Source organism: Mustela nigripes, chromosome 4 (genome assembly GCF_022355385.1).
Source record: "Mustela nigripes isolate SB6536 chromosome 4, MUSNIG.SB6536, whole genome shotgun sequence".
NCBI lineage: Eukaryota > Metazoa > Chordata > Mammalia > Carnivora > Mustelidae > Mustela > Mustela nigripes.
In genome coordinates this window covers 172,233,899-172,377,647 of record NC_081560.1, presented here as the reverse complement: position 1 = coordinate 172,377,647, position 143,749 = coordinate 172,233,899, and the positions used below count along the sequence as shown (strand labels likewise).

The 143,749-nt window shown below is 44.3% G+C and overlaps 1 protein-coding gene and 1 long non-coding RNA gene across 3 annotated transcripts in view; both read left to right on the top strand.

Moving 5' to 3' along the window:
* The first annotated feature begins 25,518 nt into the window (after positions 1 to 25,518).
* On the top strand, positions 25,519 to 79,572 carry XPNPEP1 (X-prolyl aminopeptidase 1). 2 transcript variants are annotated; one of them, XM_059398528.1, is made up of 21 exons: positions 25,519 to 25,659; positions 33,361 to 33,449; positions 40,888 to 41,012; positions 52,250 to 52,313; positions 53,709 to 53,813; positions 56,539 to 56,631; positions 56,944 to 57,087; positions 59,062 to 59,157; positions 61,291 to 61,372; positions 62,902 to 63,112; positions 64,920 to 65,009; positions 65,549 to 65,599; positions 66,939 to 66,997; positions 67,135 to 67,212; positions 69,088 to 69,159; positions 70,679 to 70,739; positions 72,225 to 72,294; positions 73,162 to 73,335; positions 74,296 to 74,372; positions 75,536 to 75,634; positions 79,005 to 79,572. In XM_059398528.1, the coding sequence occupies exons 1-21, from the start codon at positions 25,628 to 25,630 to the stop codon at positions 79,131 to 79,133; spliced, it is 2,001 nt and encodes a 666-aa protein (XP_059254511.1). In that variant the 5' UTR covers positions 25,519 to 25,627; the 3' UTR covers positions 79,134 to 79,572. The 2 variants fall into 2 exon arrangements, with proteins under 2 accessions (XP_059254511.1, XP_059254512.1); XM_059398529.1 differs by lacking the exon at positions 33,361 to 33,449 and having other exon boundaries at positions 25,551 to 25,659.
* A 50,670-nt stretch (positions 79,573 to 130,242) lies between these two features.
* LOC132015388 (uncharacterized) overlaps positions 130,243 to 143,749 on the top strand; it is a 21,312-nt gene continuing 7,805 nt past the window's right edge. The window contains exons 1-2 of the long non-coding RNA XR_009403644.1: positions 130,243 to 130,383; positions 135,572 to 135,709. This is a non-coding gene — a long non-coding RNA (uncharacterized LOC132015388). The remainder of the gene's footprint in view (positions 130,384 to 135,571; positions 135,710 to 143,749) is intronic.

The following is a 143,749-nucleotide window of genomic DNA, read 5'->3' as shown; positions in this document are numbered from 1 at the left end:
GTTAATGTGTGTTAGAGTTGAGCTCCTTGCTACTTATCACAAATGACACTGCTGGAAAAACATGGTCCCTGGCAATAATTGACCAGTTCATAAGCAGAAAGGAAAGGAATGAAGACAGCCCCCAAATCTGGAAAAGCCGATTGATTCTGGATCCCAAACAGAAAGAAATAAGGCTAGAAGAAAAAAAAAATTGGACCCAAGACTCAGAGATGACAAAAACCCACTAAGAATTCTTAGTTAATATAGCAGCTCAGCCCCTGAAGCAAAAACCACATTAAAGGTGTAGCCTTTCCATGCAAGTCTATCATGTAGATGCCCTCAAGGTAGCTGCCATTAAGTTGAGAGAAAGCTATGAAGAGGAGGAAAATAATGATTTAGGTTTCAGAACTATGTCCAGGAAAAAATTCTGGGTGTGGTTACTGGCTCTTGGAATTCAATGGAAGCAAATAAATGAGAAGCTTACTAAATTTTGGAGGGAATTGTATTACTAAAGGAGTCACAAGCTGGGATGAAATCATCTTTACTGGGTCAAGCTTACCCTTTGTTTCTACATTTGCATGAGAAGAAAGTGGGCTATTGAAGGCTGTATAGTCTTTAAGGCATATACTTTGGAAGTGGCCAAAAGATAGTAGACAGGGAAGGATATCCAGGAGGATAAAGTAAGGGGCCCTAGGGAAAAAGAGACAACGAATTCCTCCCAGAGAGCAAATGAAAGGAGTAAGCAAGACACCTATCCCCTCTTACCAGGCTGAGGGTCTTCATATTGCCCACCTAGCAGGATCCCAACGTGCTGTTAACCAAGGACTCTATCCATTCTTCATATTTCTGAATGAGAGTCTTACTGCACTTATCAAGTTCCCATTCCCCCATGGCATAGCAGATGTGAGTTTTTGGAGAGGATAACTGGCCTCTTAGTTAATAAATTGTGGGACCACGAGGAGCCACGTGTAGGCGTGATTGCGAAGACGTGTTCTAAAGAGTCCCAGATTTGGAAGTGGGTGTAGTGACTGAATGGAGCTCTGAGTTGTCTTCTTTGAGGAGGGCATGGGTGTAGGCTCTCTATGTGGGAAGAAGAGTGCAAATGGGCAGCCGTGTCTGGAAGGGCAGACTGTGATAGCTTGATAACTACTTACTACAAATCTATTTCTCTTCTTCCTGAATGTACAGCTAGACCACAATTCCCGGATTATACATGCAGTTAGATGTGAGTCTACAAGTGACTTCTAGCCAACGGAATGTGAGTGGAAGTGATACAACCCATTTCCAGGTCAAGAAGTTTATGTATCCCTCCTTGCTTCAGCCCCGTTCTGTCGGCTGGACATAGATTATGTTGAAGTCCTGGACCCTAAGGGACAGTACGGCCACAAATTGGAAGGAGCCTGAGTTTCTGAATCATCACATGGAAAAGAGCTGTCTTCAAGCTGTTGAGTAAGTGAAAAATAAACTATTGTCTTTGAGCAATTATAAGTGTGTATTTGTTACCACAGCTTAGACTGCTTAATTAATACAAGAAGCAACATGGTCTCTCTCTGTGTGTCTGCTTAAACCTTTGTCTCTCTCTGGAGGCTGGCTTTCATGGCTCTGCTGTAGGTAACCCAGATGTTAACTGGAATTTCCTTTTTTCTTGAGTTCTAGGTGAAACTTGAACAAACTCTCAATTCCTTATCCTATGGGTATCCCAAGCCTTTTCCACAATGTCTCTGAATTCCGAGTGGATCTTACGGATTTCTTTCCCTCTTGAGTTCTTCAGCTCATAGGGTCTCCGTTCTGTTCCACAGCGACCAGACATGAAACTCGGACCCTTTTCTGACTCACATACACTACACACCCCTTACACAAATTATTTACAAGACAGAAAGTTTGTATGGAGGAGCCTGAGAGGAAGAAATGGAGGAAGAGCTTACAACTCTGATGGTGTCAACCTTAAATGAAACTGTAGGTGTTGCCATTCTTAAGTCATTCACCACTTCACTTTACCTTGTCTGAACTCACCTCACCCCTTAGTTGTCACTCTTCTCTCTCCTTCCTCTTATACCTGGAACCAGGCAAAAGCTATTGGATACTATGGACAATCAACAATCTGTCACTAATAATGAGATGTCTTCTCAAACCCCAATATCCTGTGTGGAGTGTAGGGGGAAAAGCAAAGGATGAGACTCACACTCAGCCTCTGCTGTCCTCCTGAGCAATTCCACTCCAGCCCCAAACATGCACAGCTCCCTAAGTAAAAGAAGAGAATTGTGTTGAACTTGACCCACCATCCAAGGAAGTTGTTATATTTATTTTTTATTTTAAAAGGATTTTATTTATTTGTCAGAGAGACAGAGTGAGCACAAGCAGGGGGAGTGGCAAGCAGAGGGAGAAGCAGGCGAGCCAAAGAGTGAGGAGCCGATGCAGGACTTGCTCCCAGGACCCTGGGATCATGACCTGAACTGAAGTCAGATGCTTAACCCACTGAGCCACGCAGGTGTCCCTAGGAAGTTGTTTTAAAACCAGTTACCTGTTGTTGCACAACCATGCTTTGGTGACTCCTCCCAACCCATGCAGATAAATAAAATACCTGTTACAAACTTACCTTTCTCTTTCTGAAAGAAGTTTTGATAACCTCAAATTTTCCATTTTCTTCATGTTTCCAGTGACATTTTTATGTGAGTTTTCGCTGCTGCTTATTAGTGTTCCAGGCAGTGGCCTACCAACTTCCTCCTCATACAGGAGAGTGGAGCCAATGCAGGACTTGCTCTCAGGACCCTCAACTCTTTCTCCATTTTAGGAGAAACACAAGAAATATTCCTCTTTGTCTCCAGCAGGGTGGCTTCCTTCCTCTCTTAATGTCCCAGCACCAACTTATGTTTGTTATTGAAAGAGTCCGTAAGTAGCTTATAAAGGTACTTTCCCATACAGAGATAGTTCTTTCCTTAAAATGAATTCTGGTTCTAGCTGATAATATAAAGATTTTTTTCACTTTGTTTTACATGGAAATGATAGAATATGGCCATTTTATCCCTGGAACGAATTAGCTTTCAGCTCCAGCAAGGTTGTCATGTACAGTTGTGTACTGTGTATACTAAGCAACTCTAGGGGGCACCTTTCACATTATGTTCTATGTGATTGACAATCCCTAACATTGTATAGTCCATAACCTATACAACTCTAGGTTATAGCCCTGTCTCAAGGACTACCCATTATCTAACTAATGATCATCTCTGTGGCCTAGTTTCAGATTCGTGGGAGAAACTGTTGTCTATTTTGGATCAGTTGACCATTCGTGTCTGATGAGATATGCCCAGAATGGAAACATGTTATAGACACATGGATCTTAAGTTTCATTCCTTTCAGGACTCTTTCCTAGGGGCAGTTAGAAATAGTTCCTGGGGCGCCTGGGTGGCTCAGTGGGTTAAAGCCTCTGCCTTCGGCTCAGGTCATGGTCCCAGGGTCCTGGGATCGAGCCCCGCATCAGGCTCTCTGCTCAGCAGGGAGCCTGCTTCCTCCTCTCTCTCTGCCTGCCTCTCTGCCTGCTTGTGATCTCTGTCTGTCAAATAAATAAATAAAATCTTAAAAAAAAGAAAAGAAAAATAGTTCTCAAAGAAGGGGTTGTATGGGAAGGGTATATATCCTAGAACATGGCATTTACTGGGGCACTTGGGTGGTTCAGTTGGTTAAATGTCTGCCTTTGGCTCAGGTCATGATCCAGGGTCCTGGGATCGAGTCCCTTATTGGGCTCCTTGTTCAGCAAGGAGCCGGCTTCTCCCTCTCTCTCTCTGCTGCTTTCCCTGCTTATCGTCTTTCTCTCTCTCCCTTTGTGTAATAAATAAGAAAAAAGAAGAAGAAGAAGAAGAAGAAGAAGAACATGGCATTTACTGAAAGATTTTGGCATTGACAGTGCCAAAGGCCAATGATAGAAAAAAATAAGGAGCCAAAGGGTACATATAAATATAATCAAGCCAATGTTTTTAAATAGTGAGCTGTGACCCATTAAAGAGCAGCGAAGACAACTTAGTGAGTCACATTTTTTTAGAAACATAAAAATGAGATAAAAGAGGTAAGAAAACAACAGCAGGCAAGCCATTTAGTGAAGGTAAATATCATTTTGTGAAGTTATGTTTTGGTTGTTTATTGGTACATGGGATCAGTATATAAAGTCTGGATTGTGTTGCAAAAGGATCAAAGCCCAACCAAAGTCCAAACCAGACGGTGACCCTCCCTCCTACCTGCTGGCCCACAGGTTTGATGCTGGTCCTGAGGACATTTATCTTAGAGGTCTCACTGGGCCTTGCCTCCCCAGCTGTTCCTGCCTGGTCTTCTTAGCTGACCCTTGGTTTTCTATCTGATTCTTGCTCCCTATTCATTCAGGTCTCAGACTTCCTCTTGGCTCTGTGCTCAGGCCCAGCCCTGGAAAGTCCAGCCTGGTTAGACTCCCCAGCATTCCAGGAAGGGAAGGTTGGATGAATGACAGCTCCTTGGAAAAGAAATGGTCTTAAGTTCTTCCTTAAGCATAGATAGATGGTTCTGTATCATAAGACCCCACCCCCATCCCACCCCACCCCAAAGTCATAAGTGATTGGAACAGTGGTGAACAATTGTCCTAAAGGCAGCTAGTCCACTGGCTGGGCTGCCGGCTGTAAGAAAGCCTGGTATAAAAGTTTTGCACAGGGGCGCCTGGGTGGCTCGGTGGGTTAAGGCCTCTGCTTTTGGCTCAGGTCATGATCCCAGGGTCCTGGGTCGAGCCCCACATCGGGCTCTCTGCTCAGCACAGAGCCTGCTTCCCCCTCTCTCTCTCTGCCTGTCTCTCTGTCTACTTGTGATCTCTCTCTGTCAAATAAATAAATAAAATCTTTAAAAAAAAAAGTTTTGCACAAGGGGATTACTAGTGATTAAGTGAACTAAACAGATGTTTTCTCTCAGGGCTTTGAACTCAGAGAAAGTGAGTTAGTTGGTAGGAAGAACATCCCCAGCCCTACCTCCTATGTCTTACTACCATAGAAATCTCTAGATACTGACGTCTGCTGGAATCAGCCTGGGACTATGGACCCTGTATCCTGTGCCAGTCTGCCCATCTGAAATCTTTTTTTTTTTTTTTTTTTTTTTGCCCATCTTAAATCTTCGGTCCCTATTGTCTCAGTGCCCAGGTCAGTGCCTGTACCTGTCCGAAGGTCAATGGATGCATGCACGAATGTCCTTTATCTCTTTTGGGTTGAGATGCTTGCATCTGAGGGGTTAGAAGCCCTGTCTATGGGTTGTGGCTCTGCGCCTTCCTGCCCGTGTAACCTTGGGCAAGTTACTGGGTTCCTCCAAGCCTCTATTTCCTCCTTTGGAAAACGAGGGTGGTATTACTTATGTCTTAGGCTGTTGTGAATTTTAAAATAGTAGCGGTATGAAAGCCTACACATAACAAGCCCTCTAAAACATTTAGTGCATCTGAGTATAGGGAAGTTTTTTATATGAGAGTTGCACTTTGTAAGACCTCTTCTAAGTCAAAACCAAACAAACCTCATGATCCTAGCGAAGGATGGTGGCCTTTTATGTTGGCCAGCTGGCAAGAGAATAAGCAGAGTTTCCAATTCACTGGCTCTCGGGTTAAAAATTTTGTAATTTTGAACGAATTCTTACTTTTGGAGTATTCGTACTTTCCACATTTCAAAAAGGAGTGTTATCATTTATACATTACACGCTTTCAAATAGACCCCAATCAAATTTGCTTAAAGTGCTCTGAACTCCATGATTGGAGAGAGAGAAGGAAACTGAAAAATGCACTTTGTGATGTAAAACGGCTCATTCTTCATGGTCCCGCACAGCTGCGTGTTCCCGCATCACATCAGTTTCTAGATCTGCTCAGCATTCACTCTGGAATTTTTTAAAAGTCCTAACAGTGTGCTTTCAAAATAACATGCTCATGCACCCCGCATCCCCAAGCGTGTAATATTGTCAGGATGTTTTATCTGGTGCCATACATCTTGCACATGACGAATCCATTTCCCCAAACAAACCATCATACATGTCCACACTGTCCATAAATTTTGAATCCTGACATCAACGCTATTACCCTCTGACGTTTGGATTGGCCTGAGTTGGGCATGATGGGGGAGGGCGGTGTTTTTAAGGATGAAGGAGATGTCACTCTTTGCTTCCTGATGGGTCCCTCTGAAGAAAGTGATGTCAGGAACATACAAGACAGCCCCTCTGGAGAAGGCTGCAGATGCTCTCCCCAGGGGACTGGGAGATTAAGCAGACCCGGTCTGTAATCATCCCCACTCCGGGGGTGATAACAAGGTCATTCTGTACTTGGGTTTGGCTTTATAGTAATACATCTGGCATCGATAGAGTTTTCTTCTTTCCAAAGTGCTTTCCTATTTATGATCTCATTTTGCCCTTACAGGATAAGGAAAAGTTGCTGGTTAGAATAAGCAAACCTGGGGGTGGGCAGGTCCCTGAGTCTTTCTCAGGTTCAGTTTCTTCGACTGTCAAGTGGTATCATAATTTCCATTGACTGTGTAGGGTTGTGTAAAGTGCAAATGTGCTCGTGTGTGGAGCAGGAAAGTGCCTTGGGAAATCCAAAGAGCTATAGAAAGAAATGTGCTGTGATGATAAAAGTCATTTATACAGTCTGGAAGGAATCTTAAGCAATAACACGTAAGGAGGTTTTCAGCCGTAGTCTTGTGAAGACGCTCAGATGAATTGTGGTCAAGAACATGACACATTACTTTGGCAGGCTCAGATTTTTGGTCTCTCTCAAGGGGCACCTAAACTGCAGGTTGAATGCCATTGCTGCTGTTGGCTCTTTTCTTTCTCACTCAAGAAAGCACACTGAAAGGAAAGCAAGAGAGACGTTATTATGAGGGCAACCTTGACTTCGTTCAATTCATTTTCTTCCAATTTATTTTCCAAAAATACAAACTTAGGATCCTTTTATATAATAAAACCTTGACTCAAACCTACTTTAGCAACAGATACAATTGACGGACTTACGTAATAAAAGAATGTCCAGGAGCTGATGCTTCAGTCATGGCTGGATCCAGGGGCTCAAATGGTTTCATCAGGACTTTGACCATCCATCTTCAGGGTCTGCTTTTCTTTGTATTGACATTTTTCAGACAGAGTCTCTTCATGAGTGATAAATGGATGCTGGCAACCTTAGGCTTGTGTTTGCAAGGCTTAGCACCCTCTGTGAAAAGAGAGCTTTATGTTCCTAATAGTTCCAGCATAAATCCTAATATTAAGACTCATTGGAATGACTTGGAAGCAGTGCCTGCTCTTCCTGAATCAACCCTGGGTTTGGGTCAATCGGATGTGCTGATTGGCTGGGACTGTATTTTCTTTCTCTCCACCGTGGGGGCTGGGGGATGGAGTTAGGGTCAGCTTTATTTGAACCACATAGTCTAACAGTGGGTGTGTGGTATTCCCCAAAGGAAAATTGAGGGGGTTGTTACCAGAAACCAGGAGAATGGAGGCTGGGTGGGCGAAACTAACAGATGTTCATTACAGTAAACATAGTACTTAGACAATTGTTAGTAAGAAATTACTTACAACTAGTATTACAATTGGGTTGTGACTTACCAGTGTGTTAGAAAAGTGTGATTGAAAACCTCTATCTAGTTCATCCATCTCATTTTCCAAATTTTCTTACAGCTTGATACATATAATTTGGGCATAATGAGTTGTTTGTAATTTTGGTACCTCACTAGAGGTTTTCTTTAATGCAAGAATCCAACCTAAGGGGTCTTCTGACAAATTTCCCAGAAACAAATGACCCCTCCAAAGGTGAAGAGGAGATTACTAAGCCCTGCTTTCTATAGATAGTATCTGTACTTCTTGCTATGGGAAAAAAACAAAATACAAAACCTCCAAAACCTTACAAAATGTAATACCTCTGATTTCCCAACTTTTGCATGACCTGGGGGCAGTAGAAAGAAGTGCCAGCTTTACTATCTGGATTTGGAGACAAGGAAATTGAAATAGAGAGAGAAAACCAGGCTCATGTGTTAGCAGCATGGCAAGCTATTTCCCTGGTATGACTAGAGGCACTTCGTAAGACCTGCTATTTCTGGAAACCTCTAAAATGAGCAGTTTCTGCCACTGACTAGCTTTCTTAATGAGATGTGTGTAGACTAACTGGATCGAGGCATTATATTGCTGGGAGGTCAACATATAATACGTTTTTAGGAGTCAGTTCAATTCAACAGTTATTGAGGGCTTAATACTAGTTGTATCACTTAGGGTGCTTTTCGTTGCAAGTACCAGAAAATCAAGACGCAGTAGTCTTAAAATTAAAAGAAACGTTTTTAAAAAAGATTTTATTTATTTATTCGTCAGAGAGAGAGATCACAAGTAGGCAGAGCAGCAGGCAGTGAGAGAGAGTGGGGGAAGCAGGCTTTCTGCCAAGCAGAGAGCCCAATGCGGGGCTCTATCCCAGGACCCTGAGATCATGACCTGAGCTGAAGGCAAAGGCCTAACCCACTGAGCCACCCAGGCGCCCCTTAAAGGAATTTTTTGACAAGCCCAGCAGTAAGGTGGCCTTCAGGTAGTTTACCAAAGACCTGAGGTTTACCAAAGACCCAGCTTCTTCTCTTTCTTTTTGGACTTCTATGCTTTCTACTTCACTATAAGACTTCTATCTTCTGATCATAGGATGGCTTCCAGAATGTTCTGAGAGGTTCATCCTTCCTTATTTACATCTATTAGGATAAAAACAATTGTTCAAGCTTGTAGAGTGAGGCAGTCTTTTTTTTTTTTTTTTAAGAATTTATTTATTTATTTGACAGAGATCACAAGTAGGCCAAGAAGCAGGCAGAGAGAGGAGGAAGTAGGCTTCCCGCTGAGCAGAGAGCCCAATGCAGGGCTCCATCCCAGGACCCTGGGATCATGACCTGAGCCGAAGGCAGAAGCTTAACCCATTGAGCCCCTCAGGTGCCCCTGTTTTTTTTTTTTTTTTTTTAAACCAGAGAATATCTCCTCAGATCTCATTAGCTCAAGCTGGGCCATGTAGTACCTATTCTCAAACCAAAGTTTGGGGCCAAGAGGATGGGGTACACTGGAAAACAAGGACCATTCCTGGCACCATCTTTCCCAGACACACATGGGCTGGAGGTAGGATGGATGGGTAGGGGTCTTGCCTGAATGGAAATCTATGTATTATCAATGGAAAGAAGGGCAATAAATGCAAAAATGTATCTCATTAGACTCTGGCTTTTTTTTTTTTTTTTTTTTTTTTTTTTGTGGACAGAATGTTATTGCATATTTGTAAATACCCGAGAATCAAACTTCAAGGACAGAACAAAAAATTTTAGTTTTGGACTAAAGAGAGAAGGGAAGTGAGGCAGTGGAGGCTGTGACAGGAGACCCCACACTGCAGAGCCTGTCTGTGAAGGTCAAGGGAAAGAGGGCATAATTCAGAGAAGAGGGAGAAGGTGATCTTCTTCCTAAGAGGAGCTTCCGGAGATGAAGAACTTTTTGTATCAGTCCTTTCATCTGTTGATGCGCTTCTCTCAGGACAAGAAGGGCAAGTGTGGGAGTAGCAGGTGGGGGCAGAGTCCACCACAGCCTGCAGACCCCCAATACTTCCTCCTCCTGGACTAGGTAGGGACACTTGGAATGCCAGGGTGCCCATCTCTAACACACCCAGGTACCCAGGTACCTTCCTGCTCTTCCCTTCGCTCGGCCAGCCCAGAGACATCTTCCAGTGACAATCCAGGCATCCTGGGGGATAGTGGGTACCTCCACTCTTCTCCACCTCCCCCTTCCCCAAAGGAAGGTGCTGGGGATCCTTCAAACTCCACTCAAGGACCTCCCAGATTGCCTAATGTGTACACTACTTGCCACAACATCCACACTCCCCAAATCCTCATTTTCCCTCCTATCTTCGTCTTGCAACTCAACTTTTGTCTGCTTCAAAATCCCCGACTGACCTGTGGGGACTGCCTTGGGTGGATCTGACGAACATTCTTCAACAGGCTTTAGCCCCTGTATGTCTCCCATCTTCCTGGCTCCGTGGACTCAGAGCCCCATCTCCTTTTCTGAGAGTGCCGTTCCTCATGCCTGTCCCCGTGGCAAACACCCTGGACTGGTGGACAGAGCCTAAGGACACGCTGCAGCGACTGGACCCATATTGAGGTCTCCCCGGCCCACCTCCTCTTCCAAGCCCTGCTGTTCAGTCAACACTTCAGAGAGCAAGTCTTCTGCGGCTTGGAGAGTGTTTCTGCGGCTTGGAGAAGGGAAGATGGTGTTCACAGCTTTTCAGGAGCGCCTCACGGGTCACGCCTCTACCTAGCACCTGTGGCTGGGGCTCCCTCCCCCCTGCCACAATGGAACCATCTCTGCCCTCTGCCTGGGACCCAGGTGTTTACTGAAAGTGTGAGTCACTTCTGAGGTGCAACACGAGGGTTCCAGGAAATGCAGGAGGTCTCAGAAGAGGTTAAGCACTTGGCTAGAGCAAAAGCTGCCTTCTTCCGGGCTCTAGGTGCTGCCTTCTCTACAGGGGAGCTAGTAGCTTCTTCCCTGGAATCTCACCCCGCCCAACACCACCCCTCCTAGTGGAGCATCAGCTACTTGGGGTTCCAAGTGCTCTTGGCTTTGCATTTTCCTCCTCTCTGTTCTGAGTGACAACTGATTTTAGCAGGAGACCAACCTGCTCTGTGCTCAGCACTGTGAGCCAATAGTAAGGCCACTAAAGTAGCTTTTTCCTACCTTAACTCCCTCCTATGCTAATGGTCCAGCCCCAAAGGTAAGACTTACACAAATAAAATATTTTGAGAACTTACCAACTCTGTATTTAGCTCTGGGAGAAGGCAAAAAATCAAGGCAATACAGCGAATCAGCACAGTCCAGAGCTATTATCTAATAAGGTAGCCACTAGCCACATGTGGCTATTTAAGTGTAAATTAATTAAAATGGAATGCGATGAAAACTTAGTTTCTGGGTCCTCCTCAACATAGTAGGTACTCTGCGGCCACATGCGGCTAGTGGCCACCATATTGCACAGTGCAAAATTAATATTTTTACTTTGCAGAAAGTTCTACTGGGCAGGGTTGACCTAGAGTGACAGAGGTTGACTTCAGAACAGGCATGGCTCTGGGTGAGCCTGGAGGGATTGCAGGAGTAGATTGAAGAGGAGGGGAAGGGACTTCCAGACAGGAGAAACTACAAAACTGTGTTCAGAGGTTGGAATGAAGCAGGCATTTGGGGGCAACTCCGGGGATGAGAGGACTAAGGGATGATCCGAGAACTGACCCAAAAGGGTCATTATAACAGTTCAATGGCTGATGTTTGAGAAGGGCATGGCATAGTTCATGGCAAAATAAGCGTTACCTATTCATGATGTTATTCCTTATCATAACGTAGCTGTTTGTAGGTTCACTGCCATTATTATTTCTGCTTCTCTCTAAATTAAAAACATTTCTATAGGGACGCCTGGGTGGTTCAGTTGCTTAAGCGGCTGCCTTTGGCTCAGGTCATGATCGCAGCGTCCTGGGATCGAGTCCCACATCGGGCTCCTTGCTTGGCAGGGAGCCTGCTTCTCCCTCTGCCTCTGCCTGCCATTCTGTCTGCCTGTGCTCGCTCTCTCTCCCTCTCTCTCTTTCTGACAAATAAATAAAATCTTAAAAAAAACCCAAAAAAACACATTTTTATATGATTGATTAATCAATTTTTCCTTAACGATTTAAGGACAATTTTCTTAAATTTTCCTTACCCCAAGATCTTTCCCCACTCCAAGGTAGTCTCCTGTATTCTCTTCTAAAAGTACTTTTAAGTAAAATGTTAATTGAAGTATAATATGCTTCCAGGAACGTGCATACATTAGAAGAGTACAGCTCCTTGAATTGTGGCCCAGTGGGGCCTTGGTTCCTGAGGTCACACATTTCAGCATTGGCAGAGCCAGGTTTTCTAAGAGCCAGGCTTCCTTCTCCTTCTAGTTTGTCCTGCTGTTGCTTTGAGCAATCAGCTGGATCCCCTTTACTTTTACTGGGACTGTGACAGTCCCAGCTGTTGTTTCAGGGACTATGAAGCGCCTTGGGGCATTTCCACTGTGCAAAGGTCCTGGGGCACAAAGGGAGTTTCCTTGGAGGAGCTGGAAGGTGGGGCTGGAGTCCAGAGACAGGGCCATTGATGAGGTGGAGGGTGGGAGAGGGTCTTACCCAGCATAGCAGCTTCAGGTTTTTCAATTTTTTTTTTTTAAAGATTTTATTTATTTATTTGACAGAGAGAGATCACAAGCAGGCAGAGAGGCAGGCAGAGAGAGATGAAGGGAAGCAGGTCTCATGCTGAGCAGAGAGCCCCATGCGGGACTTGATCCCAGGACCTCGAGATCATGACCTGAGCCGAAGGCAGTGGCTTAACCCACTGAGCCACCCAGGCGCCCCAGGTTTTTCAATTTTTAAAGTCTGTCTGTGGTTGTTAGGCCCTGAGAACTGGTGATCATGACAGACAACAAAATCTTCTTTTTTTTTTTTAAAGGATTTTATTTATTTATTTGACAGACAGAGATCACAAGTAGTCAGCGAGGCAAGCAGAGAGAGAGGGGGAAGCAGGCTCCCTGCTGAGCAGAGAGCTCGATGTGGGGCCCGATCCCAGGACCCCAGGATCATGACCTGAGCCGAAGGCAGAGGTCCTAACCCACTGAGCCATTCAGGCACCCCCAAAATCTTCTTTAGAGCTTTTTAATCTACAACATTTTTTTTACAACTTTTTTTTTTTTTTTAAATTACTTAATACCCACATGATTCCAGTTCTTCCTAATTCCAAAGAAAGGAAGAAAGACCCGATTGGTGATGAGGTCATACAATAGAAACTTTCTGTTTTACTCTCTCTCCACTTAAGAGCCGTTCCTGCTTGGCTCTTACTTCCTTAAGCCACTCTGCTGCTCCTTTGTGCCAGAGCGTGGGGGGAGGGGGGTTGTGTGTGTCATGGGGATGGGCTGTTTTTACAGCTGTGTTGAACTCCAACCTGAGAGCGTCCAGTCCATCCCACTCCTCACACACTCCAGCGACTCCGTTGAGGAGGGAGAGGATGTAAATCATGGCTTCCCCCATGTGTTCCGAGCTCATTTGTCTCTGAGCCTCACCCAGGGGCCTCTTAACTTCTGACTTAAATAGTGAGCCAAAACTGCCCAGAAAGGTGACTCTTCAGCCTAAGAGTAAGGCCTACCCCTTGGCCCAAGCTCCCCTCCTATGTACAGGTGTGCCTGGTTTTTCAGGATCAGAGCATTGACAAAACCCCAGATTGATAGGGCCACACACTGGGGAGGGCCCCCACCTCTTTCTCTGGGGGATGAAACCGCTTTTCTCATAAGTTCAGTGAACTAGAAGGTCTCCAAGGACTCTAGTTTTGACAGTCGTGATTTTATGAAGATATATAGATATCAGATTTTTAAAATGTACCGTGGGAGTTCAACAATAATAACAGAGCTAAGGTTTACTGTGTTCTCTCTGGGCTCCAGATACAGTGCAAAGTGCTTCTCGTGTGTTCTTTTGTCTCGTTTCAGATAGCCTTTTGGGTCACCTGTTCTTTCTCCCAATCAGCAATGAGCGATTGTTGACGAGAATTGACGTGCTGAGCAGCAAACGAGATGGCACTTTCTGGAAACAAGGGAAGCCCAGCTCCTTGCACCTGAAGGGCCCCAGCTCACAAGACCGCACGCTGTTCCCAGCCTTCCTCCCGTGGGGACCTGTGCTCTGAGGCCACACTGTCCTTATTTCTCTTTGAAATGTGTGGGTTCCTACAGCATCTGCTGCTTATTTTGTGAACTTTGGCCAAAAGGAGGTCCTGAAGAGGCCCCACAGCCTCCTCCTCGCCCTACCTTCTCGGCACTCTGGGGCTCCTCTTTTGATCATCTGCCCCCCTGATAAGCCCTCGAACCCTGCAAAGATTTCAGTCGCCCACCAGTATCTGTCTGTCTGGTGTTTGTCTTTCTCTCTATGAACCAGAGCCGTGCAGATTGGAAGCAGTCCTGCAGCATGTCTGGTATTGTCACTGTAACCATCACTGGCGTATGCACCTTTGCCACAAATGCTTTCACTGCGTAAGTAACTGACCATAAGGCATTTGTGTCATAAAAGAAAAAAAAGAATTGGTTGACACAGTTTAGTTTCATTTCTCTAGATGCAGTACTCCCATTTTTTTTTTTTTATTATATAAATCTTAACCTTCATAATAGTCTATACAGTGGTGCACTTTTGAACCCACATCTCCCATAGAACTTTAGAACATCTATCAACACACATGTGGGAATATGCCAAGAGGAAATGCCAGTATGGAAGTTTTTCAAAAGGGGTCCTGTGTAGCTCAGCTGGTTAAGCATCTGCTTTTGGCTCAGGTCATGATCCAGGGTCCTGGATCTCCAGGGTCTCCCTCTCCTTCTGCACTCCCCCTGCACCAGCTTGTATGCTCACACACTCACTCTCTCTCAAAAACATAAATAATTTTTTGTTTAAAAGAAGGCTTTCACAATGCAATACAAAGCTCAGTAACAAATATCCATGCTAGTATTTTTTTTAAATGGTTATTTATTTATTTAGTTATTTGATAGACAGAGATCACAAGTAGGCAGAGAGGCAGGCAGGGAGAGAGGAGGAAGCAGGCTCCCTGCCCAGCAGAGAGTCCGATGTGGGGCTCGATTCCAGGACCCTGGGATCATGACCCGAGCTGAAGGCAGAGGCTTTAACCCACTGAGTCACCCAGGCACCCCTCTAGTATTTCTTTTAATAAAGGAAGAAATTTTAGTGGGAAAAAAAAATGTGATGCTGAATGAAAATATGCATTAACAAGGAGAAAGATAGTATCATAAACAAAAGACTTTGAAGAAAAGTGCATAGGTACAGTCCACAAAATAAAATCAGTTATTTGTGCAGTATTGCGGTGAATCTATACTATATGTTTTGAATATATTCAAGAATTTACATTTTGTAATAGTTTTTAAAATTTTGTTGTTCATTTTTCATGTTTCATTATTTTCTTTTTAAATGAATGTCCCTCTTTTATTTTTCATGGTTTTATCTTGTATAGCAAAATTGCCTTATGGTCAGTTAGTAAATATGGCAAAAATCCCTGCAGCAAAGATGTTATGGTGAAAGCACCTAGAACCTTCCTGCAGACAGCAAATGTACTAACACCTTACAGATGTCTCAATTACTTGGATTAAGAGTCCCCAGCTCAATACTTCCAGGAACAAGGCAGATAGCATGACACATGAAGCCCACTGGCAGGGTGCTGGACACCCCTGCTCGACTCCACCGTGTCTGGTTGCAAAGTTTTAGCAAGAACCACAGGCCCAATCTTAACAGATTTTATTTATTTATTTATTTATTTATTTATTTATTTATTTGGCGGTGGGGTGAAATCTCTTCATTTTTCTGTGTTGGCAACTATTTTTTAAAAATCATCATGAGGTGGGGGGCATCTGGGTGGCTCAGTGGGTTAAAGCCTCTGCCTTCAGCTCAGGTCATAGTCCCGGGATCCTGGGATCGAGTCCTGCATCTGGCTCTCTACTCAGGAGAGAGCCTGCTTCCCCTCTTCTCTCTCTGCCTGTGTCTCTGCCTACTTGTGACCTCTGTCAGGTAAATAAATAAAATCTTAAAAAAAAAAAAAAGTCAGCAAAAACATCCCTCCAATATGTTTGACCTGATCAATGAGAACTGGTGTTAAAAAAAAATATATATATATTTCATGTGGGATGAGTTAAAGTACCTAAGGGCCAGACTTAGTCCTTCAGTACCAAACTTACAACCTTTGATGGTGGTTTTCACTTGCATCAGTTTTGTGGGGGAAATTATCCAAGGAATCCCCTAATTCTTCATTTTGCTTCACGTGTGTATGGATGTAGCCCTTGCTCTTGAAATTATAACCATCTAGGGTTTGCTACGCTGGGTTTGCACAGCTGACTTGAGAGACCGTGGCCTGAAGAACAAGAAGAATAGAGGGGAAGCAGTAGGCCAGTCTTCTGCAGTAACCCAACTGTGTAGCCTTGCTCACGTGAATTTCTTGGTTTGAACATCCTCATTTATAAAATGAAGGTTTAGATGAAGGGATCCTACCAGTTCCCAAATTCCGTAAATCTATGGCCTTAATATAAGTGATTGAATTAGTACTTCTTTTTTTTGTTTGTACCTAAAATAATCTAGACTAGTTACTTAGAGACTCAGGCTTATGGTGCCCTAGGGAAATAAATCTAATTTACTAGAGTATAGGGGAAGTCTGTGGTGTAATTTTTCCTGCCTGTTTCCCTAAAATGAGAGGCTAAGTAAGGCTCTACTATGATGTGCTACCTCAGTTTTCCAGTGACAAAAGTCATTAGAAATTTGATTTAGGAAAAAAAAAAAGAAATTTCATTTGTAATATGGAGCGAGTAGATGGAGGAAGGACAAATATATTGATAAAGTATAATAAGAACTGACCTGGATGTGGAAATATTGGAACTCTTATTCATTGCTGGTGTACATATAAAATGGTGCAACCACTTTAGAATACAGTTAAACAGTTCTTCAAAATATTAAACAGAATTACCTTACCATATGACCTAGCAATTCCACTCCAAGGTACAACCCAAGAGCAATGAAAATATATATCTACAAAAAACCTTATACATAAATATTTGCATCATTCTTTACAACAGCCAAAAAGTGGAAATAGCTCGAATGTCCATTGAACATTTTATCTATTTATTTACTTATGACAAAATTATATATGTTCAAGGTATGCAGTGTGATGTTTTGATATATATATATGTTCTGAAATGATTACCACAACTGAACTAATTAACATATCCATTACCTCTCATACTTTTTTTTTGTGGTGAGAACACTTAAAATCTACTCTCTCAGTAAATTTCAAATATATAATACATTATCATTAGCTATATTCACCAAGTTGTACATAAGGTCTCCAGAACTTACTCATCTTACAACTAACAGTTTGTATCCTTGATAAATATTACCTCTTCCCCCTTTACTTTCCACCTCCCGCTAGCCTCTGCTAACTACCATTCTGCTCTGTTACTATGAGTTCAACTTTTTGTTGTTGTTGTTAGAATTCACATATAAGTGAGATCATGAAATGATTGTCTTTCTGTGTCTGGCTTGTTTCACTTAGCACATTGTTCTCCAGGTTCATTCATGTTGTCTCAAATGGATGGTTTCCTTTTCTTTAATGCAGAATATATTTCACTGTGTATATATTATCACACTTTCTTTATGCATTATCTGTTGATGGACCCTTAGGTTGTTTCCATGTCTTGACTATCATGAATAACGCTGCAGTGAATATGGGAGTGCAGATATCTTATTAAGATGGTGATTTTTGGATATATCCCCAGAAGTGGGATTGTTGGATCATATGGTAGTTCTATTTTGATGTTTTGAAGAACCTCCATACTATTTTCCATAATAGCTGTGTCATTTTACATTCCCACCAACAATACACAAGGGTTTCCTTCTCTCTACATTCTCCCCAACACTTTTTATTCTTGTCTTTTTGATAATAGCCATTCTAACAGGTGTGGGGTGATATCTCATCATGGTTCTGATTTGCATTTCCCTGATGGTTAGGGACGTTGAGCACCTTTTCATAAACCTGTTGGCTATGTGTATGGCTTCTTTGGGAAAATCCCTATTCAGGTCCTTTGCCCATTTATAAACTGGATTATTTCTTTTCGCTACTGAATTGCATGAGTTCCTTGCATATCCCAAATATTCATTTGAATGGATAAATTCAGTGTGCATATCCATACAATGGAATACTATTCTGCCATAAAAAGGACTGAGACACTGATACAGGCCACAGCATGGATGAACCTTGATAGTATTATGCTATTATGCTATTAACTGGACACAAAAGGTGATGTATTGCATAATTTCATTTATATGGAATGCTCAGAAGAGGAAACCCTACCGAGATAGAAAATAGATTAGTGGTTTTATAAGACCAGGAGGGGGGATGGTGAAGTGAGGAGTGAAGGGTTTTTTTGGGGGGATTAAAAGGTTATGGTGGTGATGGTGGCACAACTCTGTGAATACATTAAGGCCCACTTACTTGTGTATTTTAAGTGAGTGAATTATATGGTACGTGAATTATATACCAATGCAGCTGTTTAAAAAAAGAATAGTAAGGATAAAAAGGTTTAAATGAATAAAATGTAAACAAAGTTTAATGAGAAACAGAAGAAAAGAATGTTATAGACTAGATTAAGTTACTAATACATATTTTTAGAGCTCTTCATTTTATGCTGAGAAGGGGCTGCTTTTAGCAGGCAAATTATGGTTAGAGGAAGGGACGTTTAACAATCAGAAATTGTGATTTTTTTTCTTGGCTATGGTCCTCAGCGTGAAATTGTTTTCCTGATATTTTTATGTAGTGTTTTGAAGTTCAGGCAGACTGCTCCTCTGTTTTTCGATTCCATTTGTTTGAGTTTGGCTTGTTTGAGTTAATAATGAGGATGCGTTATGGCAAGGGTCACTCATGACATAAGTACCGAGAGGGCTGCCAAAATTCTGCAGACCTTGCCAAGCCCCAGGGAGTTGCCCCCACGCCTTTCAAAATCCAAGTCACTAAACAGGGAGAGTGAAGGACTTGCTAGTTGGTGCTAAGTTTGGGGCATTCTGTGTTTGTGTGCCAGGGGTAAAACATTTCGGCAAGATGTGGTTGATTTAGTTTGGTTGCACAAGGGCAATTTCAGTGGAGTTGGAATCAAGGCCATGCTTTGTCAAATTCTTTAGAAGTCACATACTGGGCTGTCTACAGGGGCCTGGCAGGTAACAGAAGAACCTACATGGTTAAATGGAGGGCTCCCTATCCCACCTTAAGGGAGAAGCCCCTGCTCTGTTCATGCTGCTTGTTGCTGCCTAACAAGTGAGGGCCTGATTTTTCAAAAGAAGCTGAACATAGGGGTTTTTAAATAGCAAACCTTTCCTTTTTTAAATGTTGCTATCTAACTAGAATTTAAAAATGCAAGAACCCACGGAATGGGAGAAAATATTTGCAAATCATATGTCTGATGAGGGACTTGCATCTAGAGTATATAATGAATGCTTACAACTCGATACTGAAAAAAATAACCCGTTTTTAAAATGGGCAAAGGTTCCAAATAGCTATTTCTCCAGTGGAGATATGAAAATGGCCAATAAGCACATGGAAAAAAAAGCTCAACATCATTAGCTCTCAAGAAATGCAAATCAAAACCACAAGATACCATTTTATACCTACTATAATGGATGACTAAAATAAAAAAGAGAGATGTCAGCAAGTGTTGATTAGTATGTGAAGAAATTGGAACCCTCAGACATTGCTGGTGGGCATGTACAATGGTGGAGCCACTTTGAAGAACAACTTAGCACTTCCTCAAAAGGTGAAACATAGAGTGACCATATGACTCAACATGTCTATGCCTACATATATACTCAAGAGAAATGGAAGTGTGTCCATACAAAAACTTGTACATGAATGTTCATAGCTGCATCACTCCCAATATCCCCAAAGTGGAAACAACCCAAATGTCCATCAACTGATGAATGGATGAACAGTACTGGGATATTATTTGACAATAAAAAGGAATCAAGTACGTACTACAACATGGATAAACCTTGAAAACATTATGCGAAATGAAAGAGGTCAGCTGCAAAAGACCATATACTATAAGACTACATTTATCTGACACAGCCAGAAGAGGCGGATCTATAGGAAGTAGGTTAGTGATTGCCTAGAGTAGAAAGGATGGAGGCAAATGGGAAGTACATGCCAAGGGTGATAAAAATGTTCAAAAAATGGAATATACTAAAAGCCACGGAGTTGCGTACTTTAAATGGGTAAATTGTATAGGAAGTGAATTATATCCCCATTAAACTGTTATGGAAAATGACTATAGCCAGAGCCACACAAAGCATGTCTGCCAGGCTGCCAGCTTCAAGTCTTTTGATTAGAACTTGATCAAAGGCATAGCAGGTCTGGAAGAGGCTGGTCAAACCCCAATTCCTAGGAAACCGGAGAAGAGGAGTTCTAAAGTCTGCCAGTTCTAAAGTCACACGCCTATTTAGTGGCAGAGTCAGGGCCAGAACTTGTCCTTGACTTTTACCTCTAGGCCATGCTGTTTCTATCCAAAGCCCAGATTTCAAGGCAGAGCCAGGAAGGGATTGTGAAAAGTCAACATCAGGAACAGCTGGATATACTCTCATCCTTTCCCCACATTTTCCAAAGGTCTCTTGAAGACTTCTTGAGAAAAGGATAAAATACGGTAAAAAGGAATCCTCCTTAAAGGAAGAGACAGACACAACGCTTCCCTGAGCCTCTTTTCCTGAATCATGAGGAGAGGTCTGCGTGTTTCAGTCACTTACTCTGTATATTCCTGATTCATTTACACTTAGCTCATCATTATATTGTTTGTGCAAGAACCATTTGATGTCTAAGAAATCCTTTGGGTCTCTTTAAATTAATTTTTTTTTCATTTGAACCAAAGAACTGAACTTTGCCAAGAGTAAATAGAACTCAGATATCAAAAGGTCTGAGTTCAGTTTTCATTGAATACAAAGGGGGAGTAGATTCTGAGCTGAGCCAAATGCATTCTCCCACCCTTAATTTACAGTCCATTGTTCTGGCAGGCTCTACAGTCCCAAAAGTTGGCTTTTCTTCTCCCATTCCTTTCTAGGGTGTAGCCACAAGCCTATCTTTTGGTTAGCTTTACAAAAATAAGGCCATATTGTACCAATTTATGAGAGCCTCACTCATCATTGGTTCTATAGCGATCAATTTTATTAGAACAAACTGAAATGTTTGAAAAGGTTAAAAGCCTCCTCTAAAGTTGTAATTTTGTTTGATATCCTACAAGGATTTTTATTTTTTCAGTCCTTTCATCTGGGGTTTTATCAAAAGGGATGTTGCTCACTTTCCCCCATCAATGGTTGAGTGTTGGAGGGCTACTTTGCTTGTGGTGCTCATATTTGGAGAATGAAACAAGTCCTTCATTCGGTCTTTAAAGGAGAAAGGGTCAGAAAAAGGAGTAGTGTTTGGAGCTTTTTAAAAATAACAAAACCAATCTTAAAATAAAGAAGCAGAGCAAAATTAAGATCACCCCAAATTCTGTCACTTCAAGATGAACGTTTAACACTTTGTGGATCATTCTCCTTTTATTTTAAAAAGGTATCTATGTTAGTAGAGATATATGTGCATATATAATCATAAAAATGGGATATTACATTGTTTTGTAATCGGCCTTTTTCATTTCTTAGTTCATAACTAATTATCAATATTAATAAAATTATATCTACTTCATGCATAACATTCAGTTGCACAAATGGAATGCAACTTACTTAAATGATTCAGGGAGGAGTCTTTCAAGTGCAAGTGACAGAAAATCCATGTCAAACTGAGTAAACACAAAGGGAAATTTTTTGGCTGATATTTGAAAAGTCCAGTGGGAGATTTGGTTTCAGGCATGGCAGGATTCAGGGCTCAAATAACATGATGATGTTATGCCCCAATAATGGGTACATGATTAAAGGAGAGAGACTGATATACAGCTAAGGTCAAGCAAAGCTTTATTTCACGCCAAGCATCAAGAATCTAACCAAACGTTCAGGGACACACCTCTTACAAGAGAGGGTGACCCTTCTCTGTTTCACAGACTAGGTTTTAAGGGCAAAGGCCATGCGGTCGGGTCTGGCCACGCATAGGTGACCAATGAGATTGTAACATACACAGGAAACTCCACAGTGATGCTAGGTGAACAATTGAATTATAATTTACCCTAGTAGACATTTGAACCAGCCTATTACACCTTGATTAGGATTGGCGCCAAAAAGGCTCCCAAAGGGCAGGGCTCATACTCCTTGGTAACCAGGGAGATAGTATGCGTCCCCCCACTGATCGGATGTCTTCACCTGGCCTGACCCACCCTTGTATCTGGGCTTTGTTACCTGGAGCAGGTTTCCAGGACTTGTTTTTAAGTGAATCCCTTGGGGCAAGGGGAGCAGGGACAGTTTAACCTTAATGAAAGCCTCTTGTTAAATAGGTCCTTACAATGATGTTTCAGCTTCTCTTCCTTTCCTTTTGCTCTGCCTTCTGCGACTTTGGTGCTGCTCACATGTTGCTAGCAGAGGCAGCAGTTCCAGAAAACATGCATCCAGGTTTTTGCCTGGCAGAGGAGAACAAAGCTCTGTGCCAGCTCTCACCATGTAGAGCACGTTGCCCTGGTCCCATAGCAATCTCAGTCTTCACCGCAGCTTGTGCCCAAGTCGTCAAAGACTCCTGGAATCCAAGTATTTCACCAGAATAACACAGATTGAGAATGAGCTGGGGAGGGAGGGAGGAAAGGAAGGAGAATGGGTGAATATTGTGTGGCCAAAATAAGTCCCACAATTCACACGCTTCAACATGTAGAACTAATTTTGTATTGTTTCCCAGGGTTTTTGTCACAAAGTACCACAAACTAGGTGGTTTGAACAGAAATGTATTTTCTCACAGTTCTGGAAGCTGGAACTCCAAGATCAAGGTGGGTTTGGTCCCTTCTGAGGGTCATGAAAGAGAATCTGTTCCATGCCCGTCTCCTAGCTTCTGTTCGTATGGTGGCAATGTTTGGCATGTAGATGCATCATTGTGATGTCTGCCTTCATTGTCACATGGTGTTCTGTCTGTGTCCAAGTTTCCCCTTCTTATAAAGATACCAGTCCTATTGGATTAGAGGTCTAGTGCTTCAGTATGACCTCATTTGAATGATTACATCTCCAGTGGTTCTATTTCCAAATATGATCAATTACATTTTGAGATACTGGGGGTTGGGGCTTCAAAATATGAATTGTGGGTGTGAGGGGTACAATTCATTCTTTTTACACACTTAATGTTCTGGCTATATCTAAGGCCCATGCAGTCTGGGTTTGAATGTTGAATCCGGCTGCTTCTCTCCAGCCAGGGTCTGGACTACCAGGTTGGATGAGGTGACTTCTAGGGTTCCTTTGTGTTTAAGGGTTTGGGGGCTAGGAATCCATCCCACTGCCTGAATGTACCCCACAGAGCCCCACCCCTGCTAGCTTGTGGACTTTGGGCAAGTGACTTAACCTCTGAAAACCTCAGTCTCCTCATCCGTAAAATGAGCATAACAGTCCTCCACTCCTTGGTAGTTGTGGGCCAGGCACATAGCGCTCCGTAAACATTAGTGACTGTTCCACCTCTCCAGACATGTGAGGACTGAAGAGTCAGAAGAGCCTGACATAACCCCAGTGTTCTCACCTTTTGTGATAATTTGGCCCAACAATTTCTCTCTGAGTTTGTCCCAGAAGAAGCTTCAGATGGGAAGGGCTGTCTTGTAAGATGGCAAACCGGAATTCAAATCCGGTCCAGGGAACACAAAGTATTCTCTCTGCTAAAGCCAGATGCTGTAAATTCTGAGCAGACTCCTCCTAGGCAGTGTGATTACGAAATACCTGTTTCTTTTGCGTCCCACTTATCCGCCTCTCTGACATTTCCTTTTTTCTCTTACAACTTGATCTTTCCCACCATCTATCAGATGTGGGCTGGAACCAGTCATTTTATTTACAATCTCTTTCTTTTTTGGCTCTATAAATCTGGGGACATGAAACAGCCGTCTGCTGCTTTCCAAGGCGCCACATCTTTTCGTTCTTTCAGACTTTTTCTATGGGGCCTAATTTAGCTTATCTAAATGCTTATTGAATAACAACCAGAACTTCACGTTCTGGCAGATGACAGGACCTATTTGATAAGGTGTCTTAAGGCCTTCACCAAGGTCAAAGCAAGAAATGTAGATCACCTTTAAAAACGTGGTTACTTTCACTTAGCAAATATTTCCTAAGTGCTGACTCTGTGCCAGGTGCTGTTCTAAGCACCAGAATCCCTTAGCCTTGAGAACTGCACATTCTAGGGGCATTCATTCATGCAGAAAATATGCAGTGAGAACCTACCACATGGCAGGAATTGTTCATCATTAAACAGCAGATACATAATCCTTGCACTGATGGCTATTGTGTGTGTTTGTGCGTGCGTGGTGTGTGTGTGTGTGTATGAGGGGATAGAATATAATACAATACAAGTAAATTTTTATCATAGTAAAAGGTGATAAGCACTATGGAAAAAAATACAGCAGGGTAAGGGGGATTAGGATTGGTGGCAAGATTGTATTTTAAACAAGGTGGTCAGAGAAGGTCTGCAAAAGGTCCCCGCATCAGGTTCCCTGGTCAGCTGGGAGTCTGTTTCTCCCTCTGCCCCTCTCCTTGCTCGTTCTCACTCTCAAATCAATATTTTTTTTTTTAAGATTTTATTTATTTATTTGACAGAGAGAAATCACAGGTAAGCAGAGAGGCAGGCAGAGAGAGGAGGAAGCAGGCTCCTCGCGGAGCGGAGAGCCCAAGGGGGGACTCGATCCCAGGACCCTGGGATCACGACCTGAGCCGAAGGCAGAGGCTTTAACCCACTGAACCACCCAGCCGCGCCCCCCCCCCCCTTTTTTTTTAAGAGAGAAGATGATATGTGAGCAAAGTCTCACAGGCAAGTTGAGAGAAAGGTGAGGAAGAGAGCCCTAATATTTGGAGAAAGAGCAAGTCCAAAGGCCCTGGGGCATGAGTGTGCCTAGTTTTTTCAAGACAAGAAAGGAGGCTAGTTTTCGCTGGAGCAGAGTGAGCAAGGTGAGAATAGAAGGAAGTGAAGTTTGGGGCAGATCAAATAGAGCTTTTGGCTTGCGTGACCTGAGGAACCATCAGAAAGTGCTAAGCTGGGTAGCAACATGATCTCAGACTTCGAAGGATAGACCTGGCTGCAGTGTTCAGGCTAGACCGTGCAGGTGTGGGTGGCAGGAGGGAGGCCAGTAAAATCAATCACACAAGTGTGCCAGACCAGAGCAGGGACAGGAGGGGTGGTGAGACGCCTCGGATTAGGGATTTATTTTCAAAACAGGTCAACAGGATCTGACCGGCGGGGTGGAGGGGTTGGGGAGTGTTTGAGCGAAGAGGGCAGGGGTGGCTTCAAGATTTTGGCCGGAGCATCCTGAAAGAATGGAGTAGCCACTGGCTGAGATGGCCAAGACTGGTGGAGCAGTTTTGTTTTGTTTTCATGCTTGGTTCAGACATTTGAAGTCTGAAGAGCCTGTTAGCTCTCCGTGTGGAGTGGCCAGCTGGATTTGGACGTTGCCTGGGGAAGTGATTTTGGGGGACATCTCTAAAGCCTCAGAAAGTGAGACCCTGCTGGAGTACTGTCAGAGCTGGCTTTGTCTCTCTCCTCTCTGCCCTCTTCAAGGTCGGAGCCTCCCTGGAGGGCAGCTCTTCGCGCCACAGCCCGTTCAGCCGGCCAAGTTCCTCTTTTTTCTCTTTGGGGAACAGGAGAAAAATCAGCAGATATGACGGGGCCGTGGTATGGCCTCCACTCCTTAACTCGCTGCGGGGGGGTGGGGGGGGACAGGCAAAGCCTCATGGGGTGGAAACGCAGACCCGCCTCCTGTTTCCCGCCTCCCTGACGGCACGCCCGGAGCTCCGGGCTGGCGGGCGGGGCCTGCGGGTGGGCGGGGCCGCGGCGCGAGCGCACGCCACAGAAGGGGGCGTGGCCGCTCGGCTCGCGCGCTTGCAGTGTGCACGCGGTCCTCGCTCCTTCCTGCTCTTCCTAGGGTGATCAGCTGGTCTGCGCTCCCCTGACGTGGGCCGGGGCACGTCACCGCCGAATGGCAGCCTCCAGAAAGGCACCGCGAGTCAGGTGAGGGACTCTGCCGGGGAGCCGGCTTCTGGGCTGTGCGCGATCCCCGGGGCCCGGACGCGCATTTTGCACCCCGGAGGGCAGGAACCAGAAGGGGAGAAGCCGCAGGCGGCCCACCATAGTCCGGAGAGGGCCCCGGCTTGCGGGAGCCCCCTGAGCGGGAGCAGGGGGAGGGGACCATTGCAGCCGGGCAAGTTCAGGTTCGTTTCAGGAGGGCCGCGGGCACCCTCGGGCAGCCGGATCCCGGTCCCCGAAGGTGTGTGCCCGCGGAGCTGCGGCGCTCAGCCCGAGGGGCGGTGTCCGTGTCCCACCTCTCCCCCTGCCCTGGCCTGGCAGGAAGGCCCCCGCTGTTGCAGGAAGTTGGCCCCTCTGGGCGCCTCCGGGTGTCTCCGGGTGTCCGGGGAAGTGGGCGAGCCCCTGCCCTTGCCCCTCTTCCCGCGGAATATAATCTTCAGATTTACAGCCCTGACAATACACCAGCGGTTCGCCTTATTGATCTACCATCGCCAGGAAGATTGGCACCCGCGGGCCCATCCCCACCCACATGGTTTCAGAGGCTGTGTGAGGGAATACTTTGGCATAATCTCTCCAAGATCCCACCAGTAACCTGTCCTGGGCTCTCCCTGGGGACAGGGGGCTGGGAACGGTAATCCCCTCGTCTCAGACACATTTCGGTTTATACTCCCGCCACAGCTGGGCTGTACTTCTGACAAAGTGGGAGACTGAGAAATGTTTGGAGATCACAAAGACGGGAAGCCAGAATCCTTGGCGATCCACACGGGATTGGGGTCAGTCATCCTCAGGCCAGTTGAGACTTGAGTGAATACACGTGGAAGCATGGCCAGGCTCACTTTCTGAACACAGACCGTGGCTGGTAGTTGTGGTTTTGAGTGGACAGATCGCAAGCTGACCTCGACCGGGCCTTGGCCTTGCCATGTCATGTTGGGGATGAGTAGAGAAGGAGGGATGAGTAGAGAACCAGGCCTGTCTTGTGGAAGGATGTGGGGAGGTGTTCCAAACCTGGTGTGGAAGGAGTTGCCCTATATTAACTGCTGACAATGGGGTTAGGCAGGTGGCTAATGATGAATTAGGTCCTAGGCACATAAGTGGCTTCGAGGACCAAGATTAGATTTATAGAATCACAACATTTCGAGGGCAGAAGGGTCTTTCAGCATCAGCTGGTAGAGCCTCCTTACCATACACGGAAGGCAATTGAGAGGCTGAGAAGGGCTGTTTGCCCTAGGCCCTTTCCCTAGTGGCAAAATTTAAGAGCTACTCAGTGTAAACATGAGAATTTCTTGCGGTTCGGGTAAAACTGACTTAGGTAAAAAAGGGTTGAGCTGGCTTCTAGTGCAACTGAGTACAGGAGACCAACACTGGCATCAGACTTGGCCTCTTTTTTGCATCTCTTGGCTCTGATTTCTTAAGTATTGGCTTCATTCTCAGGCAGACTTTCCTTCTGGAAGTATGACCATTCTATGCTGGCAGCCCCAGCAGAAATAGAGCCCTCTTTCCTAAGGGTTGGAGCACAGATCTGTGGCCAGATCTGATTTCCAGTGGGCTGACTTGACCTTATGTTTATTCCTGAACCAGTCATGGCCACAAGAATAGATTGCCCAGGCCTGGGTCCCAGAACTTGGTGGGTGAGGGGATGAGATTCATCCCTACTCTGAATGAATGACTGAAAATGGAGACAAGACAGTCTCAGATGGAAACCATTGTGCTTTGACCAAAAGAGGGAGGGGTAGACTTTGGGTGAGAAAAGACTGCATTTCTCACTACCGCACCCTAAAACTTGTTTCAGTATACCCCTATCTGAACTGAGGTGTGATTGAGCAACTGGGTCCTTGTTTTGTCCCATCCGGGTGATAGACCTGTAGGATTCTCATGGACCAGGGTAAGGGGATGATAGGCACAACCCTGCTGGGATTTCTATAAAAAGAGAGAGAAAGAGGTATTCTACCCATCTTGTGCAAAGATTGAACTAGAAGTTCTTCACATGCTTCTTTCCCTAGACCCACTTCCTGACATCATGACGTTGAGAAGGTGTAGGCTGAGGAAGTCCTGGGAATGGGAAGAGAACTGCTGGCAGTTGGGAGGCCTGGACTGTGGTTCTAGACCATCTCTGTCACCAGCTAGCTCTGAGGTTTCCAACAAGTTGTTTGATCTCTGTTTCTGTTTCTTTGTCTAGAGGAGGGAGCTGAGTTGGATGGTCCCTGAGGTACATTGTAGCTCTGACATTTAAATGATAACTCTTAAAAAAAAAAAAAAGAAAAAGAAAAAATGGTAACCCTTCTTCAACTGAGCCTGAGAAGGTATCTGTTCAAGGATCCTGGATTCTGCAGAGACCAGGGTAGGACAGGAGCAGAACAACTAATGTTTACCTGCTTCATGGCCCCTTTGAGCCTGATGGGAAGGTAGAGGTAGTTATGCTTAGGGAGAGAGTTTGAATTCAAATTCTCCCGTGAGCATCCTGTGTCAGACCTGATTTCTTGTCTTTGTGCTTGTGTATGGCCTGTGGTACATTATCTTTGTTCTCTTATAAAGTGAATGAGTAGACCTACTTGTGAATAATGTCCCTCCAGCTCTCTTGCCTGTGTCCCAGTTAGTCACTGGGACCAGTTAACTCCGAATGTGTAGAGAAACTGACTTCCTTGGCTCACCGTCTTGTCAATGGGTATATGAAGTCAAGGGAAATCAGGTGATCTCTGTCCAAAAAAAAAAAAAAAAAGTTTCTTACTTTGTAAAATAAAACAGCTTTATTGAGATGTAATTCATGTACCACACAGTTCACCTTTTAAAAACAAACATTTCAGTGGCTTTTAGAATATTCACTAGAGTCGTACAACCATCAGGACTGTCAGTTTAAAACATCTTTATCCCCCTGCCAAAAGAAAGCCTGTACATGTTAGCGGGCAGTGCTCATTTCCCCCAGCTTCACTCTAGCTCTAGGCAGTGGCCGGTTAGTTTCTGTCTCTATGGATTTGCCTCTTCTGGACATTGTGTACAGATTCATACAAAATATGGTTTTCTGTGACTGCCTTTTTTCACTTAGCGTAAAATGTTTTCAAACTTCACTGTGTTGTAGCATGTTATCATTACTTGATTCCTTTTTAATTGCCAAGTAATATTCCATTGCATGGATAGACCACTTATTTATCCATTCATCAGTTGATGGACATTTGGGTTGTTTCTACTTTATGGATATTTCGAATATGCTATGAACATGTGTATACAAGTTTTTATGTGGACTTAGATTTTTCAGTTTCCCATACCTAGTGGAATTACTGAGTATGGGATAATTCTTTATTTAATGTTTTGAGGAATACTGGACTGTTTTCCAAAGTCTCTACACCATTTTATATTCCCACCAGCATTGTTTGAGGGTTCCAGTTTTTCCACATCCTTACCCATACTTGTTACTGTCTTTTTTTAATTATAACTTTCCTATTGCATGTAAAATTATATCTCATTATGGTTTTGATTTGCATTTCCCTAATGGATAAAGATGTTTAAAGTTTTTTCATGTGCTTATTTGTATATCTTCTTTGGAGAAATGTCTATTCAGTGGATTAAAGCCTCTGCCTTTGGCTCTGGTCATGATGCCAGGGGCCTGGGATCAAACCCCATGTCGGGCTCTTTGCTTAGTGGGGAGCCTGCTTCCTCCTCTCTCTCTCTGCCTGCTTCTCTGCCTACTTGTGATGTCCATTTGTCAAATAAATAAACAAAATCTTAAAAAAAAAAGTCTATTCAGATACCCTTGACCATTTTAAAATTGGGTGGTCTTTTTATTGTTGAGTTGTAGTAGTTCTTTATATACTCTGGATGTTAGACACTTATCAGATATGAGTTGCAAGTGTTTTGACTCATTTTTTGGTTGTCTTTTCACTTTTTTGACGGTATCCTTTGAAGTACAGAAGTCTTTAATGAAATCCATTGTATCTCTTTTCTTTGGTTGCTTACGCTTTTGGCATCATATCTAAGAAATCATTGCCCACTCCAAGATCAGGCAGATTTACGTCTGTTCTTCTAAAAAAAATTTATGTTTATGATCCATTTTGAGTTAATTTTTGTTTATGGCGTGTGGATATCTGGTTGTCCCAGCATTATTTGTTGGAAACTATTTATTTTTTTTCTCCATTGGATAGTTTTGGCACTGTTGTCAAAAATTGGCAGTACTCATGAAACAAACTGAGGGTTCCTGGGGGTTGGGTGGGTAGGGATAGGTTGGCTGGGTTATGGACATTGGGGAGGGTATGTGCTGTGGTGAGTGCTGTGAATTGTGTAAGCCTGATGATTCACAGACCTGTACTCCTGGGGCAAATAATACATTATATGTTAATTAAAAATATTTGATAATAAATAAAGATAAAAATAAAACATACACAAAATTCACAGTAAATGTGAGGTTTATTTCTGAACTTGTTCTATTTCATTGATCTGTAAGTCTGTCTTTATGCCAATATCACACTGTCTTGATTACTGTAGTTTTATTAGTTTTGACATCAGGGAGGATGAATCCTCCAGCTTTGTTCTTTTTCAAGATTGATTTGGCTGTTCTGGATTCTATTTTCATAAGAATTTTAGCACATACAAGCTAGCTGAAATTTGATAGGGGTTGCCTCTAGGTTATTTTGGGGGAGTATTGCCATTTTAACAATATTGAGTCTTCTTCTTTTTTTTTTTTTTTTAAAGATTTATTTATTTGACAGAGAGAGAGTTCACAAGTAGGCAGAGAGGCAGGCAGAGAGAGAAAGGGGGAAGCAGTCTCCATGCTGAGCAGAGAGCCCGATGCAGGGCTGGATTCCAGGCCTCTGAGATCATGACCTGAGCTGAAGGCAGAGGCTTAACCCACTGAGCCATCCAGGTGCCCCAATATTGAGTCTTCTAATCCATGAACATGGAATGTCTTTCCATTTATGTAGGTCTTCTTAAACTTCTTTCAACAGTGGTGTGTTGTTTTCAGAGTAGAAGTTTTGCATCTATTTTAAATTTATTCCTAGGTATTTACTCTTTTAGTGCTGTTGTAAGTGAACTTTTCTTAATTTCATTTGTGGATTCTTCATTTTAAGTATATAGAAAAACAATTTATTATTGTATATTAATTTTGTATCTGGCAGCCTTGATGAGCTTGTTTGTTCTAATTCTTTTGTGTAGATTCTTTAGGATTTTCTTTATTTAAGATAATGTCCTTTGCAAGTAGAGATAATTTTCCTTCTTTTCTAATCTGGGTGCCTCCTCCAGTACAATGTTGACTGAAGTAGCAAGATTGGACATCTCTGTCTTGTTCTTGGTCTTAGGGGGAGAACATTTGGCCTTTTAACATTAAAGATGATGCTAGCTTGGGGATTTTTGTAGTATTCCTGATCAGTTTGAGGAATTTCTCTTCTTCCGATTTATGGAGTGCTTTTATCATGGAGAAGTGTTGGATTTTGTCAAAATGCTTTTTCTCTGTCTGTTGAGGTGGTCATGTAGTTTTTATTTTTTATTCTATTGATAATTTTTATTACATTAATTTTTGTATGTTGAACCAATCTTGCTTCCCTGGGATAAATCCTATGTGGTGATGGAGTATGATTTTTTTTTTTTTTTTTTAAGATTTTACCCATTTATTTGTCAGAGAGCGAGAGAGAGAAAGAGAGAGAAAGAGCAGCAGGCAGGGGGAGAAGCAGACTCTGCACTGAGCAGGGAGCCTGATGCAGGACTCGAACCGAGGATATCTGGGATCATGACCTAATCCAAAAGCAGACGCTTAACCGACTGAGCCACCCAGGTGTCCTGGTGTATGATCCTTTTTTATATGTTACTGGATTCAGTTTTGCTAGTATTTTTTTGAGGACATTTGTACTTACATTTATAAGAAATACTGATATGTTCTATTTTTTAATGAAAGAATATATGATTCCCTCAATAAAGAACATCCCATTCGGTCCAACAAAATTAAATTCTCTGTCTGGCAACCGACCTGGAGTGATTAGTGAAAATCTCTGGTCTTTCTGGTTCTCTGTGTGGTAGACTGACCTAATGTGGGCTCTTCTCCCTCTACTAACACATAAAAATGTGGTAAATATAATAAAATTACTTTTAAGTTCGTAGCTGAGTAAAATCCAAACCCTTTGTATCACCTATTAAAGGCTTCTTGTTGCCTCTCTGATCTTGTTTCCTAATCACGTATATGTCTCTTCCTGCCAGCATGTGCAACCACACTGGCCTCTTTGCTTTCTCTGATGTGTACCAGGCATACTTCTGCCTTAGGGCCTTTGCACTTAAAATTCTCCTTTTCTAGAACATCCTTTTCTTAGACATTCACATGGCTTGATTCCTTTTTTAAAGTACTCTATCTAGAATATCATCTGTTAGCAAAGAGACCTTGCCTGGCAACCCCATATAAAATCACCTTTTACCTTACCTCTCTGACACTCTTCCCTTTGCCCTGCTCTGCTTTTCTTCATAGAGCACATTCTCCCTGACAGACCATATTCTTGTTTTTGAGCTGTTGGAGGTTAAACTGGATCCTTCTCTTTTCAGCATCCTCTGGTCCCTACCCCCCATCCTTGTATACCTCCTGAGATCAGAGATGCTGTCTGTTTTGTTCACTGTTATGTCTAGAGTATGTTATGTCTAGGCCTGGATTATAGAAGAGTCTCGATGAATCTTTGTTGACTGAATGGACTTGAAAGAAAAGAAATCCTCAGGTGCTAGAAATTTAGGGGAACTTAAAGGTTGAATGGTAGCTGGTATGCTGATCCTGGGGGGGTTATCACACTCAGAGGCCTTCATACCTGGGGTCCAGGGCATCATACTATCCCTGGATAGTATGGGGATGGGAGAGTTGTGGGTAAATCTCCTATCTAAAAAAGTAAGGTGGAAATTAGTTTTATAGCAAACAACAGGGACAGTAGTGTTTGTGTAATCTAGGACATGTCTAGTTTTCTTTTCTTTCTTTCTTTCTTTTCTTTTCTTTTTTTTTTTTTTTAAGATTTTATTTATTTATTTATTTGAGGGAGAGAACATGAGAGGGGTGAGGGTCAGAGGGAGAAGCGGACTCCCTGCAGAGCAGGGAGGCCGATGTAGCACTCGATCCTGGGACTCCAGGATCATGACCTGAGCGGAAGGCAGTCACGACCTAACCAACTGAGCCGCCCAGGTGCCCCCTGAAGATAAGCTCTTAATAAAAGATTACAAAACATGTAAGGAATAACTTACTGAGGGGAAGCCAGCAGACCCAGTGAACTTGAAGATTTTGACCTTCTAATGGAAATTCTAAAATAAGGGCCCCAAATAATTAAAGCTAAGAGAAAGAATGGAAATCATAGTAAAAGAATGGGACACCATGAGGGAAGAGCAGGCAGTTTAAAAAGAACCAAGTAGAATTTATACATGTGAAAAACACAGTTACTGCAAATAAAGTCTTTTTAGACTGTTAGGAGATTAGACATAAAGTCTTTTTCGACTAGTTAGGAGATTAGACAAGAGAATTCAAGAATTAGAGGTTAGATCTGAGAAGGTTTGCCTTCCATGGTGCTGCTCTAGTTGCAAGTTTTATCTGAGACTTTTACTTATTTCATTATGATACCAGGGTTAGAGTCCTTCTGAGTCATGAAGGAAAACTGCTAAGTCAAGTAGATATCTTCTCTAACTAAGCCTTGCCACGTTTCCTATGGTCAAAGTCTGCAATATCCTGTTCTTTCTCTTCTTAAGGGCGAATCACCAGGATTTTCAGCTGACAAATTTAAGAATAATTGAGCCTAACGAGGTGACACACTCAGGAGACCCAGGTGTGGAAAGAGGTAATATTGTGCTTATTAATTAGATGTAATGTCTCAAAAGAATTTTAGGTCCCTGTACCCTAATCTCAAGTTGGGAGAAAAGAGAGGGTAAAGGATTAAAAACTCCTCGTGGCTGGGACTAAGGGGGCATATTATCTGGAAATTAAAAGCCATTTTGCCCTTTGGATTCTGGGTAGTTGGTTACTGTTTATGTATTTACCACTTACTTAAGGTAGTAAATTACAGGATTCTAATTTTTGTATGTCCTACTTTGGGATTGGGCAGTAGTGGTGGAGGAGGAGAGAGAGGTTCTTATTGAAAATGGCCTATTCTAGGGTCTGGGGGCACCTGGGTGGCTCAGTCATTTAAGTTTCCTACTTTTGATTTCGCCTCAGGTCACGATCTCAGGCTTGTGAGATCAAGCCCAACATCAGACTCCGGGCTTAAGAGTCTCTTCCCCACCGTGCACACCCCACCACACCCCACCAAAAGCCCAATTCTAGTTTTCCCCATCTCTGATGTAAACTTTTAGTGGTTACCTTAGAGGTTGGCTTTCAGTTTTTGTTGTAAAATTTTGAAAAGAGAAAAGTTTATAGTATACTACTCTGCTGTATCAATTATGCATTCAGGAAAATCTTTTCAGGAAAACTTTCTGGAACCATGCTCTCTTCCCAGAACTGGTTAGTTGTATTGTGGGTTGCTAGAAACCTGAATTCTGAAAAGTGGTAAAGTATTCTATTTCTATCCCTCGGAAACTAGTGCTTTTCTCTGGGCTGCCCAGGAAAACCAGAGCACTTCCTTTTAGTCGATTGAAAAAATTGATTACCTGAAGTTCATCAACCGTGACTGTTCTCTTTTTGGCAGAGCAATGCTATCACTGCTTGCAATTAGGTCCCTTTTCTTTAAAAATATAGATAAATATATCCAACATATTTTGGGTGGTATTTGGGAGGAGAAGAAGATGGAAGAAAGAAGGGGAAAAAAAAATAAGGGAAGGTAAATAGTGACAATTATCAAATGTAGAGTTCAGAAGAACTTCTCTTTAGTTTGTCTGAGGAAAGAAGGTTGCAGGGAGCATCAGTTTTCTGGGTTGCAGATCCCAACTAGAAACCGGAGCCCACTTGTTTTGATTCCATTGGTCTTCGAATACTTGAAGAGAGCCTCTGTCATGTCCTCTAGGTAATGTGGTAAAATAGAGCATAGACTTGGGAGTTGGATAGATATTGGGTCCTGGTGCTTGATAGTCCTGTTGACTGGGGCAAGTATTTAACTCTTGTTTCTTTTTCTGTAAAATGGGAATACCGCAGCCTCTCTTGGGAGGGTTATTTTGAGAATTGGCCACCAGTGTATGTAAAGCCCTTGGTTTTCGCTCAGCAGTGAGACCAAGAAGCAAACCAGTGCCTGAAAAGCGATTGATGCTGGCGGAGCAGCCTGGCAGCTCTGTGTTTGTTAAGATGGTGAAATTGGAGTAAACCAGCCCCTTCTATTCTTATAATGAGATGTGTAGGAAACCCAGCTGGTGCTGCAGATCCAGATTCAAATGATATTTCTTGAGCTTTTATAATGTACCAGATGCTGTGCATGGTACTTTCACATGTGTTGTTTCAAGCAGAATTCTCCTGTCCACCTGGTGAGGTAAACACGGTGTGCTTTTCATGTACTTCTAAGCAGAGAAAAGTTGTATTTATGATAAAGGCTGAAGGTTTCGGAACTTATTTCTGAAAGCAAGCCCACATATGCAAGAGACTTTGAAATGAGTCATTCTCTTTAAAGCACGATTTAAAAATACCTGGCAGCGTTTGGGCTAATGTTACATCATGGACTAGGCTTGTTGCTCTTGGCTTCCTACTTCCCTGCACACCCTGATTAACTCTTGGCTGCTGCTAAATTTCTGAAAGTGATGGAATGTGGAAAGAGCAGATGCTGTAATACGACGTCGTCTAGTATCCTAGCTCTCCTCTTTCACTGAAGATGCATTACTGTTGATTGTATTGAGTCTGGAAAGATCACGACACGAAGTAGGGACATTGCTCAGCCATCTTTGAGCACGTATATGGAGGTCTTATTCAGGAATGAGGATGACATGTCCTTTTCTTGAGGGGAAGCATTATGTACATGTGTTGCACTATTTATTGCTCTGCTTCCATGGCTAGTTAATTGTGTATCTAACTCTAGGAATTAAACACACATGACATTTACTATGTGCCAGGCACTGTTTCTAAGTGTGTTGTATATAGTAACCTATTTGATCCTTATAAGACCCCCCCCCCCCACAACCTGGGCCCAATCTCTCTGGGTGGCTGCTCTGTCCCCTCCATGCTCATTGCTCACCCATTCTGTCACTTTGAGGGCTACAACTGCCCCGGCCACATTTGTGCATGGAAGCTGCCTCCGCAGCCACAGCCCATTGCTTGGGCCCTTGCCACTCACGGTCTTCTTCACCTCGACTGTGGGCTGTGGTATTGGGAGTTCTTTCTTTGTGTCTGGTAGGGGTGACGAAAAAGTGGCTGCATCTGACGCAGTGGGCCAACCACACGTGAAGGGCATGGAGGAGGAGGAGGAGGAGGAGGCAGGGACGCTGGTGATGGCAGGTGGCGTTGTTCGGAGAAGTGTGAAATGCCACTGTAGTAGAGTTAGACCGTCAAGAGGAAGAAGGCGAGGATGAGGCAGGAGATGGTGATGAAGGCCGGAGTGTGGTGGTGAGGAGCTTCCGGGGCCAGAGAATGCCTTCGACCAGTTCCATTTTGCCTTGGATGGTTTTCAGTTTATAATTGAGGATTTTGTGCTTGCCATTGGTTTTGCTGACTTTATTGATGAAGTCAGTGACCATGTTGATATGTACCATAGTCAGTGCCATTGAAATCCTTAAGTCAGAATGTGCCTAAATAGAAGCCACGTTCAGTAAGGAAATGAATGATCTTGACAGAAAATACATTCGCTTGTGTCATGTGTTTGCTTTTTAAGATTCTAGATGCCCAGGCTGTACTCCAGAGTCATTAAATTAGACATCCCCCGGGTAGTTCTCTCTTGCAGCCAAGGTTGAAATACTGCTCCAGGGGAAGTCCACATTTTGGCTTGACTCTTTTTAATGTTAACTTGCTTAGAAATATGGTTTGAAACCCCTGAAAATGTCCTAGTAAAGTTTCAGATGCTGGCAAGCTTACAAGGTCACAGTGGTCTTTATTTTGAACCCAGTTGGAGGTGTTGACATATAAACTTAGGTTGGATCAGATAACTGTGATCTCTCTTTCTTAGATAGATGAGAAATTACAGGCTCTGTAGATTAGACAAAAGGAAAGGATGCTCCTCAGTAAAGTATTCAGAAGCAGGTATAATGCAAGGAACATGGGCATGTTGGAATTGTGAATAGGCCCGTTTCCAGTGACTCTTTTAAGTATTTCTGTCGTTTGGAGACTCTGAGATGGAGTCCTAAGGCTGGTGGTTGAAGCTACCCTTGCAAATTAAGAATGGGGTACTTTGGGGAACCTGGGAGGTTCAGTGGGTTAAGCCTCTGCCTTTGGCTCAGGTCATGATCTCAGGGTTCTGGGATCGAGCCCCACATTGGGCTCTCTGCTGAGCAGGGAGCCTGTTTCCCCTCTCTGCCTGCTTGTGATCTCTCTCTCTCTCTGTGTCAAATAAATAAGTAAAATTTTTTTTTTTTAAAGATTTTATTTATTTATTTGACAGACAGAGATCACAAGTAGGCAGAGAGGCAGGCAGAGAGAGAGGAGGAAGCAGGCTCCCTGCTGAGCAGAGAGCCTGATGCGGGGCTCGATCCCAGGACCCTGAGATCATGACCTGAGCCAAAGGCAGCGGCTTAACCCACTGAGCCACCCAGGCGCCCCATAAATAAGTAAAATCTTAAAAAAAAAAAGAAAAAGATAAAAAAACTTGTGGTATATCCAAACAACGGACTGTTACTCGTCACTAAAAATAAATGAGCTATCAAGCCATGAAAAGACAGAGAAGAACCTTAAATACATATTGCTTAGTGAAAGAAGCCAGTCTGAAAAGGCTGTGAATTCTATGATTCCACCTGTTTGACTTTCTGGAAAAGGCAAAACTATGAAGACAGTAAAAAGATTAGTCATTTTCAGGGGTGGAGGGGCAGTGAGAGGAGGAATAAGTAGACTGAGCAGAGAGGATTTTAGGGTAATGAAAACTATTAAGCTATTTCATGTGATGCTATATCCTGGATACATGACATTAAGCATTTCTCAAAACCTATGGAATGTACCACATCAAGAGTGAATCCTAGCATGAACCATGTATTTAGGGGGATAATAACATGTCAATGTAGGTTCGTGGAGGAGTAATAAATATACCACTCTGGCAAGGGATTTTTTTTAAAAACTTATTTTTTTTCAAGTTTTTTTTAAATTTCAGTTTGTTAACATACAGTGTACTAGTTTCAGGTATACAATTTGGTGGTTCAGTACTTACTTACAGTACTGGTGCCCATCACAACCAGGACCCTCCTTTTTTTTTTTTTTTTTTTAAGGATTTTATTTATTTGATAGAGATCACAAGTAGGCAGAGAGACAGGCAGAGAGAGAGGGCAGGAAGCAGGCTCCTCGCAGAGCAGAGAGCCCAATGTGGGGCTCGATCACAGGACCCTGGGGTCATGACCTGAGCCAAAGGCAGAGGCTTTAACCCACTGAGCCACCCAGGCGCCCCAACCAGGGTCCTTCTTAATCTCCATCCCCCATTCCTCCCGCCCACTTCCCCTCTGGTAACCATCAGCTCTCCATAGTTATGAGTCTGTTTCTTGGTTTTCCTCTCCTTCCCCACCCCACCCATGTTCATTTGTTTTGTTTCTTAAATTCCACATATGAGTGAAATCATCTGGTATTTGTCTTTCCCAGACTTATTTCGCTTAGCATAATACACTCTCTCTCTGTAGGTGGGGAGGTCTTGATTGTGGAGGAGTCGTTTACGTTGGGAGAAGTGAGGTATATGGGAACTCTGTATAAATCTGTTAATCTATAACTCTTAAAAAATAAAATCTATTTTGAAAATGAGCTGGAAAAACTCATTATTCAACCTGAATTTTTTTTTTAATGGTTGCTGAATTCCTTATTATTATTATTATTATTTTTTATTTGACAGATCACAAGTAGGCAGAGAGGCAGTCAGAGGGAGAGGGAGAAGCAGGCTCACTGCCAAGCAGAGAGCCTGATGCAGGGCTCGATCCCAGGACCCTGGGATCATGACCCGAGCTGAAGACAGATGCTTTAATCCACTGAGCCACCCAGGTGCCCCTTCAACCTGAATTCTAATAGTATAGTTTTGTATTACTATATGGGATATAGAAAAATATGTATGGTCACTGTTTTATAACTGGCTTTTTATGAAGTTACTTTGTTATATATCCATGGGACTATAACTAGAGAGAGTCCTTATCTAGTCATGTATCTATCGTTACCATACAGTGTGATTGATCAGAACTGTTCGCTGATACCAGTACTTTTTTGAGAAAAGGTTTTTTTGAAAGAACTAGCAAAAGCGATTTGAAAGTAAGCTTACATCATCTGAGCCTTTAATACATAGAAATAGTCTGTATTCACTAGGAGGCAGTGCTCTTTTTGAGTAGATAGAAATTAGTAAAAGTTTAAGAATTTTTAGTAAGACTACATTTACCATTTTCTTTTTAATGATTTTCATATTTGTTTCCTTGAGCTGGTGAACTCTCTCCCCAAAAGGTCTAGCTTTATTGGGATAGACTCCTAGGGACCCCTGCGACTTTTTCAGGGCTGTTTGAAAACCCTGGATCTACTCTGCTCCTGCCATATTTTAGAACGGCAAACACAGACCACTGAGGGTCCGATCCCCTTCTCCTTCAGGTTGCACACCTAGTTGATAGTAGGTATTCACTAGAGTACATGACTTTGACTTTGATCTGTAGTGGAGTCACCTTTCTCCTCTTAATCTGTGGTTGGCTGTTTAGCAAAAGTATACATCATACTTCTTTTAATGCAGTCAAACTTAAGCAGTAAGACACCAGTAAAAGAAAAGAAAAATCATTCTAGGGGCACCTGGGTGGCTCAGTCGGTTAAGCATCTGCTCAGGTCCTGGGATCTAGCTCTGTGTCAGGCTCCCTGCTGAGCAGGGAGTCTGCTTCTCCCTTTCCTCCCTCTCCCCCACTGTGCTCTCTCTTGCTCTCTCTCTCTTTCAAATAAGTAAATAAAATCTTTTTTTTTTTTTTTGTAAATAAAATCTTTTAAAAAAAAATCACCCCAAATGCTTCTATTGAAAGGTAACCACTAATTAACATTTGGGTGACTGGCCTTCTAGAAACTTCTCTGTGCATTATTCACATACATGGTTTTATTTTATTTATTTTTTTAAATTTTTAAAATTTATTATTATTTTTTTATTTTTTATTTATTTATTTTTTTTTAAAGATTTTATTTATTTATCAGAGGGGGGCGGAGAGAGCGAGCACAGGCAGACAGAATGGCAGGCAGAGGCAGAGGGAGAAGCAGGCTCCCTGCCGAGCAAGGAGCCTGATGCGGGACTCGATCCCAGGACGCTGGGATCATGACCTGAGCCGAAGGCAGCTGCTTAACCAACTGAGCCACCCAGGCGTCCCTTTTAAATTTTTTAGATATTTTATTTATTCATTTGAGAGAGAGAGAGATCACAAGGAAGGGGAGAGGGAGAGGGAGAAGCAGACTCTCTGCTGAGCAGGGAGCCCAATGCGGGATTCGATCCCAGGACCCTGGGATCATGACCTGAGCCGGAGGCAGGCACTTAACAGTCTGAGCCACCCAGACGTCCCTATACACATACATGATTTTAAATAAGAATGGTTTATACATCATCTTTTGTAATTTTTTTTTTTTTTTTTTTAAAGATAGCGAGAGAGAGAGCACAAGTGGGAAGGAGAGGGAGAAGCAGGCTCACTGCTGAGCAGGAAGGCTGACACAGGGCTCAATCCCAACCTGAGTTGAAGGCAGACGCTTGACTGACTGCCCCTTGTAATCTGTTTTTTTAATCACCCACCAGTGTTGGTGTCTTTGCAAGTTAAGTATAGGTCTGTGTAATTTTTTTTTTTTGTCTGTGTAACTTTTAATGATTTTGTAATGCATTTACCCAATTATGTATTCCCCCCCCTTCTCTTTTTCATTATAAACAAAGATAAACAGGTATCTTTGTGCATCTGTTTATCTCTTTAGAAAATAATTCTGGAAGTGAAAGAGGTAACCGATCAATTTGGAAATGAGTATTAGTAGCTCAACTTTTCTTACCACAAATGGCTGTTTGGAAGTGGTATATAAGAACTGTGAACTTTAGAGCTTCTGGGACCTTTGGTTTTGGTCTGGTGGTGGGGTGGGTAGTTTTGAAGATGCCCCTGGGGTGGGGCAGCTGGCAGGTGCATCTCTGGGGCTCCCTTTGAACTAGTCATTGAGTTGCATTGGGCAGGCTGGTTTTGGAACTAACTCTGCTATTGTTTCAGAGGGCGGAATGGCTCCAAAGGTCACCTCTGAGCTGCTTCGGCAGCTGAGACAAGCCATGAGGAACACGGAGTATGTGGCCGAACCGATCCAGGCCTACATCATCCCGTCGGGAGATGCCCACCAGGTACTGAGTGGAGATGGGCAGGTGATGGATCTCATCAGCCTCTCCTCTGTTGTCAGTCCACAACTAAGCATTAGCCCAACTAAGCAGGGTTTGGCACAGGGGCCTTTGTCTAATAGGGTCTCACCGAACACTTGTTGACTTGGCCCTGACTTCCTTAGTTCTGGTGAATGTAGCCAGCTTTCAATAACTTGCGGAAGCATTATGGACAAATGGAAGGGAAAAGGTCTAGGCCTTTGTGTTGCTTACATACCGTACCCTATCTTCTGTCATACCCTGTCCTTCCAAGAATTGTCTGTCCTGCCTACCTTCTTCCCATCCAGACTGTCCCATTCCTCTGACATGGCTGGAAGAACAGCCAGATTGTAGATTGTACAGTCTGTAGTTTGTAGGCATAATTCTGAACACCACCCTCTCCTCTCCTTCCCCCACCAACCATTACCTTTGATGGAAGCAACTCAGTAAGTGCCCTTTACCTCTGAGAACACTAGTGCCCTAAACATGGAGGAGTTGGGTTTGGAGAGGTGGAGACTGCATGTGATGGGGCCTAAGGGCAGGAGGGGCGAAAGGATTCTAGTATTTCCTCTTTGAGGACGTTGAGTCAGCAAGTGTTTGAATGGGACTTTGAATGGTTCCAAAGGTGAATTTAAGATTAAACTCCTGCCCTCACTATGCTTACGGTTTGTTAGAGGGAAGAGACAACATAAAAAGTACTGTTCTTACATGGAGTCCTCTCTACATACATACTTTATAGCCTTCACTTATGTGCAAGGCACTGCCCTAGGTGAGTTGCTTCGTGTCCTAGGTGAGGACATGAAGGTGAGAATGGCCCTGTTCTGGAGAAGCATATGGTTGAGTCATGGAGTAAAGACATGTCTGTATGACAAGGTGGAATGTGGCAGTGCCATCAAGAAATGCGGACAGGGTCACCTGGGTGGCTCAGTGGGCTAGAGCTTCTGCCTTCGGCTCAGGTCATAATCCCAGAGTCCAGGGATCGAGCCCGGCATCAGGCTCTCTGCTCAGCGGGGAGCCTCCTTCCTCCTCTCTCTCTGCCTGCCTCTCTGCCTGCTTGTGACCTCTGTCTGTTTAAACAAAAAAAAAAAAAAAAAAGAAATGCAGACAAAGCACTGGAAGCTTGAGGGTGAGAGGGAAGATGATGGAAGGCTTAATGAGCAGGGGAGGCTTTGGAACTGGATGTTGAAGAATGGGTAGAGTTGGATAAGTAGAGGAAGTGGAAAGGATTCTATGTGGGAGGTTAGTAGGAGCAAAGGCGGAGATGCAGGGAAGGTTGGAGCGCTTTTCGGAAACACCATGGCAAATCCTCCTGGCAGAAGCCCAAGGAGGGCATAAGCTATAGGGGGAAATACAGCTAGTCCTGTAGGATCCTTAAGTTGTAGGTAATAAAAACCGCCTTGAGGTCCTCTGAACAATAAAAAGACTTTATAAGGCTATAAGGGCAGGGCCACTGCTTTGGCCCAACTCCAGCTTGTGAATGATGGGATCTGGACTTGTGGAATGTCAGGGCCTCAGATGGGGCGGGGGGGGGGGCGTCTCATGGAACCTGAGGGCAGGAACTCAGCTGGCCCAGAACAACTGGGATGGGAAAGGCTTCAGCTCTTGCCTTAGATCAGTTTCTCCCTTTTTTAGGCAAGGTAGATGGTAAATAGGGGGCCATCCAACAGTTCCCACATTTATACCTCTTGCTCTTTCATTTTCAAGATACCAGACTGAGCTAGAACCTCAATCCCAAATCCAGAGTCCTGAGTGAGAACTTGATTAGCACGGTAGCTTGGTGTTGACCCTGGGTCCTGGTGTGTGTGCGTGTCTGTGTGTGCGCCTATGTGGGACGGCACTGGTGAGGGTCCACCATGATGGAGGGGTGGCGTGGAAGAGATTACTGTTAAATTGAACAGTTGCTAAAAGATGTCCACTTTAACTGGCCTCTCTTCTGCTCCTCCCAAAGGTGTCAGATCCCATGGTGGCGACAGTAGCGTTAACCTGGGGTAGGAGGAAGCTTGGCCTCCTGCCTGGAAACAAGATTTCCTGGCCTCAGGAGCAAATGAAGGGCTGAAATGGATAACCAAAGGGATTGGATATTTTGGGGGCAATAGCATGAAGTTCAGTATACTTCAGTGTTTGGAACAGTATTCCCCAAACAGTATTCCACAGTATTCCTGTTGTGTCTCAAGGTGTTCTGCAGAAAGCATATTCAGTGGTCAAGAAAATAGTGAAATGAGCTTCTTTTTATTATTATTATTTTATTATTCTATTGTTATTATTTATTTTTATTATTATGTTTAGCAAGTTTAACATTAAATTTATCATCTCAGCTATTTTTTTTTTAAGATCTTATTTATTTGAGAGTGACTGAGAGAGACCGTGCATGAGTGGGGTGGGGGGTTGTGAGGAGGGGTTGTGAGGGAGAGGGAGAAGCAGACTTCCTGCTGAGCAGGGAGCCCCGGGGAGCCCAATCTGGGGCTCAGTCCCAGGACCCTGGGATCATGACCTCAAGCTGAAGGCAGATGCTTAACCGACTGAGCCACCCAGGCGCCCCATCTCAACTATTTCTAAGTGTATAGTACAGTAGTGTTAACTGTGTGTACATTGTTGGGTAGTAGATCTCTAGAACTTCTACATCTTGTGGAACTGAACTCTGTACCCATTGAATGCCCCCTACCCTCGCCTCCCACTAATCACCACTCCACTTTCAGTTTCTAAGAGTTTGACTGCTTTATATACCTTATCTAAGTGGAATCAAACCATTGTCTTTTTGTGACTGGCTTATGTCACTTAGCATAATGTCTTTAAGGTGTAGCTTATGACAGGATTTCCTATTTATTTATTTATTTATTTATTTATTTATTATTTTTTTGTCAGATAGAGATCACAAGTATGCAGAGAGGCAGGCAGAGAGAGAAAGGAGGAAGCAGGTACCCCGCTGAGTGGAGAGCCCAATGTGGGGCTCGATCCCAGGACCCTGGGACCATGACCTGAGCTGAAGGCAGAGGCTTTAACCCACTGAGCCACCCAGGTGCGCCAGGATTTCCTTTTTAAAGGCAGAATGATAACCCATTGTATGTATATACCATTTTTTTTTTTTAATATACCACATTTAAAAAAATCTTTTCATCTATTGATGAACATTTAGGTTGCTTCCAGCTCTTGGCTCTTGTGTATAATGCTACAGTGAACATGGGTATATAAATGTCTCTTCAAGATCCTGTTTTCAGTTATTTTGGATGTATACCCAGAAGTGGAATTGCTGAATCGTATAGCAGTTCTGTTTTTTTTTTTTTTTTTTTTTTTTTTAAGTAAACTCTATCTCTAATGTGGGGCTCGAACTCGGGACACCAAGATCAAGAGTCGCATGCCTCTATTGACTGAGCTGGCTAGGCGCTCAGTCTAGTAATTCTTTTTTAATTTATTGAGGAACTCATACTGCTCATACTGCTTTTTATGGTGGCTATACCATTTTACATTCACAAGGGTTCCAGCAAGCACTTCTTTTCTTTTTTGTTCAGTAATGGAATCCTAACAGATATGAGGTAATATCTCATTGTGGTTTTGATTTCCATTTTCATGATGATTAGTGATGTTGAGCATTTTTCCTATGCTTGTTGGCCAACTGTATGTCTCTTTCCGAGAAATGTCTATTCAAGCCCTTTGCTCTTTTGAACAGTTTCATAACTGCAGGACTTCTCAGGGCCTTTAATATACAGATATGCACTATGCAACTATAAGGAGAGGATGAGGTATTCAGCATTTTCTAGACTTAAAATGTTAATGGAATTCTCACAGTCTTCTCAGGGGCAGGCTCAGGGACTCAGTGTTTCATGGAATTCCTTGGTCTGTTGACTCACAGTAGTACTTTTCATGCTAGTATGGATCAGAACTTGATCCTTGAAGAGGTGAGAGGAAAGGGAGATCCTTGTGTGGGGAGGAGAAGCCACTGAAGACTGGGGTTCTGCAAAGGAGGAGGTGAGAAAGTACGAGTTGTGAGTATAGGAGAAGTAGCAGATCTGGCTGGAGCAAGGGGGCTGGTGGCATGTGAAGAAGCCATGGTGGTGGGGTACATTACTGTCGGATTGAGCAGGCAGTGGGGAGGTGGGGGGAGGTGGGTGCACTGTAGGGTGGGCGTTGGTAACGATTCTTCTATTCACCGCTGTTCTCTAGGACAGATGAACAAGACTCACCACCTTCACAGGAACCCAAGTTTCATCTTGGCTGAGGACTAGGTGAATAAGTAGGTTGGTCAACACAGTCTGGGCCTGAGTCATGGTAGAAGACTAGGTGACAGGCTCCCCAGCATTTAGGAAGGGCAGACTCTAGCCTTGTCCCTGAAGAAATCCTTTTTTCCCCCCTGTCTCCTGTCAGTGATAGGCTTTAGCCTTTGGACTTGTGATGTTTTCCAGTTTCTGCCTTTCCAGCATCAGGCAGTTGCCCTGGACTGATGGGATTGCAACCATTTTATCTCAGTTTTGAGCAGGATGAGCAGGATGATGGTTCCTGTGGTGGGAGCACATTATGTGGTAGTTGGTGTGGGGTCTTTAGTGAGTCACTGTCTCAGTGTGGGTTCTCCAGAGGGACAGAACCAATAGGATATATAGAGATGTATACGTACAGAGAGACTAATCCTGAGGGATAGGCTCCCACATGAGGCTTCTCTGGTTCACTTCGAATTTGAACTGGAACTCGAACTCTACCACGAGGGCTCCTAGTTCTCCAGCTTGCAGACAACACCGATGGTGTGTGTCCCTGTCTGAGTTAAGGGCCTGAGAACAAGGAACGGTGATCTCTGAGGTCAGGAGAAGATGGTTGTCTCAGCTCTAATGAGAGAGCAAATTCCACTTTCCTCCATACCTTCAGTGGATTGGATGCTGAGCACATAGGTAGGACAGTCTTCAGTCTGCTGATTCAGATGTTGTCTCTCCCAGAAACCACCTCAATAGTGTTTTCCCAGCTAGCTCTCTTTGGATGCCTTAACCCCCAGGGTGACACAGAAAATTCGCCCTCACAGTCCCCTAGCACACTGTTGTGTGAAATCGGGTGTCCCCTCTGAGAGGGTCGCACAGCCTGTTGTAGCGTCCCGGCGGAAGACTCCTTACAATTCTGATTCATTCATGAGCCTTCACCTCTAGGGGAGGCCTTGGTGGAGGAAAGGCTGGACTGTGAATGTTATTGAATTAAAAGTTGAAAGTTTTCTGGTTAAGGGTCGGTTGGGATTTCAGTTTGTATTTTCCTTCCTGGAGTTAGGGTACAGTCTATATGTGTACTAGTAGGGGATGTCCTTGTAGCCAAGATAAGCCAGGTTTATTTCGATATTCTTCATTCTGGGTGGTGTTCTTGAGCCATTTTTTTTCTTGTTATTATAAAGCTGTTAATTTTTAAAATTTTTTTATTTAAAAATTTTTTAAAAAGATTTTTATTTATGTATTTGACAGAGAGAGACACAGCGAGAGAGGGAACACAAGCAGGGGGTGTGAGAGAGGGAGAAGCAGGCCTTCTGCTGAGCAGGGAGCCTGACATGGGGCTCAACCCTGGGACCCCAGGATCATGACCTGAGCCGAAGGCAGACACCCAACCAAATGAGCCACCCAGGTGCCCTATAAAGTTGTTTCTAATCTGATACCCTGATTTGGGCCTAATATGCCCAAAGCAGTTCCTTGTTAAACTGGGGAATGGCAGTGAGACTGGCCAAACCATAGGTGACATTCCAGGTTCTCCACAGCTCTTCATCCCCTGCTAATGATCCCAGAATTTTTTTTTTTTTTAAAGATTTTATTTATTTATTTGACAGAGATCACAAGTAGGTAGAGAGGCAGGCAGAGAGAGAGAGAGGAGGAAGCAGGCTCCCCGATGAGCAGAAAACCCGATGCGGGGCTCAATCCCATGACTCTGAGATCATGACCTGAGCCAAAGGCAGAGGCTTTAACCCACTGAGCCACCCAGGTGCTCCATGATCCCAGAATTTTACAATTGGATGGCTTCTCCTTGGATGAGGAATCTGTGAGTCAGGGATTTAGGTTTTTATCAGCTACTAGGGAGCCACTGAGGGCTTTGGAACAAGAAAGTGACACAATTAATCAAAGGTGCAGTGTTGAGTGTGGATTGGAGAAGGGACATACTGGGAGCCGAGAAGCCATTGGGAGACCATTGTGGGATCCCGGAGTCAGGGTCCGGAGGGCTTGGACTTGGTCCTGGCTTTAGGAGCAGAGAAGAGGGGAAGGATTTGGAGGAGAAGCAGTAGAACACAGATTGAGTGTGGACCTTATAGGTAGATGGCAGAGGGGCTTGGGAAGGTTGGAATCTGGGAGGATTTGTGGGGGCATCCAGAGAAACAAATGAGAAGTCCTGAGCTCCTTGTTTCAGTACCTTTGGCGAGGTGGGGCATAGTTGGGGTGACGGCTCCTTGGGACTCCAGGGCCCTGCCGGGACTGTGAGGACAAGGAGCAAGGGTTGGCTTTGTGTGTGACCTGCCAAAGCAACCTTTCCAGTAATAGAGAGGCTGCTGTTCTCTGTGGCTCTTGTTCCTGATTGTTTCATTTTAGGCTAGATTGAGGGTTGATGGAATTTCTCCTACGGGCGGGGAAGGGAGCGTGCCGGAGAGTGAAGGGGAATCTTGAATTCTGTCCTTTGTGTGCTTTCCGAAACACAAATACACACACCCACACACTGTTCCGTGCTAGAGAGAAAAGGCACCCCAAATGCATAATTACGCGAAGACTGGGCACACCAGGAGTCTGCTTCTCGCTGTCTTCTGCAGCTCTGAGGGTTCATTCTTTGTAAACCCGGAACAAGAGTTGTGGCAATCATGAGTTTGGGCCCAGGGGGACTTTCACAGTGAGGAATTGTCCATTCTTTCTGGGAATCTCATTGCTTTCATGTCCCATCTAAGCCAAACATTGAGATTCGGTGGTGCCACTGGCTCCAGACCCAGAGAATCCTTGGTTAGGGCCAGAGCTGTGCCAGCACTGCTTGGAAATCCAGAGTCTTTATCCTCCCCAACCTTAAGGCTTCATATTCTGCTCCTGGGCGTAGTGTAGTCAAAGGGTCATGTTCTGTCAGAGGTGATTCTGCCAACTTGAATTTTTGGTTATTTTAATGGTTTCTCCTTCTGGAAGACTTGAATCAGATTTTCCTAACCTCTGTCCTACTCCCATTCTTCCTGGAGTTGGCTTCCTGTTTTGTATTTCTTAAACAGACTCTCTTCTAGGGTGGAGTAGTGATTTTTATCACAGAGTGATTTTATCCACTGTATTAATTAGAGTATCGCTAGCAGTGGTCCCACATCTCACGGTTTCAGTGGCCTGGTACTTGTCTCTTGTTTACGTAGTGGTCTGGAGTGGGTGTTCTTGGTTGGTGTGTGACTTTCTTCTACTAGGAAGAGAGTGATTCGGAGATCCAGGCTCTTTCCATCCTTCCTCTGGTGGAAGGGGGAGGAGTATGGAGAGGCCACACTGCTTTTTAACTGTCTTGACCCAGACATCACCTTGGCCCCACATTCCATTGGTAGGAACTAGTCATGTGACTCCATCGAGCTGCATGGGGACCTGGGAAATGAAGTCCTAGATGGGAATATAGTTGTTGGCAACAGTAGGGGGGGTGTGTTATCATCACCCAAGGCAGGGCATGGATAAATGCCAGTGTGCATGATCCTGAAAAACAACACATGGCCATTCTCTAGTTTGGAGTGGGTCAGAAAACCCTGGGGAAGAGAACATGTTTGAGCTGGGTTTTGAGAGGGGGCTAAAGCTTTTTTTCCCCTTATTTATAGATGTGCTTTATTTGGCTATGTATTATTTACGTTGTTTGAATTCAGTGCCAACCCTTAAAAGTTAAGTGATCTCTCATGAACACATACTTAGCTTCTGGAATACTGCAGGGTGGGAACATGTGGCCTGCATTCTAGCATGACAGACTCAGAGCTGAGAAGAGCTGCTCTCTGGAAGTCACTTCCTTATCTGTTTTACTTACTTAGTTTACTTGCCCTTACCCCAAGACATTGAAGTTTGAACCCACAGTTAGAATCCCTGCTGGTCTGAATAATGTGTTATTTTCGTACTGCTGCTGTAACAAATGACCACAGACTTAGTGGCTTACAATAACAGAAACCTATTATCTTATAGTTCTGGAGTCTACAGTGGGTCTACTGCTGCGTTTTTTTCTCGAGGCTCCAGAAAAAACGCAGGAGCGTTTTTCTCCTTGCCTTTTCCCGTTTCTAGAGGCCACCTACATTCCTTGGGATGTAGCCCTTCCTTCACTTTCAGAGATGGCTAAGGTTTTAACTAGGTAGAGGAAATAGGTTCATTTTTCCTTCTGCTGTTCATTTATTCAGCAAATACTGGTTAAGAGCCAGACCAGTACGAGTTACCTATGCTGTGATAGGGTTAGCGACGGGGACAAAAAAAGACAAATACCCCGGACTCATGGAGCTTCTATTTTGGGGCAGGTTATTATAATAGTAATGTAAGAAAGAAGAGAGCATCTAGAAAAATGTGCTGTACTCAGAGGTAAAGGCCAAGTGGCCACTCTGGGTGGTGCAGGCAAGCCCCTCTGCAGGGGTGACATCTGATCTGAAATGCAGTGATGAGAAGGAGCTTGCCGTGCCACCATCAAGGAGAGCCTTTGGTAAGCACAAGAAAGAGCCTGTGCAAAGGCCCTGAAGCAGGAATGAGCTTGGGAAGTACAGAGAACAGAAAGCAGGCAGTGTGGCTTGAATGTCTCGCATGGCTGGGAGAGTGGAGGAGAGCTTTGTGAGGAGGGCTGGGCCCAGTCAGGCGGTGCATTGGACACTGGGCTGGGTTTGGGTTTTATCCTAAGTATGATGGGGAGATTTTGGCAGGTTTTTGAACAGGATGCTGATAGGGCCTACAGAGACATTTGGGAAAGCTCACTCTGAGTGTGTGTGAAGAATGGGTTTTTGGGTCCTTGGTCAAGGTGGAGATGTTTGAGGCCTGGACTGAGTGCTGGTCTTAGAGATGGAGAGAAATGGTGGTTTTGGAGAAAAAGCCAATAGCTCTGCTTCCTTGTTTCTTTTTCCCAGCATGCTAAGGCTTTGGCTTATTTTAGACCTTTTTCTATTCTCTGGGGAGAATGTTCTTGGGTTTTGCCAGCTCCACTGCTGGGGGAAGAGTGGGAGGCCCAGGCCCAGTGCTTGTCTGGACCCTGCCTAGCCTGTTGGTGTGGAGGTGACAGCTTCGGTCAGTGACGGCTTCCTGGCATGTTGACTACTTAGGTCATGTCTAGACATTCTTGCCCAGACCTTGTCTTGATCCCAAACCAAACATGTTCACCTGCTGTTAATTCCACCTCCCTTTGGAGAAACCTGCCTCCTTCCTTTGTGGATAGGCAACTCCTCTGAGAGGCCCTGTCCCTCCCTCCCTCTTGCCTGGGTCTGGGTGGGGCATTCCTGGAGAGGTGCGTCCCTGCCTGGAAGAGTCTGGCTGTGCCGAGGTGAGCAGTACTTGTCTGCCTGCCCTTTGCTGGCATCCTCACTGTGTGTCACAGGTGGGTGAGCCCCAAGCAGGGGAACTTCCTTGTCCAGCAGAAGTGTCCGCCGGGTCTTCCCCATTGTGTACTGCGCGGTAGAGCACCAGACTTACTTTTGTTGACTTAGTTTGCTCAGCCTCTTGGTTGCTTTCTCATCGTTCAGGAAGAAACTAATACTCTCTGTTCCATTGCATATATGCAGCCCTCTCAGCTTTCTGCTGAGTTGTTTTAAACATTAACTTACTCTTCCTCACAGCAACCCTAGGAGAAGCGGTGGGGCGGGGGGGACTCCTCTGCCCTCCATTTTTCACTTGCACCCAGTGATTACTGGGTTATAATCAAATGAGAATTCTGCAGTTCATACGTGCTACTGGGGGCCATTTCTTCTTGTTCAAGTGTTTTCTGTTTTGGGAATAAAACATGTGCCTGCTGTCGCTTGCTGCAGTCTGAAGAGAGCTGTTTTAGAAATGAGGAACTGAGCTTGAGAGATGCCGTGAGCCTTGCGGCGGACCACATCGCGGGGCCTGCTGGTGGCAGGTGTCACCTCGAGCCCTGTTGTGGTTCCCTCCTCTGGCTGCTCTGACATCCCCGTGGCTAGCGGTCCTGTGGCCGCTTTGGGGCTGTGGCTGCAGCTGCCTCGATAAAAGGGGCAGGAGTGAGATGTGGATGCCTTCTCATCCCTACTCTGTGTTGATCTAAAAAGGCCTTGGTCCGGCAGCCCCGTGCTCCGTCCTCAGCATTCTTAACCCCGCCAGCTCCTTTAGCTCCAGAGAAAGCTGCCAACAGAAGGAGTTGTAGTTCTGGTTTCCGGCCCAGCACATCCTGGCCCTGATGCTGACCTGGAGGTGGGCAGGTTGATTAAAGTTTCTGTCTTCATCCTTCAGGTTTCTCTTTTGCCAGTAGTCTTGTCCTGGAGAGTTGTTATGAGGATGGGAGATGACGGGTCATATGGCAGCTGCACGGCCGAGTGCTTCAGAGCCCAAGTTCAAGGCCTACCTCTGCTGCTCGTGGGACTTTGGGGAAGTTACTTAACTCTCTGTGCTTCACGGGCTGTTGGCAGAAGGCACCCCGTGGCCATGTACCCTCTGCACGGGAATGAGAACCTACTGTGTTCTCTAGTCTCCCACCCCTTGCATTTAGAGGCGAGGGAATGGCAGAGACCTGGTTTGGGTTATGACATTTTCTTCTGCTGAAGCCTCCTGGATTGGAGGGAGCGTTTTCATGTATTTCCTAATAGGAAGGGACAGGATCTGCACAGGAGCTATTGGTGACGCTGCCTTGGAGGGGAACACACACAGGAAGTTCAGAAGCAAGCTCATGCCTAAAGAGATCTCAGAGAATTATTGGCACCTAAAACAGAAATTCAGCCCTTCCCTTCAGAAAAATAACAGATGCCTAAATGTCAGCGGTAAGGAAGGGAGAAGGCTGTTGGTTTGTTTTTTGAGTAAGATGTCAGTGAGGAGATTGCAGTTGATTATGTTTTGTCTTGATTTGCTTTTGTTCTCCAGAAGAAGAAATAGAGGCTGGTGGGAATAGCCCTCTTAGCCCTTCACTAATTAGGGTCTTCAGCAGTGTGCGCCGTGCATTTTTCATGTTCAGCTTGATTTTTCTGCTAGGCTCTCTGTTCCTTGACAGTGCCCAGGCTTCGCCAGCCTCTGTGTCCCTGCTGGGCCTCGCACACAGCTGAGCACGTGGAGAGCAGGCGCCCGTGACCGGTCGAGGTTGACTTCTCCCTCCTTTTTGTTTTCCAGAGCGAGTACATTGCTCCATGTGACTGTCGGCGGGCCTTCGTCTCTGGATTTGACGGCTCTGCGGGTGAGTTGCTAAATTCTCTCTTGGTTCTTTCTGTACTTTCGTTTGCTTCCCAAAAATAACTGGGCCAAGTTTCAGCCTGTGACAGAACCAGAAAGAAAATGTAAACCAGACACTCCCCTCCTTGAGCCTCTGCAGAGAGGTGTGAACTCCCGGCATCCCCCAGCTCTCAAAGTTCACCTTTCAGTGGCCCTTTTCTTGATGCTTTTGCTATTAAAGTTTTATTTATTTTTCTTATTTATTTATTTATTTTTTGCTCTTAAAGTTTTAAAACATTTTTCTTTAAAAATGTTTTGAACTTTTTTTTTTTTTAAGATTTTATTTATTTATTTGACAGAGAGAAATCACAAGTAGATGGAGAGGCAGGCAGAGAGAGAGAGGGAAGCAGGCTCTCTGCTGAGCAGAGAGCCCGATGCGGGACTCGATCCCAGGACTCCGAGATCATGACCTGAGCCGAAGGCAGTGGCTTAACCCACTGAGCCACTCAGGCGCCCCTGTTTTGAACTTTTTATTGATTATAGCATACATACGGAAAATTATATCAATTAAACTGAAAATACCTGTTTGACTAGTACTGTACATAAGAAATGGGACACTCACCGCACCCCAGAACCCCTGCCTCAGCTTGCTGGTCCTGTATAATTCTTTAAGTGCTAGGCTTTGGGGTTCAATAATTTCACTTTCAGTTTAAATAACAGAGGTTCATGTTGAGCTGCATTGCTGTCCTGCCCTAACTTTTCCAAAACTGTGCTCCTGAATTTTCGGGTGATTTCCCTCTGCCTCAGATTCCCTTCTATTAAGCTAGCTAGGCTCCTAGGCTCGGGAAGAACTGCTTCCTTTCGTAGACGTGCTGTGTTGGTTGGCCGCTCTGCCAAAAGCCTCAGGTTCTGTGGGGCCTGCGGGGACTGAGGGCAGGTAGGGGCGGGAGGCGTGAGCTCCCTGCTGGTGACCAGCGAGTCACTGTGAGTACTGAGACTCCACTTGGTTTCTCTCGGGAAAGGTGCAGCAGTTCCCTCGGGGCATTTGCTGGAGACTGCTGTGATCACTGTGTTGGAATCATTTCCACGTCTGTCTTGTTGAATACGAGACCGTTTTGACTGCAGGTGCTTAGCCCCCTGTTCTGCTGGTCTTGCAAGTGGGGTTCTGTGCTGGGACCGGTCAGCCGGGGCTGCCCAAGGACTTCTTCCTTCAGAGCGTGACCTGCAGTTGGTTCTCAGGGGCATCGACTTCTCTAGCCTAGAGCTTTTCAGAGGCCCACCTGTCCCCTAGAGTGAGTGGTGGTGTGAGGCCGGGCTGCACAAAGCTGGGCTTCTCACTGGCCTCGCCGGCCTGCTGCCGCCATGTGCGGTTGTCTATGTGGTTGTCAGAAGCCTTTTATTTTTTGCTCCCCTGCTCCAGGCACGGCCATTGTCACGGAAGAGCACGCGGCCATGTGGACTGATGGACGCTACTTTCTCCAGGCGGCCAAGCAGATGGACAGCAACTGGACGCTCATGAAGATGGGTGTGTAGAGGCTCGGCCAGACTGACTTCAGCTGGCCAGCTCTGGGAAGGGACCCGAGCGTTCTTCAGGGTGTCTGGATCTTAACCCTTTGATGAGGTCAAGGACCCTTTCGAGAATTCAGGGTGTGTTAATCCTCTTGGGCTGCCATAACAAAATCCCATAGACTAGGTCCCTTAAACAACAGAAATCTGTTTTCTCAGCTCTGAAGGCTGGAAGTCTAAGTTCAGGGTGCCAGCCTGGTCAAGTTCTGGGGACAGCCCTCCTCCTGATTGACAGACGGCCGCCTTCTCACTGTGTCCTTACCAGGCAGAGAGAGAGATCTCTCTTCTGAAAGGGGCACTGATCCTATCAGATGAGAGCGCCACCCTTATGACTTAAACATAGGAGTTTTGAGGGATGCAACCCAGTTCATGGCGCAGGAAAGCCTTCTTTCTCTCACATGCACACGCACACCCAGAGGCAGACATTTGTTACAAATGGACAGGTGGCAGCCTTTAGACTTTTTGACCGCATGCCTCTGTTACGGTGTGTGCACCCTGCACATACGTGTCTACTCGTCTGTGTGTGTACATACGTACTGGTGTCCATCTGCATTTCAGATGTGAGCACAGGTAAATTTCTTTATTGTTTAGAAAAAATAGACATGTGGGGCGCCTGGGTGGCTCAGTGGGTTGGGCCGCTGCCTTCGGCTCAGGTCGTGATCTCGGGGTCCTGGGATTGAGCCCCGCATCGGGCTCTCTGCTCAGCAGGGAGCCTGCTTCCTCCTCTCTCTCTGCCTGCCTCTCTGCCTACTTGTGATCTCTCTCTGTCAAATAAATAAATAAAATCTTAAAAAAAAAGAAAAAATAGACATCTTAATACTTCCTGCTTCACCCCAGTGGAGCATTCAGTGTACCCCTTGAGTATGGGTATCTTTGGGGCCCACTTCTCCAGCTGTCAGCACACTAGGGGTCAGCGTGTCAGAGGGGCGAATTCCATCTGCCTGTTCTTCATGTAGGTATGTGGCGGCCCTGGGGAGGAGGAGTCCTTCCTTCCAAGGCCCTCTCTGCTTCGCCGTGTCTTTCCTCGGCCCCCCTTTCTTCAGGCATCTCTCCTGTGTAGGGAAATTCTGGTGGGTTTGGTTGGAGAGTGAATCATCCCTGGGATTTTGCCAGCTATCTGTCTGCTAGGAAATAGCATGACTTCATCCTATAAAAGTCATACTAGGGGCATTAAAAGAAACTTCGTTAGTAAGTGGCTTTCTAGCGGTTTGGAAAGACATAGCCAAGAATCAAATAGCAAAATAACAACTCCGTGCCAGCTTTTAGGCAGTTTTTTGGAATTGAGATTCATGAGCTCACTTCTTTATAAACCTTTGAACTTCCCCTCTGTGGTTATGTGGTTATCAGCAGTCAGGAGGGAAAACAGTAAAGATAAGTACTGTTTTAGAACATATGAACTTTCACTCTAAATATAGATCTATTTCACCAAAGAAGTTATTAACTTGTTAGTAAAAATTTGATCAGTTAAGAAGCATACATCCAAACATAGAAGGTATTGGCTCAGATTAAAGAAAAACTGGAATATCAAAAATAACTTCAGTTCCTTTCTTGAAGCTTATTTGGTGTCCTGTGACTAGTCTCTTGGAAACGGGAAGGGCTGTTGGCTCTTGGGCGTTGGGAAGCCAGGGAGCCATCATAAAGTTGATGGTGACTGGACCTGTGTGGCCCTCTTATAATCTTTGGAAAGATTTCTTTGCTGCTGAGACTTGTGTCAACCGTCCAGTTAGGCCTGGTTCAGGGCTGGGAGCCTCCTGTCTACCATCCTGCCTTCCAGTGAGGGGAGAGCACTGTGGCATGTGTTTCCCTTACCTGGTGTGAGATGTGAGGAAGGTCCCCGGCTCCTCGCCTTCGCCATTTGCCACCCAGGTGCTCCTCAAGTGCCCAGGAGTGGCAAAGTGACCAACGGCTGAGAGGATGTCCTTTGCAATGACACTTGTACCTTTGTTGCAGTGGTTCCCAGGATGCCATTTTTATCAGGAGTCAGATGAAAGTCTGCCTTTTCTTTCTGTCTCTCTCTCTTTCTTTCTTTCTTTCTTCTTTCTTTTTGCCTTCTTACCCCATGTTTTGTTTTTTGTTTTAAAGATTTATTTATTTTGGAAAGAGAGGGAGAGCACAAACAGGAGGGGCAGAGGGAAAGAGAGAGAATCTCAAGTAGACTCTGTGCTGAGTGTTGGGCCCGATGTGAGGCTCAGTCCCACACACCTGAGATCATGACCGGAGCTGAAACCAAGAGTCAGAGTCAGACGCTTAACCATCTGATCCACCCCAGGTGCTCTATCATAGGCTTTTTTTTTTTTTTTTTTTAAGATTTTATTTATATATTTGACAGAGAGAGATCACAAGTAGGCAGAGAGGCAGGCAGAGAGAGAGAGAGGAGGAAGCAGTCTCCCTGCTGATTAGAGAGCCCGATGCGGGACTCGATCCCAGGACCCTGAGATCATGACCTGAGCTGAAGGCAGTGGCTTAACCCACTGAGCCACCCAGGCGCCCCCATCTTACCCTTCTTGCAGCCTTCCAGGATTGAGGAAAGTTCAGATTTTCCAAGTGCTGCCCATCCACCTTATAGAAAGAAGGTGCTTCGTAAAGATCCTGTTACCATGATGTTGGTGAATTGCATCCTTCTGGATAGGACTACGAGCTTGGGTACATTGGGGATTGTTTCTTCTACATTCTTCCCTCTCTAGGTCTGAAGGACACACCAACTCAGGAAGACTGGCTGGTGAGTGTACTTCCCGAAGGATCCAAGGTTGGTGTGGACCCACTGATCATTCCTACAGGTGAGTGAGCTGGAGTCCTTCTAGTGTGGGTGAGGACGTGGATTCTAGATGGTTCTCCGTATTCTTTATTTGCTTGTGGGACTTGGATCATCGGGGGCTCAGTATAACTTAAGGTCATGATAAAGGTCAAGGTGAAGTAAAGAGTTCTGGCAGAGAGGCAGGGGAAGGCTGTGGGTGGTGAAGATAACCTTTCCACAGTTCCCCATCCTGCAGACCCAGCGCTAGGCCATGGGAGGATCGCCTTTCAGAAGGCACTGTTGCCTCCCTGGCATTTGGTTCATGCATGGCTGGGCCATGTGTATTTCTCCCCAGATTACTGGAAGAAGATGGCCAAGGTTCTGAGAAGTGCAGGCCACCACCTCATTCCCGTCAAGGAGAACCTGGTGGACAAAATCTGGACAGACCGCCCTGAGCGCCCGTGCAAGCCCCTCCTCACACTGGGCCTGGATTACACAGGTCAGACCCCCGCTGCACCCCACAGGGCCCGCAGCCGTCCTCCCCATTCCCTGCACCTGTCCTGGTTCTCCCCACGCCAGCCCATCGCATCGGAGTTCCCCATGCCAGCCCATCGCATCGGAGTTCCCCATGCCAGCCCATTGCAGCAGAGTTGAGCCTGTGGTAGGATTTTGCCCCACCCTGGCCCAGTGGCATTGGATGGAAGCAGGAGCTTTTTGTGTTTCCGCAGTGGCCACCTACTTGCCACCTACTTGCCACTTACTTTGCATAATTTATTCTTGCCGGGTTCTTGTGGGCAGACCTTTGGCCACTGCTGAGATGGCTTTTTTACTTTTTAACTTTTTATTACTTTTTTACCACACTGTTGCTTAACTGCCTCCCTGACATGTCTGATACTGGAAGCCGGGCCAGGGCAGGGGGTGGTGGGTTCTAGGTTCCATTTCCTTTTCTTCTGCCCACATCTGTAGGTTTACCTTCCTAGCTCCCCTCCCCCACCCCCGCATCTAGAAACCTTCTGCTTTAGTGGCTTTGGGCGTGGGTGGGTTTCTTTGGCCTGTGTGTTAGTGGTTGGTGGGGAGCGAGCACTGTGAACCATTCGTGGGAGCTGAAAGTGTGGATTTATGGAACAGCGAGGGCTGCAGAGAGAGGCCGGGGAGGTGGGGCTGCCGGGGAGGGAGGCGTGCGGTGCACACAGAAGAGGAGAGGTGGATGGGGGATGTCTGGAATGCAGGCAGATTGCCCAGAGGGGTCCTGGGAAGAAAGCATTACAGCCCAGACTCTTGCCAAGTTTTAAACAGCATTCCCGAGCTGATCTTCAAAGCGGTGCTGGTGGTGGGGGCAGCCCCCAGCTTGCTTTTCCTGCAACGCCTTCACCGGAGGGTCGCGTGGATGGAGGGGGATAGGTACGGTGAGCGGCCCAGGGTCAGCTAACCATTTTCCATGAGAATGTTTAAAATTTTTTTTAACTGACCTGTTACTTGTAGGAGAGGGAAGAGCAGATGCGGGGGATACGCTTTTGTTTGGGCAAACGTGAGTGCCGACTACGTGCGGGACACTGTGCCAGCTGCTGGGGGAATATGGCAGATGGTTAGCCCGTTCCCGCAGGGGTGTAACCCGAGTTGTAAGTGCTGTGTCATGGCGGGTGAAGGTGGTGGTTGTGGTGGTGATAGGGTGAGCTTCTCTAGGGCTGCAGTTTCATCTGAGAGCCACAGGGAGATCCTGGCTGTGACAGGGCAAGTGTGATTTGCAGGCAATAGTCACAGTGAGTCAGATGGCAGGGAGTTCCTAGGTCTCGGCACCAACACGTGAGTCTCTGGGCTCCGAGAACGTAAGGTGGTGGGTGATATTCCCCTGGCCTCTAGGACTGGCTCAGTTTTCTCTGCCAGGCAGTATGTTCTCATAGCTCCCTGTACAGAGAAATGTGACTGTAGCTGAATTAATTGTTGGTCTTCCTTTCTAGATTATAAGCCCCAAGGGCAGGGGCTGGGTATCTTTCAGAGCTGGAACTGCAGTGACCAGCACAGTGGCTGACAGGTAGCTATGCCTGGGAAGTCTAGATTTTTCATGCACATTTGTTGGATGGACAGTTGTATTAATTTTGTGGGTGAGGCAGTCAGGGCTCTCGAACGTCAGACAGAGTTGGACAGAGGTTTGAATGCAGCACTCTTGTTTGCTCCAGTAACACGCTCCCTCTAAGATGTAGCTGCTGGTTAACAGTGTTTGGGATGGGTTCTTTCACTTGGCTCCCATGGGTCCCTGGAGCCAGAGTCACAAGCACATCTGTTTTCTTTCTTTTTCTTAAGATTTAATTTATTTTTTTGACAGACACAGATCACAAGTAGGCAGAGAGGCAGGCAGAGAGAGAGCCTGATGCGGGGGTTTGATCCCAGGACCCTGAGATCATGACCTGAGCCAAAGGCAGAGGTTTAACCCACTGAGCCACCCAGGTGCCCCAAGCACATCTATTTCTTGCAGGCATCTCCTGGAAGGACAAGGTTGTGGACCTTCGGCTGAAAATGGCTGAGAGGAACGTCGTGTGGTTTGTGGTCACTGCCCTGGATGAGATTGCATGTAAGAGCTCTGGCTTGACTGTGTGGGCATGTTTCCCAGTCTCTTCCTTGCTTCTCTGGGAATCTGTCTGTTCAGGCCAGTCCGTTTTCTGCGTGGCCAGGGAGTAGACAAGAGACTGTGTCACCAATGGGTATTTGATACACCGAATAGGATGGAAAAAAATTGCAGAGAATTTGGAGAGGAATGTGGCTTTGCCCAGAGCAGTATTTCAGTTAGGGGCTGATGTTAAATCAGAGATGATGTCCCCCTCTGGCCCGTCTCTTCAGGACTGTGACATTGCTGAGGAAGGACATTTCTTAACATTTTGTCTCTGTCACCACTCCTGAGTCTCTCGCGGCAGAAGTGGCATCCTAGGAGATTATTTTTTTCTCTATACTTTTCCTCTAGTTCCCTAAGTTCTTAACTGTGAGAATGTTCTCAAATTGAAATACTTTGACCTCAGAAAACTCAGGAACTGAAAATTCTTCAGCCTTTTTGATACAGTAATAGTTTGTGAACCTTTATGTAACCCTTATGTAATTGTTTCAGAACTTGAAGGAATCTGGTTGAACTCTCCTGTCCTGTCTTTGTTTTCTGATTGGATTTGGCCCAGGTTAACTGAGAAGAGGCAGTACCTTATCATTTTATTTTCTCACTAGAGAAAGAGACCGTACTACATAGTGTCCTATCTTTCCAATCCCCAGCCCCAAAACTTCATCAAATATCAGTGATGCTGGACAGGCCTGTGTCAGTGATTAATATTCTTAATTAATTAACAACCTTGACAATAGAGAAAATAACATACATAAAGTTAATTTCTCCCTTTGATTTTAAGAACACACATTCCTGTTGTGGAAAAGCTGGAAAATGTGAAGGAAGTAAAAAGCAGAAAAATACTCGCCTCTAGTTTCGTTACCCAGAGATAGTCACTGTTAATAATCTCTGCATATATGTATTTTATAGCTTGATTCTTCCAATGTATCAGTTTATTCTAAGCATATATAATAACACAGTAAAAATAAATACCTAATCATGGGGTTATACCGTAATTTACTTAACCATTACGCTAAGGTTGACCTTTGGGTTATTTTCTGATTTTTTCATGACTTTATTATGATGCTGCCATCAAAATCTTAGCGCATCAAAGTCTGTGTCTCGGTTTCTGGTGATCTTCTTCTATTTGAGGTTGGCTTTTAGGGGCGGTATTACGGGTTAGAGGGTGTGTGCCTGGCAGAGCTCTGGACCCGTCTTGACCTTTACCTGCCACGGACATGAATATGGCTTCCAGTCACACCCTCGCCAGTCCCAGGTACTGTCATTTTTAAAAAGTGCTAGTCTGTTAGGTAAAAAATGTTGCTTCATTGCTTTACTGTGAGAAACCATTGTTCTAAAATCGAGGCAGCACTTTCTCAACAGGGTCTTTTTTATACTTTTTTATACTTCAGGAGAGGAAGCATCAGGCAGTTGGAAGCTAAGGGACCGCAGATAGTGATGCTCTCTGCTGGCCTCTGTAGTCTCTTAAACCTACGACCTCCTCAAACCCCCTCCACACTGGCTGTAGGAGGGTCCTCCACCCTGGTTTGGCAGCACAGCCTACCCTTGGGTGGGCTCGGATTTGGGTTTCATTCATGGGCCCAAGCCCTGCTGACTCACTGCTTTTGTTCCTGTGTTGGGAAGCTCCACCTCCTTGGGGCTCCAGAAGGCCTTATTTGGGCTCCCTCATCCTGGGTGGGTCTCCGTTTTTCTACCCTCGTCATCGTCGGAAGGGAGAGAGTGCTTGGCTCTTTTCCCTTCACTTGGGAGAGCCAAAGGTTCTCCCTGCGGCCAGGCCAGGCCTGGCCGGTCACCACCAGGCGGACCATTTCAACTCTCTGTTTGGAGGGTCATCCTCAAGTTTTTTGACTAACTTCCATTCTGTTCCCGGGACGGTGATGTGGCAGCGTAAGATACAGTTCTGGTGCCATCATTCGGTGGACATGAGCAACTGCAGCCCAGAGGTGGAACCAGGAAGTCAGGTTTCCTGCTTTTCTGAGATGTCACCGAATTCCTCCACGGAAGCCTTCCATGCATGCTAAAGTGCTTCCCTCTGTAATCTACCTGTTCAAATCTCGAGTCAGGCAGGTGACAGGGTCTTTTTATTTTATTTTTTTAAAGGGCTGTTCAATCTCCGAGGGTCAGATGTGGAGCACAATCCGGTGTTTTTCTCCTATGCAATCATAGGATTGGAGACGATCATGTGAGTGTTGGCCCCACACCGGAAGATCCTTCCTTCCTCGCACCTCCTCAGAGGTTCTGTCCGCCTTGCTGGCCAACCCCATCCCTGCTTGAGATCCTGTTGAGGCGCCAGTTTTCCCCTTTCCTGCCTCTTTCTTCCTTTCCCTTCTGGTCTTCCCAAACAGTAGGTATTTTTGTACATCCTGCCTCTCTCGTAATCTCTCAAATGACTTGAGATCTGTGAAAGAAAGTACCTCTAGTACTAGGAGATTAAAAAAATAAGTAGGCAGAGACATCAGAACAAAGCCATAATGAGAAAAAAAACCAAAAAACAAAAAAGCAAAACATAGTAAGGTTAGTTCACAAAATTTCTGCTGCAAGGTCTTGGTCAGGCCCCACATTTGATTCTACGTTTTGTAGCTGCCGGTGCAAAGGGAGATGTGGCTACGCTCCATTGTACAGTTCTGGGTCCACAATTCAAATAAACTGAGGCATTTGGAAGGTCAGAAATGACACAGGAAAACCCCTGCAGTTGCGGTTTGTCGGATTGTCTATCTGTTAAAGAATTGCTTGTGGCCTTCCTGAGGTTGCTCTTCGATTTGGATGGCTCTCTTTATTCTGATAATGTTTATTAAGTTGAAAGAGTCTCTTTTGTGTGCTAGGGTGATTGAGACAGGCAGGGTCCTGGGCTAGAGCTGGGGAGATGAGTGTCTCTTCAGGGGATTCAGGCATCTAAGTGGGCACTGACTTGTCAGTGGGATGGGTATAGGTGTTACTGGAGGGGCCTGGCCTCCACTGAGGGGGTCAGAGGAGACTGACCAGTAATAATTGAAGCAGAGATCAAGGGCATATGTGAGTTGGTCAGTGTATGGGGAGCAAAGGGAATGGTGATCTAAGCAGAGGGAACAGCATGGGCCGTGGCTCTGGGTAGGAGAGAGCACAGTGCTTGTGGAGGACTGGAGTGGTTCAGTGTGGTTGGAAGGGGAGTGGGGCCCCATAAAGGAAGGCCAGTGAGACAAGTCCAGGAGCTTGGACCTCTATTCTGAGGACACAGGGGAGCTACTGAATGGATTTTTCATAAGGAACCACATGATCAAGTTTGCAGATCATAAAGAATACTCTGACTGTGAGACTGGGGTGTCCAGGGGCAAGACTGGATGCTGGGAGACCAGCTCAGAGGCCATGGCACCAATTTCAATGGAGAGACGGTGGCAACCTGGACTGGTGACTGGGCAGGGCTGGAGGCAAAGCTGGACAGACTTGATGGGGATTTAGACTGTAGGTCTGGAGATCTTAGCGGAGGGAAGGAAGGACATCAGGGACAGTGCCCAGGTCCTGGCTGGGGGAGTGAGATGGATGGTGATAACATATACAGGGATGGGGACACAACCTGGAGAACAGGATTTGGGAAGGGAATGGGGAAGAAGGAGAAGCTTCTTCGTATTGATTGTTAGAAGATGGAGCCCGTTGTAGATCTGTGGTCCCCCACTCCCCCCCGTCTCGCTCACACACCCTCGTCTCTCTGTCACCTCACCTCTCGCCCCTCTGCAGGCTCTTCATTGATGGTGACCGCATAGATGCCCCCAGTGTGAAGGAGCACCTGCTGTTTGACTTGGGCCTGGAAGCTGAATACAGAATCCAGGTGCTTCCCTACAAGTCCATCCTGAGCGAGCTCAAGGCTCTCTGTGCCAATCTCTCCCCAAGGGAGAAGGTGTGGGTCAGCGACAAGGCCAGCTATGCCGTGAGCGAGGCCATCCCCAAGGTTGGTAGTCCCGCCGAGGCCCGTTCACAGCCTGCCATGTTCCCGCTGCAGCCCCTTCCCAGTCCTGGCATCCTGCAGCTTTGTCTTTGAAACAGAGGTTGTTCTGGACGATGTCTGGAACTGGCTGTCAGACCGGGGATGCCCTCTCCCTGGAAGAGCCATTTGAGCTGAGCCGTATTGAGAGTCTGAGGGTTTGCAGAACTCATGAGTCCTCTGTGTTTTCCACAGTGTGACCCGAGAGATAATTTTAGGGGTATACATTAAAACTTAACGTTATTTAAATGTTACCTGTTTCAGAAGCAATTTAGTGTATACTAGAAAAAATATTTCTAGCATTTGAGACCATGAGATTGTAAAAATTATTTCATAAGTCAGGGTTGAAGAAACTAAGCTGATTTATTTATTTATTTATTTATTTATTTTTTAAAAAGGTTTTATTTATTTATTTGAGAGAAAGACAGTGAGAGAGAGAATGAGCGAGGAGAAGATCAGAGGGAGAAGCAGACTCCCCATGGAGCTGGGAGCCCGATGTGGGACTCGATCCCGGGACTCCGGGATCATGACCTGAGCCGAAGGCAGTCGTCCAAACAACTGAGCCACCCAGGCATCCCAAAACTAAGTTGATTTAAAGATGGTCTAAAGAAAAGTGTTATGTAAATAAAGGCCTAGAGGGTAGGCATCCAGGATAGGGGCTGTGTAGGTGGTGAGAGCGCCTGATGTCTGGGAAACACTCTGTGTGCCCCCTCTCCCCACACATTACAGCTGAGGAGTCTGGAGGCCCTTAGGAAGAGCAGCTTGGGAAGTTGGGGACTTGTCGGAGGTCAGATGATAGTGACAGCCTTGTCCTTTACTGAGCCCCTGCTGGGTGGTCAGTAGTCTCCTGTCTCCTCATTTTAACTGGGGCTCAGGGTAGGACTGGAATCTAAGCCACCTTGGATACAACCTTTTCCACTGTCCCACCCTGGGCCTCTGGCTGCCAAGTGGCCTTGGACAGGCCCAGGGGAATGTTCTCTCCGTCCTGGGAAGAGCCTAGGTCTGGCCCCCTAGACCTGCCTTTCGAGTGCACCCTGCCACTCTCACACCGTGTGACCCTCAGTTACTCAGATTTGCTTCCTTGACCCGAGTAAGGGGATGATGCCTGCCTTCTTGGTTTCATGGGGGATGTGCATGGGAGAGTGAGGGGGTAAGAGTGGAGAGAGAATGCACCCCTTCAGCAAGCTCTGTGCAAGTGCACAATGGCCCTAAATCCCCCACCTGTAAGGCAGGGCTGGGTTCTAACTTGTTCTTAAGTCGGGAAGGGCCTTTCCTAGCCATTCATGATCAGACCGTGAAGAGTAGATGACGTGTGATTCCGGAGCAAGATGGAGGAAGGAGTGGGAGCCCTTCCCTTATCAGTCACCTGTACCCCCAGATGATGGGAAAAGGCCTCCTTTGTGTGGCAGGAAAGGGGTTATTTCGGTCAAGCTTTGATCGTTAGCGAACTCTTACCACGACCGTGGAGGCTTGAAAAGCAATGTCTTCTTGATGGCCGGTGGCCAGCAGTGTCAAAGAGCCGAGGATGCAGGGGATAGAAGAGAAGTGCCTTGCTTGAGGTACTTTGCCTTTTTGGAAGAGCTCAAGCCCCTTTCATCATGCTCAGATGGGGCCAACAAAAAGGGGCCGGTCTTCAGTCCCCAGGCACAGTGAGGTGGGTCCTGAGTCGGGGGTCTGCTGATGACGTGTTAAGTGTGATGTGCCAGGCGAAGAGATGAACACCTTGGTCTTGGGTGTATGGCTTGATTTCCCATATGACTCCTTTTGCTCCTAGGACCATCGATGCTGTATGCCTTACACTCCTATCTGCATCGCCAAAGCTGTGAAGAATTCTGCCGAATCAGAAGGCATGAGGCGAGCCCACGTGAGTCAAGCAGCTGGTGCAGAGGAGGGGGTGTATGGGGGTCGGAAGGCCCAGGCCCTCCCCTGCTGTGTGGCTTTGAGCCTGGCACGAGGTCGGAAATGCTTTGAGCCTTGCAGTGTTAATGAGAGAATGAGATAAAATACTCAGTACGCTAGATCTTCACAAAGTCCAGTGTACACCACAGAAAAAGGTGGTACTTCTGTTCCTTCTGAAAAGGCCCAGTCTGGAAAGTTGCAGTGGCTTGCCTTTCCTGCCTCTGGGGAGCGGGAGTGCACCTGCTGAGGGATTTGCCCCTGCTTTCCGGCAGGCCCTTTCCTGGTTGTGCCCGAGGTGTTGAGCAGCCCAGGAGCCCTGTCCCTGCTGGTGGGAATTGCTTTGGGCTTGATTGCAGGGAGCGCCTGTGTGGAAAGCTCCAATGGCTGGTGGTTGTGCCCTGTGGGTCCGACTTTCTCAGTCCCACGTTGGGGCTGGGCTCTGAATTTGCCCAGCTGATTTTCAGTACTAACTCTTTTAAAAAAACCTCTCTGTTGTTTCCACAGATTAAAGATGCTGTTGCCCTCTGTGAACTCTTCAACTGGCTAGAGAAAGAGGTTGGTTCTTAGTCTTTGTTTAACACGTGGGTGGCCATTATTCAGAAACTGTCAACATGTGATTCTAACCATGGCCCCCTCCGTGCTCTGGTGACCATGAGGTCTAAGGTCTTGATCCAATTTTAGGACTCTTCTCTTGGTAGTTCTTTCTGGAAATTTGGTGTGTATTTAGAAATTTTTTTATTTGTAGAAAATAGTAATACAGATGAGGAAAGAATTTCCTTAACTGAGAGGATCCTTTCTGGGTCAAGGCATTGTCCTATAACCAAGTGGGATTTCATTATAAGGAAAAATGGCTCAAAATAATATTATCGGCAAGCTGACTGTATTAAGAGGAAAAGGTCTTTGTGTACATTTTGGACTTCAGTTTAAGATGTAAAACCTTTGATAGTTAATTGACCCTTGGCCATTTGTTGCTTGCCTTTTCATTCCTTTTGGTTGGCAGCAGGGGATTTCTTTGTGTCGTTGTTAAACAGTCTCATGTTCCCTTTATATATGATATAAACAACTCTTTAAAAGTAGCCTAAGTTGGAAAAAGAATATCGCCCTCACTCCTACCTGTGTAACTAGCTTATTCCCTCTGGCTGGTGTTCTTCTGTGTAAATCATTTTTACATGTCTCTCAGTGTATAGATGTGATTTTGTATTTTATTTTACTCCCTCTGTACGATAGTGTGAGCCTTCTCCACGTGCTTGGAGGCCTTTAGAAAAGGATCCAAATGGTAAAAGCGTTGTGTGGTGACAGATGGTAGCTACACTTGTGATGAGCACAGCGTAACACAGAGATGCTGAATCACCATGTCATATACCTGAAACTAACATTGCATCGTGTGTCAGCTCTATTTTGCATTAAAAAAAAAATGGATCCAAGTAGAGAGGTTGCATTTCGTTAGACCGATTTGCCATTCCTCCTCTTTTCAAGTGTTGAGATCGTTTTTAATTTTTTTTTTTGCTATTATCAATCACCCTGTAATAATATCTTTGCATATTTATCTTCTTTATTTATTTAGGATAACTTTCTTAGGATAATATCCTAGCAGGAGATGCCTTTGAATTTTTAAACTTAGATGGATTAAGTTTAGGGGAGGTTTTAGGATATAATACTGAGACAAGTAGCTGAGTGAGAAATTGAAAGGATAGAAATCCTAGTTTAGATAGCTTTGATGAGAGTCTTTGGAAATTCCCTCCTTGTTAAAGATAAGCCATCAGCTGTGTCCCGGAGGTGGCACAGTGGGGACGTGGGAAGTGAGGAAAAAATAGGCTTTTAATGCATCCTCTTTAACTTGTATGAAGCACATGAATTTATCACCCCAGATGATTTATAAGCAACTCCCTCGTAGGTGCCCAAAGGTGGCGTGACCGAGATCTCAGCTGCTGACAAAGCCGAGGAATTTCGCAGGTAAAGACCCGTGTGTGGCGGGGGTGCTGAACATTGTGGTTGTTTCTTTGGTGAGTTCAGTGAGGCTGAGAGGGCCCTGATTCTTGGCACGGTAAAATCCTTTAAGCTGGTCTGCTCTCTGTGTCTTTCTGTTCCAGGCAACAGGCTGACTTCGTGGACCTGAGCTTCCCGACGATTTCCAGTACGGGACCCAATGGCGCCATCATTCACTACGCGTAAGGCATGCGGAGTTGCTCGCTGCCTGGCTTTGCTGCTGCTTCTGCATGGGAGCCTGAGCAGGGGAGAGACAGTATTTGATCTAAGGCCCCAGTGCCCACTTCCTTGTGTCTGTCGAGACTGTTCTTAGATGGGAACTGAGGACTTGTTTTCTCTGGTTGCCTCTAAATCTCCAAGTCTCTGCCTTTTGGGAGCTTCCTCTGAGGCCCAGGTGTATGGTGTTGACCTTCTCCATGAGGTAGTCAGACGGGATGTCCCCCTCTTTGCCTTCTGAGGCAACTGAAGCTGTATTCCATAGCTCTTCATCATGGTGAGCGGAATATTTTAGTGTTTGTCTTTCTTGATAATGGCAGCCTTCCTGATACATGAGTCCAGACATCTTGTGAGCTCTGTCACCTCCATACTTAAAAACTTAGCACTAGGTTGTGGAGCATCGTGTTGTGGTGAGGGAGGTGATCAGCACCGTTTTGTCCCTCCCTGCGGGCTTGAAGCCGGGCGCCCAGCCTATGGGGAATTTCAGCAGATGAGCTCCGAGAGCCTGTGGACTCACAGAGCGGAGCATTCTCTGTGCTGTGAGACAGGAGGGACACTGATAAGTTTAGGACTCATTTGCCTACAGAGACGGTGGGAAATGGAACTTGGCTTGGCCATTGGGCGCCAGCTTCAGATTCGCCCAGTCGAGTGGTTTTGCCTAGTGTTGGGCATTTTGAGTTCTTAGCCCCATGTCTGTGATGTACAGTCAGTGGAAGAACACTTGGTCTTTCTTACTGTGCCGTACACAGGTGGAGACCCCCCCCGCTTCTAATAACTGCTTTTAGAGCTTTTAGTCTTGGGGCACATTTTAAACCTGTGTGTGGGAGATCGTCACAGATGTGATTGTGCAGTTCTCTCCTAGTAATGCTTCTGTTCCAAAATTAAAATATAAAAAGGACTTCAGTTTTTGTCTTCTGTTTAATTCAGGTGGTGAATTTCTTGCCTGGATACTATCCTAGAATTTTGCATGTAATTAACACATTAAAAAATTTCAGCTCAAGGGGGGAGAATCCTGTTTTTACTTTGACATTTTTTCGCCGTGGGCTGTTGGAAGCCTGCTGAGAAGCAGGGCCTAGAGCTGGTTCCAGTTGTTCAGCTGGAGTGATCATCACTGATGCCCTGAAGAGAGGGGGTGGGTGGTGCCTGGAAATGAAGGAGTCCTTCTTTCAGCTGTGGGCAGAGGCTTGGGATGTCCTTTCCCCTTCTAGCATTTCCCAGTGCAGTGGGACTGTCTGGAAATGGCACGGGGAGATCAGATCACTTTTTAGAAATACTTCTTGTTCATTTAAAAAAAGTGCTATGGCATAAGAACATTGTGATTCACTCGTTTTCCTAATAAAAATCCCTTTAGTTTTTCTCCCAAATTGAGACATTCGCCTCCTGTCTGTCTGGGGGTCTGGGAAGCACATGGGGCCTGGTTCTCCTGCCCACGCACCCCCGGCCACAGAGACAGATGACTCGTCGCTGCTGTGTTCCCTGTTCCCAGTTCTCAGGATTCTAGCTTGGTCCTCTTGCATCTAATGATTATTATTTTTGTAGCTTTTACAACTATTTCATGAATCTGTTTTGTTCCAGACACAAATGGAGATAGAGACAAAGAAATACATTATTATTTCTTCTTTTGAGCTCTTTATCCAGCTGGGGAGATAGGCTACTGGATCACCGAGTAGTTCTAGGAGATTAAATTATTTGAAATAATCAATTTAGTGGGTAACTTTTAATTTTGATATACTTTCAGACCTGTATAAGTTGTAAGAATAGTATAAGGAAGCTTTATATGTCTCCTCCCAGACTCAGCAAGTAGATTTGTGGAATAATTAATTTTTAATTAACTTTCTTAGGCCGGTCCCTGAGACGAATAGGACGTTGTCGCTAGATGAAGTGTACTTGATCGACTCGGGAGCCCAATACAAGTAAGTGAACTAGGGCTGCCATAGAAGGGGATGGTGCTGGGTCAAAAAAGTTGAATGGGGGGCAAGCCAAGCTCCAACCACGGGCACCCAGATGGGAATCTCACTGTGCCCCAGCCCCTAATGGAATCCTTCTCATGTCTTGTCCTTTTTTTCACCCCTGCTTGAAGTTATCCAGTGGTGACTCTTCTCACAAAAGACTGTTTGATAGAAATGTTTAGTTCTTGGCCGGAAGTTGTTAAATACTAAATAAATAACTGAAAGCAAGCTTTCGAAACCACTGGAAAGACTTCTGCCCTAGTTCTTAAACTGCCTGTTAACTCTGCACTTGCAGCAGCCTCCTGACTTTGGGAAGTGGGAGATTAATTTTAAATGAGTAAATGAGAAATTAGGGTTGCCTCTGAATTTCTGAATTTCCATCTTCATGTCTCGCTGCTTTCATATTCCTCCTCTAGAAAGTTTCTCAGAGGAGAACCCAAGATTTGGCTGGGTCTTGTTGTGGAACCATGGAAGGAGCTGGAATGGGTGTTGTCTGCAGTAAGAAAGCACGGGCAGCCATTGCAGTTGGGACTGTGGTTGATGGAGAGCCTGATTTATTTTTTTATTTTTATTTTTAAAGATTTTATTTAGGGAGAGGGAGAGAAAGCATGAGAGTGAGAGCAGGGGGAAGGGCAGAGGGAGAAGGAGGGGCAAGGATTGTCAAGCAGACTCTGCTGTGAGCGCAGAGCCCTATGCAGGGCTCCATCCCATGACCCTGAGATCAAACCAAGAGTCAGGTGCTTAACCGACTGACCCACCCGGGTGCCCCTGGAGAACTTGATTATTAAGTGGGCTCTGCCACATAGGTGGAAACCACAGCCTAGCCTTGGGACACGTGTGTGTTTGTATTCATAATATAACATCTCAGAGCCCAGGGTATTAATCGGGTAACTGGTGTAAATTTTGGTTCACGTCTAAATTTTAGCAGGATTTCAGAAGTTGGATTAGTGCTTCTAAGAGAGGTCTTTGGGTAATTGTAGGGTCCGGACACTCCTTTGCTGTCCTGATGGGCGGAACTAGAGCTTGGCCCCCTTTTGCTAGAAGCAGGCTCCTGCTTGCTCCTATTTCCTTTGTCCTCCGCCCTCTCATTTATAACCCGTGATCGTGTCACCCATGAGACAGGCCTCACACTGCAGACCAAGAGAGTGTGTGTGTCAGGACCTGACTGAGTTCACGCTCACTACCTGTGGCCATCCTTGCGCTCACACTTTGTCTCATTTTCTAATTAATTAATTAATTAATTAAGAAAAGGATTTATTTATTTAATTTAGAGAGAGCACAAGCAGGAAGGGCAGAGGGAGAGAAAATCTCAAGCAGATTCTATGCTGAGCACCGAGCCGGACACAGGGCTTGATCTCACCACCCTGAGATCACTACCTGATTCCAGACCAGGAGTCTGATGCCTAACTGACTGTACCACCTAAAGTCCCCTGAGCCACAGCTTATTTTGAGTGAAAACTAATTTGTCCTTTCCTTTGGAAAGGGATGGCACGACAGATGTGACACGGACCATGCATTTTGGGACCCCCACAGCCTATGAGAAGGTAAGGTGGGGCACAAAACTGGAGAGCCCTCTCTGTTTTCTTAAGAACAGCGTTGCTCTTATGAAAAGGAATTGTATTATGAGGAAAAATTTATATGTGGGATAGTAAAATAGCTCTTTACTGTGGAGTCAGGCTTATCTGCTTTATGATGTCCATTTAATTAATTACTGGAGAAATCTTAAAAGCATTCTGTCTGCGAAGGTCAAAGCAAGTCAAAGTCAAGTTTAAACAGCGTCAGTGTTCTCTTGGATCAGGAAATCTCTTTGGGGGTGGGAGTGGGATAGTGAAATGTATACTTTTTACAAACAGTGTCTAGATTTGATTCTGAAAGCCACCTCCCCCCTTCTCTTTTCAAGTTCAGCATTTCCACTTACAGGTTTAGCTCAGGAAGCCTCTAAAATGGTCTGCACTGCTCAGTTTGTGGTCTGTCTGGCCTGGAGAGGCAGAGATGGCGGTGAGGTAGGAGTCTGGAGACCGGACTTCAGGTCCTTCTGCTGTTTGCTGGCTCTGTGACCTTGAGTGAAGCACTGAGACACATCCATAAATGTGGGGGTACGAGTACCTGCCTCCAGGGCTGGTTATAAAGGTTCCACGACCCTTGCAAATTCCCAGATCAGTCACTAACCCAGGGACGCTGGTTGAGTCCCTGAGTGAGTCTGTTTTTCTAGGATCTCCTGCAGGGAGTTTATCCGAGGAAGGGAGTTTCACACAGTGCAGCAGAGTACACTTCATACTTTTAGTCCCGTGCCTCATCTGTTTGCAGGCACGAGCGCCTTAGAAGAATCTGACCTTGGCTCCACATACCTTTGCTATGACTCTCTCCATGCTGGGTACAGAGCTCCCGACCAGCTCGATCAGTGTGGGTTTAGTCCTGGCTCTGCGCCTTCCTGGCAAGCCCCTAACCTTCCAAGCAGCACTTTTCTTCTCCAGACAATAGGGATCCCCCCGAGTCTAAGATCAGGAAGGGGTACAGATAACTGCTGCAGGACTGCCTGGCTTCAAGGCCAGCTGTTGCTCCTTAAGAACTACGCTGTCTAGCAGGCTAGTTAATTTCTCTGTCGAGCGGGGACAACAGCAGCATCTCCGGCATCCCTCGTGGGATTGAGGGTTCAGTGCTCAGTACCATGCCTGGCCCAGAGGAATAGCTCGGTGACTGTTAGCTGGTGACATCAGCGGTTCTGTGACTTTTGCTTGTCTTTCTCAGGTGCAGCTGGAGTGTGTCAGAATGTTCATTTCAAGGGAAGGACCTGTGGGGTCATCTCTGATGGTTCTCTTTTAACTAAATTTAATTTCAAGAGTTTCTAGAAAATCGGTCCCATGGGCAAGCTTTTTTTTTTTTCCTCGAGAGTTTCTTCTTTTTCCTCCGATTATCTCTGTGGTATTGCTAATAACCTTCAGAAGCAAGGTTTTCTGAGCTGCCGGAAAGCTCTAGGACTGAAGCGTCTGTCCTCGTTCTACAACTTGCCCCTGGGTTTTCTTTGGCAGGAATGCTTCACATATGTCCTCAAGGGCCACATAGCTGTGAGTGCAGCCGTTTTCCCGACTGGAACCAAAGGTAGGTGGTTCCTCTGTCATCTGGCAGGCGTTTTCTTGTTCAGGCACCAGACATGTCTCAATTTGAGTGGAAGGACATGTCCTTTGTTTCATGGCAGCCCTGGCCCCTTTAGGCCCAGCCAGGGCAAGGGCTGCGTGGAGTGAGTGCCTCTCAGGGAGCCAGGCCTTGGTTTGGTATGACGCCAGTTGTGTACCTCTCTCCTGCCTACCTGAGGTGTCAGATGACCCAGGCAGGTGGCTCCCGGGAGAGGGCGGCTAGCGCATGAAGGCCTCTAGGCCCAAGTGCAAGTTGGTTGGTGCACCCTCTTCACTGTCCTGCTTTGCTGGGCCATTGTCTCCTTTTGGGATGCTTGTTGGGATTTAGTTTACTGGGAACCTGACTTCAGATATATACCAGTCTGCCTGAGGACTGATGGATGGGGCATTGGGCGGGGAGTTGACAAGACCTGTGCCTTGAGTCTGCTTAGATCGGGTCTGCACTCATCTCCCTGGGCATCTGTTTCCTTGCAGTCTGGTTAGAGTCTCACCTTTGTCATTCTGAAACCTCAGGGTCCCAGCCTGGGAAGGGAATGCACGTATCACCCACACCCTTAGCTGCTGCAGGCCACCAGCCCCTGTACTGGCTTCCTGGACAGACGGTCCTCCAGCTTCGGACTGAGCTCTGGCGGGCTGGGGAGTGGCTTTCTTAGGAGCGCTCTGTTAGTTCTTTCTTGTGCTGGGTTGAAATCTGAACCCTCCAGTAACTTCTACCCTCTGGTTTCTGTTTCACTTTCTGGAGCCAAACATAATAAATCTAATCTCTAAAGTGCTTTGCAAATTGAAAAGTACTGGACAAATATCCCTGAGTGGTTCTTTATGTGTCTTTCAGGACACCTTCTTGACTCGTTCGCCCGCTCAGCTTTGTGGGATTCTGGCCTGGATTACCTGCACGGAACGGGACACGGTGTTGGATCTTTTCTGAATGTTCATGAGGGTCCTTGCGGTATCAGTTATAAAACCTTCTCCGATGAGCCCTTGGAGGCCGGCATGATAGTCACTGATGGTAAGTGTCCCTCCCATCCAGGGTGGGCTCAGGTCTTCGAGCCTGTTGGAAGGCTCTCTGTTGTTTCTTAGCTTTTGATTATCTTAAAGTAAATTGGATATAATTTCCCCCTCTGGTCACCTTGAATTAAACAAGAACAACAACTTTTTAGGATTATAAAAGTGATATATGTTCGTTTTAGAAAAGGTGAGGCTGCGGGGCAGCATGTGTAAAAAAATGAAAATCATTTGTAATCCAGCCACCTAGGTGAGCCCTTCCTTCATAGTTTGATGTGTGAGCTTTGGGTGTTTCATATACGTGTATATCTTTTCTCCTAATCCTTCAGATTATACTGGATGTATTGTTTGTATTCAGCTTTCTTAACTTAATGTACTTCCTCTTCCCAGGTCATTACCACATCTCTGTGCATTTATTTTGTTTTATTTATTTATTTTTTAAAAAGATTTTTTGTTTATTTATTTGATGGAGATCACAAGTAGGCAGAGAGGCAGGTAGAGAGGGGAGGGGGAAGCAGACTCCCTGCTGAGCAGAAATCCCAGTGTGGGGCTCGATCCCAGGACTCTGGAATTATGACCTGAGCTGAAGGCAGAGGCTTTAACCCACTGAGCCACCCAGGCGCCCCTCTGTGCATGTATTTTAATGCCTGCCTCGTTATGTCTTAGGAATAAGCACCAGGACTTATTTGGTCGATCCTCTGTTACTGTACTCCCGGCCCTGGCTCCAGTTCTCAGGGACTTTAGAATCTGTTCCTTTAGAGTCTGTTCCTTGAGGACCTGTTGGAAGTGGCCGTACGGGGGGCGGAGGTGTCTCTGGGCTCTCACCCCTTGGGCTGAGTGGGCTGTTGGCCTGTCTCTCCTCCTCCTCCGTGGTGGGGCTGTCATCGCAGGAGTGAGCGCTTCTCGCCTGTGTGTACGTGTTTGTGCCCTGCTGCTTCTCATCTCTGGGTTTGATTGCTTTTAGAGCCAGGCTATTACGAAGATGGGGCTTTTGGAATTCGCATTGAAAATGTTGTCCTGGTGGTCCCTGTGAAGACCAAGGTAGGTAATGGTCTGTTTATTTTTAAATTTTCCTTATTTCTTAATGAGGGACGATGAGCGAGGCTGTCTGTCTCTGGAGCCAAGAATGTGCCATTCTGGAGCCAACATGGAGCTTCCTCCCCCTGATACCAGAGAGTCTCCTGGAAATCACTGTCTTCTGCAGAAGCCAGAAGGAAACTCTGGAATGAACTGGGACCCGGAACTGGAATTCCTGGGGTGCCAGGCAGGCCTCTGCTTGATGAGATTTGGGGCTCCTTGTCATAATGCTTCCTCTACGTCAGGGGGACACGTGCTGGGGGTGGGGGAGGTACAGGGCCAGGGCCAGGGCCTGGAAACTCTCTTTTCAACAAATGCTTCAGATGAATTCTGTCGGGTAAAGCTGAGGGGCCCGGTGGGTCAGGCCCCATAGGCTCGTGATTAGACAGGTCTGTTTCCTTCCGGAAGACAGGTACTTCACTTTCTCCCCTTCACCGTTACCAAGAGGTGCCAGGGCTAGGCTTTAACTAGAGACCAGTTCACTCCTCTTCTGTGGGTAGTGGTGGAGATCGAATAGTTGGAGGCAAGTGGCTTCCTCAGCCTGCAGGCTTCTGTTCTCTGCTTCCATATCGAAGTCACCGTCCTTGAGAGTGGCCTCTCCCCTCACTCCCAGAGGCCTTGCCAGGAGCAGAGACCAAGCTCACTCTCAGGTGCCCTGGCCATTCTGTACTATGTAGAATGGACAAACCTGTTATCTGTCACCAGATGGGACTGGCGGGTCGAGGGAGGACACATGATTAACTGTTAAATAAAAGTGATGTTGGGGACTTACACTCTAGTAGATTCTGGAACCAAAAGCAGTGATGCCCCTTGTCTAGACACCACCATGCTCTGCCCCTACTGCTTCTCCATCACAGTGGACGTTAGCCTGGGGACCTACTGCTTAGAGCCCCTCGGCTTTTCCCGAAGGCAGCTGTTGACACAGTGGGGCAGCTCCAGGACGGTGGCTTCAGCTGGGTTCATTGTGCCTCCTGGGCCGACTGGAGATGCTGACCAGCAAACCCGGTTTTGGTTCCCAGTCAAACACCTGGCCCTGGGGGGTGGTCATGTCTGGTGGGAATGACTTCATGGTGTCTCTCTGTGGTAAGAGAGGAGTAAAAGCTTCTGTGTTCTTCCTTTTCCAACAGTATAACTTCAATAACCGGGGAAGCCTGACCTTTGAACCTTTAACTTTGGTTCCCATACAGACCAAAATGATAGATGTGGATTCTCTAACAGACAAAGAGGTAATGAGGGTGGCTTGGAGGAGACAGAGTGGGACTGGGGTGGAGAGCTACCTTCCATTCTCTTGTCTGTTCCCACTTTTGACTTCAGAGGGCTGTGCCACCCGAGTCTGAAAATCCGAGGTCTCCCGAGGACGGTAGATGTTTCTCCTGTATTTGTTGGCTCTCCAGGTAGAGCTAGTCCATCCTGCACCATCAGGGGATGGGGGATGGGTGCTGTAAGGTTTCATGAGTAGGTTTCATTGCTTTTCCTTGGGGGCATGAGCCACGGCTGCACGGGGGAGCGTTTGTTTAGCCAACCGGGGGCCATGCGTCTTCCCTCTGAAAAGCCAGATGGGTGGTAGGGCCTGTTGGCCATTGCATATACCAGATTGTTTTCTCATGTTGAATGAAACATTAAGGGAATGAAAAGCAAAATCTGTTATCATATGCCCAGCTGTCACACAGACAAGGAGAGAGGTGGTGCCTCCTCTTCTGGTCACTCCGGGCTGTGAATTTCTTCATAAAGCTAGGAGCCCAGTGGTGCTCATTCTCAGGCTTAGAGTGACACAGGTCATGAAACCCCTTCAGACCCTGTGCCGGGTCCCCAGGCCCACGAGGCCAGGTGAGGTGGCGGGCCTCGGGACCCGGAGTAAGGCTTGTGGGATCAGGCAGGTGATCAAAATCAGAGCAGAGACGGGGCCAGAAACTGGGCGGGAACAGTCAGCACTGGACAGACCAAACAGTTCCCAAGCCAGGAAGACAGAAGCCAGAAGGACACAAGTTTCAGAGTAAGACAGGTGGTCAGAAGTCCCTGCAAACGTCAGATGATTGATGGGAGCCGAGGGCGGGACAAGCATGGCAGGTCACTGTAGAAGTAAGTTTTGTTACCCAGTCCAGCCCTGGCCTCACCCCAGGGGTGGTGAGGTGCCTCTTCAGGCATCCTCCGCGGTGTGCCCTCATGCTTGGCACAAGAGAAAGGGTCCTCTGAGGCTCGAGGAGGCCCCTTCTGTTGGACTGTGGAATGGGATTCTCCCAGCCAGAAGCTTCTTCTGCCTGACGCTGCTCACAGAGGGGTGACAGAAAAAGTCATCTGCTTCCTGCTTAGCTTGGGCACCTCACCTTAACCTTGCTTGGGCAGCCAGACACCCCCACTCAGCGAGGCCGACTGATGCGGGTTTATTCAGCTTGATGATGGCGCTGGACAGGAAACAGCCTGTTAGTGGCCCAGTGTCTGGTGTGGGTCTGGCAGGAAGAGTCCCTCCAGCGGTCCCTGGCTTAGGGGAAGTGGACAAGAATACATGAGCAGGCATGAAAGCCACTTGCTTGAATCCTTTGTGCACCACAGGAGCCGGGGTCTCTTCTCATCGCCTCAGGTACAGCTTCCAGGGTCTTAGCAAGGGACCCTCTAAGTACGAAGTCACTTTGCTCTTGGAAGCCCAAGGCTGTGGTTTCCTGCTACAGTTCTAGGTCGCGCAGTCCCTGCTGCCACATGCTGTGTACTCACCAGGAGGCATTCCTCCCAGCGACAATCCACTTTACCTACAGAAACCGTGCGTGAGGAAGGTTGAGTGAGGCCATTCTTCCCTGAGGGAGAAATTTTGTTAACCTGACTCAGTGCACCCCATGACATTGAACATGGACCTGTGGGCTCTGTTGTACTCAGTGGTTCATTACTAGACCTTGCATAGCTGAATCACTGAACTTTTCTTTCTGCCAATTAGTTTTTATAGGGCAGATAATAGCTTCTTACCCTCAGATCATAAGCAAGTTCCTACAAATAACAGTAGATGTATTTAACATATCAAGCAGAGTACATTTATTATCTCTTTTAGCAAAAAAAAAGAAAATCTCTTCTCTATACTACTTAATAACTCTGGGGCTTCATTCTGTCGGAAGGCACAGTAATACTCCACAACCAGAGTCTCTCCAATTGGCTTTTAAAATACTTGGTCATGTCCTTTACTGTCTCCCAAATAGATTGTTTTCAGTGACTTTTGGGACCTTTAGGGTTTGCATTCCCATCATTTATCAGAGGTGGCAGCTGAGGACTTTGGTCATGAACATGGGCTGCTACACATTCTCAGGGCCTTGGGATGTTGGTCAGGGCCCCCTGAGGCTGTGCGTACAACTCAAAGGGTCTTGGGAGTTTCACCTTGGCACCAGGGTTGGCTGCTTTGGACTGCTGGCTGTCTCCTAGCCCTGCCTGACCCATAGCAGTTTGCTTGCTTTTCCCTCCCTGCCCCGTTCCCCAATTCCCAGTAGGGGCCAGTAGGTTCTCCCCAGTGGGGAGTGGAGCTCTGAGTGGGTCAGAGCCCATTGGCAATTCCACTGTATCTGTCTGCCCATCTCAGCCCCTGAGCTCGTCCATGGTACCTGATCCAGACTGGAGTCCCCAGTGCCCATGCTTTTGTAACACCACTGCCTTCCCAGGTGGCGTGTGGGTCATTGCAGTGGTGGCATGGATGGCGGTGTCTGTCTTGCCCGCTTCTCCGCAGCTGAGTGTCAGGGCGGGCCCACTTCCTGGCCAGTGACGAGAACGGGTGGTCATCCTCTGAGTAGAACTTGCTTCACTCCTGCCCTGCCCCAGCGGAGAGAATTCACCCTTTTATGGTGCAGAACTATCGCCAGAGTGGATCCACCCCAACCCCGGCGCCAAGTCCTGTCAGACCTCCTTCCTTCTTACCTCTTTTTAAAACATCTGCTGGGGCGGTGGGCATGTTCTGTCACACATCTGAAGGTTGAGCTCCCGGCCCCACCCTGCAAGCACCACAGTCCTTGGTTAGCAGAGGTTTGGGCTGCGTCCAGATAGCCACCCACGGGGGCTCGGCTCATCCTAGTTTACTCAGCTTCGTCAGTGGAAACTCAGTGCATTGGTGGGACACCTTCAGGTGTGTCTCTTAGCAGAAGTCTTACTAGGCATCTAGGGGCTAGTTTTCTTCCCCCCTCTCCTCTCCTGCCACTCCGAGATGGCTGAGGTATAAGGGAAGGAGGCCACATAAGTGGGTGTAGGACCTACCAGACCCCCTGCCCCGCGTCCTTCCCACGGGGTCCTCGGGGGCCTGTTGGAAAGTATGCCTGGGTACAGGTTACTCTGCACTTTGGAAGCCCAAAGCCATGACTTGCTCTCAGGAATTAAAGTTTCTTCACAGTCATTGCCGGTCCACTGCACTAGACTGTTCTGGAAGCATTCTACCGTAAGCATTGTGGCCTTGTCCCTTCAATTTCCAGGGAAATGGAGCCCAAGGAAGTCACTTGTCCCTGAGCAGGGAGAAAAGGTTTTGTGTATCTCTGCCCTCAACTCGTGATCTCTGTGCCTGGGGGCCTCTCCCTGTTTGCCCGTGTAGCCTTTGCGAGAGGTGTGAACACTGCCTGTCTTTCTCCTATCTTGTAGTGTGACTGGCTCAACAGTTACCACCTGACCTGCAGGGAAGTGATTGGGAAGGAACTGCAGAAGCAGGGCCGCCAGGAAGCTCTCGAGTGGCTCATCAGGGAGACACAGCCCATCTCCAAGCAGCACTAATGCCTCATGGTTTTTTTTTTTTTTTTTTTTTTTTTTTTTTGTAAACGGCTCTGGGGAAGGGAAGAAACCTGGCAGATCCCTGACATCTGTCCCTTTCCTCTCCTTCCTTCCTTCCCCTTTTTACTTTGAGATTCTAAGAAGGACTGAAAATCTTCTTACCCTCTTTGATATTTTCTTGCAAACACTCAATCTTTTATGATTTTTTTAATTGTTGAGAACTAGCCAAGAATAAAATTGCTGCACCAGAAGGAGGGTCCCCGCAAAGCGGAGCACTCGAGCAGGGGAGATGCCCTGAGCAGCCGCAGGGAATTCTCTGGCCAGTGATGGTGAAACACTGCTTGCTCTCTGATGGTCAAGTTCCAGGTGCTAGTACATTATTCATGATCACCTTGATTCATGAGACTGTATTTATGATCAGTGAATAAAATGTCCAAATGTGCTTTGTCTCAGCCGTGTCTTTCCTCTCAACAGTGTCTATGTCTATGTCGCATCTTAGGGGAGCTCATCTCCAGGGCTGGTGGCCTTTGGGGGACACATTGTCTAGACAGAAGGTCCCCTTTGAGGAGAGATCCCTGGCCTCCCCGTGTATTGTCTGGCTTAACTGGAAAGCCTTTTTCTTTTCTCTGAAAAACTTCATTTTGGTGAGTATAATGTTGAAAGTGAGTCTAACATGGTCCACCCTGTGTTACGTGTTGTGGGTTCTCCTCTTGCCCCCCACCATGGCACCATAGCGCTACAGCCCTCCTGTCTCCTCACTTGTACATAGCGCTCTGTGGCAAGTGCCTGCGACTCCCCATCCATGGGGACTTTCACACTTGGGACAGTCCCAAAGAGCTGATGTCCCTGTGACCTCGGACCATCATGGTCTGGGATGGGTATGGGCGAACAGACTTCTTCAGAGCTTGGCTGGGATGTCTGAGGTGTGGGCTGCACCGTCTCAAGCAGCTGCCCAGTGGGATGGAGCCCCATTGCCCACCATGGTAACTTGTTCCAGAACACACCTTCACTTTTTTCCTTTCCTTCTGGGTTTCACTTCCCCTTTTTCCCACCAGCATTACTTGGGACCATCCCCCCAATAAACCAATTACATATAAATCCTTGTCTTAGGACCTGCTTTTTTAAAGGAACCCACCCTAAGACATAACCTGGAGATAGAGCTACTAATCTGCTATTACAGCATGTAAATGAGTATGTATGCAGAAACTAATATAATATTGTGTGTCAATTATATGTCAATTTAAAAAAAGTGGAAAAAAATTAGAGATAATGGCTTCCAGTCTGAATTTAACACTGAACATCAGAAATGGAAAGGTATTTGAATTGATAGCATTATAGACATACAGTGTAAATCTAGTTTTAATCTGTTAGAAAATTCACCTTGTGTTTGGTTTGATGGATTAATTAGTAACTAAAAGTATGTCTTCCTCTTCTCTACTGCCAAGATGGAATGATCAGTTCAAAACTCAGATGTCAGATCTCTGAAACTGAGGGAAATTTAAAAAATATGTGAGTATTTTCCTTTTTTGGATTTATGGTTTTAATATCTGAAAAATGTAATTAAATAACCTCCTTAATCATAAAAGAGAAAGATGTATATGTACACACACAGCACATGCATATCATACGCACACACATATGTCACACATGCACATACATGTCACACACACACACACATTGGGTCATGCTATTCATACTTACAAATATGCTTTCTAACTTGGCAGTATGTCCGAGTTATTTTTCTATCTTGGTGTGTGTGGATTTAACTATTCTTGATATTTGTGTGGCTAGTTCTTTTTTAAACTAGTCTCATTTAATCTTAAACCATATCTTGGATTTCGATGGCGTTGAAAGATGAGTAAATAAAAGCATACTTCAGCCATCCACCAAAGAAAGCATGGTTGGCTACGTCCGCTACTCTGCAGCTGGGGAAGCAGAAAATGACGTGAGCTAATCTATTTTTACCACTTAGAACCATGGTGTCAGCAGGGAAGTTTTCACCGATAGGATGAACCTAAAGTGACAGAGTGCCTTAAAACACTTGCCAGCGTTTCCTTTGTCCGTCCTCTTATTTTCTCTGAAGGATCTTTGGTTCCAACTTGCTATGTGGGAGGAAGCACGCTACATGGCTGGTAACAGGACTATCTTGATGCCCCAAAGATGATCCTTGAATGTGTTTATTTAACACTTGCTCCTATTTCTGTGTCCCATAGGATTGTTCTTAAAAGAAGTTTCTCCTTCAATGACAAAATGTATTAATCATTTTTGTCCTCCATTGTGCTTCTAAAAGTCAGAAGACCCCCTGTTCAGACTCAGACCATGATCTCCTCTGCTCCCCCAGAGGGTTTCTTGTCTCAGGAAACGGGGAGCTGTGGATTGCAGTAGACTTGGAGTTCAAGCAGACTGTAATTCAAGTGTGACAGCAATGCCCCTGTTTGTTCCTCAGGCTGATAAGCCTGTCACTTCCCAAGGCAGGCTTAGAGCAAAGTTTGATTCAATGGCCAAAGGTTTCTGGTCCTGGGTGCCTGGAGCTTCCTGCCTGGATCTGCATGTCATGGCCTGAAGTCCAAGAGATAAAGTGGGCAAAGCTGATCCCAGAAAGATGGAGAGCTGGAATAAAACTGCAGTGTGCAAGTCCTCAGAGGGAACACGAGATACAGGAGAATCAAAAGACTTTACTTTTAAATAAATGATAAAAATAAAGATTGAATGTAAAAACAGGCAGTATGTTAAATTTATGGACTAAGTCCAGGGAAGTTGATTTTTTCCTTTTTTACCTTTTTTTTTTTTTTTTTCAAATTAGCATATATTATTTGCTTCAGGGGTACAGGTCTGTGAATCATCAGTCTTATACAATTCACAGCATTCACCATAGCACATACCCTCCCCAGTGACCACCCCCTGCCCCAGCAACCCTCAGTTTGTTTCCTGAGGTTAAGAATCTCTTACGGTTTGTCTCCCTGCCTGGTCCCATCTTGTTTCATTTTTCCCTCCCTGCCCCCCACAACCCCCTTCCCTGCCTCTCAGATTCCTCGTATCAGACAGATCATATGATAATTGCCTTTCTCTGATTGACTTATTTTCACATAGCATAATACCCTCTAATTCCATCCATGTCTTTGCAAATGGCCAGATTTTGTTTTTTTGGGTTTTTTTGATGGCTGCATAGTATTCCACTGTATTTATATACCACATCTTTATCCATTTAGGTTCTTTCCATAGTTTGGCTGTTGTGGACATTGCTGCTATAAACATTCAGGGGCATGTGCCCCTTCGGAGCCCTACATTTCTATCTTTAGGGTAAACACCCAGTAGTGTGATTGCTGGGTCGTAGGGTACCTCTATTTTCAGCTTTTTGAGGAACCTCCGTGCTGTTTTCCAGAGTGGTTGCACCAGCTTGCATTCCCACCAATAGTGTAGGAGAGTTCCCCTTTCTCCGCATCCTCACCAGCATCTGTCATTCTGTGACTTGTTAATTTTAGCCATTCTGACTGGTGTGAGGTGGTATCTCATTGTGGTTTTGATTTGTATTTCCCTGATGCCGAGTGATGTGGAGCACTTTTTCATGTGTCTGTTGGCTATCTGGATGTGTCTTTGCAGAAATGCCTGTCATATCTTCTGCCCATTTCTTGATTGGATTCTTTGTTCTTTGGGTGTAGAGTTTGATAAGTTCTTTATAGATTTTGGATACTAGCCCTTTATCTGATATGTCATTTGCAAATATCTTCTCCCATTCTGTCGGCTGTCTTTTGGTTTTGTTGACTGTTTCCTTTGCTATGCAAAAGCTTTTGATCTTGATGAAGTCCCAATAGTTTATTTTTGCCCTTGCTTCCCTTGCCTTTGGCAATGTTTCTAGGAAGAAGTTGCTACAGCTGAGGTTGAAGAGGTTGTTTCCTGTGTTCTCAAGGATTTTGATGGATTCCTGTCTCACATTGAGGTCTTTCATCCATTTTGAGTCTATTTTTGTGTGTGGTGTAAGAAAATGGTCCAGTTTCATTCTTCTGCATGTGGCTTTTCCCAGCACCATTTGTTGAAGAGGCTGTCTTTTTTCCATTGGACATTCTTTCCTGCTTTGTCGAAGATTAATTGACCATAGAGTTGAGGGTTTATTTCTGGGCTCTCTATTCTGTTCCATTGATCTATATGTCTGTTTTTGTGCCAGTACCATACTGTCTTGATGACAGCTTTGTAATAGAGCTTGAAGTCTGGAATTGTGATGCTGCCAACTTTGGTTTTCTTTTTCAACATTCCTCTGGCTATTCGGGGTCTTTACTGGTTCCATATAAATTTTAGGAGTATTCCATTTCTTTTGGGAAAAAAAAATGGTATTTTGATAGGGATTGTATTAAATGTGTAGATTGCTCTTTAGGTAGCATAGACATTTTCACAATATTTGTTCTTCCAATCCATGAGCATAGAATGTTTTTCCATTTCTTTGTGTCTTCCTCAGTTTATTTCATGAGTACTTTATAGTTTTCTGAGTACAGATTCTTTGTCTTCTTTGGTTAGGTTTATTCCTAGGTATCTTATGGTTTTGGGTGCAGTTGTAAATGGGACCAACTCCTCTTTTTTCTGTCTTACTTTGGTGTTTAGAAATGCAACTGATTTCTGTGCATTGATTTTATATCCTGACACTTTACTGAATTCCTGTATAAGTTCTAGGAGTTTTGGAGTGGAGTCTTTTGGGTTTTTCACATAAAGTATCATTTCATCTGCAAAGAGTGAAAGTTTGACTTCTTTGCTGATTCAGATGCCTTCAGTTTCTTTTTGTTGTCCGATTGTCGAGGCTAGGGCTTCTAGTACTATGTTGACACCACATCCCTGCCATGTTCCTGACCTTAGGGAAAAAGCTCTTAGTTTTTCCCCATTGAGGATAATATTTGCTGTGAGCTTTTCATAGATGGCTTTGGTGATATTGAGGTATGTACTCTCTGTCCCAACACTGTGAAGAGTTTTGATCAAGAAAGGGTGCTGTACTGGGGCGCCTGGGTGGCTCAGTGGGTTAAGCCGCTGCCTTCGGCTCAGGTCATGATCTCAGGGTCCTGGGATCGAGTCCCGCATCGGGCTCTCTGCTCGGCAGGGAGCCTGCTTCCTCCTCCTCTCTCTCTCTGCCTGCCTCTCTGCCTACTTGTGATCTATCTATGTCAAATAAATAAATAAAATCTTAAAAAAAAAAAAGAAAGGGTACTGTACTTTTTCAAATGCTTTTTTAGCATCTATTGAGAGTATCATATGGTGGTTCTTTCTTTAATTAGTGAATGCATCACATTGGTTGCTTTGTGGATGTTGAACCAAGCTTGCAGTCCAAGAATAAATTGCACTTGGTCGTGGTGAATAATCCTTTTAACGTACTGTTGGATCCTATTGGCCAGTATTTTGATGAGAATTTTTGCATCCGTGTCCATCAAGGATATTGGTCTATAATTCTTTTTGATGGATGGACTTTCTCTGGTTTTGGGATCAAACTAATGCTGGCCTCTTAAAGCGAGTTTGGAAGTTTCCCTTCCATTTCTATTTTGGGAACAGTTTCAGGAGAGTAAGTATTAATTTTTCTTTAAATGTTTGGTAGAATTCCCCTGGGAAGCTGTCTGGCTCTGGGCTCTTGTTTGTTGGGAGATTTTTGATCACTGCTTTAATCTCCCTACTGGTTATGGGTCTGTTCAGGTTTTCTATTTCTTTGATTTTAGTAGTTTCTGTGTCTCTAGGAATGCATCCATTTCTTCCAGATCATCAAATTTGCTAGTGTATAGTTGCTCATATTATGTTCTTACAGTGGTTTGTATTTCTTTGGTGTGGGTTGTGATCTCTATTCTTTCATTCTTGATTTTATTTATTTGGGTCCTTTCTGTTCTCTTTTTAATAAGTCTGGCTAGGGTTTATGAATCTTATTATTTCTTTCAAGGAACAAACTCCTAGTTTCATTGATTTATTCTACTGTTCTTTTGGTTTCTATCTCATTGATTTCTGCTCTGATCTTTATTATTTAACTTCTCTTGCTGGGTTTAGGCTTTTCTTTGCTGTTCTTTCTCCAGCTCCTTTAGGTGTAAGGTTTGGTTGTTTACTTGGAAATTTCTTGTTTCTTAAGAAAGGCTTGTATTGCTGCTATATACTTTCCTTTGCTGTGTTCCAAAGATTTTGAACAGTTGTGCTTTCATTTTCATTTGTTTCCCCAGATTTTTTCAATTCTTCTTTAATTTCCTGGTTGACCCATTCATTCTTTAGTAGGATGCTCTTTAGCCTCAATGTATTTGAGTTCTTTCCAATTTTCCTCTTGTGGCCCAGTTCTCATTTCAAAGCCATTTTGGTCTGAGAATATGCAGAGAATGATCTCAATCTTTTGATACCAGTTGAGACCTGATTTGTGACCCAGGATGTGATCTATTCTGGGGAATGTTCCATGTGCACTAGAGAGGAATGTGTGTTCTGTTGCTTTAGGATGGAATGTTCTGAATATATCTGTGATATCCACCTGCTCCAGTGTGCCATTTAAGGCCTTTGTTTCCTTTTGCTTAGACAGTAGGGGTGTTAAAGTCCCCTACTATTGTATTATTGTTAATGTGTTCCTTTGATTTTGTTACTTTTTAAAAAGATTTTATTTACTTATTTGACAGAGAGATCACAAGTAGGCAGAGAGGCAGGCGTAGAGAAAAGGGGAAGCTGGGAGAGCCCGATGAGGGACTTGATACCGGGACCCAGAGCAGTCCCAGGACTCTGAGACCATGACCTGAGCTGAAGGCAGAGGCCTAATCCACTGAGCCACCCAGGTGCCCCTGATTTCTTTATTAATTCGTTCATATAATTGGCCGCACTCATGTTAGGGGCATAGATATTTAAAATTGTTAGATCTTCTTGTTGGAGAGACCATTTAAGTCTGATATAGTGTCCTTCCTCAACTCTAGAGCCTTTGGCTTAAAATCTAATTTATCTCATAAAAGGATTGCCACCCCAGCTTGCTTTTTTCTTTTTCTTTCTTTTTTAAAAAAAGATATTTATTTATTTATCTGACAGACAGAGATCACAAGTAGGCAGAGAGGCAGGCAGAGAGGAGGAAGCAGTCTCCCTGCCAAGCAGAGAGCCCAATGTGGGGCTCGATCCCAGAACCCTGAGCTGAAGGCAGAGGCTTTAACCCACTGAGCCACCCAGGCGCACCCCCACCCCCCCCAGCTTTTTTTTGATGACCATTAACATGGTAAATTGTTTTCCACCCCCTCACTTTAAATCTGAAGGTTTCTTTGCCTCTGCAATGAGTTTCTTGCAGACAGCATATTGATGGGTCTTGCTTTTTTATCCATTCTGATACCCTGTGTCTTTTGATTGAGGCATTTAGACTATTTACATTCAGGGAAACTATTGAAAGATACAAATTTAATGTGATTGTATTGCCTATTAGGTGACTCTTAATGTATATTGTCTCTGTTCTTTTCTGGTCTGTTACTTTTAGGATCTCTCTTTTCTTAGAGGACCCTTTCAATATTTCCTGGAGGGCTGGTTTGGTGTTTGCAAATTCTTTTGGTTTTTGTTTGTCCTGGAAGCTTTCTAATTCTCCTTCTATTTTCAGTGACAGCCTAGCTGGATATAGTATTTTTGGCTGCATATTTTTCTTGTTTAGTGCTCTAAATATATCATGCCAGTCCTTTCTGGCCTGCCAGGTTTCTGTGGGTAGGTCTGCTGCAAATCTAATATTTCTGCCATTGTGTGTTACAGACCTCTTATCCTGAGCTGCTTTAGGATTTTCTCTTTGTCACTGAGACTTGTTTGATGATGAAGTGTGACCTTTTTTAATTGATTTTGAGGGGGCTCTTTGTGCCTCCTGGATTTTGATGCTTGTTCCCTTCACCAAATTAGGGAAATTCTCTGCTATAGTTTACTCCAATATACCTTCTTGCCCCCAACCCCCTTTCTTCTTCTTCTGGGATCCCAATTATTCTAATGTTGTTTCGTCTTATGGTATCACTTATCTCTTGAATTCTCCCCTCATGGTCCAGTAGCTGTTTATCTGTCTTTTTCTCAGTTTCTTTATTCTCCATCATTTGGTCTTCTATATCACTAATTCTTTCTTCTGCCTCATTTATCCAAGCAGTAGGAGTCTCCATTTTTTTTTGTAAGATTTTATTTATTTATTTATTTGACAGGCAGAGATCACAAGGAGGCAGAGAGGCAGGCAGAGAGAGAGAGAGGGAAGCAGGCTCCCTGCTGAGCAGAGAACCCTATGCGGGACTCGATCCCAGGACCCTGAGATCATGACCTGAGCCAAAGGCAGCGACTTAACCCACTGAGCCACCCAGGCGCCCCAGGAGCCTCCATTTTTAATTGTACCTTATTAATAGCTTTTTTGATTTCAACTTGGTTCGATTTTAGTTCTTTTGTTTCTCCAGAAAGAGATTTTATTTCTCCAGGAAAGGATTCTCTAGTATCTTCCATGCTTTTTTTTCAGCCCAGGTAGCACTTTGATAATCGTCATTCTGAACTCTTAGATCTGACATCTTAGTAGTGTCCATATTGATTAGGTCCCTAGCAGTTGGTACTGCCTCTTGTTCTATTTTTTGAGGTGAGTCCGCCTTGTCATTTTATCCAGATAAGAATATATGAGAGAACAAAATACTAAAAGGGTAGCTACAACCCCAGAAAAATATACACTAACCAAATTGGAAGAGACCCAAAACTGGGGCGGGGGGTGGGGGAGAAGAAAAGAGAAAACAGAACAAAACTATTAGACTGGTGAATAGAACAGAGCCACACACTTGATTTTGGGTGTGTTTTGGTCTGTTAGAAGAAACTGCCTCCCAAAATTTTAAGAAAGAAAAAACTTATATATAAACAAAAATGAGGGTAAACACAACATAGGGATGGAATATGAATGTAAAGGTGAAAATTAAAAAAAGATTCTAAAAAAGGAATTGATAAGAAGTTGGTTGATAAAAGAAAAAAGAAAAAAAAAGAATGATCAGGTTGGTGACTAGAACAAAGCCATGCACTAAATTTGGGGTATATTTTGATCTGTTAGAAGAAACAATATCCAAAAATTAAAAAAAAAAAAAAAAAAAAGAATAACCTACATGTATACGAAACATTAGGCTAAATACAATAAAGATCCGGATAGAATATGACTGTAACAATGAAAATTTAAAAAGATTTTTAAAAGGTATTGATAAGATAAAATAGTTAAAAAATGTTAAAATAAGAGAGGAAAAATTTAAAAAGGAGAATAAGGAAAAAAAAACAAAAAAATTTAACTTTGAAAGACTAAAGAACCATGGGGAAAAAGCCATGAAATCTGTGTGTTGATTTCCCCTCCTCTGGAGTTCCCCAGTTCTCCTGGATCAGTGATCTTGGCCTTGGCAGGATATTTTTGCTAATCTTCCGGAGGAATTGGCCTGTTGCGGTGATTCTCAAATGTCTTTGCTGGAGGCGGAATTGCACTGCCCTTGCCTGGTGGCCGGGCTAAGTAATCTGCTGGGTTTGCTCTTGGGAGCTTTTTGTTCCCTGAACGCTTTCCGTACGGCTTTGGAGGACGGGAATGAAAATGGCGGCCTCCCAATCTCCGGCCTGGAGGAGCTGAGAGCTCGGGGCCCCACTCCTCAGTGTGCTTTCAAAGAAAAGAGGTCAATCACTCCCATCTCCCTGGTCTCCAGCCCTGCTCCTGGCACACCCGGTCTGTGCTGAGCATTTCCAGCTCTGGCGCACAGCCCTGTTTGGAGTCTCCAAACCCAGCAGATTCCTGCCTCGCTGCTCCTCCCGGTGGAGGAAGGTGAGTCTCCCTGGATCTGCGACTTGTAGGGTCCTTGCTGGAAGAGCAGTGGTCGGATTGTGTCTTGGGTCGTGGTTTAAGGTAACCCAAGCTCACTCCTCGGCACCATGTCTGTAGTGGGTTTCCTCGCTCTGATACCTGGGAGCTCTGCCACACTCAGACACCCGCCGTCTTTCTGTGACCCCGCGGGTCCTGAGACCACGCTGTCCCTGCCAGGGCTTCACCCCTGCTTATCCTCTGGAGCCATGGCCCTCAGGGGAGCAGACTTCAAAAAGTTCCGATTTTGTGCTGCACCCCTTGCCGGGAGCCGGCCCCTCCCCCGTGGTCTATCTTCCCGTCCTTCCGGATTCACTTCTCCTCACGTCCTACCTTCCAGAAAGTGGTCGCTTTTCTGTTCCTAGAATTGCTGCTGCTCTTCTCCTCGACCTCCTGTTGAGTTTGTAGGTGTTCAGAATGGTTTGACAACTATCTACCTGAACCCCTGGGCCCCAATGATACTAGTTCTAGTCCTCTGCCATCTTGCTCCAGATACCTGATTTTCTCGCTCAGTTTATCCCTTGGTGAAGTTTAATGTACAAGGTAGAGAGGATTCCAGGAAGGCTACAGATGTGGGGTTCACGCTACCGACACTGCATCACTGGTGACTTCCCGCTGGTCAAATAAGTCCGTCTGTCTCCCATGCATGGTGGGAGGGGCCTGCCCACCACCAGCCCTCATTGCTGATCTAGCCTGAGGGCCTGTCCTGGCACTGGCTGCCCAGCACTGAGATAGGAGTGGGTAATTGTGCAAGGAGGCGAGGTTGTACCTGTGAGCCATGGAGGAGGTTTTGCTGTCTTGTTTCCCCGGAGTGGGGGGATTCATGCTGGCAAGAATGTGAGGAGTGGACGAGAAGCACTTTGTGTCACATTTCATGCAGGAGCTTAAAAGAGTACTTTTGGCTCTGAGGGGATATGCAGAGGGGCAGGGAAGGGCCAGCAGGAAGGGGTGGGGAGGGGTGGGGGCTTGGCAGGTAGAGCCCATACTGTGGTTGCTAGGTGTAAAAGTATTTGGAGTACAGAGTCAGGATTAAATACATAGTGTCCGTGTTTAAAAACAAAAGTGCAGATTTTGGCAAGGTGATGGTAGTTGTAGTTTTTGGATCTCCCCAAATCATGCCGTGAAAGTGGGGTTTTGCTGGGATAGCAAAACACAAGCTCATGGAGGAGGTCTACACCAGTTAAAGGTGACAAGTATCCGCAGAAACCCTTAATCTGAGTATGTCATCAGCATCTGTGTGGGAGGAAGCTGAAGGTCTAGTGGACCCAGGAACCCCCAAATAACCCTCAGGAAGTTGAAATCTCAGTGAGACAACTTGAGAGCAGCCCCTGGAACTGGGGGGGTAGTTTGCACACTCCAGTAGGTGAGCAGGAGGGATTTGCGGTAAGGCCTCCTGGGGTTGGAGTGGTTGGTGTCCCAGGAATGCCTAGGACAAAGTCCCACACTGAGGAGAAGCTGCTGGGGTTGGGATCCCAAAGGAAGCAAGCGCTGGTGCCGGAGAGACAAAGGAAAGACTTCTCTCTGCCTCCATCCAGAGGGAAGAGAGCCAGGACTTTGCAGAAAGGAAGTGCTGTATTTTTAAACACATCACAAAGTCGACAGCAAAGGGGGCTCTAGAGCCTTGAATAAAACTACCTTAGTTCAAGCTTCTCTTCCAGAAGAATGAATGTCACCTATAAATGGGCAACAGAAGAAAAGATTGAGGTAACGTGCTATTGCAAGCCTAAAAATAATGTGCAGAATGACCTGCCTACAGTGAAATCACACCATCAGACATGCCTGTAAAAAAATGACAACAATGTTTCAAAAAGGTATCTATAGATTTAAGAATAACATGCAAGAACAACATAAGACAGAACTAGAAAAGATGGGAAATTGGGAACTCAGGAAAGAATTAGAAAAAGGAAGCATTTTAAATAGGAAGGAAAAACCAGAAGGAGCACAGGAGTGAATCAATGCGACAATGTTTGAAAATCAATAGCAGTTAAATAGAGGAAAATAAAAAATAAAACCAAAATGAATAAAAAGGATTTAAGAGAAAGTGGCAGTTATAAAAGATAGGCAAAAGTTTTAACATTTATGAAATAGGTTTCCCCAAAGAAGAAAACTAAAGCAAGGAAATAGAACAGAAATTAAAAACTATAAATTTTAGAAAACATACCCAGGATTACAAAAAACCCAAAAAGTTTGAAATTATGCATTGCAGGAGAACACCCCCAAACTGAATAAATAGACCCAGAATGACCAACAGGACATATTGTAATAAAGTTACCATACTTTATTATTATTTTTTAAAGTTACCATACTTTCAAGAAAACGAGTATGTCCTTTAGTATTCAAACAAATGATCCAGTAACTAACTAGGAAAAGTATGGGATTGCCATCCAGAATTGTGCACAGTAACATTTTAGGTCAGAAGGAACATGGGGTTGTGACTGGGGTGTGCATTATAATTCATTGAGCCCCACATTTGTGTCAAGTCTTTTTGTGTGTCTGGTGTGAAGGAGGCAGGAGGTACCTGCCTGCAGCTCACATGACCTGTGATAAGGTGGGCTCACAAGAGAAGTGTTAAAATGTGATTTTATTTTTATTTTATTACTTTTTAATGTGATTTTAAGGAGAAGTGAAACTGTGTGTGTGTGTGTGTGAGAGAGAGAGAGAGAGAGAGAGAGAGACAGTCTCCGTTTTTAAACATCCACAACCGACTTCACATAAAACAAAAAACTAAAACATATGTGGGTCAAACACACACGTGGGACCTGAATTTGGTTCCTGGGTGGTTGTGGTGTCTCCTCGGTGGACTGTCAGCTCCAGGACAGGCCTTGAGGCCCGGTGACTGGGGCCTGGCAGCACCCGGACACCGGGGGCTCCTGTACCCCTGTCCACTCTCTCTGAAAGGAGATGCTGCAAAAGACACACTGGGTCACATGGTGGAGGGGCTCTTTCTCATTGTTAGTGTGGACTCTAAACATCTTCTCATTTTTGTTATTTTATTATTATTTTTAAAGAGGTGGTAGGGACCACAGGAAGAAATAGGTCAGATTGAAGGCCCACACCAGTGTGGCACCGATTTGGGTCTCCTGGCTCCCCAGCCAGAGCTTTCCACCGAGGAGAGTTGCTTGTCCAACACCGGACCTGTAGCAGGTACAGCCACTGGCTCCAGCCTCCCCGCAGGGGGCCCCCTCCTGTCCTTCTAATTCCTTCCCTTCTTCAGAGTCTCTATGAAGTCTCAGAAAGTCGCTGCTCTATATTTCTGTTGCATTTACTTTCTTCACAAACAGTAGTGGATATTCCCTTCTTCTTCTTCTTCTTTTTTTTTTTTAAAGATTTTATTTATTTACTTGACAGACAGAGATCACAAGTAGGCAGAGAGACAGAAGGAAGCAGGCTCCCTGCTGAGCAGAGAGCCCGATGTGGGGCTCCATCCCAGGACCCTAGGATCATGACCTGAGCTGAAGGCAGCGGCTTTAACCCACTGAGCCACCCAGATGCCCTGGATATTCCCTTCTTAAAACCAAACATTGCCCACATCGCTCCCAGGAGACTTGTAGCTCGTTGGGGTCCAACACCAGCTATTTCCAGGACTGGGCACACAGTAGGTACTCAGTGAATATTTGGACAACATTCCAAACATGTTAACAGAGGACTGAAATGCCAGCTCGGGTGGGCCCCTCGGCTGGGTGTGATGGGCACGGAGGGGTGCACCTGGCGGGGCCTCTCACAGAGCAGGTGCATTCAGGGAGACATGTGTCCCTGGGTGACTACCACACAGGGCTTATGGTGTAAGTGGGGCCGGCAGGGGGTTTCTGCAGAACCTCTGGGAGTGAATTGAACCATCGGAGTGAGTTGAATTCAGTCCCACGTCTTAAGAGCTAGTGTGGGGCAAATGACCTATCTTCTCTGGCCTCATCCTCGTCTGTAAATGGGGATGATACAATATTTACTGATAGCACATTTATGAGGGTTATGTGAAAAATTGTGCACAAAACACTTAGCCTACTGCTAGACAGGTAAGGCAGTAAGTAGTCAATTAGCTGGGACACCTATATTTTTAAGCAGAAGGTGAGGGGCTCTTTTTGAATTTTCTGCTTATTTCCCCCTATTTCTTCTTTCTCGTATCATTATTTAAATAAATAAACTTTATTGTTTAGAATGGTTTCAGATTTATGGTGACGATAGTATAAGGAGTGCCTTTACACCATGCCCCTGGTTCCTCTGTTACAGCATCTTTCGTATTATGGTACATTTGTTACAATTAATGGACTGATGTTGGTGTTCATTAGTAACTACAGACCATAATTTACTCAGATTTCCTTAGTTTTCACCTAATGTCCTTTTTTTCTGTTCCAGGGTCCCATTCAGGATATCACATTCCATTTTTTGGTCATCTCCTGAGGTTCTTCTTATCTGTGTTTCTTGGAATTTCTTTGTTTTGGGTGACGTTGGCAGTTTTGAGGAGTACTGTAGAACGTCCCTCATTTGGTATTTTTCACATGACTAGACTGTGGTTATGGGTTTTGGGGAGGAAAACCACAGAGATAAAGGGTCAATTTTACTGCATCATATCAAGGTACAGACTTAGAACCTGACTTTCCCATTGCTGTTGACCGTGGTCCTTGGGCTATGGTGGTGTTTGTCACATTTCTCCACTGTAGTTACTCTTTTAATCTCCCATTTCCACACTGTCCTCTGGAAGGAAGTCACTATGTGTAGCTTACTAAGCTGTGCTCAATTTTCTTGAGGGTGGTCTATCTAAATCAATTATTTGGAATTCTGAATAGATTTGTTTCTTTTCTCACTTTTTTTTGATCATTTCATATCCAAATTGACTTATGCGTTAGTTTATAATTAATACTGCTCAAATTGTTCCATCTTTGGCCATAGGGAACTCTCAGTTGGCTCCTTTGTCTTTTTGATACACTCCCATAATGTGTGTGTGTGTGAGTGTGTGAGTGTGTGTGTGTGTGTGTGAAGCATGTTCTTATTTTCTGGCACTCCAAGAAGCCCCAGCTCATCTTGTATATTTCTTGTCTCAGTTCTAGATTCAGCCATTTCTCCAAGGAGCCCTAGTTCCTTTTATTGGAGAAAGGTATTTAAAATTATCATCTTGGGGGTGCCTGGGTGGATCAGTGGGTTAAAGCCTCTGCTTTTGGCTTGGGTCATGATCCCAGGGTCCTGGGATCGAGCCCCACATTGGGCTCTCTGCTTGTCGAGGAGCCTGCCTCCCCTCTCTCTCGGCCTGCTTCTCTGCCAACTTGTGATTTCTGTCTGTCAAATAAATAAATAAAATCCTTAAAAAAATTACCATCTGGGCAGTAGATGGGTTCCTTGCTACTGGACTGTCATTGTTTGGAGGCCTTTGCAGCTGAGAGCAGGGAAATGTATGTATGTACACTAAGTCATCTCTGTCTATCATCTCTCTATCTGTCATCCATTTACCTATCAATTTCTACATGTAACCATTTGTGTCTGTATTAAGCTAGATGTGAGCTTATACTGATGTCTCCAGCTCTAATCCATGATTCTTAATGTTACCCCCCACCCCCAATCTGGAACCTCCTACTCCATTTGCCTAACTTGAATTCTGATGTGCACGTGTGGCAGTATTAGGATAGTGAGCCTGTGCCACTGCGGGAAGAACTTTAGCAACTCGAGTACACTGTTTATGTGCCTTCCTTGTGCTTTGGTTTGCAGACCTCGCTCATTTCCAAAGTGACTTAAGTCAGCACCCTCCCCCCTCTCCCTTCAGAGAACTTGTTTCCCACATTTGAATATAGTTAAAGTGTCTTGTCACAGTCTGTGTTCCAACCTGGCGTTCTCTCAACCTCTAAATGATTTTTCCCAAGAGTGGAGTAAGCTTCACTCGGTGCTGTGCGGTTCATTGGGTGTCGGAGCATGCGCAGTGTTACGTATCCACACCTGCGGCGTCGCGCGGAACAGCTTCACCACCCTTGAAAGGTCCCCTGGGCTTCACCTATTCGGACTTCCCACCTCTTGCGCATTCGGCTGGCACCCACCGATCCGTCCACTGTCTCTGGAGTGTTGCCTTTTCTAGAAGATCATCTCACTGGGACGATACAGTACGTAGAGTCTTTCAGACTGACTTCTCTTAGCAATATGTAGCTTTATCCATGACTTTTTATGACTTGATAGCTTATTTCTTTTTATCCCCGAATAATATTCTATCACGTAGATACTCCAGTTTGTTCATACGTTCATCTACTGGAAGACGTCTTTTTATTATCATTACAATTGGAAAGGACTGTTAGCGTGGACTAACAGGAGCGCCTCCGCGGCCCTCCCGTGTCCTGCCAGCAGGTGGCAGTGCGGTTCTTCAGAGAGCCGGGCCGGCGGGCGCCGAGGACCTGCGCGGGACTCTCGGGGTTAGGAAGGACGTGCGGAGAACCCTCCCTTGCTCACGGGGCTGCCCCTCGGTGTCCTCTGAGAGCTCATTGTGCCCAGACCGCGTCTGTAGGCAGGAATGTCGGGAGAGTTCAGTTAACAAAGAAGGACTGAAATGCCAGCTCGGGTGGGCCCCTCGGCTGGGTGTGATGGGCACGGAGGGGTGCACCCGGCGGGGCCTCTCGCAGAGCGGGTGCATTCAGGGAGACACGTGTCCCCGGGTGACTACCACACAGGGGCTTATGGTGTAAGTGGGGCCGGGAGGGGGTTTCTGCGGAACCTCTCTAAGGCACCCCCTGCAGAACTCTGGCCCATTGGCACTTCGGTACCTGCCTCGGAACGTCCCAGCTCTGGGAGCCCATCCGGCTAAGTGAGGCAGCGACCTCTGCTAAACGGGCTCACCGTGCCAGATGCTAGACAGTCACCACAGCTTTGCTCCCCCGACCTTTCTTTTATTTTTAAAAGACTTAATTTTTTTTTTTTTTTTTTAAGATTGATTGATTTGTCAGAGAGCGGGAGAGAGAGCATGAACAGGGAACAGCAGGCAGAGAGAGAAGCAGGCTCTGGGCTGAGCAAGGAGCCCCATACAGACTTGACCCCAGGACCCTGGCATCATGACCTGAGCTGAAGGCAGACACTTAACGTACTGAGCCACCCAGGCTCCCCATGACTTAATTTTTTCAAAAGAAGTTTTAGATTCACAGCAAAACTGAGAGGCCGGGACAGATTTCCCATATACCCCTGCCCTCACACCTGCACAGCCTCCCCCGTCATTAATACCCCCCAGCGGAGTGGTCCATGTGTTACATTTGATGAACCTACCGGGATGCATTATAATCGCTAAAATCCATAGTTTATATTCTGTTTTGCCCTTGGCGTTTTGCGTTCTGTGGGTTTGGGTGAATGTATAAGAACATGTATTCATCATTATGGTATCATACAGAATTTTTCACTGCCCTAAAAACCTTGGTGCTTCAGCGGTTCATCCCCTGATCTCCGCTCCCCTGCCAGCCTGGGTCTTTTACTGTGTCCCTGGTTTTGCATTCTCCAGAATGTCCCGGAATTGGAATCACACAGTATATGGCCTTTTCAGATTGGCTTTTTTCACTTAGCCATGCGCATTTAAGATTGTAGGCTCATTTAAAGCTTGGCAGCTCATTTCTTTTTAGAGCTGACTAATATTCCACTATTGGGAGCTACCACAGTTTATCCATTCACCTTCGGAAGGACACCGTGGCTGCTTCTATGTTTTGGCAAACATGAAAAAGGCAGCAATTATGAACTAAACATTCATGGGCAGGTTTTTGTGTGAACATGTTTTCAACTCCTTTGGGTAAATATCAAAGAACACAGTTGCTGGTATGTACCGCGAGAGTGTGTTTGGTTTTGTCAGAAACTGCCCAACTGTCTTCCCCAGTGGCTGCAGCCTTTTCATCTTTGCCATCAACAATTTCATCCTTTCCCTCTCCCTCTGGGACTCTTGCTTCACAGCCCTTTATGGCTCTCCCCTCATTTTGTCTTGTTTTGTCTTGAACAAGGAAGCCCCATGTGGATTTCATTATCTGCAGCAAGAAATATACAGCTACGGGTTCCTGTCTGTAGTGCCGTTTCCTAGCTAAGCAAGGGCTAACGGATGATGTTCGCTAGGACTCTAGAAACGTTCTGCCCTCTCCACGTGTTGTGTTTTGTACTTTGTAGCCTTAGGACTCAGGAAGTCTGGTCAGCTTGGTGGTTTGGGAGCTCAGCACCAGCCAGTAAGATCAGAATCCTTTGTTGGGACCCCAGGTGAGCCAGATTTCTTTTGTTCCATGATCGTAGCCAATACCTTCAAACTCATCACCGTTGTCATGGTGTCCTGGCTTCTCCTCTCTTATCCCTGTCTCTTCAGTCCAAACATGAGGTCCTGTAGCTCCCACTCTCAGGACGATCCCTCCCAGGCTCTAGGACCTTACCCATCCTCTGCCCAACTGAATGCTGAGCTGATTCTGAGTCCTTTTTTCTGCCAGTTGGGTCACTCCCTTGTGCCCACTTCTAGGACAGGGCCTGGGCTGCTGAAGGATCCTGTCTGCTTGAGGTCCACTTTTATTTCCTGCTCAGCCTTCTGGTGGCTCCTGGACTTCACAAGGGCAGAAGTACTAACCTGGTGGGATGGAGTAGACCACTTACCCACTGTATGACCTTCGTTTTGTTCCCTGACTTCTCTGAACCAGTTTCTTCCTTTGCTAGTTCTCATTCTCCCACTTCCTCTGTCTTTGCATTCTCGGGACTAGGAATGTCCCAGCTTGATTGGCGCCAACTATTTTGTCTGTCCTTCTCATGCCCAGATTACAGAATGCCAGGTCCCTTCATCCTGGTGGGACACTCCCCTTTTGCTGGCCTCCACAGAGGTGCCACTAGCCTGGGACCTTGCCTTGTACTCAATTTCTAGCACCACTGCTCTGTTGCTGTTTGGTGTTGCTGCCTGACCCCTGGGGTGGGTGGGTTCCGATCCCTGATCCTGCCGGGCCACTCCCTGCTGTGGTCTGCCCCCCTCTCTCAGGGCATCAGGAGATACATTGCTTCCTAACTTCCATAGCACTGGACCTAGTTGCAACCCGGTGAGGGAGCCTGGTTGACAGTGCAGCCCATCACTACCGTGGGTGCCTGGTTCAGAGAACATCTCGTAAGGAAGGTGCATTGGTTGCAAAAATAAAACAAACACAAACCCTGACATGGATTATTTGGAACATCTGTGTCTATCAATTTGCTGTAAAGACTGGCAGGAAAATCTCTACAAAGTACATTGTCAGAGGTCGAACAATAGAAAGCTCTTATTTTTCTAAGTGCTTCCTAAGCGTGGGTCCTCCTCTAAGTACTACACATTTCTTCTTTCCTATAATCCCCCTCCAAACCCTATAAGGTGGGTACTACTAAGAGTCCACAGTTTTGTATGTAAAGAAGCTAAAGAGGAAATGAAATTAAGGACTTGTTCAAGATTGCACAGTCAGTGAGTGATGCAACCAGGAACCTCTTCTGACCTTCTGAGTCTGGAGATTGTGCTCCTGAGAGGCTACGCTGCCCTCATCCCCACGCTCATACTGATCCCACATAGGCAGCCGGTGTTTGCAGGGCTGGATATACTCCTTGCACAAGCTGGATGTGATGGGAAGTCTTGGGACCCTGGGGGAGCACTCCTGCTGCTTCTGCTATGAAGGGAATTTTATTTGCCATGATTGCGGGCCAAGGACTACGTCTACAGAGGCAGATGTAAATGTTTCAGCTGTTCTTTGGCAGAGAGGTGACCAAAGTTGAGGTACCCGTGGGTGAAAACATCCATGTGCATGAGTGTCCATGTAAAAGGACAAAGTAAAAGGGAAGTAGAAGGGAAGTCATGACCTCTGCCCCCCGACCCTGGTGGGCAAGTGCAGAAGCAGAGGACATGAGTATAAGAGAGACCTGATGCTAATTGACAGAAATGCTTTCATTGCCTTATGAAGCAAGGTTCGTTAACTAAAACATAATGTTCAGTGTGACTTTAAAATTACCTAAGACGTAAAGTCTTATGAGGCAGATGTGGAGTTATTTATATTCTTACATTTTAGCAAGCTAACTTATTGTATTATTTAAAACCAAATCCACCCCTGGGAGATTTAAGGTGCCTATTTGGCCTCTTTTCGGAGAACTTCATGCTAAGTTTGGACACCTTCACTTGTGAGGTCACTGAATCTCGTTCTCTTCCTTTTGTTAGTGTCAGCCAGTGTCGTCCAGCTCTCTCACTGAGCACCTATGGGAAGAGGTAATAGAACTTGTCTCTACCATCCAAGAATTTGTGAACTTTTGGACGTAGGTCTTACTGAGTGGACTTATGGCCACACTACACCTATGGTAGGGAGTGTACCAGCTGGGTTCTCATTTGTCAGAACCAGAAATGGACTCTAAAAGTGGAAGGAGAAGAGGTCTCTGGAGGGTGGTTAGGAGCAGCTGGTGTCAACAGGATGCAGTCCTGTGCTGAATCTGCCCTTCAGACCATCTCTCCGACTCAGCACCCGCGGCCAAGGCTTAGGGTCCCAGGAACCTGCCCTGTGAAGCCTGGGTCGCTGGCCTGTCTCAGGGGGCAGTAGAGAAACAACATGACCCCCTGACTTCTGCTAGTACAGGAGGCGGTGTGAGGGGGCAGGGGCTGGGCTTACCTCCTGCCAAGACGTTGAAAGTTGGGGATTTCTCCCAAACAGGAGATGAAGGGGCTACCAGAAATGGAATGGTGGGGGTTGAAGACTAGAGAGCCAACAACAATATAAAACTATAACGCTGCCCCCTGTTGAGCCAGTGACAAAACACCAGTGACAGAGAGCCCTGATACATATTTTACTTTATGCAGTACACAAGGTTTTTAAAAAAGTTATGTTTGTAAGAAATCTTATGTCAGATGGACCAGGACACCACCTATAAAAAGGAGCTTTTGGTGCACCCTTTTACAAACTAGTGACGTGAAACATAGCCTCAGGCTGATTTGGTTTGAGGTGGATCGCCTTATAATGGATTGTTCCGAAGGAGATTCAACTGCACAGGTGACTGCACACTTGTGTGGATGGCAGATCTGAGTTTGCCCATGAAGGCCCCTCCCCTTGAGTAGATCTTGATGGAAAATTCCATCACGGGCCAGTTCTCCTTAAGAACTGGGCACACTGGGATTCCCTTTTTTCCCCTTTCTTCTATGCTTATTTTATTATTTTTTAAAAAGATTTTATTTATTTATTTGACAGACAGAGATTACAATTAGGCAGAGAAGCTGGCAGAGAGCAAGGAGGAAGCAGACTCCCTGCTGAGCAGGAAGCCCAATGCGGGACTGGGTCCTAGGACCTGAGCTTAAGGCGGAGACTTTAACACACTGAGCCACCCACGCGCCCCTCTTTCTTCTATGTTTATCCCGTTGCCTTCATGGCTCCCTTCAGGGCAGTGATTGAGCCTGAGTATTTCTGCGGGTGTACTTTTTTTTTTTTTTTAAAGATTTTATTTATTTATTTGATAGAGATCACAAGTAGGCAGAGAGGCAGGCAGAGAGAGAGGAGGAAGCAGGCTCCCTGCCGAGAAGAAAGCCCAACTCTGGGCTTGATCCCAGGACCCTGAGATCATGACTTGAGCTGAAGGCAGAGGCTTTAACCCACTGAGCCACCCAGGCGCCCCTGCAGGTGTCCTTTTTAACATGGAAATACATCTAGGGAAGGATAACATTGTTAGAGCATAGTTCACTTTGATCATGGTGGCGAGGCATATCCGAAACACTTTCTACAAATGTTTGTGGGGTTCTACTACCAACCAGGCATAGTTCTGGGTGCTGTGAGTACAAAGATCAGAGTGGCCCCAACCCCTTAGCATATAAGGTTTTGCAAGGAAAGCCAAGAGCTGCTTACATAAATGAATAAGCCCCCTGTATACAGTAGCACCCACACACCTGTTGCTCTCTTCAGTGATTTTCACAAATTTACACACTTGGGATTGCAGTTCTCTCATTTTGTAGGCTTGGATTCATCTTTCTCATTATCTTGGCAATAAGAAGACCCAGCCTTGCTGATGGAAATAGTAGCTCAAATGTAAGAAATGTATTTTGCTACCTTGAGACAGATTTGGTAGGACTGGGATTACGTTTGGGGCTCTCAGGGACCATCTACGTGTCAAAGTTCAACTCAACACACGGACCACCCCCGGAGAACTTCAGCACTCAGTAGGTGCTCATTGTTGAAGCTCCCACCTTCAAACAACTTACCACCTAGGGAGTGTGTATGGGGGGGCATCGGTCTAAAAGGCAAACTGTGTTCTAAGAGCTTTGGAAGATTTAGAGAAGAAAGCTATCATGGCCCTTTGAGGGGCAATTATCAGGAAAAGCTCAACAGAAGAGGTAGTGTTAGAAATAGGGACCCTGATGCTTGGGGGAATTTCAACCAAGGGAGAGGAAAGGGGGGGGGCCCTTGGGTATGTGAACATAGCAGATTTGACAATGAGACCCCCTCCCAGGACCAGGCTATTCAGTTTCAATTAGGAAGATAGAATTGAGGATATAGGTTCAGATAGTCAGGTAGAATATCTTTGAGGGAGTCTTCCTAAATAAACAGTAGTCCCAAAGTTAGTCCTGTAATCCACACAAATATGATTAAGCATCCAAGTTGATAGGGTTCTCATTTAAAAAGTTTCCTCACTTATCAGACAGTCCCCTATTATGTACTAAAACTCCAGGCTTAGTGAGGAATCACTGTCACTAGAACGCCCTAAAGGAAAAGCAAATAGAGCCATTGGCTCATACACAAAACTAATGTGATGGACCTATGACTTAAAGTCACATGCTCAGAGTTCCTGCAAGAATGAGGTGGCATGTGACTGAGGTCCTTGCTCAGTGATGGTCGTTGAGACCAGAGTGCAGTTTGGAGCTGGCTGCACAGGGACATTGTGATTCCCAGTGGCCTGGAAACTGCACACCAGGTGGCCTTTGAGCTCTTCTTATGCAGACACCGCAGTGAGCTAAGGGCCACCAGCAGGTGCACCATACTTTCAAATATCTGGCCCCAGAGGAATGCTCTTTCTCCCATCATTTCCGTTAGTGTCTCTGAAGGCTGGAAGTTAGTACAGGAAGTTGAGTTGGCAAGGATCTACTTGGAGATAATTTCAAATAGACTATTCCTCTAGGAATAGATGGTCAATTTAGTACTGAGAGTGGGACACGGTAAAAGCTCAATCACAAAAACATACTGTTAATCTTAGCCTTCTGGTTACTATTTCTCTCCCCACACTGGGAGGTTCTGATGCCCCCTCCTCCTTTTGTATCAGATAATTTTCATACTGCTTTTGAAACCCAAATCGAATTAGGTCAACCTTCTGCTCAAATTCCTGCAATGACTTCTGAGGCTGGTAGAATATGGACCCTGGAATGTGGAGCTAAAGGCCTGCGTGACTTGACATACTCCTCCCTCTCTAAGCTTCTCTCTCCACGATCTTTTTAACTTCCTTTGTTCCAGCCCTACAACCTGACTTTCAGCCCCTGGTAACTTCCAGACTCCTTCCCACAGGCCTTTGCACATGCCAATAGCTCTGCTAAGCATGCTTACCTCCTCTGTCTCCACCTGTCAGCTCCCACTCACAAGTCAGATCTCAGTTAAAGCTTCATCATCCCAGGGAAGTGCTCCCTGACCTTCCTGACCAGCTCAGAGCCTCCCCCTCCCCAAGACCCTCTTACCACCACAGCTGGTATGTGCGGCTCTACGTAGCACTTATAGCATCTGTAAGCCAACATTTATTTGGTCAAGATTTGGCAGTCAGTCTGTCTTCCCCACCAGACGGTCAGGTCCACAGTGTAAGAGGCCCTCTTTGTTCTCACAGTTTGGCTCTTAGCTCTTAGCATATACCTCACACCTCTCTAGGCTCTTAGCATAGTACCTCACACCTCTCTAGGCTCTTAGCATAGTACCTCACACCTGGTAACACAGTTTCACAAATAATTTTCCATTCATTCAACAAGTGTGTACTGAACAGCCGTATGGGCCGATGTTAGTGACTATTTACTAAGGGGGGGGGGAGCCCAAAACATAATGGTGGTGGAATCACCAGAAGAGGGAAAGTTACAGAGACAATAAGATTTAAAGAGGCAAATGAGTAAAGACTAGCAGTTAGTCCAACAGTTTCTCAGTCTCTGACAAAGAGAGGCTCTTGGCGTGCCACACTTCGACTCATGTCTACTGTCTGGTTTGTGGTTTTCCAGGATGATGAACTCCCTGAGGTAGCCAGCACTTCCTGAAAGACATCATAACAGTGGTGCGGAGTTCCGAACTCTGGGAAATTCAATGGAGAATGTTTATTTCATTTATCATATATGTACTTGACATAGCCTTTTACGGGGTAGCTGCTGTTAGGAGCAGCAGGAAGTGTCACCTGTTCAGAAGTGATTCAGTCACAAGGCAGAATGTACTTTGATGGCTGTGGGAGAGAGCTACAGCCCAGATTTATTTATGTCATCTGAGACACATCTAGAGAAAGCCATCTTTCAGATTGAAAATCAAATTCTGGAGACGAAGAACTGTTTTTTAAGGGAAGTTTGTTTGTGCTGACATGATCACTTGAAAGCATCAGCTTGTGTCTTTGTATCCAGAATTTACTGACCTGTAGGATGAATATATAATACATCATTAGCCTTAGGCAGCACACTGTAAATATTTCATGGCTTTAAATATGTGTCATGATTAGGTATGTATTTTAGTAGTCAAGCGAATAAGGGTTTAAAGCAATGAAATGAAAGTATTTCCTTTCAGTTCAACATGTTTTCATCTGGGAGCTTTAAAAACATGTCGTGAGGAAAATTCTCCAAGGCTAAGCTTCTCCGGACAATATCAGCAACAGGGAAGACATCTTGAGTCTTGCTCTTTAGCGCCTCCATTTTTTTCTAGAAGAAAATTCCCAAAAAATATTCATAGAAGGGATGCCCGGTGGCTCAATTGGTTAGGCATCTGACTTCGGCTCAGGTCATGATCCCAAGGTCCCAGAATCAGGTCCTCCATTGGGCTCCTTGCTCAGTAGGGAATCTGCTTCTCTTTCTCCCTCTGCCTGCAGTTCCCCTGCTTGTGTTCTCTCTCTCTGAGAAATAAATAACTAAAATCTTAAAAATAAAAATCATAGACGTCCATAGCTATTTTGCAAATTTATTTTAGTATTAAACAATATTACTCCAAAAGCCATTTTTAAAATAAACTAGAGAATAAATGTTGAAAGAGAGCTTTATTGTTGAAGTGGCCTTAAAATAAAATGAATAAGTAAAGCAATAACATTCAATAAATATTATTGAACACTTACTATGTATGGGCTGTTTAATCTCCAAATTGAGATGACAGTTCGTGGTTCTTGGCACCCTAAAGACCAAGATAAGATTGGTTTGAATCCTTAAATTTAGGTCCTGTGACAATTTCTCTAGCTTTAAAGGGATGTATCATTTAAGAGGGGAGCTAAGGCAAGTTCATGAATAATTATAGTATAGGAAAGACGTCAAGTATACAGAGGAGAAAGAGAGAAGCCCTTGCATCTGGAAGAATCAGAGGATGCATCTCAAATTGTGGAGATATGTTAAATGAAGGCAGAGAATCCAATTATGGACCAAGGAAATAGTGTGAGCAAGGATATGGTATCAGGAGAGTGTAGGGCAGGTACAGTTGTCCTTTGGTTGACTGATTCATGAGGTACCTGAAGTAAAGAGTAGTGAGGAAAGATAAAAGCAGGCAGATGACTTGGGACTTTGGAAATTAAGGGTTTGCCAATGGAGAAATTTCCAGATGTCCTGCCTAAAGGCTTGTTCTTATTCCTTGGCACTAATGACATCTGTGGACAATGATTTGTTTGAGGACCTGTTTTCAATTCTTCTGAGTATATACCCCAAAGTAGGCAAAATCCATTCTTAATCCTGACCTGATGGTTGGCCCCATCCCATTTTATAGTTGGATCCCAGATCCAAATTTTTCCTGCAGAACTCAAAATCACCATTTCCTGATTTTGTTTAAATGTTCCCTTTATTTATTCTTACTTTTTTGTTTAAAAAATAGTTATTTGAGAGAGAGAGAGAGAGTATGAATGGGGTGACAGAGGAAGAAGCAGACTCCCCACTGAGCAGGGAGCCCAAAGTAGGCCGATCCCAGGACCTTGAGATCATGACCTGAGCCACCCAGATGCTTCTGAATGGTCCCTTTAAATAAGCCTTATGTTCTTTGTTGAAAGGCAATGTGGGATAGGATTGAAGACATGTGGTCTGAGCCAATTAGCTGAAATTGTTTGGCCTTCAGTTTAGCTAAAAATGTACTCAAACTATACCCTTCATTCCTCTTGAACTTGTGATTGGCACTGAGACAACTGGGGTTCTGAAGAGTATTTTCCAAATGTCAGCAATTTCTCCATGCAGGTATGTATTAGATCCTTAAAATTTCAAGCCAGAAAGGACTTTCAGAGCGAGTGTGCTTGGAAATGCTGTTATTGCACAAACCCAACTGATGCCTCTTGGGGACACTATTTGGGGGGCCAAATTGTGGGGTAAACTCCAGATCTTCTGATGCAAGTCTGGGCCGTTTCCACCTCCCTGCAGCCAGACCTCCCTCTGAGGTTCAGTCAGATCCTTTGTCCTTTCTCTTCTGGTTGAGAAAAAACAAGAACAAACACAGCACCTCTGACTTATTCACTGAGTCAGTTGAGCTCAAATTTATCTCTGAAGTCTGGCTGTTATGTGACCTTTCCTGAATATCATTCTCCAGGCGTGGGAGGGAAACCAATCCTTCCCCTGGCCCCGGCTTAGTATCCTTGGGAATTCTCTTATTTGTATTCCTGTCACTGCCACTTTTAATGCACCAAAGCCCATGTTTAAAGCAATAACCAGCCTGACGTTTATGAAATAAAAGATTGATATCAGCTTCATGAAACTCAGGCAAAAGCACTATCTTTTCTATATCTTGCTATGCCTTTAACTCCAGGAACTTTTATACTCAGTGGCCACTGAAAAATGAAATAATAATAATGACAATCATAGAAAAAGTGATATCTTCTAAGAACTGCAGTTTTGAGTAATGTTTTCTTTAATTTCTTTATTGATTTAATGACAAGAGAAGATTAGACTTACACTTTCTTCAGTGTCCAAATATATTTCACTTTTAAAAGAAAGATCATAGTGTGTAGCTTAAAGGTGGAGGTTTTGTTTATCCCCTGCCTTCTTTATGCATTGGTAGCTTGGGCAGCTGAGATACATGACTAGAGCTGCCCTGTTTACTCATGAGGAAGGTAAGAAGAATCAGATGGGAGAAAGTTTTCCTTCTCTTATGAAATAAAACATTCTGGAAAATAAGTCAGTTTTATACTTGTTCTTCCAGAAGGTTGTTCCATGTTATGGGGTGGACTGTTTATTTGCACACAGAAGGCACAAGTGCCTAAAGTAAATACAGGATTTGATATCTGTGACCCAACATAGTTTGGCTTCAGTCAGGGTTTCCAATTGTATCACTCATTACTTAACTCTTCATACCTGATGAGTTGGTTAAACTGGGCATTTCTTATTTCCCATGTGATTATTTTCAATTTTATTTTTATCCAGTTAGACAATCTCTGCCCATTAATTGGGGGTCTAATTTATTTAAATAAATTAAACTAATTAATTATTTTAATTAATTTAATTATTTAACTGGGTTTGAGTTTACCATCTTGCTTTTTGTTTTCTATTTGGGCCATCTGTTCTTTGTTCCTTTTCCCCTCCTTTCCAGCATTCTTTAATATCAACTGAGACTTTTTTTTAGTATGTATTTGATCTTCTTTAACAGCTATTTTAAAGCCCTTTCTGCTAGCCCCGCCATTCCTTTCATTTCTGTATCTGTTCCTATTGACTGTTTTCTCTCTTGGATTTGGGTCATATTTTCATGCTTTTTCAAATAACTAGAAAGTTTTAATTGTATGCTAGGTGCCATAGTATGATTCTCTGTATTTTATTGTTTTCCTTGTTAGAAGAGTCAAGTTTGGTCCTGGCAGGCAGTTACACGTGGCTCAAGACTGTGAAGTCTTGTTTTAGGTACATAGTCTTAGGTACATAGACTCCCAGTAAGGAATCTGGATTTTACTTAAAGTAAACAAGAAACCATTAAAAAATTTTCAGCTAAAGAATGATGCAATCTATCTTTTGAAAAGGACTGTTTTCTTGGTTCAACTAAATAAACACTTACTAGAGACTATATGAGCCAGGACATGTGATAGACAATGGAAACCAGACTGTGGATGAAGATACAGGTCGTTCCTGCCCTTGAAGAGCTCACAGAGTGACCAAGGCTATTATGTGTGAGTGTCACGATGAAGGCAAGCATAGGGAAGTATTGGGAGACAGACGTTGCCTCAGGGATGGTGTCCTAGAGGAAGTTACTCTCAGCTGGCTCTTGAGAAAGGAGAGGACTCTTCCAGGTGGAAAAAGGAGAGGTGCCAGTGGCAGGCAGAATTCCTTGACTAAATATACCCTTTTCCTCCTGCCTCCAAAGTGCTTCCCACCCTCAACCTGAGTTCTGCATGTACATGTGCTTCCACCAATTTTTCAGGTTCAATTCAAATATCACCTCCTCCATGAGCAATTCCTGATGCCTACAGAGAAATGATTAATGTCTCCACTGCTAGGATCTCTGTTATGCCCATATCTAGCTATCCACATCCAGTTTACCCGAGTTTCAACTACAGAATCCAACAGTGATTGGCCTATATTGCTCAATAAATATTTGTTTTTTTTTTAAATGTATTTATTTGACAGAGAGAAATCACAAGTAGATGGAGAGGCAGGCAGAGAGAGAGAGGGAAGCAGGCTCCCTGATGAGCAGAGAGCCTGATGCGGGACTCGATCCCAGGACCCTGAGATCATGACCTGAGCTGAAGGCAGCGGCTTAACCCATTGAGCCACCCAGGCGCCCCTCCATAAATATTTGTTGATTAACAAATTCAGTAAGTCTCCCAGGATGCTGAACTCTAGGTTTATTGCCAACCCCATAGTGTTTGTCCAGATTCATGCATCTTTTCACCACAGTGGGCTTAGCCTTTCAAATAGTTGCCCCAATCCCCAGGCAGCCATAACTTTTATTTGTACCACACTATATTCATTGACTCTTTCCAATTCAAATGATGGGATATCTACTTTTTCTTCATCTTGTTGTTTCAAGGGTCTGGTACTTTGAATCTTAAATCTGGAAGAACTCTTGAACATCATCTAGTTTGTTGGGTTTTAAACTTGGCTTCACATTAGAATCACATAGGGGAATTTTAAAAAACATCTGTGTCTGGGATCCATTCTCCAGAGACTCTGATTTAATTGGCCTGGGTAGAGGCCTGGACATCCTATTAAAAACAAAACAAGGCAAAACAAAACCCAAAACAGTTCTTCCCAGGTGACTCTAACGTGTAATGAGGCATTAGAACCAATGATCTAAGGCACATTCTTTATATATGAAAAAACTCATCTGTTACAAGGGAAGAAACCCAAGTCAAGAGAGGTCAAATGACTTGTCTGAGGGTCATGCAAGGAACCGAATATACAGCAAATCTGCATCTAGAACCAAAGTCTCCTTCCTATGCTACTATTTATTTATTTATTTTAAAAATGTTTTTATTTGAATTCCAGTTGTTAACACAGTGTTCCATTAGTTTCAGGTGTACAGGATAGTGGTTCAGCACTTCTATATGTCACCCGGTGCTCATCACAACAAGAGCATCCCTTAATCCCCCATCACTTATTTCACCCATCCAACCCCCTCCCTCCCCTCTGTAATCATCAGATTGTTCTTTAAAGTTAAGAGTCTGTTTCTTGTTTTGCCTCTCTCTCTTTCCCTTTTCTCATTTGTTTTGTTTCTTAAATTCTACATGAGTAAAGTCTTGTTTTTCTCTGACCTCTTCATGCTTAACATAATACTCTCTAGTTCCATCCGAGTTATTGTAAATGGCAAGATTTAATTCTTTTGGTTGAATAATATTTCATTGCATATATATATATATATGTATATATATATATATATACATATATATATATATATAGTATATGCACACCCACACACACACCCACATCACATCTTCTTTATCCATTCATCAGTCGTGGACACTTGGACTGTTTCCATAATTCGTCTACCTTCTTCTCATATTACCAACTTAATGAACAGCTAATTCTCTTTGAATTCTGAACTATGACCCCTGCTTCTCATGAGAACAAAGCCATATTCTTTGGAGCCTGATGAGCTTAGATTTGAGGGAGAACATTTGTTTTCATGACAGTGTCCAACTCCTCTTCATAGCAGAGAAGCTTTTGTTTGTTTAAACTTGATAATTATTTGGCCATAATTTCATTGGAGAGTGTTATAAGGGTAAACTTGTACTGGATTGTCTCACTCTCATGGTTGTTTTGAGGATCGAATAAGAAGACAGAGAGCATTTAATGTTGGGCTTGTGGCAGAGTGTGTTCTCAATCAACAGAAGTAATCAACAGTGTTATTATTACTATCATAATTCCTAATCAGTGCTGTGTTATAAACCTAATTAACAGTGATACTGATGTACAGTGGATGTGGGTAATGGCACATATTTTAGCATCTTTGAGAGACTGTACCAGGCACTTTACATACATAGTTTCATTTAGCCTTAAATTGCCTCTGCATAGGTATTATTATCTCTAGTTTAAACATGAGCAAACTGAAGCCAGATCATCTAGTATCCTGCTCAGTCTCATTGGTAAATGACGGAGATAGCTTTGTGTCCCAGTGTGGCTGGTCCCATAGCTTATGTGCTTTTGTTCACAGCATTTTGCAAAAGGGGTAATGGAAAGGCAACGGAAAGTTGGAAGGCTCTCATTCTTTGCATTCTTTGGTATTTCAGGTCAACATTATAAGGGGCAACAACCATGACCTTCTTCAAAATGGGCATTTCTGATATTCCTGCTATTACTTGTCATAGACTCAAAACATAAACACATCTTGTTAATCAGATTGGCCTCATGGTCTCCCCTTTGTATGTCCATTCCTGTCACTTTGCCTCTGGTCCTGCTACTTTCACTATCTGTGACTCTCTTTCCTCTTCTGCCTTCCTCTCCAAATATTTCTAACTTCTTAAGGCCCAGCTTGAGCCCCATTCCTGTGACATCTTCTCTGGCTACTCCTGGCTGTGTAGACCTTTCCTTTCTTTGAAATCTTACTGTGGTCAGAGCCTAGACCATGTAGATGAGCACTTGTCTTAGTCAATCTCCTTTGGTCAAAAGCAGCAAACGCCACTCCAACCTCAGGCATATGAAGAGAATGTACCAGAAGGACACAAACCTATCTCCTGAAACTGAGGGGTAGGTTGTGTAGCTGGGCCTTATGAGGGACTTGAAAACCTTCAGGAAGCAAGTCTGCTCCTCTCTTGTGGGTCTCAGGTTCTCTCTGTGTCTTGCTTTTCCATATAAAAGTTTTTCTGTGCTATGTCATGTCCATTACTTGGTCAGCATCCCTCTGCTCTTACATGTCCTAGTTCAATGGTTTAAAGAAATACACAGGAATTTCAATGTTGTGGGAGGGATACTTTTTTTTTTTTTTTTTTTTTTTTTTTTAAGTAGGCTCCATGTCCAGCATGAGCTTGAACTCACAACCATGGAATCAAGACCTGAGATGAAATTGGGGCACCTGAGTGGCTCAGTCAGTTGAGTGCCCAACTCTTGCTTTCCGCTTTTAGTTCAGGTCATGATCTCAGGGTTGTGAGATTGAGCCCCACATCTGACTCTGTGCTCAGTGGGTTGTCTGCTTAGGATTCTTTTTTTCCTTCTCCCTCTGCCTCTACCCCTGTTCTCTCTCTCTCAAACAAATAAATGAATCTTAAAAAAGAAAACCAAAAAAATAAAACTTGAGTTAAGATCAAGTCACTTAACTGACTGAGCCACCCAGGTACCCTGGAAGGGACACTCTTTAAGCCCGCTTTGGTTTTCACTGGACACCACTGTGGTTCAATCAGCTGTGACCCAGCCAAGGGTACATGTTGTGGGTGGGGTCAGTTTCTCTGACGTGGGAATGGGAGGCAGTGTTAGCTGGGCAGGAAACTGGAAAAATGCCTACTTCAGCACTTGATAAGACATTGCCTTGGATAATTCTGTAATCAATATAGTAATTACTAGTGACATTGCCAAAAGCCTCCCTGTAGAAGTGACACTATCTTTCCTATCTTTTTGTGCTTCCCTCTCACTACACACACTCAAAAGGCCATATCTGATTGTTTATGAGCTTACTGATACTAGGAGCAGGAAACACTTTAGAGAGCTGCTATTGTCCCTGGTTTTGGGCACAGAGCTCCCAAAAACCTTGGAATTTCTTGAGTGATGAGGATGATAGGAGCCTCTTTTGTTTCTAATGAGGTAACTCTATCCAGACCCCTAGATAGCTTCAGGTCCAGAAAGGCCTTGATCATGAACTTCAAACTTTCAGCCCTAACCTCTCAACCTTTGGGTAGGAATGGTGGCTGGAAATTGAATTAATCACCAATGGCCAGTGATTCAATCAATCATGCCTATGAAATGGAACCTCCTAAGACCCCTTAAATAATGGGGCTCAGAGTGCTTCTGGGTTGGTAAACAAGCACATTGAGGTGTTAGGAAGCCGGCATACCTGGAGAGGGCAGGGGAGTCCTAAACTCCCTTTGCTTTATGCATCTTTGCCCTGTGTGTCTTTTCCACTTGGGCGTTCCTGAGTTGTACGCTTTATAAGAAAGTGCTAACAATAAGTAAGGTGCTTTCCTGAGCTCTGTGAGTTGACCTAGCAAGTTCTCAACCCCTAGGAAGGGATTTTGGGTGCTTCTGCCTTATAACCTGTTGGTCAGAAGTACAGGAGGCCCAGGACTTGTGGCTGGCACCTGAAGTGGTTGGGGGCAATCTTGTGGGACTGAGCCCTAAACCTACGGGTCTGCACTAACTCTGGGTGGTTAAGTATCAGAATTGAATTACTGAGTACCCAGGTGGTGTCTGGAGAATCAGAGAATTGGTGGTTGGGGGTCAGAAAAACTATAAAAAGGCCAAAGGAAGAAGAAGCCCTGCATCAAGGAGGTAGAGAAATTCCCGCAACAGAACTTTGCAGAACACATTGGTACTCAGTGGGTTAATCAGCTCAGGTTGCATGAGAGAAAAAATTAAAAACGAAAAACAAAAAACCTCTCTAAATTAGTCTGGGAAAGTTAGAAACTGGTGGTGCCAGTAGGTCAAACAGCAAAGCAAGCTAGAGAAGTTTCCCAAACAATACTCAGCTCAGGGAGACCAGCTGGTGGAGATGTACAGCCTGGCCTTGGCATCTCCTGAAAGCTTCACCTCAGGAGGACTGGGCCATGTGGGAATGAGGCTTCAGCTCTGAGCTTTGCTCTCCAATTCAGTTCTGATTTCCCTGTGAGTCCCTGTCACTGGAGAAAAGTGTCCCCAGCACTACCCAACTTCAAACCCCACCCTGGGGAAGACTCTCAGGGTGCTCCTTACACTGCCTTCAGGGGCCTTGCATTTTCACACCTGCTCCTAGAGTAGGAACCTTGGATTCAGCTGCCCATATCTTCTGGCACAAGCCTGGGCCCCTTATGGCCATTTCCCAAGTTGACCATGCCCTGATTCCATGAATCAGGAGAGATGAAGCAGAAGCACGAGATTGAGCTCCATTGAACAAGGGCTGGAAGGAAGAGGGGGAGGACCCGGGCCTCCAAGGCCAAAATGAATCATGGTGTGAAAAACTTCGTTCTCTATGAATGAAAAGTCAACCTTCGTCAGTCAGGTGGAAGAGAACTTTTTTTTCCCTTTTGACTGAGAATTGGCACCTCCTGGACATCCACCTGTGCTGTCTTTGAGCAGTTGGCCTTCATCTTCTGGGTCTGTGGGTAAAGTCTTTCACCTGCCACACTAACGACAAGGACAGCTTCTTAAAATCTCAGAAACAAATAAGCCTTGCTGTGTTTTGACAAGTCAGACAAAATGTTGGGAGGTATGGCTACATCTCCTGATGAGCTATACCATCGAAAGGCAATTCAGTCAACTAATAACCACTAACTGAGTACCTACTCTATGCCAAAGACTGTAATAGGTAATAGGGCATCAGAGTTAAAAACAGTAGGGCACCCCACCAAATACCACAAGACAAGAATTTCTCTAATTCTGGCTTATCTTTTTTTTTTTTTTTTTTAAGATTTGATTTATGTATTTGAGAGAGAAAGTGAGAGGACACCAGTGGGAGTGGGGAAAAGCAGAGTCCCCTCTGAGCAGGGAGCCCGATGCAACTCAGGGCTGGATTCCAGGACTCCAGAATCATGACCTGAACTGAAGGCAGATGTGTAACTGCCCCCGCCTTTTTTCTTTTGAATAATTATATCCAGTGCTGCTCATTTACTCTGTTAGGAATAAACAAATGGAAACTTAAAAAAGAGGAGGGACTTCAAACACAGCTTGTTTTTCAAAGAACTTCCTCACCTTAAAACTCTTTTCTTTATGGCTCATGCCTCCTCTCTCCTCTTCAGTCTGGGCTAGATGTATATGAGTGCAAGCTCCCTGCCCTGAGCAAGAAATGTGCAGAAATGTGTACTCTTTCCTCAGGGGCGCTGACCCAGTAAGCCTCAGGTATAGGCGGGTGGTTGCAGAACAGTAGGGATTCAGGGTTTCAGCTCTACCAGACTGTGGTGATGGCCAGTAATAGACCACCATGGGGTCAACAAGGATCACACCAAACCTTCATGATTTCCTTACTACAGCTCCTCAGATCACAGCCCCTTGACCACCGTCAACACCCAATACACATGTAGAAACACTGTTTTCACTGTTTCTCACACCTTCAGTTGCCAATGTGATATTTATCCTGCAAGTTTTAGAATCCAGTCACCTCAAAGGCAGTTCTTCCCTTTGGACTTTCTTTCTTCTCTCTCTAGTTCTTTATTTGAGTAGGTCACAGATGAAAGAGACAGGGAAGGAAAGCAGGAATACTTTTTCTTTGAAGAGACCACTGGCCAATATAGACAGATATATTGAAGATACAGATGTATATGTATATAATATGTATACTCTCTACAAACATTCTGTGTGTGTGCATGTGTTTATAGCATATTTGCTTATTTCCTTTCACAGTATCAAACTTGACCTGAGCCCATTGTTCCTGGAAAACAGGGACAGTTAAGAAATCTCCTAGCCTTTTGTGTTCCAAGAAAAAGTTTATCACAAAGAATTATTCCTCCCCTTATGACTTAGATAAGACTCAAAGTCCACTCTTTCTTGTGGCTTCAATAAGACGACGGGGTAGCTCCCTTATTTCCCCAGGACAAGGCCAAACACAGCCCTTTTTCCTTTTTTCTGAACCTGCTGACAAGGCTGGACACAGCCTCTCCAACTTCCTGTTCTTTGTCTCATGATTGATTAGCTGAGATTAGAACTGTCTGTCCCCCTGAAACTAGCTACCCACCAAGGAAAACATTTCCTGGTCAGATAACTGACTGAGACATGTCCTGCTTGTGAAACCACCCCAACTGTAAATCACCTCATTTGCAACTTATTTATTTTCCTTTTGCTCCTCTGAAAGTTTAAGGCAAAACCACCCTGTGGTGAGGTCCTGATCTTTGGATCTGGGGTGCTCTTTTTATTGCGGTAGCCTGAATACAATCAGTCTTATTCATCTGGTGTTTGCCTCTCCCCCCAGCTTTACTGAGATAGTACTGGCCTGTTTTTGCCTTTGACAAACTACCCAGGTTTTATTGAACTTTTGTTGTACATGGGGGAGGCAGAGGTAACTATGATACTCTCTGTCCTCTAAGAGCTCAACATGGAATAGAGAAAAGATACGCAAACCTAGTAATCCTAGTGCCTGGTAATCTTAGATAACCCTGGTAATCCTAGTACCTGGAGGTTATAATAAGCACTCAGAGAGGTGAAGAGCACCAAGGTGACTGTGGAGCTAGAGAGATGGGTTTGCAGTTCTGTGTGCCTCCCTCTCTTAAGGTCATGTCCCTGGTTGTCAATAAAATATTTCCTGGACTCCTGGAAGAAAACGCTACTGGGAAATATGGAATTTAAAGTAGACACAGAAGAGCAAAGCAACCTTATCTCTGTGTGGTTCCTTGTAGCCTCCTCAAATAAGTACATAACTGAAGTCAACCCAATGTCCTTGATATGCGAGCTTCAAAAAGGTCTTCTGGCCCCCTCTTCCAACCAACCAGATAGCTTCTTTCTGCAGAGAACATCAGTGGCAGACACTGTCTGCTTTCAAGGGTCTGGAAATGACCAGAGCAGCTGGAGTGACAGCAGCAGACAGGGGACAGGAGAATGTGGTATTCAGCCAGCCTCAGGAAAATGATAAAGGGACCAACTTGCTGAGCTGATTGCTGCAGGAAGGTTATTTACACAAACCCAATCTGGTCCTGATCAGTGAAAATTGGATCGAAGGGAATTGTCAATTAGTAGTTCATCATGATTTTAGCCTTGGGTTACCATGCAGAGAGGCTCAGATTGCAGCAAAACTGAGGATGGGGGGAGGGGAGATAAATTGCCAAACAAAACCAGATTGCGAAGGGGGCAGTCTATCACAGCTTCCAGGGAATCATAAAGGGCATCATCTTTACCATAAATCATAAATGTGCATAAACTTAAATGCATATTACGGTGGCTGAAGCCTAGCCTAAATTGGTACATTTTTGTTTCAATAGCATCTGATTATTCTTGTGATGTTATTACTATGATCATATCTATTGCAATTTGCCAGAATATTGAGATAGCGTGTCCAAAGAGGTGCAGCTTAAAATAATGAATAACAGAGGTGAACTCTGGTCAAGCAGAGTTCCATTTGGGAAGCTCAGTGTGTTTGGGAGGGCCTGGCCCCTTACGAATGGGGAGAAAGGTATGGTGGAAAGCTGACCTTGATCCCCAAATTTGATGCCGCAGGACCTGGGAGAAGTCACCTTTTGGCCTCCCTACTGGGAAGTTCCATAAACATGCTATGATACTCATTACTGCTGCCAGACCTTTGCATACCCTGTTGTCTCTTGGAGAACACCTTCTTCTCTTTTCCTCAAAGGTCTCACTTGGAAGTTGTCTTCCTTCAAATTTCTGCTAGAATATCTTCATTAGATTTCTTTAGAATAACTTCATTACATCTTCCCCTGCTCTCTCCAGGTAGAGCAGATGACAGGACAACCATCAGCATTCATTAATATCATGTATATAAGATAGTACAGGGGTGGTGAGGCTCCTATATCACAGAGTATTGGAAGTATTAAAAACAGGAGGTGTGTCTGGCTCAACTTTGTATTCACCTCACGGTGGTGACACTTGGAGGGCATTTAGTAAATATTGGCTGAATAAATTTCTTCCACAGTATAATGCAAAAAGTTCTCATAGAATTGTAGCAAGGATCAAGGAAAATTGTAAGTATTAAACTACCTGGTAGTAAATTATATACAAATCAAGCATTTTCAAATCAAGCTGGACAAGAAGAATCTATGTGAGAAATCACAGCTCACAAACCCATAAACCCAGCAGGCATCTGCTAATCTGTCTTCAAGAATCCAAGTCTCCTGCCTCAAGAGCTCTGCAGAACAACAAAATCCTATTTTATCATGAGTCAAGAAGGGAAAGTTGTTACCTTTTTTTTTTTTAAAATTAGAGTGTGGAGAGAGGTGGTGAATGGCAAGATAGAGTGGATGCTTTGGAACACAAGCTACCCTTCAACTGTTGTATTTGCAAACACTGACTGGCTCTACTCTTCAATGTTAGGTGGGAGGTTGGCCTTTGACATCCAGGTCTTCTTCTTAGAAGGTCCAGGGGGAGAGGAAGGCTGCTTGTGGTGCTCCCTCCTTCAACAGGATGCAGGGAAACGCGAGGCATCAGGAAGATCAGAAGAACGGGTGTGGTGCATGGAGGGAGGCAGGGAGAAGAAGCTGCTTGGTTGAGAGTCCCTGGGGCCACGCTCTATTACTAGCTGGTCAGGATGTTTGGCCTTAATCTCCATCCTGTCTTCACATGGACACAGGTGGCAAGTAGAGGAGAGGATACACCACCTAGAAATAAGGGGAAAAGTCCTTCGGATACACAAAGCCTCTGAATCTCCATCTTAGCACCAGGACTTGTTCTCCTGAAGTTTGCTGCAGGCTTGATTACCATCAGGCGAGTATTTACCTCAATGACTCATTTATAGAACTTCAGTTCCACTGTTTAGTTTTTGGATATTTTGTGGATATTTTTAATGGTAGTAAGGGCAGGACCAGAAAGGCACAGTTACTTTCCCTCATTGGGGAGATAGGACCGAGCAAACTCAGCTACTGGTCATGAGTAGAGCAAATCATTTTCATTGTCACTGAAACTCTTACTGAGAATTAGAACCAAGATGGAGACTTCACACTATGTGTCAAGTGAATGGACACCATTCTCCCTACCTTCCTGCTGGACTAGACTGTAACCTCCCTGAGGGGAGAGGCAATGGCTGTTACTTAGCTCTGTATTTCCATCAATATGCATAGGATAAGAGTGAAGGAATGAATGAAGGTGTGGGTTCTCTTAAACACCACCCACAAGGGCAGATGAGTACGCAGGTCCTGTTTCAGTGGGAGAGTGTTGTAGGAAGGTGGAAACAGGGTGAGAAGGGATGTGACCTGCCTCCTAGAGAAGGACCATGCACCATCACCCAGGGGTTGATTTCTCCAGGAATAGAGGAATGAAGGAATCTGTTTTTACCTCAAAGCCCAGACTGGCGTAAATGGAATCGGGTAGACTCCCCACCTCTGAGTTCCACCCTGTCATAGGTCAGAGGAAGAGCCCTGGAAGAGGAGAAAGGGGAACTAAGTTCTGGCTGTACCCATAGACCCAGTAGGGGCTGGACAAGTCCCTTTCATTTCCTGGGTCGCTCTTTCCATCATCACAGACTTGGTGAGGAGTTGGTTCATTCTGTTCTTCTCTGGCATTCCACTGGGTACATCTGGTGGCAGAGAGGAGAGAAGGCTTATGGGTTTGGAGCTGCTATTGCAATCAGTACAGCTTTTTGACAAGGCCCCTTTAAAAAATTCTGGCAAATTGCTCACTTGACTTCATAGTATATCTGTGTTTGTTTTAATATTTAGTAATGTGTGTGCAGGAAACCTTCTAAGTGCACAGAATTATTTAAAAGCTGAGCCATGTTTGCCTTTGAATCTTCATCTGTCTCCATGGGCATTACCACTTCATTCCTGATAGTGGGGGATATCAGAGCTACATGACCTGAGGGTCTTTTCTAGCTCCCAAACCTCCTGAGTTTTAAACAGATTTGGAGAAGATTTGGTTCCTCTCCTTTCTCCCAAACAAACCCACATTCCCATTTCTTGTTTCACAATATTCTGATCTGAATGTTGCCCTCTGATGAGAAAGTTAAGGACACAGCAAAATTCTACAGAATTCTTCAGTAAATCCTTGAATTCAGGAACTTATCCTTTGTTTGATTTATTTCTTCCTGGCCTACTTCTTAATATCCCTGATTTAGATGGAACACATTCAGGAAATAATTCCTTTCTGGATATGTATTCTCTAAAAGCATATGCCATAACCCCCTTAGCACAGATTAGCTAAAGTACTTGATTCTTGATGATAGGAAGATAGAAAACTGCACGGACAATTATTTATTCACTGTTTTCTTCTTTTTCTTTTTTGGTCTTAATTAGTTTTGTAATTGTTAAACCTCTACTGGCTCCAGTAAATAATTGTTTGCCATTTTAGAAGCATGCCTGTGTTATAGGGGATTACTAGATGTTGACAAGTCCTAAAATTATTTGGCAACAATAATGTATAATGCCTCTGGTGTCCCTGTGTGCAATTTTGCTAGCTTTCCTGGTGCAGCCCTCACAAACTCAGCGTAGGTCTGTTCACTTCTAGGGCCAAAGAGCAAGTCTCCCTTGGTAGCAGCCATTGGGAGAACACATTGGTTATGCTGACAAGGATATTACTTGGTCCTTAAATCAGAAGGCCATCTTCATCCCCTGGGACCAGAAGACAGGAGCTGCCATCCTTCCAAATTTCCTAGCCATTAAAGACCTGACGCCCATTTAAAGGGCTCTCAAGGATGTATCTCAGGCATTGCTTGTGACCGTTGATGTCACTAATGGGAAACTTCCAGCTCAGAACGTGGGCTTATCAGCACCTTCAGCACACTGTCTATTGGGAGATCCATACCTCATGAGAAATGGGAATTAATCTGATGTGGGAAAAAGTATTCTGTCTTTGCATCTGACTCTTCATTTTTTTAAAAAACAACTTTATTAAGATTTAATTTACCTATAATGAAACACACTTATTTTAAGCGTACCATTTAATGTTTTGGCCATAGTGTATACCCATGTAACCATCACAATCAAGATACGGAATAGATATCTGATACAGAATCCAGATATTATCCTTCCTAATGCCTTCATGCCCTTTACACTCAATGCCCCACACCCTAGCTCCAGGCCATGAGGGCTTTCTGTTACTAAAGATTAGTTTTACCTATTCAGGAATGTTAAATGAATGCAACAGTATGGTGTGTATTCTTGTTTCTGGCTTCTTTTGCTTAGCATATGGTTTCTGAGATTCTGCCATGTTTCTCTGCATGTCAGTAGTTCTTTTTGTTTCTGAGCAGTGTTCCATTGCATAAATATACCACAATTGGCTATCCATTTACCTGTCGATGGCCATTTGGGTTGTTTTCAGTTTTTGGCTTCTTGAATAAAATTTCTATGAACAAAAGTCTTCTTTGAGACATACATTTCTTGGATGAGTATCCAAGAATAGAACGGCTGTATCATATGGTAAATATAGATTTAAATTTTTAACAAACACTGAATGGTCTCTAAAGCATGTGTACTGTTTTACATTCCCATGAGCAATGCATGAGAGTACCAGTTTCTCCATATCCTCACCCACACATTGGTATCGTTAGTCTTTTTTTTTTTTTTTAGGATTTTTAAAAATTATATATATATATATTTAATTTGACAGACAGCACAAGTAGGCACAGAGGCAGGCAGAGAGAGAGAGAGAGGGGAGGAAGCAGGCTCCCTGCTGAGCAGAGAACCTGATGCAGGGCTCAATCCTAGGACCCTGGGATCATGACCTGGGCCAAAGGCAGAGGCTTTAACCCACTGAGCCACCCAGCACCCCTAAAATTTATTTTTTATAAATATTTTATTTATTTATTTGACAGACAGAGATCACAAGTAGGCAGAGAGCCAGGCAGAGAGAGAAGGGGAAGTAGCCTCCCTGCTGAGAAGAGAGCTCAATATGGGGCTTGACCCCAGAACCCTGGGATCATGACCTGAGCTGAAGGCAGAGGCTTAACTGAGCCACTGAGCCACCCAGGTGCCCCTAAAATTATTTTTAAATAATCTCTACAGCCAATGTAGTGCTTGAACTCAGAACCCTGAGATCAAGAGTCACATTCTCTACTGACTGTGTCAGCCAAGTGTCCCAGTATTGTTAGTCTTCATTTTAGCCATTTTAGTGTATGTGGAGTAGTATCTCATTGTGCTTTTATTTGTATTTTTCTGATAATTAATAATGTTGAGCACCTTTCATGTGCTTTTGGTCATTTACATATCTTCTGTGAAGTGTCTGCTCAAATACTTGGCCAATTTTGTTATTTGTCTTACTCTTTTGTAAGTTTAAAAAATTCTAGATTTGTCAGAAATATATAGTGAAAACATTTTATCCTGGTCTGTTTGCAGCTTTGTTTTTAGTGAGTGGAAGTTTTAAATTTTGAATAAGTCTGATTTAACTTTTTCTTAAGTCATTGCCCATCTCAGGGTCATAAAGATCTTTTCTTCTCTGTTTTTTTCCTAGAAGTTTTAAAATTTAAAATTATCTGTAGAAGTCTATGATCAATTTAAAGTTAATTTTTATATATGGTGTGAGGTACATCAATGTCAGAGTTAAGGTAATTTTTCTCATATTTTTGTCTAGTTTTTCCACCAGCACTATTGAAATGGTTATTATTTTTCCCAAGTGAAGAACCTTGACACATTGCCAAAATTCAAGTGACTATAAATGTGTGAATCTATTTCAGAATTTTCTGTTCTAGAAAATTTGTATGTTTATGTTTATGCCCATACCACACACTTTAATTATTGTCTGGAATAATGTAGTATAGGCTTCTGTATTTATTTATTTATTTATTTTAAAAATTGTTTAGATTATACCAGTCTTTTGAAATTGCTTTTTATTTTTTTAAATACAAACAAGACTTTCTGGGTTTTAATTGAGATTACATTGAATCAACAGGTTAGTATATCTGTATCTTCCATTTACTTAGAGTTCCTTCAATTTCTCTCAACAGCATTTTATGATTTTTATTTTATAGGTCTTATATATATTTTGATACATTTATCTCTAAGTACTTAAGGATTTTTGATGATACTGTAGGTAGTTTCTTTTTTTTTTGTATTTCACTTTCCAACTGTTCGTTAACTTGCATATAGACATAAAATTGATTAATGTATGTTGACTTTGTATCCTAGAAACATGTTAAGAGTTGTCAGTTATGGTAGCTTTTTTTTTTATGGATTTCTTAGAATTCTCTACACACATAATTATGTCACCTATGAGTAAAGACAGTTCTACTTTTTTTCTTAATTGTGTACCTGTTAGTTTTTCTTATTTATTTAGTTTTGTTTCTTGCATGAGCTAGGACCTCTAGTACAGTGTTGAAGAGTAGTAGTGACAGTGGACATCCTTGTTTTGTTCCCAGGCTTAAGGCATTCAGCCTTTCATCATTCAGTGTGATTCACAGAAGCTTTTTAAAAATCAGGTTAAGAATATGCTCTTCTATTGCTATTATTTTAAGAGTTACTATTATGAATGGGTGTTTAATTTGGTAAAACATTTTATGCCTCTAAGCAAGTGATCATCTGCATTTTCTTCTCTATTCTGCTAATATGATAAATTATAATGAATAAATTTTGAATGTTAACCCAACTTTGCATTCCTGGGAAAACACCAACTTGGTAATAATTTATTGGCTTGCCTGTTTATTTATTTATTTATTTTTAAAGATGTATTTATTTGAGAGAGACAGAGAAACAGAGAGAGTAAACATGGGGACGGGCAGAGGGAGAGGAAGAGAGAATCTAAAGCAGATGCCCCTCTGAGAGTGGAGTCTGAGGCAGGTCTCTATCCCATGACCCAGAAATCATGACCTGAGCCTAAATCAAGAGTTGGAAACTTGGGGCACCTGGGTGGCTCTGTTGCTTAAGCATAGGACTCTTGGTTTCACCTGGGTCATGGAATCAGGCATGTCTGGCTCATCGTTCAGTAGGGAGTCCGCTTAGGGATTGTCTCTCTCTGCCTCTTCCCCAGCTCATGTTTGCATTCTCTCAAATGGGTAGATAAATATTAGAAAAAAAAAAAGAGTTGGAAGTTTAATCAACTGAACCATCCAGGCACCACAATTTATTGGCTTTTTTATATATTGCTGGATAAACTTAATTAAAAAAATTTTTAAAAAATCTATTTTTTTAAAAAAGATTTTATTTATTTTTTTGACAGACAGAGATCACAAGTAGGCAGAGAAGCAGGCAGGGAGAGAGAGAGAGGGGGAAGCAGCCTCCCCGCTGAGCAGAGAGCCCGATGCAGGGCTCTATCCCCGGACCCTGGGATCAGGACCTGAGCCGAAGGCAGACACTTTAACCCACTGAGCTACCCAGGTACCCCTAAAAATCTATTCTTCACAGGGGATATAGGCCTGTAGTTAGTTTTCTTACAGTATCTTTGTTTCTGGTATCAGAATAAATTGGTCTCATAAAATCATTTTGGAAGTGTTCCTTTCTTCTGTATTTTATGAGTTTATTTAATATTATATTAAATTGCTCTTAAATATTTGATGAAGTTTACCATGAAGCCATTTGGAGCTTGAATTTTCTTTATTGTAATGTTTTAAAGAGGAATGCAATTTCATTAATATATATAGGATTGTTAATGTTTTAATTTCTTGTGATGATTTAGTCTTTCTAGGAATTTTGTCTTCCTAGGGATCTGTCCATTTCACCTTAATTGTGGAATTTAATGGAATAAAGTTTTCCACAATATTTCCTTTTTATTCTTTTAATATCTGTAAGATCTGTAGCAATTTCTCCTTTTTCATTCCTGACATCAGTAATTTGTATCTTTTATTTTTTTCCTGCTAAACCTAGAAGTTTTGTCAACTGCAGTGAGCTTTTCAATGAGTTTTTTTTATACTGTATTTCTCTGTTCCTTGGCTTTTTTATGTGCATTGGTTTCTGCTTATCTTTATTTTTTTCTTAATTTTATTCAGTTTGGAGTTAATTTTCTTCACTTTTTCCACCTTCCTAAGATGGTGACTTACACTCTTGATTTTTATACCTTTCTTCTTTTTTAATGTGAACATTCAAAGTTATAACTTTTCCTGCAGCCACTTCTTCAGTTGCATCATACATATTTTGATATGTTTTAATTTTCATTCAATTCAACATTTTTCTCATTTCTTTTGTGATTTTTTTCTTTGATGTATTGGTTAATTAGAAGTATGTTGTTATATTTTTAAATATTTAGAGATTTTCAAGTTATCTTTTTGTTTATTTCTAATTTAATTATATTTTGGTCAGAGAACATACTCTAATTTCAGTCTTTTAAAATTTATTGAGTCTTATTTTATGGCTTACCATCTGGTCTATTGTGGTGAAGTGTTACATGAGAAATTGCAAACAATGTGCATTTTGCTGATTTCAGTGTGATGTTCTATAAATATCTATTAAGTCAAGTTGGCTGTAGAACAGAATAAGAGATTGGATAAGTCATAGATGTTCTACTATGGCCAGAAGCAAAATCTCCTTCATTTACATTTGACTGTACATGTTATAATTAAGTTAATTTGGAACAGGTCCTCAAAGCAAGCTTGAATCAAATGTAACACAAATCTAATTTTAGAGATTGTTCCTGATCCAATGCTTCCCTCATTCCTTGCTAAAAGGAATAGTTTCTTGGTATCAACATAATTTTTTGTTCTTGGCCACTGAAAGTAAGTAAAACAAGAAGTCCAAATTACTTACCTCTGGCTCTGATATTATAGAACTGTATATTTAAAAATGGCCGGAGAAAAACTTATAACTTTTAGATAATATTATAATTTGTATAGTTTAATTTTATTCATGGTCATAATTCAGAAATTATTATATGATAAATAAATTAAAAATTATGGCCAAGATAAGTTATTTCTTACCTTTACATGTAGTCTAGAATCCCATTAAAACTAACTTTACTAGGTATAAGCTTCCAGTTAGAAAATAAGTAAGTTTTGGTATATAATATAAACCATGGTGACTATAGTCAATAACATTGTAGTGCATGTTTGAAACTTGCCAAGGGAGTAAATCTTAAAAGTTCTCATCTGAAGAAAGGAAATTTTGGGGTCCCTGGGTGACTCAGTTGGTTAAGTGTCTGTCTTCGGTTCAGGTCATGATCTCAGGGTCCTGGGATTGAGCCTTTGTGCCCAGGTCCCTGCTCAGTGGGGAGTCTGCTTCTCCCCCTCCCTCCCTCTCTCTCTCTTTCTGCCCCCTCTTGTGCTCTCTGCTCTCTCTAAAATAAATAAATCCTAAAAAAGTAAAGTATGTAAACCTGGCAATTCACAGACCTGTACTCCTGGGGCCAATAATACATTATATATTAATTAAAAAGAAAAAATTTTAAAAAATCCTAAAAAAAAGAAGAAAGGAAAATTTTGTAACATTTTATGGTGATGGATGGTAAATAGATCTATCATGGTGATCATTTCACAGATATACAAGTACTCATTATGTTGTACTCCTGAAACTAATATAATGTTATAGGTTAATCATACACCAGTAAAAAATTATTAACATCCATCTCTAGAGTCTGTAAATTAAATCTGATCTGTGATTGAGTTTATTGACCAAGTAGAATATATTCTGCATTAAATGATCATAGTTATAATGGTGTCTGAGAAAAAGGAAGGAAGAAGAGAAGTCAGAGAGAGGAAAGAAATTCAGTCTTTTTTTAAAAATTTGAACTTTTTTTTGCTTATGTTTAATTACGCCAAATTACACATGCTTGTTTAAAGCAAAAATAGTAACAATATTTTGTGAGTTTATAGCATACATAAACTTAAAATATAGGACAATGATAGCATAAAGGTCATAGGGAACAACTGGAAACAAGAGGGAGTAATTGGAAACTTTAAAGAGATCCGTAACAAGTCTAGTTCAGCTGTTTCCTCCTTCTACTTTTATTTTGAATCCTGTGTTGTGTGCATTTTACCACAATAAAAAATTGGGTAAAAGAAGATAGGTTATTTTGAAGACTGAGGAAGTTAGATGTGGATAAACATAAATCTGCCAAATCTTATATCATCTTAAAGTATTTGAAGGGGGAACAGAATTTTTATTGTTGTTTTGTGGTTGCACTGACGTTTTAAATGATTTTATTCAGTGTTTCCAAAGGGCTATTTTGTCAAAGACTCAACATTCAGTCTTTCTTGAAGAGGGAGCAGAAAACAATGACGGTGACCAGTTGCAGGCAGATGTCCCGTGTAAGTTCTGAGATGATGGCTTACATAAGCTTTACAAAATTAAAATCTTTATTAAAATTTTTTCTGTATATATACCTATATACAGTATATGCATATATACAGAAAAGGACTCTTAAGTGCCAGATCAATGATCTTCACACCCAGGAATGTCTGTGTAACCACACCCAGATCTAGAGCACAGCCGGCTGCCCAGTGGGACATCCTGAGTACCTTGTAAGTATCATTCCTTGAAGAGAAAGCACTATCCTGACTTCTAACTGCATAAATTTATTTTGTCTATTTTTGTTCTTTATATTAAGAGAAGCGTTATAGTTTGCACTCTGTTGTGTTTGGTTTCTTTTCCTTAATGTTATATTCCTGTGGAAATTGTCTAAAGTACATGACTTTAGAGAGTTCATTCTCATTGTGTATAGATAATGGAGTATTATCTATTCTGATGTTGATGGGAATTTGGATGGTGCAAATAAATTTAACATTAAAAATGTTTTATTGAACCTTTTAAATTATGGGTTTAAAAATTCACATTATACAGAATACTATGTATATATTAAATGTTCTTTGGAAAGGTTTTGGGGAAATATATCAAATACTAACCCTTAATTCTGCCTTCAATTATTATTATTATTTGCCTTTAGTTATTTTTAATTGTTTCTTCTATCTGTACTTTCCAAATTTCTCTAGTTAACAACTATTTGTTCAGTACTCAAAACAAACAAACAACCTTAAAGACTTAAGCTTTGCCAAATTAATCTGGCTATAAATTATTGATACTACTAATATTTGATGACTCACCAAGCTAAGCCTGTGGTACAGAACAAAACCAACTTTTTGAGTTGATGAAAGTCAGTGAACAAAGGACTTCTGTGCTGGCCCATGTAGCTAAAAGTTTACTGATCATTCTGAGTTAGTTTGCTGAAGAAAAGTAGATCATTAGTCAAATTCTCCAGCCTACTTATTATGAAAGGAAAATCTGTTCTTAAGTTGTCATAACATAGCATATGGAGAAAAAGCAAAGAAACACCAAACAGCAGATCAAAGCTGAGATTCTGGTAAAATGCCAGCAGCAACTCTGGCTCTCTGGGTGCCCTTATCATGGAGTTGCTTCTCTTTAAGAAATGGTACCGAATATTTACAGGACTTAATTCCCCAAGCCATCTTTTTTTTTTTTTTTTTTTTATTGACAGATCAGAATATATTCCTTTTCCTTGTATCTCTCTTCATAAATGCCATTTCTCCAACTTCTCTTCACTCTTAGATTGTTTATTAACTTTACTCTGCAGTATGGAAGCTGTGTCTACACATCAGACAGAGACAACATACACTACTTCTTTTGAACCTTCTTTTCTTACAATCACACAGGTCCTGTCAAGTCTATTCCAGTAATCTCCAGCTGTCTTCCAAAAACACCAAGTCTTCTTTGGAGGAAATTTTCTACAGTCTAATATATTTGAGAGACACCAGGTTAAAACAATTTGATCAGGTTTCTTTCTTGTAATGTTTCTAGAGTCTTAAGTGAATGTGTGATATTTCTGGTGGCTGAGGATTTATTATGAAGCATTTCCTAATGTATGTGGCTAAGGAGACACTGTGTGTGTATTTATGTGTGTGTATATGTGAAAAGCACATTAGCATAACATGGAAGTGGGGATTCTAAGAATGTCATTTTTACATGTTGATTTGAGCCACAGAACTCCAAAGCCTACAAGGGTTGGACAGTAACTACAGTTGAGTAGGGTCTGGGATGGGGTGGGGTGTGTAGGGTCTTTCTGAATTGGGCAGACACTTCTCAGTTCCAGATGATTGTTGCAATGCTGGAGTGTAGCTTCAGGAGTTTTGGATTTGTCAGGTGAAGAGAGAAATCTAGATTTTTATATAAAATGTCTTAAATTTGATATAAATGCCTAATGCCTTGAAATGTTGGGAAATAATTAAGAATGTTTTTAAAAACACTGCATGGATCACATAAAACACGCTCCCCGAGTAGATTCACCCTATGTGCAGATGACTTGCAAGCTCTGAAAAGGCCGTGCATCCATCACTTACCACCCCATGCTTTGTGCTATCTGATATATTTCAGTTTTCCATGTGCAATATTTAAATTGTGCATTATACTTCATGGGTTTTCATGTATGTAATAATAACAATATTAATTCATTCACCGAATAATATCAGATATGGTATTAAGGACTCAAACCTAAGGTAATTAGCTGAATCTTTGCCATATGAAGACATGTATTAATGACATTATAAGGTGATGAAATACAGATAGTAAAGAGATTAATTGTATCATTAGAGTCAAAAGAAAGTGGTAGTAAGTGGGTGGGCTTGACAAGTTCATGTGCTTTACCGTTAATTCTATGTTCATACCTCTTGTCTTCAAGTGGGGAATTCATAATAGATAGAATGTAAATTCTTTGAGAATGAGAACCACATCCACTTCTGTTGGACAGCTGACTATTTATAGGAAGGGATCCATACAACTAAACACATCATTGGTTCTCAAAAACCACTGTCTTAGTAGATTTTTAATGTATTACTGAAGTAGTGTGGAGTGCTTAAAAAAAAAAAAATCACTTGATTTCAAGTCAGGAAATTTGATCTTGATATATAGCTTGTCACCTACTGGACTTTTTCCCAAAGTGCTGTAGACCTTAATCCATAAAATAAGTGTGTTGGACTAGAAACTCAATGGGTTCTTTCTAGCCTAAAAAAATCTATAACTCTGATTGATCTGTGTTGTTGTGGAGATTAACCTGGGAAACTAGACTTTTGGTCTCAGTTGGCCAGTGGCAGTATATTAGGACAATTCCAGTTGCAAGTAACAGAACCTCCCTCCACCCCAACCCACCAATTGTCTTAAGTTAAAAGGAAGTGTACTGGCTGTGAACTGAAAAGTCTAGGGCTCTCATTAGCTTCAGGCGCAGCTTGGAACAGGGACCCCTCTTCCTCCATCTCTCTGCTCCCTGCTGTGCTCCTCCAAGCTGGTTTCATTCTTATGCTCCTCAGGGTCACACTGTCTCCAAACATTTTATCATTTCAGCTTTACCACCAGCGAGGAAGAGAGAACTTTGTCTCCTTCTCCTCCCTCTTCCAAACAGACAAATGTTTAGGGTCAGGGTCTCATTAGATGAGATAAGGTTGAATTCCTATCTTTGAAACAATCACTATAGTTAGGAACATAAGATATGTTGATAAGATCAACCAGTGGTTCTACATTCTGGCTTCACAGTAGGGTGACCTAGAGTTGCTAAAAAATATTTATGTTGTTTCCATACCCTAGAATTATGACTGAGTAACTAGGGATAAAATGCAAGCATTAGCATTTTCTAAAACCTCTCCAGATAATTTCACTGTGCACACATGTTTGAGAACCAGTGACTTAGACTTTTCAGTATCCACCCCTGACAGGGTGATTACACTTGATCTTAGCCAAAAGGCGGAGAAGCGATCCACCCCTGACAGGGTGATTGAAGCCAACCATAGTCAAAACCCATAGACTGAGAGTAGAGAAGGGGTGATGTACCAAAGGGAATTTAGACAACTATTTTACCTAAAGAAAGGTGAAGTAATTCTGGATGGTAAGAAACAATGGATGCCCTCTAATTGCAAGTGAACACAATTTGATTCGTCTTTTTTTCCTTGTTTGTCTTCATATTTTGTCCTAAGTAAGTAATAGCTGAGATGCTCATAGGCTTCTAAGATCTCATGAGTCAGCCTTTCATCTAATAGCATGAGGGTCTGAACCTCAAACCCTATTGGGTTTCCATTAGGGAGTCATGTTTTCCTTTCTCTCAAAAAGTGACAGGTCATCAGAGCCTTCTCCTACAGATATCTACAGGTATCCTACAGATACCTCTGCCTGAGAATTCCATCCCTAGAATGCATACCGTTTCCATTTTCTCTTGAAATATAGTATTTGTTATGGTCAGCCAGCCTAATGTCCCGAAGGAAAATGCATTCCCAGCTTCATGAAAATAGAAGACATTAACTCCAGGATTCATAAGCCAGCCCTATTCCCAGGCAGTTAAGAATATGAAAGAAACATAAATCACTAAGAAAAATAAGAGGAACCTAAAATACTCCCCAGAGCCCTGACTTCATATTCCAGGAGGCAGGGACTTTTGCCAGAAAGGCCCATGCTGACCAGACTCAAAGTCTCAGAAGTTCTGCAGTGATGCTGATGAGTGTGAATTGGGATGGTCCTCAGTCCTTTCAGCATCCAAGCCAACTCCTGCACAGCCCTGAAAGCTGCAGGTCTTAGACCATGCTTCAGTCTGGCCTGCCAGGTAGCCTCCATCTTGAATTATTCCTGTCTTCGCATTGTCATCTCTTTGCCCTGCTGTTAAAAGAATCTTCAGGGAAAGAGGGATGTGATTAGGAAGAAAAAAGGAACTTCTTTTTGCTAGGCACTGTGTCAGATGCTTTATATATCCTCATGGCATTCCAAGGAAGTGGGTATTATTACTGTCCTCAGAGGGTGAGATGACTTAATTGTTCTCAAATCATATGCCTGGTACACTCCTGGGTTTAGATTTGGTCCCAGGTTTTCCTGATATATCAGGATCTTCAACATGTTATCTTTTCTGGGTATGCATGTTTCCTCTCAGTAGGACCACCAGAGTTGCTAAGAGCCTGGCATTGTTTCTTGCACATGGTGGAGTCCCTGAACCTCATCTAGTTCCTGGCCCAGAGTGACAGCTTAGGACAGCTGTGTTAAACAAAAGATATGCGCTAGTGTGTGGGGAAGATATTCTTGACTCGGAAAGGAGGTTTCAGCTTCCCCATAAATTACACTTAACTCTTTCAGTTCATTGACCAGTTTTGTTGTGCCCGTATTCCTTTTGGCAAGAGAGGCACACCTAAGCGCCCCTCCATACTTACTCTCAGAGCAAGAAGGTGGTGAGGATCTTTCCAGATCTGTACAATCACTTCTTTTGTCTTTTCCCAGACTGCCTGTGAAAGAATGTCATCATACCACATGGAAAAGGGAGCCTTGCCATCGTCACTCCAGACCAGGGACATTTGCACCTGTAGAAACCCAAGGAAGAAGGTACAGAGGGTGCTCAAACATATTTGGTATCTTATAGTACTAGAGGATAAGTTACAGCAAAGTTAATTTGGTTCATCTCCCTCATTTATTACCTCTCCAAATCATAAAAGCACCAACTACTGTGTACTCAATTAACTAGTTTTCCCTCCAGTTTTCCTGGTGTACAATTGACAAAGTCACAAGATATTTAAAGCATATAACATGACGATTGACATAAACATTGTTAAAATTTTCCCTCATTGAGTTAATTAGCAGATCATACCTCCCATACCTTTCCTTTTTTCTTTTTTAATTTTTAAAATTTTATTACTATTCTTTTAGAGAGATAGAGACAGAGACAGAGAGCATGCGTGAGTGGGGGTGGGGTGGGGGAGAAGAAGGGGCAGAGGGCAAGGGAGAGAGGGAATTCTAAGCTTGGTCCAGTGGAGTCGCTCAGCTTCACAACCCTGAGATCATTTCCCCGGCTGAGATGAAGCGTCGGATGCTTAACTGACTGAGCCATCCAGGTACCCTCACTTTTACTTTTTCTCGTGAGAAAACATTTAAGTTCTGCTCTCTTGGCACATTTCAATGGCACGATACAGTGTTATCAACTACTCTCCCCATGTTATACACCAGATCCTCAGACCTTATTTATCTTCTAACAGAAAGTTTGCACCTTTTACTGGTGTCTCCCTATTTCTTTCAACCCCTAGCTCCTGGCACTTACTTCTCTACTTTGTTTCCTTCATTCATTAAGTTCTAAGAGATCCCAAGCGGTGTTTGTCTTTCCCTGCTCTATTGACCAGTTTGGATAGAGGACAGACACCTCTTCCTACTTCTTGTTGGCAGACTAGAAATCAAGGCTGTGGGGTATGTCTACACCATTTAACTATTCAACCCGAAGAGACAAAAATTAAACATGAAAGTTAAGAAAGACTCTTGCAAGAATCCTACACTTGGTCCTGATCCTCTGATCCCTTGGTGACCACTGATCATTGTCCCTGCTCGGCACTGGAGAATTGAAGCACACTGGCAGGGAGGGAAGACTATGGGGAAAATACTTTCATCAGAAACTGGGTTGGTGTGGTCCATTACAGGAAGCTCAGGTTACTCTCAGGCACTGTGGTTGTGGACCCTTAGGTTTGCCTCTTGCAAGATTAAATAATATTCACATATTATAAGACTTAGTAGCTAGGGGACTGTGAGATCCTTTTGGTTCACCTATAAATTGGGTTTTATGTATTAAATAAGTTCAGAAACCAGTATGCGCTCAAATGTAACCTAATTAGGATGCTGACACCTAGAAGAGAATCAACTGGTGATAAGTATGAGATATAGATCCTCATCATAAAGATCATAAAAATTGGTAAAATAATAATGGCTAAATGAAAGTACTAAAAGTTAATGAAAATTGATAAAATAATATGGCTAAAAGAAAGTACTTACTGACACTGATCAGAACTTTTGGCCTGTACCCTGCCTGTGTTTTGCATATCATAAGGTGACTCCCAGTGAGTCCTGTTCTATATTTCCTTTCCTTGTGTGTGTGTGTGTGTAGGACTGGTGATTTGCTTTTAGCCAATAGAATATGACAGAAATGAAGTAACTTTTGAAGATGCAATTAACATCCCGAATCAGTTGATTTTGAGTTAATCAAAAGGGAGATTATTCTGGGTGGGCCTGACTCAATGAGGGGAAATCCCTTAAAACAGAAACTGGGGTCTCTCTCTGCAATCAGAGACTCTCTCCTGCTTGTCTTGAAGAAGCCAGCCACTGTGAGTTCTACAATCACAAGCAAACGTAATCTGCTAACAACCAGAAGGAACCTGAGCGGATCTTTCCCGGTGTGGTTGGCACTTTGACAGCAGTCTCGTGAGACACTGAGTAAGGGGCCCTGTTAAGCCATTCCCAGATTCCTGCCCCACAGAAACTATGAGATAATGCCTGGTTGTCGTTTAAGTCTCTAGTCGATGTAGTTTGTTACACAGCAAAGTTGGGGTTTTGGAGACAGATCCAGGCTTGTCTTGGTCTGCAGCTTGCCATCTCGGTGTCGTTCGTTGAGAAAATGACTCCCTCCTTTGAGCTTCATGTCCCTCACTTGGAAGATGGACTAAATACTACTCAAAGTGAAGCTCGAAACAGTGGGTATTTGTGAAAGCGCTTATAAAGTACAGGTGCTCTATGTACGAGGTGCTATCAAATTATCACGTCATGGTAGATTTTCCATTGGAATTTTGGGTAAAGTCAAAGGCTACGTTTATCTGAGCATGTGCTATAGAAAACCACAACTAGGGTGCTAGATGGTAAGGACCTTGATTTGCCCCTGTATGGTAATGCTCATAAGTCCCATGTTTTGATTTTGAAAAAATGATTGCAAAGCTCTGCAAGGCTGTACACAAAAAAATAACAAATGGAATTCAGAGCAATCATCGTAAACATAAATGGGAAAACGGGTGCTATTTGGGGGATAAAACTTTACTTGTTGATGGGCAAAAATTATGTGCAGACACTGTAGGAAGCTATGTATAACATAGCAGTTTTTACCCAAAAATGTTAGCGGTTTTTACCATCCTGATTTCAGAGAATTCCTTTGATCACAGAGTCAGGAGCAGGCCTAGAACGAAAGCCCCACATTGATTTGCTCCCATGGGACCAGGGCGTTTCCTGATAGTTAAAGAAGGGATTCTTTAATATTCCCCTCCCTAGCTTTTATTCTAGTTTCTGATGAATTTGGTTACAGGAAAGCAATGAATCTCCCTGTCTTTGGATAAGAGTTAAAGAATCAGCCTACAGAAAAAGTAAGAGAAGGAGAAAGAAGTCCTTTTAGGATCATTTTCTTCATTCCAATAGGGCCGAGCCTGGGGCCTTACTGCTGGCACATTCTTGGGGACTTTATCCAGTTGATTTTTAAATAACTTGGGTGATTGCCCTCTTATTTCTCTTTTTCTCCTCATTCTACCATGTCATTGACAGACTCTTAGGAAATTCTTCTTGACATAATATTATTGTGTACAATTTCTTCATACATTCCCTTTATTCAATTTCATTCCATAAAGAAATCTATAAGAATTTAAAAAAGAAAGAGAGAGAAAAAAATTTGGTGAGGAGATGGACTGGGTAGGTAGGTGAGGCGAAGTTGCTGGCTGATAGGAGAGGGGAGAGCGAGACGGGACTGTGCCAGGAAATGATGACAGTTAGACCAGTTGGGGAAAAAATGGCCCCTGGAAAGGATCTGAGGAGGCAGAAGTGGCTCAGAATCAACAATAAATTTCCTTCTTAATACTAAGCTCTCTCAGGTCGCCTGGGTGGCTCAGTTGGGTAAGTGCCCGGCTCTTGATTTCAGGTCAGGATCTCAAGGTCATGAGATGGAGCCCTATGTTGGGCTCTATTGCTCAGCAGGGAGTCGGCTTGAGATTCTGTCTCTACCTCTCCCTCACCCTCTGCCCCTCTCCCTGCACAAGTTCTCCCTCTAAAATAAATAAATAAATCTTTAAAAAAAGATTGAACTCTCTCTAAACTAGAGTGTGTCTCAACATGTTGATTTCAGTAATCTGTATGGATTTGGTCAAATTTTAGGCTGGTAACTTCAAACCGATATTTAATCCATTTCAAAACTCCATGACTATTCATGTTAACCTGTATAAACCCCAGTTTTTAACACCCGTCTTGGAGGGACTGGGAGTGAGGGTGAGGAACATAGCACTACTCTTCTTCATGTCATGACTTAGATGCTGTTTTCCCTCCTACAGACCCAATCCACCTTCTTCTCCCTCATTCACACTCCCACGCTGCTTTATTTTCGAACTTCGGTTTCAGAGTAGTCGATTCTTAAGTAAACACAAGAGGGCAGACATGTAGCACACAAGAGGTCTCTGCTGTCCCCAGAAAACAAAACCAGACTCATTGGCCATGCTCCGTCCTGTCAGGACAGTTAAGAGTAAGGATTCCAGAGAGACAGTGAGAGGATAAAGGCCTCACAGGACATTCTGAATTTGTAAAAAGAAATACACAACTTGGAGGAGTATTCAAAGAACTATTTTTTCCTGTCAGCCAAAGGTAAGAATGATATAAACATTCACATCTTGCTCCATGTTTTATAGTTATCGGGCCACAAATCCACACCCAGTGACTAGCCATTGTTCTTGGAATAAAATCAGAATTGTCCATGTGAGCTGCAGGACCATGCCCGATCTGGTCCTTGTTCGGCTCTCCAGCCTTGTGACTAGCCAGTGTTGCCTGCGTCCTAGCCTCAGTGACCACTGTCCATTGCCTCACATGTGTCACCCTTTCTGGGCTAATGGGCCTCCAGATGCTGCCAACACCTCAGCCCCTTTCTGTCTCTGATTAATCTGTCTTCACCTCTTCTACCATCACTTAATCACCCCATCCTGAGGGAAAACTTCTCTGACCACCACCCCTTCCAGAGCTTGGGTCTCTGCCATGAGCGCTCCCAGGACTTTGCCTCCAGAGCCGTTCTAATTAAACACATAATCACACGGTACACATGTAAGTGTGTCCACTCCACTGGACTGTAAGCTCCATGACAGAGACCTAGGGCCTGCTCGTATCTCAAGGACCCTGGAAACATACTCTTTTCTGTAGGGAAAATGCCTGTGGGTTATATATAGCCCATCCTCAGAGACACGCTGTCTACAGCAAGCTGTGACCCATCTGGGAATGGCCAGAGAATAACCACCACCATCCAGAGACCTGGAGGTGGTTATTCAAAGGGATTAGAACAATTAACGCCGACTGTTTAAACTGAGTTGAAGAACACTTTTCCAGTTGGAAACGAGTTTGCTGCCAGTTTAAGGCATCCAAGCAATGCTCTAAGGGTCTCACAAGTACTTTCTGTGGGTTCCCATGTTTATGAAACTCGTGCTCAGAAGCACACCCCCCTCCATGTACCTTGAACACCCGTACAAAGTAATTACCCATCTCGTTAGTATTTTCCTTCCTCGCCTGTTGTACTTTTCCTGACACACACACATGCACTCACACACACACACACACGCATGCACACTTTTTTTTTTCTTATTTAACTTGTTAACTCACTGAGAAGGGAATGCATCTGTTTCTTCACAGCAGCCAGTGTACTGTTAAATAATGCTTACAATAATACTTAAGAGTAACAACTACAGCAGATGTCTTGGGAAAATTAGGAGGCGCTTAGAGAACCTTTTTATTTTCCTCATATTGTGGATAGCTCACTGGGATATTTAAGTCCGAGTTAAATGTGGATGAGAAGAGTGAAGAGATGCACTGGTATGATGAAGATAAGCACACATCACTGACCCCGATACTCTAGAAGCGTATCCTTCAAAGACACGAATGGAGGGAATGGGTGAGTAGAAAGCCCAGTGCTTGCAGGAGTCACTGAAGCACAGGATATTTTGTTGGTCATCTTGGGGGATGGGGTGGGGAGGGGCGGAGACTATTGCAGGGGCATTGTTAGGGAAAGGGATCCTGAAGAATTGAAGAACATGGAGTGAGTTGTGTTCTCTGAGAGAAAGATGGGGCTGGGGGTGTGGGCGTTGGGGGTATCGAAGGGGGTGGGGGTGAGCTTGAGGCATGTACAAACAGAACTGTGATACCAGCAGCAATGAATGGTGTTAGGATTGAGTTGGTGAGGATCTTCCTATATAACCTCTGCTGCTGCTGGGGACACAGGAGGTGACACAGAAGCAGGAGCTCATGTTCCTCACTTTTCTCTAAGTCTTGAGTAGGAGCACAAAGAGGTCAGTAGTAGATGATACTAGTATGGCCCAAAGCGAACTCTCAAGGTTACGACCCACGAGCCCACGAGGATGGGAGCAGGAAGTGGGAGAGAGTCAGGACCTTCCCTCCTAAGTAGAGCCCTCGTTCACCTCCACCCCCTGAGGTCTCTTCTTAGCTGGACCCCCTCCGCTGTCGCTGCTGTTCGGCCCACCTAGCACTGCGGTTTGCTGTTTCAGGCCGTCAGCACCGTTAGTGTGGGGCTGCTTGGGCTCTCCGGTTCGATCAAGGAGACCATGGCCCATCTTCAGGCACTGTTTCAGCCACTCCAGTGCCTGGTTGCTGAACAAGTCTGACATTTGGAAACAGTCTTACTCTGCATCCAAATCACCCAGGTAGTAACCTTTCGGTCCACCTTACCGATCTCTCCTGATATCATTTGGTTTTCATGTTGACCTCTTCACGGAGCGGCTCTCTTGTCAGGCCTGGCTGCTTGTTGCAGACATCCTGTGGTGGAACATCAAAGAAATCATAGCATGCCTCTCTTGGAATGAACGACAACAGAGGAGTTTCCTTTCCTTTCTCTTCTCTCGATGCTGCAGTTGTTTGAGCGAACACTAGTTACTGGTGTTGAAGGCGGCCAGCTTCATTCCCCGCTGTGTACTTTAATTAGCCTCCTTTCTGGGTTATAGTTTTGACTTCCTGTTGGGTGTTCCTGGATACAGGACCGTGTGGGTGGTCTGGGAGGGCTCTGGTGTTTCCTTACTGATTTCTGCAAAGATTATTGTTTTTAAAAAGATGTTTGAGATCCACGGAATTGTTTTGCTCTTGCTCCTCTGTGAAATATATCCATGATTATGCCTGTTCCATTATTCTCTGATTTAAAAAGTTAGGTGCATAATCTAGAGGCAGGATTGATTGGGAAGAAAAATCAGTTTCTTTCCCATTTTTTTTTTTTTTTAAGTTAAAATTTAGCAGGAAGCTAACCCAGGGAAAATTGTGGTGTCTTCGATGTCAGCTGCTAGGTCAGATAACAGATAGAAGATGAACTGGAACAGAGTTGAATCTGTGCTTTGCTACTACCTCACCAAATGACCTTGAACAGGTCATCTCTGCCTTTGTGATCACGTTTTTTTTCACCTATAAAATGAAAACATTACATTAAATGGGCCAATTCTAAGGCTCCTTTTGGTTCTAACATTCTAGGGGGATATGGGACACAAACATCAGAGACTTATAGAGAAATGAAAGTGTTCTAGTCCAATGGGGGATTTGGACTTGACTAATACAGGATCATGAAAAACTAGAAAGTCACAAGGTGATGTCCTTCATTTTCCCCAGTGGAAAGAAGTCTCACCCAGGAGGTATCTGTGTGCAAGATTATTATACAAGGCAAGTAGAAAAGAAAACATCAGGGGAGACAAAAAGGTACTTATTCTATATAATAAGCACAGGTTATTAAAGTTTTCACAACTCTGTAAGGTAGACATTGTCACCTCCACTAGACAGATAAGAAAACAGAGACCTAGAAAGGTTGAGTTTGCTTTAGATTAGAAGATACACAACAAGTAAGTTGTATTTTCAGAATCAAATCCAAATCTTTCTGATTCCAAAGTCTCTACTCCAATATTCCATTTAAAATAAGAAAAGACACTATAAAACAACATGAACAAATGCCACCTTCCCAAGCTTGGATTTATTGCAAACATTAATGGAAGTGATTCTACAAATCACTCAGGATTCTGAGTGATGGGCAAGAGGAGAGAAATATTGCTTCATTTTTGTAGTAGGGAAGATTCATTTTTTTAAAAAAAGTTTTATTTATTTATTTGAGAGAGAGAGAGAGAGTGAGAACATGAGCAGGGCAGAGGGAGAGAGAGAAGCAGACTCCTTGGTGAGCAAGAAGCCTGATATGGGCCTTGATTCTAGGATCCTGGGATCATGACCTGAGCCAAAGGCGGATGCTTAACCATCTAAGCCACACAGGCAACCCTGTAGTAGGAAGATTTCTAAAGGAGGTGGTCTTTTGAGAAGTTTTTCCAAGTCTCTATCATGCATTCATCTCATTATTGATGAAGGACATGACTTTCCAGCAGGATCATATCATCAACATCATCATATCATCAACATCAGCATGGGATCCTATCATCAACACCATCATCATCACCGTTACGTGAGAGGTGGAGGCTATGAGCACAGTTCCCCATCCCCCATCTGTGGAAACTGCCTTCCTTTGCTGCTTAGCCAAATGCAGACGGACTGACCTTCAGCCGGGGACAAGGAGCTGTCAGCGTAGGGAAGGAAAACACTTCCCTTCTTCCCATCTAGGTTCTTTGGTTTGTCTAATAATTACATTGATATAAGACAGATGAATTGGGGAAAACCAAATTTAATTTCATATGTGCAGGAGTCCATAAAAATATGACACTCAAAGAAGTCACCAAAGCAGGCATCTTTTATGTTTTTTAGGCAAGGAAACAAATTTGTGAGGGATTGGCAAAACGAAGGATTTGGGGTTGGGGTAGCTAATTAGAGAAGAGGTAGCAAGGTTTGTTTATCCAGCCTTCTTGGCCCTGAATTCCCTATCTCTGGCAATAGTGATGCCTTCTATCCTCCTGATATAGGGACAGTACCTTCACATGTGAGATTTATTTTCTGCTTTCAAGGGAGGACCAAGGAGGTCAGAGTGTCCTTCTTGAATCGGCTCTTTCTCAAGTAACTTTAATTCAAAGTAATCAATATGCCAAAGCGGTGTATTTTAAAGTGACTCTTCTACTTCCCTTTACCAGTGGATGGTGAAGCTTCTGTCTGTATGAGGAAGAGTTTGGGAAAAGGGCATGTTCTCAAGTCTGCCTGCGTGACAGTGTAGAAAGCACAGATTCCCTTGGTCCCCAGCAAGCTCACCAGGATGTGTCTTCCAGCTGACCTGACCTCTGACTCTTCCCCAGGGTCTGGCTTCAGTCGAGAGCATGTGGAAAGCACGTGGTATGGTCTGTGCAAGCCAGACGGGCCCAGTGCCACATCCCCAGAGGTGAGGAGACTTTGGGGACCCTCCCATGCTTCTTGCTTAGCTGCTAGGTTTGTGTGATGCACAGGGTCTCAGTCTTCAGGGAGCACTAAGATTCCCCTGGAGGACTTACTAAGACAGCCTGCTGGCCCTACTTCCAGAGTTCCTCATTCAGTAGTTCTGGGGTGGGGCCCACGCATTGTATTCTAACATGTTCCCAGAAGCCTTGAGAACCACTGGTATGCGAAGTATACCCTGGCCCATTTGATGTAGGAAGGGAAGTTTCACGTAGGGTTGTGTAAGAGAATTAGAGGCATCTGTTTCCATCCACAGGGTAGTTCCAGCTGAGGAGGAAACAATCACGCTCATGTGAAGCATCAGATCTTATGACGGCATCTGATGCTGTTGGTCCCTTCCTGGGACAAAGTGTCCCAAGTCCCTCACCTCATTCCTAACCCTCCCAACTCACCTCCTACCTGCCAGCTACACTCGTGGTGGGAGCTGACAGAGAGTAAGGTTGGCCGGTTGACTAGTGGCAATTTCCCCCATGATTGCCCTTAGCTGACTAGAGCTGTCCTGACCTTCCTCAGGCCTATGGCCTATGACCCACCACCCAGTGGCTTTTCCACAAATAATGCCCAGCGATCCCAAAGAAGGCAGAGTTTAAAGTAGGGACCTAAAATAGCTCTAGAAATTAAATCATCAGTGAGTTTGGAAAAGTGACTCTGCTTTATTTATCAAACATATTAAGTCCCAGAAAGAGTTCCACAGTATCTAAGCAACTTTCCTCCATGGGATGTAGATAAAAATAATCCCAAGTCACAGGCATCATCCTTTCTTCCATTTTCCCTCATATTTCTCCTAAAGTTTGAATGCGAACAGATAAAGGGCCGAGTATTACATTGTCTGGAAGTCATCTCACAAAGCCAGCTCACAAAGCCTTGGTGACTCTAACAAAAGGCGACTGATATGAATAGCAAGAAAGGGGAGTTATTACTACCCAAAATATCTTGACAGGTGAGTGTGGCTGACCTTCTGATGCAGAGTCCTAAAAACTGTCAAAGGGGATGCAGCCTCTTGAAAGAATGTGCTGCGCTATGCAGCCTAAAGCAGTAGTTCTCTTCGGTTTCAACTGTGTAACGCGCTCCATGGCTCTGTTACCATTTTCCTCTCAGAAGCAACTGATGTGAATGTGAAGAAAGGCCATTGCTTCCAGGGGTGTGCTGAGCTAGGACAGCCCAGGGTTTTTTCAATCTGGTCCCCTGCCCACGCTACCTACCCTCCTTTCTCATGATTTTTCCCCTCCCTGGGTACCATTTCCTTTCTATTTTGGTTCACTCCCTAACCATGTTCCCTCTGTTTGGGCTCACTCCCTAATGGGCAATGAGTATACTATACCGTGCCATTTACCCACCTTCTCTGTGGTCAAAGAATCGTTTAGGTCCAAAGATACCTAATTTAGTTCTTTAAGTGGAGCATAATGAGCCTCCTGAATTCTGTTGCATGCATCTTAGAGTTTCTTGGATGGCCTTGCATTGCATATAGGTTAAAATGCAAAATCTCTTCCGTGGCTTACAGTGTCCTGAATGGTCTACTTTGGCTTCTTTTTCATGCAGCATCTCATGGGATACCCCCATGTCTCACAAGTCTCTAGCCACACTGGTTTCTTCCAATTCCTCAAAAGCAGGGAAGCCCCAGGACCTTTGTTTATCCCATTCTTTCATCTGTGAACAAGTGTCTCCCTGTTGTTCGTTTGCTCAATTTCTTCTCGTCCTTCTGGTAGCTTAATGACACTTAAGGCCTTCGGTGGGGTTAGTGCAGGCCACACAGGCAGAATGTCTAGATATGTATCTGATTTCTACTGTATATAATATTTGGCCTTGGGATTTTTGCCTGACCTCTCTAGGCTTTACTTTCTCACCTGTATAATGGGGATAATAAGGGTAAGTACCTCAGAGGGTTGTTAAGAGGCTTGAACAGATAACCCAAGCGATTCTGGAAAAATGGCAGTGGCGGCGTGCTTTTGTAATTTCTCCACATACACTTTAAATAAAACAACGCAGTTAGCTAGAACTACCCCCCACCAGCTCCCCAAATCTATAGGCAATACCCACAAAAAAGCTAAAGTATCTTCATGAACCCCAGATATGAGGGGGCGTCTGGGACAAACCAGGAACACTCCAAGATCCGAATTGTATCAACATCTGTGCTGGAGAAAGCGAGGGAGAGCAACAGGGCATCTGATGAGGCTATAAGCTCCAAAACAAGGAGATGGGTCTTCACGGGAGATGCAAGACACCACCTTGAGAACAAGGGCCGTAAGTGGAGGAGGTTTTAGTCTTCACTAGGCTGTGTGCGAGCTATGAGATCCGAAGGGTCTGGTAGTCGGGGGAGGGGGGGTCATCCTCAAAACTAAACAGACAAAATTCCCTTCCAAGACAAAGCCCCACAGTGAGTGGAAACTGCTGGGAACAAGATCCAAAATGAAGCATGGGGTCAACAGAGGCAAGGAGAAAAGAAAGTCCAGATGAAAGAAGGGAGGAGAGCAGAGACCGATTTTTTAAGACGGGAAACCTACTGAGGACATTTCACAAAAGCAGCAGAAGAGGGAGCTCCAGAGCCATGATGTTAGGAAGGAAAAAAAGCAACCCAAATCCCTGTAAAAATGAACAATGAAAAGATTGAGATCAAATTCCATAAGAGATGTTAAAAAAAAAAAAAAAAAGGAGAGAGAATAAGGAGCAGAATAACCTTCCTGCAGACAATGAAAGCAGTTTGGAAGGAGCCTGCTGACAAGGAGACGGTATCAAGAGAAACCGGGAGGTGGCGCTCGTCAGCACAGGGATGGTGTCCGCGGGCCGAGGCCTTCCAGGGAGGGGGTCGCGGGGGTTTCCCAGGGCTCTCCCTCGGGGAGAATCAGGCAGAAGCAGCTGGGGTGCATGTCAGCGAGGCTTCGTGCCCGGGCGCTAACGGGGACAGCGATCACGTCGGAGGGGATCCCGAGCAGAGGGCGGGATCTTGCACGACCGCGGAACCCTGAATCCGGACCGGAGAGTGTTAGGACTGAGCAGAATTCCAGGGCGAGGAACCGAGCAGCAGCAACACGCAGGACACGGTTTGGGAAGGTGTTCCCAAACGGTTCCTCGCTAGTGCTCGGTGAATGGTCGGCGTGCGGGCAGCCCAGAGGCACGCAGAGCTGGTTTAAGGTTGCAAAATATGTAACGAAAATATGTAACAAAGTCGTGGGAGGACCGGTGCCTGGAAAGAGGAGGGACGGTATTTTGGGGCAGAGCACCACCACCAGCATAGCAAAGGCTGGGGACCGGAATGTGCGTGCTGCCTGGCGAGGTCTGTCGCAAGGGGAGGTCTCTGCCTCTCGGACAACCGGCCACTGGCTCCTGTCCTCCCTCCTCCCAAGCTACCTGCCACCTACCCTAGAGCTCCCGCTGTGGCAATTACACCACTTCCGCGTCTCCTATTCTCCCTGCTCTCAGGTCCTTCTCTCCCTGCTCCCCGGGGCTTCATGGTTCCCTGTGCTCATTCACTAGCAAACATCGCTGAGGCCGGGCCCCCCTTCATTGTCCTCGGGTAGCGGCCTTGACCCTGGCGAACCAGTCTATAGATCAATGATTGCTCCGCCTCTTTTTCCAGCTCTGACTTTTCCTAGCAAGTCCTTCTGCTTTCTTGACATTTCTGCTTGGCTATCCGAAAGAGTTTTCAAGTTGAACTCCCCAAAACAACATTGATTTCCCTCCTTTACCTACTCCTCTGTCTTCCCCATGCCAATATAACAATGCCACATTTACTAGTTAATCACGCCACAATCCGATTCTTCTCCTTTCCTCAAACACTACATTCCGTCTATCAACGCATTGTGTTGTATCTTCTTCCAGAACGCACACTGAATCGTCTACTCCTCTGCACCTCCACCAAATAGCCCTATAGCGCAGCTGTGTCCCCAGTATGACAGCCTTCCAAATCATCTCTCTGCTCCAACGCTGCCCCTCTCTCCTTCCACACAGGAGCTGGAGCAAACCATTCACAATGTCAATCAGATATGTCACTGCATTGCTTAAAACCCTCCAGTATTTTCTCATTGCCCTTAGACTAGTATCCTAAAAAAAAGCTTACACTTTTATGGGCCTAATTTGCCTTTCTGACCTACTCATCCCCCCTTCCCACTATAAGCCAGCCACCCTGGCCCTCTTTAAGTAGCTGGAGACTGTCAAACTTGTGCCTTTAGGGCTTTTAAGACAAAGAAGGAATGAGTGATATGTGCTATGGACAAGTCAGGCTTGATGCTGGGGAACTTAGAACAGGGATACCTGACTTTGTCTGGGGTAAGCAAGGGAGGATTTCCCTGAAAGAGTGACATTTGTGCTGGTATGTGAAGGCTAAGCTGGACTATTAACTAGTGAAGAGCTGCAGGGGAGAGTTCCAGATAGAAAGGAGACCATGTGCAAGGCCCCGGGGTTGGTGAGGCAGTGGTCTGTTTGAGGGGGGAGCTAAGTATCACAAGGGATAGGATATGTTACAGACCTGGACAGAGACTGGATCTTTCAGTGTCTTATAGGCCATACCAAGGGTGAATTCACGGGGGCCCAGCATGCTCACAAGGCTGGTTATTAACTGAAATCCCACTCTTAGCAATTCATTCCTTTA

Coding starts and splice junctions, on each gene's coding strand:
- XPNPEP1 (XM_059398528.1), top strand. CDS start 25,628: ATGGCAGCCTCCAGAAAGGCACCGCGAGTCAG. Junction 59,158..61,290: donor TGCCCTGGATGAGATTGCAT/GTAAGAGCTCTG, acceptor ATTTTTTTAAAG/GGCTGTTCAATCTCCGAGGG. Junction 70,740..72,224: donor CCCCCACAGCCTATGAGAAG/GTAAGGTGGGGC, acceptor TTTCTTTGGCAG/GAATGCTTCACATATGTCCT.